The 144,179-nt window shown below is 36.2% G+C and overlaps 1 protein-coding gene across 1 annotated transcript; it reads left to right on the top strand.

The window, feature by feature from the left end:
• Positions 1–53,522: 53,522 nt before the first annotated feature.
• On the top strand, positions 53,523–128,848 carry MANEA (mannosidase endo-alpha). The gene is made up of 5 exons (XM_036082383.2): positions 53,523–53,788; positions 67,481–68,059; positions 96,586–96,695; positions 123,324–123,400; positions 124,086–128,848. Exons 2-5 carry the CDS (start codon positions 67,519–67,521, stop codon positions 124,741–124,743), a joined length of 1,386 nt encoding a protein of 461 aa, XP_035938276.2. The 5' UTR covers positions 53,523–53,788; positions 67,481–67,518; the 3' UTR covers positions 124,744–128,848.
• Positions 128,849–144,179: the final 15,331 nt, after the last annotated feature.

Raw genomic sequence — 144,179 nt, 5'->3', positions numbered from 1 at the left:
ATTTTTCTGCCTAGACACATACCTGAATATGGCACTGCAATGGCAGCAAATTTCCTCCTACCAGCCTAGGCATTGTCACCCTGTGGAGAAGAGCAGTCCCACGAGGACAGCAGAAATGTGAACCATCATGCTTGCATACTACACTTCCTCTGCATTACTGTTATGCAAAAGACCATCCTTCCACTGTTAGATCATTTTGAAAAAGTGATTTTATCTGAGCAGAGGACATTTTAATTGATATAAATTAATAACCCAATAATTCCAAATCTATACAGTAAATTTGCACCTATTTTTCTTTTTCAAATCATAATGGCAAGAGTCCCCAGGAAACCAATTTTTTAAAATTAGAATACCTTAAAGTGTCCTTATTTTTTTGTGGTTGCTCCCAAGTAGGTTTTTCACATGATAAATCAACACACCAGTCTTTCAACTACAGTCACCGCACAGGCACTTACTCAGGTTCGGTTTCTGCTTGTCCAATTCCTCTTCCCACTAAACTGCACAGAGAAGTATCAACATTGATGATGTCCATCAGGAAACCAACAATTGTAAAGGTTGCCATGTTGGAACCTTGCCAAGTTTTCAGTCCTCCAGCTGCATTGCTGCATTTTGTACAGAAGCCAAACTCATTCTCTTCAATTCTGTACCATATTTGGTTTCCTCATTTCCAATGCAGATCTAATTCTGCCCCAAATTTTTCTGTATGTTTCTGCCTTTAACTCCTCCATTAATCAGGATTCAAAAACACGCCATCTAGGGGAACAAAATGCACCACATCATTGTTGTCATGCTCTAACCTTTCTCCTTTCCCTATTAAAAAGGAAACATTTCAGTCGATTCAGGCAGACACCATATGGAGGGTAAGGGTACTGATACTGGAGATGTAGTAGCCATGAATAGACCCCAGCTAAATGTGCCTTGTTACAGTTAAAAGAAAAATAATCTTCATGGCTGGATGTTTTTCCCATTAAAATATCTATTTACTTTTTCTTGTTTTTATGAACTGCTTGCATAAGTACCTTAAGGCAATTTCCAAATCTTTCTTGAATTTAATTAAATTTTTAGAACACTCAAAATAGCAACACTTGTGAAGATCATTTTAATTTAGGACACATTCCCAATTAAAACCTTCCCAGAGACTCCATGTTTGTAGAGCTAAGATGGTCATGACAACAGAAATATAGTCATTTCACTCAGCCTACTCAATTCCTCTTTCTGAGTCAGTTATTGGCATCTCAACACCATAACAGCTGAGCATCAGAATATTTATGGGCTAAATCCAGATGAGAGCATATATTGTCTAATACAACTTGATGACAAGGACTACGAACTTACTATTTTTAAGGGCTATGCAAAAACATAAATTAATGGGCCATGGAGGGTGGCCTGAAACAAAGGCCTACCTAGTGTAGGAAAGCATATGTTCTGTCTAAGGGGAGTTGCCACTTCTCGGCTCCAGATCATAGCTGCCAGGAGGAACTGTATATTATCATACCTACTGGTTTTTCAAAAATAGCTCCAATTCTAAGCTTCTATGTGAAATCTGTAGATTTTTCAATATTGGCTACTTTTTAAAAATATTTCAAAACATTACATGGCAATACAAATCAATACCACATTTAGATACTACTTCACACTTATTAGGATAGCTATTATAAAAAAGTAATAGTGTTGACAAGGATGTGGAGAAATTGGAACCATTGCACATTGCTAATAGTAACATAAAATGGTACAGCTGCTGTGGAAGACAGTTTGGCAGTACCCCCAAAAAATTGACATAAAATTACCATATGATCCAGCAATTCCACATCTAGGTATATACCCATAAGAATTGAAATCAGGGACTCAGGGGTGCCTAGGTGGCTCAGTCATTAAGCATCTGCCTTCAGCTCAGGTATGATCCCAGGGTCCTGGGATCGAGCCCCACATCAGGCTCCCTGCTCAGCCAGGAGTCTGCTTCTCCCTCTCCCACTTCCCCTGCTAGGGGAGTAATTCTAGTAATTTGGAACTCATACAGCAATTCAGTAATATGGCAGGATATAAAATCAAGGCACAGAAATCAGTTGCTTTCTTATACACTAACAATGTAACTGTAGAAAGAGAAAGAGAATTGATTCCATTTACAATAGCACCAAAAACCTTAAGACACCTTGGAATAAATCTAACCAAAGAGGTAAAGGACCCATACTCTAGGAACTACAGAACACTCATGAAAGAAATTGAAGAAGACACAAAAAGATGGAAAAATATTCCATACTCATGGATCAGAAGAATAAACATTGTTAAAATGTCTATGCTGCCCAGAGCAATCTATACCTTCAACACCATCCCAATCAAAATACCAGTGGCATTTTTCAAAATGCTGGAACCAACAATCCTAAAATTTGTGTGGAATCAGAAAAGACCCCGAATCGCCAAGGAAATGTTGAAAAAGAAAAACAAAGCTGGGGGCATCACGTTGCCTGATTTCAAGCTATATTACAGAGCTGTGGTCACCAAGACAGCATGGTACTGGCACAAAAACAGACATATAGACCAATGGAACAGAATAGAGAGTCCAGATAGGGACCCTCAACTCTATGGTCAAATAATCTTCAACAAAGCAGGAAAAAAATATGCAATGGAAAAAAGACAGTGTCTTCAATAAATGGTGATGGGAAAATTGGACAGCTATATACAGAAGAATGAAACTCGACCATTCTCTTACACCATACACAAAGATAAATTCAAAATGGATGAAAGACCTCAATGTGAGACAGGAATCCATCCAAATCCTAGAGGAGAACATGGGCAGTAACCTTTTTGACATTGGCTACAGCAACTTCTTTCAAGACACATCTCCAAAGGCAAGGGAAACAAAAGCGAAAATGCACTTTTGGGACTTCATGAAGATAAAAAGCTTCTGCACAGGAAAGGAAACAGAGGGCTGATATCCAAGATCTATAAAGAACTTCTCAAACTCAACACCCAAAAAACAAATAATCAAGTCAAAAAATGGGCAGAAGACATGAACAGACACTTCTCAAAAGAAGTCGTACAAATGGCTAACAGACACATGAAAAAATGTTCATCATTAGCCATCAGGGAAATTCAAATCAAAACCACATTGAGATACCACCTTACACCAGTTAGAATGGTAAAAATTGACAAGGCAAGAAACAACAAATGTTGGAAAGGTTGTGGAGAAAGGGGAACCCTCTTAAACTGTTGGTGGGAATGCCAGTTGGTACAGCCACTTTAGAAAACAGTGTGGAGGTTCCTCAAAAAATTAAAAATAAAGCTATCCTATGACCTAGCAATTGCACTACTGGGTATTTACCCCAAAGACACAGATGTAGTGAAAAGAAGGGCCATATGCACCCCAATGTTCATAGCAGCAATGTCCACAATAGCCAAACTGTGGAAAGAGCTGAGATGTCCATCAACAGATGAATGGATAAAGAAGATGTGGTCCATATTTACAATGGAATATTACTCAACCATCAGAAAGGATGAATACCCAACTTTTACATCAACATGGATGGGACTGGAAGAGATTATGCTAAGTGAAATAAGTCAAGCAGAGGAAGTCAATTATCACGTTTTCACTTATTTGTGGAACATAAGGAATAGCATAGAGGACATTAGGAGAAGGAAAGGAAAAATGAAGGGAGGGAAATCAGAGGGGGAGATAAACCATGAGAGACTGTGGACCCTGAGAAACAAACTGAGGGTTTTAGAGGGGAGGGGGGTGGAGGGATGGGTTAGCCTGGTGATGGGTATTAAGGAGGGCACGTATTGCATGGAGCACTGGGTGTTATACGCAAACAGTGAATCACAGAACACTACATCAAAAACTAATGTTGTACTGTATGGTTACTAACATAACATAATAATAATAAAAAAAAGAAACAGAATTGTAGTAAAAGATTTAACATACAACTAATTTTCTGTGGAAGATTAAACAATGAATGAATGAGTGAAGGCATAAAGAACCAAACTGTCATATACCAAATATATGGAATGTTTATAGAAGATTTGCTTCTTTTTAAGATATTCAATAAGCATTTATAAAAATTGCCTCCCTAATATTATCAGATCTCTAATGAAGCTAATTAAACTGGTTCAAATCAGACCCTAACTGATTTGGCTCCAACTAAAGGCTCCAACTTCTGGTGATGGGCTCAGAGTGTGAAGGGTTGGGGGGAAAAAAAAAAAACACAAGAAGAGGATGGGACTCTAACCACAAAGTAGGGCTGCTGTAGTTGGCACATCACTTCTTTCTGCTTTTTCTGATGACCTGAGACCTGATCCATTGACTTCTAGGGCCAGGAGTTTTCATGGGAAACCCAAAAAGTTATGGTCAGAAAGGTATCACTAATATTCTGTCTATTGTCAGCTACATCTTTCCAAAGCTGGATTAATCAGTTTATCTCTTCTGCAAATCTGAAATTTGGAATGAGTCCCAAGTATAAAGTGGCTGATGCAAAGTCTTTTTAAAGCTTTGACTTACTTTCAGAATGGCAAGTCTGAATGTAGTGACCTTGACTTATCATCAGCCTCTCTGTGGCTTGATTGTTCAAAAACTTGGACTTCTGAGAGATACTCCAGCAATCCACCAAATTATTAATACCTTGTAGTTTCTTTGAAACCCCCTGTTTTCCTTAAAATAGTTCATGTCAGTTTTTGCTCCTTGGAGCAAACAGGACTGCTAACATCGAGTTCAAACAAAATTCTCACTTGAATTGTTTTTGACCCTTGAAAATGACCTTGAAATTTATTAGGAAGGATAAAAAAGAAAGTAGTATATTTTTGTCTTGAATGTAGCACAACTAAATATTAACATTTGTTAGACCACAGTAACTAAGCCTTAAACAGATGTTAAAATAGTTTTCAAATTGAATAAAAATGTATGAAAATATAAATATGTTAAGATTAATAGAAGTTATGATTTACATAGTTTTTTCAAACATCTCAGATATTTCATAGAATAAACTGAAATCAAGTTATATATGTTTTTTCCTATTAGCGAAGATTTAAAACATGACAATACAAATGCAGGCAAATGTACAAGGAAGGAAACACACTCAAATACATTGTAACCAGAAGAACCCTTTTGGAAGCATAAGCAATATCCATATATATCCTCTAAAAGTATCTATAATTTCAACTTATTATTTCAATTTTAAGAAATCTATTTTAAGAATATAACCCAAATTATGGAAAAAACTGGTATTCCCAAGTATATTCATCTCACAAACAATATGGAGATCATAAATAAGAGAACAATTAACCAATCTCTTCCCAAAGTGTGTTCCATAGTATGATAATTCATGTTATTTGAATAAAGGGTTTTGTGACCTGGAGTATATAACAGATTCTTCTTTTTTATTTTATTATTTTTTTTTATTTTAATTCCAGTACACTTATATACAGTGTTATATTGGTTTCAGGTGTACAGTATAGTGATTCAATAATTCTATGCATAACTCAATGCTCATCCCAAGTGTACTCTTAATCCCCATCACCTATTTCACCCATCCTCCCACTACCTCCTCTTTGGTAAGCACCATTTGTTCTGTATAGTTAAGAGTCTGTTTCATGGTTTCAATCTCTTTCTCTCTCTCTTTTTTCCCTTTGTTCATTTGTTTTGTTCTTAAATTCCACATATGAGTGAAATTATATGGTATTTGTTTTTCTCTGACTGAGTTATTTTACTTAGCATTATAATCTCTAGCTCTATCCATGTTGTTGCAAATGGCAAGGTATTATTCCTTTTTATGGCTGAATAATATCCCATTGTATGTATATATACCACACTTTCTTTATCCATTCATCTATCCATGGACACTGGGGCTGCTTCTGTAGTTTGGCTATTGTAAATAATACTGCAATAAACGTATATCCTTTCAAATTACTGTTTTTGTATTCTTTGGGTAAATACCCATAATGTAATTACCTGATTGTAGGATGGTTCTATTTTTGATTTTTTGAAGAACTTCCATATGATTTTCCACATTGGCTGCACCAACTTGTGTTCCCACCAAAAGTACATGAGGATTCTTTTTTCTCCACATCCTCACCAACAATAGTTGTTTCTTATGTTTCTGATTGTAGCCATTCTGACAGGTATGTGATATTTCATTATGGTTTTGATTTGCATTTCCCTAATGATAAGTGATGTTGAACATCTTTTCATGTTCTGTTGGCCATCTGTACGTCTTCTTCAGAGAAATGTCTGTTCATGTCTTCTGCCCATTTTTTAATTGGATTATTTGGTTTTTGGGTGTTGAGCTGTATAAGTTCTTTATATATTTTGGATACTAACCCTTTATTGGATATGTCATTTGCAAATATTTCTCCCATTCAGTAGGTTGTCTTTTAGTTTTCTTGATTGGTTCTTTCACTGTGCATAAGCTATTTATTTTGATGTAGTCCTGATAGGGCTTTTTTTTTTTTAAGATTGTATTTATTTGAGCATGAGTGGGGGAGGGGCAGAGGGACAAGCAGACTCCCCACTGAACGTGGAGCCCGATGCGGGGCTTGATTCCAGGACCCTGAGATCATGATCTGAGCCAAAGTTAGACACTAAACAAACTGAGCCACCCAGGTGCCCCATCCGATAGTTTATTTTTGCTTTTATTTCCATTGCCTCAGGAAACATATCTAGAAAGATATTGTTATGGCCAATGTCAGAGAAATTATTGCCTCTGCTTTCTTCTAGGATTTTTATAGTTTTAGGTCTCACATTTAAGTCTTTAACCCATTTTGAGTTTATTTTTGTGTATGATGCAAGAAAGTGGTCCAGTTTCATTCTTTTCATGTAACTGTCCAGTTTTCCCAAAACCATTTGTTGAAGAGACTATTTCGCATTGCATGTTCTTACCTCCTTTATTAAAGATTAATTGACCATATAACTGTGGTTTTGTTTCTGGGCTTTTTATCCTGATCCATTGATCTATGTGTCTATTTTTGTCATTACCATACTATTTCGATTGCCATAGATTTTTAGTATTACTTGAAATCTGGAATTGTGATATCTCCAGCTTTATTCTTCTTTTTCAAGATTGTTTGTTTTTGGGGTCTTTTGTGGTTCCATAAAAATTTTAGAATTTTTGTTCTAAATTTTGTTCTAAATTTTTGTTCTGTGATTAATGCTGTTGTTATTTTGATAGGGATTGCATTAATCTGTAGATTGCTTTGGCTAGTATGAACATTTAAACAATATTTGTTCTTCTAATCCATGAGCATGGAATGTCTCTCCATTTTTTGTGTCATCTTCAATTTCTTTCATCAGTGTTTTATAGTTTACAGAGTAGAGTTCTTTCACCTCTTTGGTTAAGTATATTCTTAGGTATTTTATTATTTTTGGTGTAATTGTAAATAGGATTGTTTTCTGAATTTCTCTTTCTGTTGCTTCATTATTAGTGTATAGAAATGCAACAGATTTCTTTACATTGATTTTGTATGCTGTCACCTTACTGAATTCATCTATCAGGTCTAGTCATTTTTTGGTGGAGTTTTTAGGGTTTACTGTATGTAGTATCATGTCATCTGCAGATAATGAAGTTTTACTTCTTCCTTAGCAATTTGGACGTCTTTTATTCCTTTTTCTTGTCTGATTGCTTTGGCTAGGACTTCCAGTACTATGTTGAATAAAAGTGGTGAGAGTGGACATCCTTGCCTTGTTCCTGATCTTAAAGAGAAAGCTTTCAGTTTTTCCTCATTGAGTATGATGTTAGCTGTGGGTTTTTCATATAAGACCAATATTATGTTAAGGTTTGTTCTCTCTAAACCTACCTTGTTGAGGGTTTTTATCATGAATGGATGTTGTACTTTGTCAAATGCTTTTTTCTACATCTATTGAAATGATCATATGGTTTTTATTCTTTCTCTTGATGTGATGTGTCATGTTTATTGATTTACAAATATTGAATCACCCTTGTATCCTAGGAATAAATTCCACTTGATCATAATGAATGATTTTTTAATATATTGCTGAATTCAGTTTGCTAATATTTTGTTGAGGATTCTTGCATCTATGTTCATTAGAGTTTTGGCCTATAGATCTCTTTTTTTGTAGTGTCTTTAGCTGGTTTTGTTATCAGGGTAATGCAGGCCTTGTAGAATGAATTTGCTCAGCCTGTTTGTGACTCAAATCTGACATTTAATAGCTGTGTGACTTTAAGTGAATGACTTAGCTCTTTCTTATAAAATAGAGATAAAAATAGCCACCTTGCACAGTCTTTTACTAGATCTAACAAGATACTGTTATAAAATGCCCAACACGGTGATGAGCACATCAAAGACTGCCATCAAATACTGGTCCCCTCTTCTTAGTACCCATAAAACTGTTGTAAATAAAGCTTAGATTAGAAAATGTAACAGTTTTCTGATGAAAGGTATTCTCCCTTTTCTCTTTTTCCCCTCAAGCACATATAATTATATCCTTTACAACTGAATGTTTAGAGCAAGAACCTTGAAGTCATCAGTTTGGGAATTCCATGTCTTAGTGCACCAGTGACTTTTGTGACCTTAATTGAACCTCTGGGCCAGAGGTTTGCCATTTGTCAAATAGATACAATAATGAAAAACATCTCTCCCTCATAAGGGTGCTTTTAGCATTACTGAAAAAAAAAAAAAAAGAATCATTTTAAAGTATACAAGATGAAAGTACTGTTGTTATTAAATATGTGATGAATTGTTGATAATACATAGTCTGTGATGTTGTAAGAGGCAGTAGATTTTGGAAGCAGACTCTCTTGAGAGTGTTGGCCAGAAGAAACTGTGTAATGGCAGTTGAATTACCTGTTAAATTGAAAAGAATCATTGAGAAAACTCAGTATCCCTATGGAGAAAGAAGAAGCTATTATACTACACCTCAGTGGAATACCTATAACACTGGAAGGGAAGTTAGATATGATCTCATTTCTTGGCCATATCTATAAAAGGCAAGTGCTTCACAGGGACATGGCCAAGATATTTCCTTTTATAGAGCAACACATTAGCAAAGTATATATATTTTAAAAAACAATTCAGTATTTAGAAAGTCAAGAGCTTTACCCACATTAAGAAATTAACACATACTAATTAATTCATCATATGCATATTTTATATATTGATAACTTAGGCAATCAATAAATGTTTTAAAATATAGGGGGTGCCTGGGTGGCTCAGTTGGTTAAGTGTCTGACTCTTGGTTTTGGGTCTGGTCATGATCTCATGGGTCATGGGATCAAGCCCCACATTGGGTTTCTGCACTCAGCTGGGAGTCTGCTTGGGATTCTCTCTGTCCCTCAACCATCCCCCCTGCTTGAGCACATGCACGTGCTCTCTCTCTCAAATAAATAAATGAATCTTTTAAAAAAATGTTTTAAAATATACACAACTAATGAATCGTTGAACACTACAACAGAAACTTATGGTGTACTATATGTTGGATAACTGAACATAATAAAAAATTAAAAAATAAAAATAATATACAAATGGTCAAATTAATATTGAATGAAAGCTTCCTAACATTTACAAGACTCCCTTTGTTATCTTGAGAAGGGGTGAATTTTTTGTCTAAGATGAAACAAGTTTTGATTAAGAAAATTAATGTTTTACTTACTGGAAAAAGAATAAAGTTTATAGTCTTTGTACTAGGTCATAGTTAAAATACTGAATACATTATAAGTGATCCTTTAAAAATTTATCATGGTGTCAAAAATTTTAGAAAACTTGAGTATTAGTTAAAAGTGGTAAGGACAGATTTTAATGAGTAGTAAATATTTCAATAGGCAAAAGAGTTCAACATGAATCGAACTCAACTTCTATTTGTATAGAAGTAATTTGGAGTTCTAACATGAGAATGAGGGAATAAAGAGAGGGTAGAACAAAAACTCAGTAGAGTTAGGTAAGTGAAAAATGACCAAAAACGGGAAGGAGAGTTGGCCCATGTGAAACCTATCTGGGTTTGCAAACTGAGATTTATCAAAGTTAAGGCTTCTACTCTCCACAGAAATTGGGAGACAGGGGCCCTATCTTCAGATGTTGGCTGGAACAAATAGTTAAATTCTTTTGGTAGCCTTGAGGTTTCTCAGGTAGGCACTTTAAGGGGGACTAGGGTCATCCTAGGGATACAATCTTGAGCTTTTAGAAACTATGTTGGTGTTTGTTCAAGTCATTATGGGCCAAAGTTGAGGCCTAGATGAGAAGAGAGCTTATAGGAGCCTGGCTGAAGTTTGGTCAAGGAGAGAATATTTGTCAATGGAAACCCTAAAATTGGAATTATAGCCACATACTGTCTTTCTCTAAACTCTGCTAACGGATGATGATTTGGCACTGAATGGCATAAATTCCTTCATTCTTTCTTCAGGTACTTGTTAAATGATTAAGTTCTCCATAAAATACAAAGATAGGTTTGAGGAGATTTTGCCTCTTGATCAAAGGATCTGACAGTCTAGATGAGAGTAAAAGCCATAAAGAAATAGTTAAAATAGAATACTATAGCTGCTATGGTAGAAGTCTATGCAAGGTATTGCCTTTTCCAGAATGTCGTACAGTCGGAATCATGCAGTATACAGTATGCAGCTTTTTCAAATTGGCCTTTTTTCACCTAATAATATGTATTTAAGGTTCTTCCATGTCTTTTCATTTCTTTTTAATGCTGAATAATATTCCATTGTCTGGGTACACCACAGTTTATTTATCCATTCACTACTGAAGGACATCCTGGTTTCTTCCAAGTTGTGGCCATTATGAATAAAGCAGCCATAAATATCTGTGTGAAGGTTTTTGTGTGGACATAAATTTTCAACCCTTTTTGGTAAATACCAAGGAACATGATTGCTGGATTATATGGTTAGAGTATGTTTAGTTTTGTAAAAAACTGTTAAACTGTCTTCCAAAGCTGTACAGTTTTTCATTTTCACCAGCAACGTATGAGGGTTCTATTGCTTCACATCCTCATCAACATTTGGAGTTGTCAGTGTTCTGGATTTTGACGACTCTAATAGATGTGTAATGGTATCTCATTTTTGTTTAACTTTGTATTTCTCTGATGACATATGATGTGGAGTATCTTTTCATGTTTACTTGCCATCTGTTTATCTTCTTTGGTGAGGTGTATGTTAAGGACTTTGAGACCATTTTTTAATACTGCTCTTTGTTTTCTTACTGTTGAGTTTTAAGAATTCTTCATGTATTTTGGATGACAGTCTTTATAAGATATGTCTTTTGCAAGTGTTTTCTCCCCATCTGTGACTTATCTTCTCATCTCTTGAGTAATTATTTATTTTAAGCATCAAGTTATGTATACCTATTTGCAAAGCTCTCTTTGACCTAGGTTAACTGGATAAAAAACATTATTAATTTTATTTTAGAAAAAAATATTATTGTGATTATGGAGAGATGCATTAATCAAAACATAAGCTTGATTATTACAGTGAGACAGAGCAGTAAAAAGGTAGCCTCACTAGCTGCAGTGCTTCAGTGTTAGTAGCATGGTCCTTAGGTGTGTGGATGAAAGAAACTTAAATTTCTGAGTGCCTTTATATTTATAAATTCCTCAGGCACTGATTGACATTAATAAAGTCCTGAAACACTGATGGTTAATTTGGAATGTTAATACATGGACACTGATATACCAGCCTAGTCACCAGAATTATAGTGCCCACCTTCTGGGTTCTTCTGTATTATATCAAGGTGCTTAGAAAAAAGATTTGAAAAATAAATCAAAGAGAATTAGAAGATTTCACGATGACCATGATATAAGATCTAAGAGAAGTAGTGGGTCGTGGGCTGTAATTCATTTTTGCCATGATAAAGCCTGAATAATTACTGTTGTCTTATATCAAAGTATACCCTTTAAGACTGAGGTGAGTAGGAATGGGATAAGGTTTACAGTGTACACTGGCGATTGTAAACAAAGGAGAAAAAAAGTTGCAGATAATCAGAGATAAGGGAAAATTATTTCTTAGAAATACAAGTATTTTAAAATATCTATGTATAGATTAATAGATAGGTATACAGACATTATGAATGAGAATAAGAGAGGCTGAAGCTTGGTCATCTAGTGAATGGAAACTGTACTAAAGAGTCTGGATGTTTTCCTGAAGGTATCAATAGGTTTTACATTCGTTTAGTTTTATGACAGGATACAAGGCAGGAAACACAGCAGCTACAGCATCTTCCCCTCTCTCAACAACTCCCGAGTTCATAGGTTCTTTTGTCTTTCCCACCACATGGGTGTTAGGATTCCATGAGTAAGAAGCAAGGTGTGAGGGGGGCCACCTTGACACATAAAAGCTTTGAGCCGTATTTTCTACCAATCTGTTATACTGTTCAAGTCCATAGGCCCCAAACCACCTTGCCAACTTGTAGCTCTCCCAACCTAGTCCTGATTTCACCCAACAAACAGAAACACTATTTCTCATTTTTCTTAGCTCCACTCCTTCCAAGGAAAAAGTGCTGAGGGAAACTAAGGTCATCCTCTGAGAGGTTGAATCAGACCAAACTGATGTTAAATTCTTTCTCACAGGGGCGCCTGGGTGGCTCAGTCGTTAAGCGTCTGCCTTCGGCTCAGGTCATGATCCCAGGGTCCTGGGATCGAGCCCCGCATCGGGCTCCCTGCACGGCGGGAAGCCTGCTTCTCCCTCTCCCACTCCCCCTGCTTGTGTTCCCTCTCTCGCTGTGTCTCTCTCTGTCAAATAAATAAAATCTTTAAAAAAAAAAAAAAAAAAAAAAAAATTCTTTCTCACAGTTTCACCCCTTGACCTTGAGTCAATATTTTCACAAAACAAGTTCCTTAAATGCTCTGTGATATTTTTTCTGACAGGCACATCTCTAAAATTTTATACAGAGGGAAAAGCAAGTTAATGTACCTGCAACCACCAAGGTTTGTACTATCTAATAAAGTATTGGTATCCTCTTCCTAAAACATGTTCATCTTGTCCAACATGCTTCGTAAGTCTTTTCTTATTTTCTTATCAATTGCAGAGGTCTCCCTCTCACTCACTATCACTTATATCTTTAAAAAGTTATTAGAGATATTTATATTTATGTTTAGTTTCTCTAAGGCCAAATTTACCATTTTGTCTGGACAATCAGTTTCCATGGGGTTAATATCAATTGGAGGTTTTAAACCAGTTTCCCAAAATATCTTTTCATCCTGGGGGGTCATCATCAGTATACATTTATTTTTCTTTAATTTTTATATAAAAGCCCATAAAGTACTCTATTATATCAAATAACAGTAAAGGAGACATTAAAATAATGCTTAGCATACAAACTACTTGCTAATATTACACCATATAGCAGTAACTATTACAGTAATACTTAGCACACCAAATAATTGTTTTTATTACAAGTGTAATTTCTCCATCCTTCCCAACAGAATCATCTCTTACCTCTCTATAACATATATTTTCAGCAAGAGGGATGGTCGCTAGAGTGTTCGGTAAATTCAGGATTCCTTCTGGCCTGGGGGACTAATTATACCCAGGTATGAAAGAACAGCTTTTTATTGACACTGATTCCCACTATGTAGAGTACAACCCATTTATATATATATATCTATAAAGAGGATATGTTGGCCTTTTATCGGCTTAGTACCCACTAACTATATAGCAAGAAATGACACTTCCTTTTAAATTCCTGGCACAGGGCGCCTGGGTGGCTCAGTTGGTTAAGCGACTGCCTTCGGCTCAGGTCATGATCCTGGAGTCCCGGGATCGAGTCCCGCATCGGGCTCCCTGCTCAGCAAGGAGCCTGCTTCTCCCTCTGACCCTCTCCCCTCTCATGTGTGCTCTCTCTCTCTCATTCTCTCTGTCTCAAATAAATAAATAAAATCTTTAATAAATAAATAAATAAATAAATTCCTGGCACATATGCAATAAGGGGAATGATGATAAGGGCCTCATGTTCTAGTGACATCCTGCTATAATTTAGATGGTTCTTAGCATTTCAGTAGGTGTGTCTCCCTGGCTTGGGTTTCTAAAACACCCAGGAATGTTGTGTTTCTTAAACACAATAGCAATCATCCGCAATAGAGAGCCCTTCTTGGATGAAGATACAGATCCTTCCCAGAGGTGTTGCAGGGCATAGTATCTCAAATGACTTTTTTTTTTTTTTTCCTTTCCCTTCAGGTAACAATAGAGCATCACCAAGTCCTTCTTTCTCCATTCTTAAGAATAGATGGTAGGTTTGTAAAAATAAAAGGTAGGAGGTCATTCTCTCCCACTAAGGCAGCATTTAGAGTTAGTCCTAGCCTGGCCAGATTAGTGACCATCTGCTCTAGGATTTCCTTAGGAATAAATATAATCAGCTTCAAAGGAATACAGTATCTTAAGCAGTAATTCTCGCTTCAGCTGGAAGGAGGGCAAATGCAATCTTAATCTAAACCATTAGATCAGAAAACCTCGAAGAAAAACTTGTGATGTGCAGAAGACAAAGATTAGTGCCACAGCTTCCTTTCTGACCCCCTTATTCCCACTACACAGAACCTTCCCTAAAGCTATTCTTCTCTCAATACCTCTCATATTCAAATGAAGCACACACTCATTGAGCTTACTATCCAGGCTTTCTCATTCTTATCATCCTTAGCATCCTGTCACTCAAAAATGAATGTTTTAATTGCCCATTCCAATTTTCAATGAAGTCAGTCCCTCGTCACTGGTAAGAATATATGTCCATTCTGTGTTGTGGTTTTTGTCCCATTTTGGTGAACTGGCTATGGTGAAATATATTTCCTACAAGGCATATAAAGGAGACCCCAAACACTTGTCTATTCCTGAAAAGACCCATTGGAATACTCCAGGAGCCATGAGCAGTGTTCTATGTAATCCTCTTGCCTATGATATGCTGATCCTTGACCTCATGTAATTCCCTTAATGCCATTTTTGGACATTTTTTTTTCTCTTTTAGCATTCAGGATAGTCTCTCACCATATTATTGGCTGTTCTTAGTGATACTAGTATATGCCATTCTTTCAGCCACTATGGCATTGTTTGAGCACCACTTTGCCAGCTCATCTCATATACCCAACTGTTTTTCCCCAGGGGCAGACCAAGGCAAAGGCCTTGACTATCCCATGTCTCTCTGAGCCATAAATAGGTTCTTTTGATGAATATCTATGGATGGAATTCTCCCTAGGAGTTTCTGTAGGAACATCCACAATTTTACCCTTTCACACCAGGCTTTTCTTATGTATCTATTCATCAAGGAACCATTTGTCTGCCTGTCCATGCAACACAGCCAAGGAGTCTCTATATATTCAGATATTTCCCTGATGCTAAGAACCAAGTTCTTCATGCACTGTCAGATATACTGCTCTCAATTTAGCCCACTGGGTATACCTATTGCCTTCTGCAGCTAAGATTTTTACAGACCACTGTCAGATATCAACAGCCTTTCCATAGAGTCCCACTATTCACTATAAGAACTCCCAGGCAGATGTTTTCCTTCAGCAGGTTTCAGATCTTCGGACAAGAGTGGGTAGCTCAGGAGTTCCACTGTAGAGGCAGAGATGCTATCTATCATGGACACAATGTTTCCCCTCAGAGCTGATCTCTCTAGCATGTTACCAAATATACCATTTATGTTTTATCAGGGAACTTGTATAGCTTCTTCTTTCCTGGAGTCTCTTCCTGATATATCACCTATGATGTCATAGGTAACTTAAGCCTCAACATAATCTGATGCTGTTAGGTATGACTGTTATTTTTACTAGAGCCAAGTAGTGTGCCAGTTCTTGTTTTTCATGTGGGCTGTTCTTAGAAAATGTATCAGGGAGATTTTCGTCCAGAAGTCTAACAGTTGCCTATAAGTAGCATTGGAAGGCTTTTGCTAGGGACTTGAGTCTGTGTGTGTTTTAGCAGTAGACTTCTCTAAATACACTGGTTATGTCAGGATTATAAAATCCCAGAGGGACAGGTTGGGCTACCCTCTGCTCTGGACTGCATTCAAACCCATTTCTTTTTCTACTCTCTTTGTATATTGGGGCCAACAGGATTCCCAAATATGGTGTCTTCTAGAATCCAAACAGCGCTTTGAGGCTTTGTTCCTCTTTATTATCAATAAAGACCTGAAGGGAGAGAGTTTTGTCTTTATTGTTTGTGAAATCCTCTAGTGGCCCTAGCCCAGATTATTCCTGGAAAAAGGTCTGACTGAGCTGGGTCCTGACTCCTCAGCCAGATTATTCAGGCATCCTTGGCTAGTCCTATTGCAAATACAGCTTTTTAAATCTCCCCCCCCCGCTCCAGTCCCAGCTTCCTTTCTGAGACGAGAAGTATCATTATACTATCAACTTCATGAATCAACAGAAGGGCAGTAACTGAATCCTGGAGAACATGAGTAAACTTGAAGGAAGACAGTAAAAGTGTTTTTAATGGAGTTTCTCCTGTGTTTGACATTCTCAAGATTCTGAGTCTATGACAGCATACCATCACCATTGTCCTCTGAACTTCCTGATAGTTTTTACCACGTCTGGAACAATAGAAGCTTTGGACTTTTTTCCAGACCAGACAGGGTAAAGGTGGAAAGAATTGGTATTAGAGAAGGACAACTGGTTCTATGACTTCTTTAAACAGGACTAAGATTGCCTATTACCCTCCTGGAAGGTAGTACAGTTTAGTCTTAACACAGAAGAAGGTTAGGGCAATTGTTAGGGTTCCCATTTAGCTGATCCAGTTAAGACCCGGCAAAGGGCAGATATCCCTAACATTCAGCTGCAGACCAGTAAGGGCAAGACCTTCTGTTCATGCATCACATCCTTTCCAGTTATACATTCAAGCAAAGGGGATACCGCTACTGGATATCTCCTCCTTTACCATGTTTCTAGCTGGAGTTTTATTGGAACCATGATACATCCTACCATGATATCTCCATCCCCTTTAGCTTCATTTTTGGCTTCGTAATACTATCTTGCTCCCTGGAAATGTATAGTGCATTATGTGCCAGTATCCACTTAACCCAAAAGTTTTACCAACCCTAGGATATTCTACTTTTTTTTTTCCTTTTTTTTTTTCCTTTTTTTTTTTATATTATGTTAATCACCATATGGATATTCTACTTTAACCAAAGCACATGGCCTTAGAGCTTCCACCAGGGGCAGGGCAAAATATCCCAGCCTTTAGGTTAATCCTCTTTGGTATCTACTACCTCAACCTACAGAGTACATTTAGCAGCCTCAGTTAGCACTTGTTATTATTGTTCCCTAACAGCATCTTTGGATTTAAATTCATCCAGGCTGGGTTAAAGGGAACATGTCTCATGGGATTCATTAAGGGCGGACTCTGCCCAATATGGAACAGATTTTCCAACTACTGATAATGAGCTAATAAATCTTTTGAAAGAATCCATTAAATTTCTTCTCTTTTCTTCCCTTGTCTTAACTGCCACCTGATAATGGATCTGATTCACCATTTCCTTATTTCTTCAGCTTCCCCCCACCTCACTTTGCCTTTCCTTGACTATCTGTTTTATCAGTAACCCAGGAGATAAATCTATAGAATGTAGCTACCCAGGCATCAGATTCTCACCGGAATCTCCTTCCTACCCCTGCCCAGTTCTGCTTCCTGCATCAGTGTTTTGACTCAAGGGTCTGAAAGCCAAGCCTATTTCTGACACCAATGCCTAGCACCACAGCTGTGGTTATGGGTGAATTGGCAATCACGCTCAAGAAACATAGGCAGGATTTTTTTTTTTTTTAAAGATTTTATTTATTTATTTGACAGAGAGAGACACAGCCAGAGAGCGAACACAAGCAGAGGGAGTGGGAGAGGGAGAAGCAGGCTTCCCGCGGAGCAGGGAGCCTGATGTGGGGCTCGATCCCAGGACCCTGGGATCATGACCTGAGCCGAAGGCAGACGCTTAACAACTGAGCCACCCAGGCGCCCCAGAGACATAGGCAGGATTTAACATAAAGCTCTCTTTACTTGGCATTATAGAAGAAAAGAAAGCCATTCATGCCGTAGGTTAGGGATCTTCATCTCCTCATCTCATCTCAGCAGCTACTTAAGTACACGAAAGAGGAGGCTTCATTTGCAGCCTCACCCACATAGACCTATGACTGCCACAGATAAGAGCCAGGGTACATGTGAGTCATGTTGATACTTGGAAACCTCAACCTCTATTTCCCACCAAGCTTTTATACCATACTTACACATAGGCCCAATGCCAGCTAACAGCTCCCTAATCCGAGGCAGATGTGTGTTCCACACACCAATGAGGCAAACAAAATATTCTTCATTTATCTTTACTGTTTCCTAGGAAACAGTGCTATGAGAATTGGAGATCTCTCTGAAACAGGCCTGAAATTCAGGCTGATAGTAACCCTTTATTTATAAAAGTTATATATATATATATATATATATATATATATATATATATTTATATATAAATATATATGTATGTGTGTGTCATGTTACACTTTTCTATTTCTGTGCTTATACTTAGTTTTCATTTATTATATTCCTTTTATTTAACCTTTTCCAATTTGTGAAATATAACTATCATACAAAAAAGAACATAAAATCTTAATCCACAATGTAATAAATAATATTTATATATAAATACCCATGCAACCACCTCCTAGATTGAGAAAATGAACATTGTCAGCACCTCAAAAGCCACCAGATCGTCACTTCCCAAATCAGCCCTCCTCAGTGTTTCCCTGCCCCATCCATGTGTTTGATTTTATGGTAATTACAACCATGTGTTCCTCTACAGTTTTACCACTAGGTATATATCACTAAACAATACAGTTAAGATTTTCCTGTTTTAAATTTTATATAAATTCTGTATGTATTCTTTTGTGTCTTGCCTTTTTTTGTAGGCGAGCTCAATATTATCTTTCCAAGATTCAATCATGTTGTACTGTGCAATGGTATTTTCCTTATTTTTATTGCTATGTAGTATTCTATTTTATGAAAATGTTATGATTTATTTAATCCAGTCTTTTATTAATGGTCATTTGTGTTATTTTAATAACAAACAATGCTTCTCTTGTAATATTCTTTGCAATCCTCTAAGGTAAGCATGATTGTCTTTGTTTTTCAGACAAAGAAAAAGATGGATAGAGAGAGGAAATATAATTTACTCAATATCGTTCAGCTGGTAGAACTGGGCTTTAACCCAGCTATGACTCCAGAGCCCATGTTCTTCATTTCTTCACTAGGCTCCTGCAACAAGAGATATAGAATGACACTAAGATAGTGGCATTTGAGATGAAGAAAATGCTCAGATTCAACCAATTCTAAGAATGTAGATTCACTATGATTTGGTGATTAACTTGAAGTAGTTGCTGTAGGAGATGGAACAATCAATAATAACATCATTGAATAAACATCTGGCTTGAATGGGTAGTTGGTGATGTCATTTATGGAAATAAATGCAGAAGACCCGAGTTAGGAAACAGAGAATTTAGTTTGGACTTGTACATACTCCCTTTGGTACTGGCAAGACACTCTAGTGATTAATAGTAATAGCTAACATTTACTGAGAACTTACAATTTTCCAGGAACTGTTTTAAATTCTCTATCTACATTAACTCATTTGATTCCCACACAAACCTATAAAGTAGATCATATTCATGTGTCCATTTTATAGATGAAGAAGAAGCAAAGAGAGGCTTGGTGGTATCCCAAAGTTATAAAACTAGTAGGTGAGTCAAGGTACTTACATGAGTAACTGCTTCGAGAGCTTGTGTTCTTTTTTTGTTTTTTTCTTACTCCTTTCTTATTTTTTTAGAGCTCAGGTATTTAAGCACAAAAATATAATGTATTTTGATAAAAAGACACAGTCAATAGACAGTTAATTATACAGATTTGATGGTTAGGCAAGAGATCTGGGCTGGAAATATGGATCTAGAAGCTATCAGTAATATACATGACAATGGATGCGTGGAAATGGATGAATTAGCCCTGAAGGAGTGGGTAGTGTGACCAGAGTCGTGGGCTTCATATGGAACTCCGTGGTCTGTGAGGAAGAAAGAATGACACATTACAGCTGACCAGAATTAGGAGAAGTGGGTGGGCTTTTATACTCTTATGTCAGTGGTTCCCAGTTAGAGGTGATTTTGCTCCCTCAGGGATGTTTGGCCATGTCTGGGGACACTCTGAGGGTGTGTACTACTGGCATCTAAGTCGGTAGAGGCCAGAGACGCTGCTAAACATCCTACAGTGCACAGAACAGACCCCCACAACAAAGAATTATTCTGTCTAAAATATTAATAATACCAAAGTTAAGAAACCCTGTTCCGCACAGATCAGTCACTGGATGTGGGCCCACCTAGGAAGCGAGAGTGATGCAGCTGCGAGGTGTTTGCTGACCGCACGTCCAGCAGTTGGGATAAGTCATCCATCTCTCTAGGAATGCAGCAGTGCATCACAGCATCTGTCGTGGCTGCGTAAGGGAGATAAGGAAGCCTGCTTTTGACCACCTGCTGGGATCAACAGTGTATCAATCACACCTTTTTATTTTCTGTAATTCCAATGCTTTGACATCTTGAAGCCCTACTGACCCTGGAGAGATTGTGCCTTGCAGGCACTCCCAATTCCCAGAGGTAGTAAATGATTGGGCCAGGAGAATGCCTTTCATATGCAAACCAACCAATCACGAGTCCTCCCACCCCACCACCTTGTTTCGTTCTCAGGGCCACTATCTCCCTGCTCTAACCACCCCAGAGTTAGGTACCAGACAGTTTGGGACAGCCCCTGCACCTCAGAGCCTACTGAAATTATTCAGACCAGTCAATCCTAAACCTGCTTACCCTGCCATGTCTGTTCCTTCCCACGGAAATCACACAAAAGGCTCTTCTTACCCATGTTTTTCGCTTGCAACCTTTGTTTCCTGACCAACCCTGGTGCTTCCCTGTGTGACCCAGTATGGCAAGGCATGCCCCTGTCCTGGGAACTGTGAGTCACAAACTCTCTTTTTCATAGCATTCATCTCTTTTTCTGTTGGGCTCACAATACGGAATAATCAAACCTACCTTTTAAAACAAGCAGATGATTTGAATGATTGATTTTCTTCATGTTCAGTTTTATTTATTTCCTTTTTTTCTTGTTTTTTTTTGTTTATTTTTTTGTTTTTTTGGTTTTTTGTTTTTTTGGCATTGAAAGCTTTTAAAAATAATTTGGCTACGTTAATTTTTAAATTTAAAAATAATTTAAAAATAACTTTGTTTTGGCTGCAGGCTGATTGCTACATTTTTAACTACACCCATGCATATTTTTCCTTTTTAAAAATCTGCTTATTTTCGGGGCGCCTGAGTGGCTCAGCCAGTTAAGCCTCTGCCTTCGGCTCAGGTCATGATCCCAGGGTCCTGGGATCGAGCCGCAGGGTTCTGAGATCAAGCCCCACGTCGGGCTCCCTGCTCAGTGGGTAGTGTGCTTCTCCCTCTCCCTCTGCCACTCCCCTCCCACTTGTGTGTGCTCTCTCTCTCAAATAAATGAATAAAATCATTTTTAAAAAGCCTGTTTATTTTCCATGATAAAAGAATATTCACATATGGTAGTTGACCATAAACATCATAGGTGAATTGCCCTAGTGTTAATCACTGTCTACCTAGTTGCTAATTCATCCCATCTTCTGATTTTAAGCCAAAGAGTTTGTGGACATAAAGCTTCTGTCAAATATTTTATTAAAGTATTCTCATTTGTATTGCTTTGTAAACAATCAGTAATCCATCTCCCTTGATCCATGTTAATGAGCCATGCATTGTTTATTTCCAAATAATTAATTTTCAACTTTTGTTATTAATGGCTATTATTACATTCTGATCTAATATCATGACATGCACAATTTCAGCTCTTCTGTAATTTATTTAAAATACTTTTCTTTGTGGCCTGTTAGATGTTCAGTTTTTGTAAATGATCCATTGGCTTTTAGAAGAAAGTGTATGTACTGCATATTTGAAACATATTTGGACTCTCTTTTAAGTAAATTATAAATTAAAGTATTACATAGCTTTTATAATTTTGCTTTTTTCTACATGGTTCTTTAAAACTTGAGAGATGTGTCTTCAAAGCTACTTTCTTCTTCTTTTCCAAGTTTTCCTTGTAAAGTTTCATATGGTAGTTTTTACTTTAAATATTTTGTAGCTTTGTTATTTGTCATACAAAGGTATGTGCTTTGAATATCTTCTATAATTATAGATCTAAAATCTATAATTTTTAGTATAAATGATAGTCATTTTTTTCTGGTTGTATGATGACTTATTTGCCTCAAAATCCAATATAACTGATTTTAACATTATATTCTTTCGTTTGCTTTACCCAATACATCTCTGGCAGTTCTTTTTTCTTTCACTTTTCTATGTCATATTTCCCGTAGCTATGTCTCTTGGGAATAACATATGATTGGACTTTGTCTTTAGTAGAAGAGTTTGACTCTTCTTTTAAGCCTGTTATGCCCCTGAAAAGCTTGTTCATTCGCCCTTTCAATTTTGACCTTTTTTAATACGTCTTTATCTTTCTTGTCTAATTCTTCATGGACTATGATTTTACTATATTTTTTCCCAGTGCTTTGTAAAACATATATCTTTTTTCAATTTAACAGATACATACATGTTAAAAATGAATTATAATAATCAATTTAACAAATAAAGTAGTGTTTTGATACTACCCAATGTAGTTCTGGATACTAGCATTGTTTTATTTTGCTTTCTTCATCCCTCCTTCACTTCTCTCTTGTATAATATGGGATTGTTATAATCTGGAATTTGAGGCCCAGATTATTATTGTTATTTTTACATTTTGTATATAAAATTTCAAGAATTACTTTTGTATTTTTTCTCATAGCATATCTATAACGTTCAATTCAACATATTGTGTATCACTGTTCGTAATGCCTAATACCATCTATTCTTGAGTCTTTTACTTGAACTCATTGCTTAGCTGGATTTATGCATGTGTTTTTTAAAGATTTTATTTATTAATTTGAGAAAGAGAGAGAGAGAGTATGCATGCGTGCGCGCGCACACACACAAACTGGGGGAGAGGCAGAGGGAGAGGGAGAAGCAGGCTCCCCTGCTGAGCAGGGAGCCTGACGTGGGGCTAGATCCCAAGACACTGGGATCATGACCGGAGCTGAAGGCAGACAGTAGCCACCCAGGCACCCCCTGGGTGTGCATGGTTTTAATATTTGTTTCATGGAGAGTCTGTGTTACTGCATTTTTGTTTTTAATTTCTACCTTCCTCTCAATTAATGTTCTTTCTTGTCAATCTATTGTATTTTCACTTCACATTTGTATCTTTTAAATCAGAGTCCATGTTTTCTTAAATTGTATTAAGGACACAAAGCAGATGCATTAAGAAAAAGTGCTTTATACTTCTGATACTTAACGTTTTACAAAAATATGTCCTTGCAGTTTAAATACAGTTATACTTCTTTTATGTCGATTTGCTAAAATACCTACATATCTTTTATATCTGCTTTTTATGGTAAGGAAGAATGTATCCAAACATGATATTTTTTCATAAACATTGTGGGTGAATTCATGGGCCATCTGACTCTATTATAACCCCCCTCGGATGGATTTTGAGCCACAGAGTTTATGTGTAGAGCCTCTATCAAAATTTTTACGTTCAGAAGACATTTATCATTTGTAGCTATCTGGTTGTCTTTTGAAAAGGATCACGTGTACCTTAATGATTGAAAATATTATTTTGATCTTGTCTTGCTAGACAGTGAGGGTAACAAGGCATAGCACACACTGCTCCATCGCTGCCCATCACAGTCCCTCCCTACTGGCATTTCCACAGCCCTGAAGAGCACCAACACCTTCCATGTCTGCCTCTGGCTAAAATAGAATAGTGATCATTTTATTTCCAGAATGAACAGAGAGAACTACAAATGGGAGAAGTTGGAGGATTGCATGGTCTTGTATGTTTTAGAAAGTAGCTCTTTCCTCCACATTAGAGGAAAACAAGTTTCATGTTGTGATTGGTACAGACATTGAGTTCTGAGGCCAAGAGTCTATTGCTTTACCCAATATATCTCTGGCAGTTCTTTTTTCTTTCACTTTTCTATGTCATATTTCCCGTAGCTATGTCTCTTGGGAATAACATATGATTGGACTTTGTCTTTAGTAGAAGAGTTTGACTCTTCTTTTAAGCCTGTTATGCCCCTGAAAAGCTTGTTCATTTGCCCTTTCAATTTTGACCTTTTTTAATACGTCTTTATCTTTCTTGTCTAATTCTTCATGGACTATGATTTTACTATATTTTTTCCCAGTGCTTTGTAAAACATATATCTTTTTTCAATTTAACAGATACATACATGGCAAACAGTGAAGATGAATGATCTTTAGATTTACACATTTGTTACCTCTTTATGATAGTTAATTTTATGTGTCAACCCAACAGGAGATGCCCAGATTTCTGGTTAAACATTATTTCTGGATATGTTTGTCAGGTTGTTTCCAGATGTGATTAGCATTTGAATCTGTGAACTCAGTAGATGGCCCTCCCCAAGTGCACATCATCCAATCTATTGGAGGCCTGAGTAAAACAAAAAAGAGGAAAAAGAAATGTGCACCTTTTCTGCTTCACTGCTGGAGCTGGGACAGTTCATCTCATCTTCTTCTACTCCTGGACTGGGGTTTAACATCATCAGCTCCCCTGGCTCTCAGGCTGTCACACTTAGACTGACTGATACCAGCAACTTTTCTGGGTCTCCACCTTGCAGATGGCAGATTGTGAGAATTCTCAGCCTCCATCACTACATGAGCCAATTCCTCACAATCAATCTACATCTATATCAGCTATATCTTACCCATATACTTCTATCTGAGGTGTTGGTTCTGTTTCTCGGAGGAATATATCCCTCAAAAAGTCAAAGTATGTGTCAGCATCACCCATTAATTATAGTTTCTCATTCAGTTCAAAGAAACTTGTAATTTGCGTATATAATATTGGTTGTATTGATTTTGGGAGTTATGAATGTTTATGTTTTAATATTTTTTTATAGATATTATCGTTGGAAGTTAGGAAAGACTTGATCAAGCACTGCTAACCAAGGTGATTCTGATGCTTGTACTCCTCACTTTAAATGTGCAGCACACATCCTTATCACATTTTAGGTTTCTGTAGTGACATTTATTCCATAATGCACATTGCACCATATCATCCAGTGATTTAAAACACAAAGCATTTTTACCTGGAGGTACCTACCAGCCTCTGTTCCACAGCTGGGCTTTCCTAAGCCTCCTCCGCAGCACTGTGGGTTCTAGGACAAACCTGGCCTGCTGACTCCTAGCCCAACCTTCTGACACTAAGCATTGTCACTTGTACCACTGGTCTTGCTGTAGTTTTGAAAATTTTGCCTTGGTTTCATTCTTACACATGAGTTCTGAAGACTGAGCTCTGCCTTTTCCTCTGTGAGTTCAAATCCCTCTCTTGGTTACCTACCCAGTACTTTAGATCCTCTGGGTTTACTTACTCCTGGAACAAAGTGAGGGATTGTAATTCTGCCCTGAAGTTCAAAACTTGTTGCCCAGTCTGAGGACTGGGTCCTGGCTGCTGCCTGGCTGCCTCTGCTTCCCTGCTGGAATTTCCAAACCTGTTCCCCTCAGTAGGCTCCCTCTGATACCGCAGAGCTAACATATATTAGCTTTTCAACATTGTACTCTACTTCCTGAAATGCATTTTTCCTAACTCCTGGCAGCAAGTCCTATTTCACCATTATGGTGAGACCTAGCTCTAGGTCAACATTTCTCCAGGATTATCCAAGCCTTACTTCCTAGACCATACCAAATTTGAAAATGAGAAAATGTCAGATAAGCAAGATCTTATCTTTGAGTTAGCTTGGCATTTTCTTTCCTCTCATTCCAGCCAATCCCACAGCTAACCTAGCACTAATTAGGTGGTAGCACATGTGAGATACATTTTAAAGCTAACCAATTCTCACCCACTTCACTAGATGACTTTAAACAAGTCACTGTCATCTTTTACCCAGAATAAACTAGCCTCTAATGTTCTCCTCATGTTTAATGTTTACATCTCTTCTCCATGGAGGCAGCCAAGAGGATCCAGTCACTCCCCTGCTCCAAACCCTTCAGGGGCTTAGAATTGCTTTAGCACAAGCTTTTAAGATTTTGCTTTGACTCATGCCCCCACCTTCAGCTACTTTTCCAGCTACTCTCCCTCTCTGTCATTATGCTCCAGCCCCACTAGACTGCTTTCTGGATTTTGAAGATACTGTGTATCCTCTCTGCTGTCTGGAACCCTTTCACCCTCAGTCTTGTGGACAAATGCTAGCGAATTTATGTTTCAGGCCCCAGCACCTCCTCAAATAGGATACCCCCCAAGAGGCCCTTACTGACCTCCCTATTAGATTCCTGCATTAATTAATTAAATTACTGTGTTAATTACTGTATTATATTCTCTGATAGTACTCTATGCTTTTTGTCGGTTGCATTTCCGTCTTTTTAAAAATGAATTTGTTTGAATACTTGTCTGATATTTGTTTCCTCTGTTATCCTGCAAACTTCATAATGGTGTCTATTGGGTACATCACTTCCTGAATAGGGCCTAGCAGTGACTTCTGCAAGTAGAGACTCAAACATACTTGATCAGTGAATTAAAAAAAAAAAAGGTGAACGTGAAACATAAATTAAATGTTAGCAATTTACCAACAATACTAAATATTCTTTACTAATAAATTATATGCCTGGTGACAGTGCTAGGTGTTATATTAAAATGTTAGTCTACAAGGAAGTCTAGCAATATTTTCTTCATATACAGAAAAAAAGAGGCGATGAAAGGGGGTGGGATATAGTTCAATGACAGGAAAAGAAAATGATTTAGTGACAAGTAGTGAGCCTGGTTAAGAGAGCACCAGTTCTATGGACAGGCCAAAACTCTTTGAAACATTTAATTGTTCACATAAATATTTATCTGGGGCTGGAAGGGGGTCATACATTATTTTTATTTTTTTATGCCTGATGGCCAAATAGATGTAATAATATGTGTTTTTCCCAAAATTCATACAGCAGGTTGGAAGATAAGTACACATTTCTTAACTTTCATTCCTAAGTCCTGCACCCTCCACAGTCACTCTGTTCTCTGCACCTAACTCTCCTGACATCTGTCTTCTTAATGCAGACTCCAAAGAACCTACAGAGTTTAGCTTAGCAAAGTCAGCTGCTCTCAGAGAATCAACTAATGGCCCTTGTGTAGTCCCCATGCTTTTCCTTTCCAGATTCTTGCCTCTCGCCCTATAAGCAGGGACTTAAGAGAAATTAATGTAGAAGACTTCCTGAAGTCATTAGTAAGGTTTTGGCAAAAATGCATCTTCCTGAGTTTTACCTCAGAAATTTGGATTTGGTCATTCTAAACCAGGGCTAAATATCTGAATTCTTAAAAATCATAGCAGATATTCCTTATGCTGATGGTCTACAGAAAATAGGTTGAAAAACAACCAGCTACTATTTCATTGTTTTTCATTTGGTCACCTATTTTCTGAAGGGGACACAAACAGTCTGTTATTTAAGGTGGCCAAATTTTGTCACTAAAGCATTTGCCTTTGTATAGGGTCAGACTTATTTAAAAAGAACAGTGTTTTCTCTAAATTGGCATTCATTAATTTAGTATTACTTTTGACATAACATATGCATTTTTAGCTAATGTTTAAAAAGGCTTAAGCTCTTCAATTTTTTCATTTTATCCAGCTATCAATATAATGAATATAGACAATATGGATTAGATTTTTAATTTTATGTAATTTTTCTTATCCTACCACTTTGATAGCATAGGTTTCAATATTTTTCAAAAAGGAAAAAAGAAATGACTTGAACTTTAAGTGAATTTGGCAAGAAAAGTAAACATCCATTAATTAAGTTCTTTAAAATTAAGTTTTAACAGCTCAGATATACAGATGAAATTAGCATTATGTTATCTTTCAGTTTGACTACCACACTGTGCTGGATTACTTTCAAGAATCCCCTTTCCAATCAGAAATGATGATAGAAATGTGATGTTTTACACCAGACACTTGACTAAAATATCTCTACTCATCAGACTTCTAAGAGTCAAACTGCAGGTGGTCCTGAATTTATTTCAGATGTCTGCTATTTTTCTCCATTTGAAGTCTCTTTCAAGTAAAACAACTTAGAGGAATATCAGGAAGCAATTTATTGGAGATTATGTATTTATTTTAATCAACAGGGAGAATTAACTCAATGGATGTAATACATCATCTGGATTCAGCTACACTCTGTGTGCTTTCTTTTTTAGATGAAAGACTGAAATTTTCTTTGGTTCATTAAGTGTGGTATTGTTTCCTCTCTTTTTAATTAAATTTGAATTGAAATCCATTATTATTTTTCACTTTAAGTACTATTCTTCACTCCAACTCGAGATATACCGACTTATGTTCTACCTCATAATCCTGTACTGTCTGGTATAATTTTTCATGCTTCTAAAAATCCTTATAAATTCTACTACAATTATGCTTTGCAAAAACAAAATTAAACCTATACTTCTTTAATTATCTGTGTCAGAACTGAAGCAGTGTATATTTATTTGCTTCCTTTTAAGATGAAGAAATCAGTACACTTGTGGTTCCACCTTCCAGTTTTTAGTTGTATAATCTGCATGTTGGAAACGATTTACCATAACTTTTAAATATTGTTGATTCTTTTCTTTCAGAACTTTTTATGTCATTTGCCCTATTTGATGCCAAATTAAAATTATTTTTGCAACTACATACAGACGGCCCCCAACTTACAATGCTTCAACCTACAATTTTTCAAATTTATGATAGTGCAAAAATGACATGCATTCAGTCGAAACTATATTTCGAATTTTGAATTTTGATCTTTTTCCACGCCAGTGCCGTAGGACTCTCTCATGATGCTGGGCAGTAGCTACAAGCCACAGAACCCAGTCAGCCACATGATCATGTGGGTAAACAGCCAATACACTTACAACCATTTTGTACCCATACAACCATACTGTTTCTCCCTTTCAGTACAGTATGCAGTAAGTTACATGAGATATTCAACACTTTATAAAAGTGCTTGATGTGTTTGATGATTTTACCCAACTATAAACTAATGTAAATGTTCTGAGAACAGTTAAGTTAGGCTAGGCTAAGCTATGATGTTTGGTAGGTTAGATATATTATGCATTTTCAATTCATGATACTTTCATCTTAGGATGTGTTTATTGGGATGCAACCCCATCTTAAGTGGAGGAAGACCTGTATTTCCATATTTTAATGATCACAGACAAAATGAAATAGACTGATTCTTAGCCATTTAAAATGAAATGTTTTTTTCTTGATTTTAATAGGAATAAAAGGTCATTGTTTAAAAGAAGGCTACCAAAAACTGTAACAACAAAATGAAAATGAAATTTTATGTAATCCAGACAAAAATATCTCTGTTTTGTTTTTTTCAAAATTTTTTATACATATACACAAAAAGTTTTCTATAGGTACGTATAGCATTTCACTCTCCTTGTTACATAGCCTGCTCTTCACTTGGCAGTAGATCATGGATATCTTTCCATATCACTGTATATCTTTATATATCATATGGATGTGTTTATTTGATTATACAATTTGTATATAATGTGCAGCTATATAAATGTATCTTCCAATTTATAATCAACGATTTCATGGGCATTTAGATTGCTATTATAAACAGTACTGTGATGAATATCCTTATTTTTACATATTGGTTCAGTTAGTTTCTGTAGATCTATTTCTGGAGGAAGAATGGCTGGATCACTAAGTTTTGGCATATGATTCTAGAGTGTTTGCAATTGGCTGAACTAAAAGTGTATAAGAGTTCTGCCTTATCTATACTCTTTTCTTTTTAAAGATTTGTTTGGGAGTGAGAGAGAATGAGCAGGAGGAGGAGCAGAGAGAGAGCGAGAGAGAATCCTCAAGCGGACTCCCCCCTGAGCATGGAGCTGGACACAGGGCTCAATCCCAGGACCCCGAGATCGTGACTGGAGCTGAAATCAAGAGTTGGAAGCTTAACCGACTGAGCCACCCAGGTGCGCCTCTCCCCTTATCTACATTCTTAATATAATAAAATATCAAGTTTTTTATCTTTTTCAATCTGAAAACAGTTTTTAAAATTCAGGTTTAATTTGTAATTCATGGACTATATGTGAAAATAAATCAGGACTGGCTACATAAATTGGAAGATCCCATGCAAAATGAAAGTCCAGGGCCCTTTTTTTCAAAATTATTAAGAATTTCAAGAGCATGACAGCAGAATATTACACTGAGCATGGGGCCTTTATAAGCTTGGGACTCTACTGACTAAAAGTTTCACATTCAGGAAACTAACCCCAGGCTTAGCTTTTCAAATGCATATTAGCCCTTTTTATATAATTTCTGACTCCTGTTTATAAGTGGTTTTCACCCAGTTTTAAAAATTCTAGTATATCGGGGCGCCTGGGTGGCTCAGTCGTTCAGCGTCTGCCTTCGACTCAGGTCATGATCCCAGGGTCCTGGGATCGAGCCCCGCATCGGGCTCCCTGCTCAGCGGGAAGCCTGCTTCTCCCTCTCCCACTCCCCCTGCTGTGTTCCCCTCTCTCACTGTGTCTCTGTCAAATAAATAAATAAAATCTTAAAAAAAAAAAAAATTCTAGTATATCTTTTTATTGGTTTGTACAAACTTTTTATATAGCTTATACCTAAATTACTAAAACATTATCTAATTTTTCTTATGTTTTATGAGGTTTTTTATTTATATTTACATTATGTTTATTTAATCTTACAATGTTTTTTACTTGGGGTCAGATCTTAACTGCATCTTCTTTTAACCAAACTGGTTATTCTTTTGACCTAATATCATTTATCTTGTAATCTGTATTTTCCCCAGTGATTAGAAATGCCACATTTTTCATGTGTCAGTAAGAATGTAGGATCAATTTCTGGATTTTCTATTCATTTTCATTGGTCTGAGTGATCTTTCCCCAAATATACTCTAATTTAACTACTATAGTTCTATGATTCTATTTATTCTTCTTCCTTCAGAATTTTTCTGGTGATTTTCTTACTGGTTAATTTTCTAACCTGTTTTTGAATTGTTTCATCAAGTTGGGAAAATTCTTGAGATTTTGATTGCCAAAACAATGAATATGTTGATCCAGCTGGAAAAATCACTGCCTCTAAACATGAACTTTTACACCTAAAAACAAGGTATGAGCTTACATTTATCTAAGTCTTTGTTCATGTATCTCAGTAAAATATAGCTTTCTTCATAGAGGTCCTGCACATTCTTAAGTTTATTCTGCTTTTATATTTTATCTTTTCAAAGGATAAAAAAGCTGTTAGTTGTGTACATTAATTTTGCTGGTGGTCACTATGCTGTTTGCTTCTTATGATCTGTTTTTCCCCCACACTGTGATGTGTCAGAGGACAAAGTCCACTGTGTACTGCATCAGTCAGGTTCCCTGTATTCTTTTCTGGCTTTCAGTTGAAATCATAAAGAAAGGATACATTTTAATATTTTGTCAGCCTAGAGAGAATATCACTTCTAATTTGCGCTACAAGAATTTGGTTGAATTCTTCTTAAGTCATCTTCTATTTACTGGGTCTCATTTGATCATTTACACAAAACTTAATTTTAAGGGATTGGCAGAGTGTAAGGTTTTATTACCTATTCAAATATTTAGCTGCCTGAAGAGAGTGAGAGCTACACTCTCAGATCATTAAAGCCAAAGAATTTTTATTTTTAAAATTAATTTATCAGGTACTGTATCCACCACCTACTGCAAGAATGTGTATTATAGATTGTTCTTCTACTTTGTTGTGAACCTGCCACATTGGTAAGAATTTAGAAGAGATTAAAAAAAAAAAAAAAACTCTCTGATAGCTTTGTCTTTGTGACGTGGATGCATATTTTCTCTGCACTTTTTCACCTGTAGGCCTCCATTAATGAAATTTGGTCTTTTAAGCAATTTGGATGAACCCTCACATCCAGGCTTTACACATCCATCATCTAATGAAATACCTTGCTATTAGCCAACTTCCAGAAGAGAAAAGCATGACAAAAAGTTTCCCTGTGGGTACTTTTCTGTCTAGCTACCTTTAACTGTCTGAGGTCAGTAGTCTCTTATAATTGACAGTGGCAGGGAATGAGGCCTCAATTACAGCACACAACTTCAGTCCAAATTCCTTGAAACTAAGAGATATTAATGATTGTTACAAGATTTGAACTTAGTATTTTGATTATCATTTCATCATATTTTTTTTTGCTTCAAGAGTCCATGTGAATTCTTTTGATAGTATAAGACCAACACTTTTATTTTTTTAATCTCATTTGCTCAATTAATAAGACATGCTATTTTAGTAAATTTCCAAATTTTGAACTATAATTCCACTGTGGAGATAAATTAAATGTGTTGTGGTGTATTGTTTTTTTAATGTACTACTAATTTCCTTTTGTGAATAATTAATTAATTGATTGATTTATATGAAGGTATAATTGACATCTAACATTATACTAGTTTCAGGTATACAAAATAATAGTTTGATGTTTGTATATATTGCAAAATGATCACAGAGAAAGCCCAGTTAATATCCATCACCATGCATAGTTACTCATTTTTTTCTTGTGATGAGATCTTTCAAAATCCATTCTCCTAGCTACTTTAAAATATGCAATACAGTGTTATTAACTATAGTCACCATGCTCTACATTATACCCCTATTACTTACTCATTTTATAACTTAAATTTGTACCTTTTGGCCCCCTGAGCCCGTTTTCCCCACCTACCTCAGGCAACAACCAATCTTTGTTTTATATCCGTAAGCTCAGGTTTTGTTTTTTTGTTTTTATTTTTTGTTTGTTTAGATCCCACATATAAGTGAGATCATATGGTATATATCTTTTTCTGAAACAGGCACTTTAAAACAAATTTTGTTTCTCGGGGAAGGCTTTTTTTTTTCAGAACAATTTTTAGTGTTGGATTCTACTCCTTTTATTAAAACAAACTATTACTTCTAATTTCTTCATTCTGTTTTCTTATTCTTTAATGTAGAAAGGTCGTTTGTGGCCTGGAATTTGTCTAACTAGCACATGGGAGGATACATTTTGGTATCTTTATTGTACACTTAATATATCTTTCAGAATATATTTCTTAACATTTTAAAATAGAAAGGCAGTTAGCATAACTTTAGTAACCCAGCATTCTAAAAAGAATTGGAAGGATGATAAGACATGGGCAGGCCTAGTGGGATAATTTAATTTGTGCTTAATTTCCTCTCTGTAATTTATGAGGCTGCTAGTCCAGGGCCCAGCTTTCTGTGTCTCACTTTCCATTTGCCCCAGTCTTTTTTTTTTTTTTTTTTTTTAAGGTTTTATTTATTTGCGAGAGAGAGAATGAGAGACAGAGAGCATGAGAGGGAGGAAGGTCAGAGGGAGAAGCAGACTCCCCGCCGAGCAGGGAGCCCGATGCGGGACTCGATCCCGGGACTCCAGGATCATGACCTGAGCCGAAGGCAGTCGCTTAACCAACTGAGCCACCCAGGCGCCCTCCATTTGCCCCAGTCTTAAATCTACAGATATGGTGTATCTTGTTGCCTCTCCCGTGTTAGTACTACCCAATCATTGGGAAGAATCATAGTAGATCAGGGAGAAAACCACCACCTACTGGCTTCCTCCTTGAGTAGCTTACATTCTCCTACGTCTCTCACTGCAGATAATTCCAAATGCTGCTGATGAAAACAAGTAAAGGGATCTGAGAAAGGTGCTCCCTGCTTATTTTATGCTGTGCCATTGCGTTTATCCTTCTCTGCTGGAAATTGTGAATGCCAGAATCTCCTAAATTTACTTTCTGTAATGTTACACTACAATCTCAGGAAGAAGTAATGAGTCCTTGATGTGTTTCCAGATAAATTAGCTCAGTTTGAGGTATATTGATTAGTCATTCTTCCTAAAACTACACAAGCTTTTCACCATTTTTTTTATGTTTCTTTGGGCATTTTGTTATTAATTACTAGGTAACTGAGAATGTTGGGTTGGCAAAGGTGGTAGATATACCAATACTCAAGGCAGTTACTTGTCTGGAAGTCATCACCAATAGCTTCTCATTCACAAACTTAAATCCTCATCAAATTGTGTTTGTCTAGAGTCCTTAATTAATGGAGCTTTTACTCACTTGATTTCCGGTGTACTGTACTTTCACCTAAAAATAAATGTGGATATTCCCTAATGTTTTATCTTCGGTTCTTCTCCCTTTTTCACTGTATTTTTTATATACAATCTCATCAAGTTTTGTGGCTTCAGTTATTTCTACTTTGTGGATCACTTCCAGATCTTACTACCTACATTTGCATTTTCTATAAACTCTGGTTTAACCATCCAGATGACCTGCTCCTGCCTTGGATATTATGGTGATGACTTTAAGTCAAAGCAACATGTCCAAATCTGAGTGCATCATTTTCTACCTTCCCAAATCTATTTCTCTACTTGTTCATTCATCTGCTCACTTATATATTCATTCATCATTGTATTTATTGAATACTTTCTTTGTGTCAGGTTCTGTTGCTGAGTGTATATTGGTGAAGATGGTAAACAAGACTCTTCTCTGAGGTAGTTTACGCAGAATTAAGGGACATGCATACATGCAAGTTAGCAGAAAAATAGGAGATGGCATGATAAGTGCCAAGTTATGAGCTTGTGATAAGATGAAAGAACAAAGGGGTCACCTAATCCTGACTTGGTGTCAGGAAAAGCTTTTTTTTTTTAAAGGAAATAACATGTAAATTGAATCCTAAAGCTTGAGTAGTAATTTAGCCTTGTAAAGGGGAGAAGGAGAGAGTATTATAGGCAGAAAGAACAAAAGTATGAAAGTAAGAAAGATCATGGCATACGTCAAGCCTGGGAATAGAAAATAGTTTATTATAGCTGGAGTACAGGTGGTATAGAGTAGTGAGTTTTGAGACAGGAAAGGCAATTGGTAGCCAAAGTCTTTAGGGCTCTTTAAGTTGTGTAGAAAGAGTCTACTTTATTTCCTGAGAAACAGAGAAAGTATTGAAGTTTATAAGGAAGGGAGTTACATGTCAAATTTGAATTTTAGAAAGAACATTTTGACTGCAGTGTGGAGGTTGGCATTGAAAGGCCAAAGGCAGGGGAAAGATCAATTAGAATCAAATGAGAGGTGATGAAATTTTTGATTAAAGTAGTGACATTAGAGATGGAGAAAGCTGAGAGGTTTAAAATATATTTTGAAAGACTCGGTGATTTATTTGATTGGGACCCTAGAGGAAAAAAGAGACAAAGATTTCTGGCTTGAGTAATGGGTTGGATAAAGATATCTTTGTGGGTATTTTTTTTTTTTTTTGTCATGACACTAATCAATTCTGACACTAACAGGGTGTCCTACAATTCAGTTAAATTCTGACACTAACTACCCTGCAGGTAGCATCAGACTCCACAATTTTAAAGTCTCAGGCTATAAGACTGCTCTCACTTCAGATGCCAATTGCAAGTTTTGAGTCACAAGGTTATCTGCAGTTCTGTTCCACTAAGCTAAAAAGTCTTGCTAAGCTGGTAAGGGTTCCTACAATCCCCACCCCCTCCATTGTTCAGGTCTGGTAATTTGTTAGAATAACTCACAAGGCTCAGGGAAATACCTTACTTACTATTTTATTTTATTATATGGATACAACTCAGGAACAGCCAAATGGAAGAGATGCATAAGATAACCTATAGAGGAGGGGACATGGAGCTTTCATGCCCTCTTTGAGTGCACCTCTCTCCCAGCACCTTGGTGTGTTCATCAACCCAGTAGCTCCCCGAACACTGCTGATTAGGGATTTTTATGGGGGTTTCAACATCCAAGTCATCTCATAGAACAAATGATGCCCCTAGAACTCTTATCACTGAGGCGATTTCAAGAGTTCTAGGATCTGTATGCTGGGGACTGGGGACAAATACCAAATATTTATTTTTTTATTATACTACAACCTTCCATGGAGAAATGGGACAGAAGGAGAGGAGCAGGTTAAGGAAGAAAACTTGTGTTCAATCTTGGACATGTTGCATTTGAGTTTCCTAAAGTATTTATAAGCATAAATAGTCAAAGAAAAGTCAGTGGGTCTGGAGTTTAGGAGAAAAATCTGAACTAGAAACTTTGCTTTGGTGATTCTTAGGATACTGATGATTATGAAAGCCAGGAAACTGAATGGAGGTTGCCAACAGTGAGTACATTGCATGAGAAGAGAGAGGACCCAGACAGAAGAGAGTCTACTCAAGGGTTCAACCAAGAAAGAAAAGCCTACAAAGGAGATCATGGGGTCATCAAAAAAGTAATAGGAATAATCACAGGACAAAGCTAACATATTTTGAGCACGTGTGGGCACCGAGCATTAAGTGCAGTGCACTTTGCATGAATTGCCTTATGTAAAACTAGAGAGTATGGAGTCAAGAAAGTCAGAAGAAGAAAGTGTTCAAGACAGATGGAGCTGACTAAAGAGCTGAATGTAGCCAAGAAATCAAATATGGTAGAGACTAAATTTTTTTTATTTCATTTAGTGCAAGGAAATCACTGGAGACCTTGAAAAAGCAATTCCTAAGGAGTGTTGGGAGCAGTAACCATCATACAGAAGGTTCAGGAAGTAATGGAAGGTGAGGAAATGTTTCCCATGAGTATTGCTAACAGTTCTACTATTCTATGTATCCAGAATAGAAAACATGGAGTCATCTTTGATTCTTTTCTCTCATATGTCTTCTGATGTTAATTCTATGCACAATTACTCTTGCTTCTTTCTCACTTCTCCTTGTCATTGCTTTTAATAGGACCACTCTTATTCAATCCTTGGCTTATACTCTCACACCCCTGCTTCAGTTCCTGTTTATGGAAAATCATATAATATGTATTATTTCAGGCCCAATCCAAATACTGCTTGTTTGATTAAAGTTCCCTAATGATCTCATGCTCAAGCAATCTACTTGTCTCTGAACTCTTATAACATTTCATTGGTACTCTTTTTATAATTCTAATGACTTTCTGCCTTGAGTATGACCACCCACATACATGTCTTACCACCCTTTCTACACTGTTAATTTCATTAGGGAAGAAATTATATTTATTTTTACATTACACATAGTTCCCAAAATAGAACACCTAAGTACTTATTTTTGTTCTGCATAATTTTGAGTTAGTGGAACTTCATGAAGTTTTACCTAGGCCTTTTGAATATTTTCCCTTTGAAAAAGTGATGATAATATTATCTGTTCTCCCTACTTAATATTATAGGATAGTTTTCAGATTTTTTTAAAAAATATTTGGAAATATAGCATTATAAATCATTAAAATATAAAACAATTTAATATTTGCCTTGTTATTACCATTGCAGGAGTAGTTAGTGTTATTAGTAGCAATACTAATACGACCATTTTATACTAAGAATATTTAGATATGTCGCAAATCAGCCAGTTACTAGTTTAAAGGTTAATTTCTTCAATTCAGAGTATATAACACCTGTGGTGAAGTGTCTGTCAGTTTATTTTGATGAATAATTCAAGGAGCATTGATTTTACTAAGAGACTGTTTCTTTCCCTAGGTGTTTATATTAGGAGATGTAGAAGTGATTTACATCAAGTATCTTGAGGCCAATTGATCAATTTATTACTTTTTTACTTTTTTCAGTACAAAATTAATGTGCACTTATTGTATATTTGCAAACTACTCTTAAATGTATACATAGAAACTGAAACCCCAATTCCTAGAAATAACCAGTTAAAAGTGTTTGGTATATTTATTTCCAGAAACTTGTTCTACATGAATACATATTTTTTTGTTGTTGTCAGTGTTGTCCTCCCTCAGTCTCTCTCTTTCCTCACCTCTGTGGTTGTATGTATTTAAATATACATACAAATATATGCATATGTATACACACAAAAGAATTTATACACACACACACACACACACACATATATATATATATATAACACACTTATAGATACTGTGGTAGGTGGAATGATGGGCCCCTGAAGATGTTCACACCCTATTCCCCAGAACCTGTGACTATGTTACCTTACGTGACAAAAGTGTACATGTGATGAAGGTTAAGGATCTTGAGATGGGGAGATTATCCTGATTATTTACTTGGGCCCACTACAATCTCATGAGTCCTTAAAAGTGGAAGAGGAAAGCAGATAGTGGGTCAGATGAATGTGACATGAGAAGGACTTGACCTGCCTTTGCTAGCTTTGACAATGGAGGAAGGGGGTCATGACCCAAAAATTGCAATGGATTGAGAAACTGGAACCTGTCCTCAGTTTACAGCCAGCAGAAAAATGCAGACCTCAAATCATTTAACTGTGAGACACTGAATTCTTCCAACAATTGAATAAGCAAAGAAACTAAATAACCCCTAGAGCCTCCAGTAAGGAAGGCAGACTTGCTGGCACCTTGACTTTACCCTAAGGAGACCCAAGTCTGACTTCTAACCTAAAGAACTGTGAAATAAAAAAGCTGTGTTGTTTAAGCCACTAATTTATGGTAATTTGATAGGATAGTGATAGAAAACTATACAGACATAAATGTATTTCTATAGCCATCTACATAGCTTGGCAACTTCATTTTTCTTAAAAAATATACATGGACACCTTTTCGTGCCATTTACTTATGTGTATAGCTTGCACAATATAGGTGTAATTTGTAGGAGAAACTGCTACAAATAGCTCACGCAAAGAATAAACTTTACCAGGTGTACCCAGATTGCCTTTTGGAAAAGTTCTCTCAACTAATATTTCCACCAATAATATATGAGTGTCCATATTCTGTGTCCTTTCCTGAACTGGATATTATCAGTCATTTTAATGTCATGGCCTTTGTCTTTTGCGGGAATGAAAATTGCTTTTGTGACCATTGAATGCCATTATTTTTTCTTTGTCTGAATCTCACACGGATTCCAATGTGACATATTAGAAGCCCACACATGATTTTGTAAGACTGGCCTCTTAACCTGGTATATTTTCTTAGTGTCTGTAAGGAATTGGCAGTATAAAATTCATTATTAACTCAGAAAATAGTTAGATAATTTTGAATAAAAGGTCCATACTACTGAGTCTCAAATCTTTGTGTTTGGACTTAACTGAAGGGTAGTTAACTGTCTACATTCAATCAGATACTTTATGTACCTCAGTTGATGATGTTAGCAGCACTTACCAGATTCCAATGTCACTCTCCAGTCTCTTCCTACCGCTACAACCATTTCCACCCCAAGTTCTGAGAGTATTCATTTCTAAATAACTTAAATAAAAACATAGGAGGTGTCTTAGGATATTTGTGCATTTTCTTTATGCACAACAGCTTATATGTAGTGAGATTAAGGTAAATCTTTGGGGATTCATAAGAAAATAGAATAGCTCAGACAAAGAGTAGATACACTTTATCAGAGAAGATTTTCATAAAGAATGTCTTTCAAATTATACTTGCTTAGGGAGGTTGGGAAGATGGCAGAGTAGGAGGACCCTAAGTTCACCTTGTCCCATGGATACAACTAGATAACACTCACGTCGGTGTAAATAATCCGGAAAATGACTCAAAGACTGGCAGAACAAACTATACAACTAAAGGTAGAGACAAGGCCATATCAAAGAAAGTAGGACGTGTGAAGACACTGTTTGGGAGTGAAAAGAACCATGGCTGTCTGTGGTAGGTAGGGAGCTACCCCACAGGATACAGAGAAGGGCAGGAAAACAGACTATCATACTAGCGAGCCCATCTAGGGAAAACAAATCCCTATAATATTTGGCTTTGAAAGCAAGGGGGCCAAATCTTGTGATTTCTTACAACCAGTAGGACTTAAAGCCTGGAATTTTAAAAATTGGCGGGTCTGGCTCTGAGAGAGCCCAGAGGGTATTAGAATGATGAGCACTGGGTGTTACACTCAACTAATGAATCATTGAACATTATATCAAAAACTAATGATGTACTATACCTTGGCTAATTGAATTTAAATAAAAAAATAAAAAAATAATTAATTAAAAAAAAAGTGGAGTCCTCAACCTTAAAGAGGCAGCATGACAAATAGCCTGCGGGGATATAGCCTGGAAGTAGCACTTTGAAAAATGCCAGGGCCAGAGGGGAGGGAAGTTATTTACCCATCTCAAAGCTTGGCCCAGAGAGGCAGGGATCACAAAGAAGACCCTCCAGGAACAAAGGAGTTGGCAGGTGCCCTTTCCTTCCCCACCTCCCAGCATGAACACATAGCCACCTGCGAGAACCAGTGTAGGTTCCACACTTATTACCTAACTTGCTTATACCACCCCCCCACACCCAAACCTTGCTTCAGTGGGCCCATCCTTCTCGGCCATGCTTGCCTCAATTCTGGCAATGTGGGCCCCATTCCCTAGAAGACCTCGCCAACACCTCATCTCCCAACCTGTGCATTTTGTGGAACCCAGTTCCAGTAGCGATGGCAGCAGCAGGGCAGGTCTCATTTTGTAAGCAGACCAGTGCACACCTTCTTAAAATGCACCCCACCCAGCCAGGTACCAAGCACTGCCCACAACAGGCAGAGAGAAGCTCTGCAGACAACTGGACTGAAAGAAAAAGTGGCCAGGACTCAATAGCAGGGCACATGTAACATACAGGGGAGATACTTCTGGAAACATAAGCTCTGGTGAACAGGGGACACTGTGCTGCAGGGCACTATAGGACCTCTGCTTCATAAAGTTATTATCTTCAAGAGCAGGAGATGTAACTGAGTTTCCTAACATACATAAACAGACACATAGAGTTAGACAAAATGAGGAGACAGAGGAATGTCTTGCAAATGAAAGAACAGGACCAACCGTAGTAAGAGACAAAAAAAAAAAAGAGACCTATAGGAAACAGAGATAAGTAATATGCCAGATAGAGAATTTAAAGTAATGATCTTAAAGATACTCACTAGGCTTGAGAAAAGAGTGGAGGACAACAGTGAGACCCTTAACAATCAGATAAAAAAAGAGCCAATCAGAGATGAGACACAATAAATTAATTTAAAAATATACTTGATAGAATAAATAGGCTAGAAGAATCAGAGGAACTGATTAATGACCTGGAAGACAGAGTAATGGAAAGTAATGAAGCTGAGCATAAGGAGAAAAAAGAATTATGCAAAATGAGAATAGACTTACAGAACCCAGTGACTCCATCAAGCATAATGACATTCACATTATAGGGATCCCAGAAGATGAAGAGAGAGAAAAAGGGGCAGACAATTTATTTGAAGAAAAATAGCTGAAAAATTCCGTAATCTGGAAAAGGAAACAGACATCAAGATCCAGGAGGCACAGAAGTCCACCAACACAATCAACCCAAGGAGATCCACTGGCAGAAAGTAGTGATAAAGAAAAAACCTATAAAGCAGCAAGAGAAAAGAAGACAGTTATATACAAGAAAATCCCATAAGGCTATCAGCAGAATTTCAGCAGCAACTTTGCAGGCAAAGAATAAAGAGAAAGGAATTCAGGTATACCACTAAAGAAAGCCAACAAACCATGAAAGAGAGAAAGAGAAGAAAGAATCGAGAAAAACTAAAAAAAAAAAAAAAAAACACAAAACAAGTAACAAAATGGCAGTAAATATATATCTATCGATAATTACTTTGGATGTAAATGGACTAAATGCTCCAATCAAAAGACATAGGGTGACAGAGTGAATAAAAAAAAACAAGATTTGTCTATATGCTGCCTACCAGAGACTCATTTCAGACCTAAAAACACATGCAGATTGAAAATCAGGGAATAGAGAAACATTTATCATGCAAATGAATTGTAAAAGAAAGCTAGAGTGGCAATACTTATATCAGACAAAATAGACTTTAAAACAATGTTTGTAACAACAGACAAAGAAAGACACTATATAATCATTCAGGGGACAATGCAACAAGAAGATATAACAATTGTAAATATTTATGCACCAACATAGGAGCACCCAAATACATAAAAGAGTTAATAACAAACATCAATGAGGTAATCTATAGTAATACAATAATAGTAGGGGACTTTAACACCCAACTTATATCAACAGAAAAATCATCCAAACAGAAGATCAAAAAGGAATCAGTGGCTTTGAATGGCATATTGGATCAGATGGATTTAACGGGTATATTTAGAACATCCCATCCTAAAACAGTAAAATACACATTCTTTTCAACCTTACATGGAATATTCTCCAGAATAGATCACATAATAGGCCACAAAACAAGTCTCAACAAATTAAAAAAGATAGAAGTCATGCCATGCATCTTTTGTGACCACAATGCCATGAAATTAGAAATCATCCACCAAGAAAAAATCTGGAAGAGCACAAATACATGGAAGTTAAATAACATGCTACTAAACAATGAATGGGTCAAACAAGAAATCAAAGAAGAAATTTAAAAAAATACATGGAAACAAATGAAAATGAAAACACAACAATCCAAAATCTTTGGGATGCAGCAAAAGCATTCATAAGAGGGAAGTTTATGGCAATGCAGGCCTACCTCAAAAAACAAGAAAAATCTCAAATAAACAACCTAACCTTACATCTATAGGAGCTAGAAAAAGAACAAACAAAACCCAAATGCAACAAAAGGAAGGAAATAATAAAGATTAGAGCAGAAATAAATGATACAGAAACAAACAAACAAACAAAAAGAACAGATCAATGAAGCCAGGAGCTTGTTCTTTGAAAAGATTAACAAAATTGGTAAACCTTTAGCCAGACACATGAAAGAGAAAGAGAGAGGGAGAGTATGAGGGGGAGAGAGAGAGAGAGAGAGGACTCAAACAAAATCACAAATGAAAGAAGAGAAATAACAACTCCACCACAGAAATACAAACAATTTTAAGAGAATATTATGAAAAGCTATATGCCAACAAATTGGACAACCTAGAAGAAATGCATAAATTTCTAGCATATAACCTACCAAAACTGAAGCAGGAAGAAATAGAAAATTTGAACAGACCGATTAATAGCAATGAAATTGAATCAGTAATCAAAAAACTCCCAACAAACAAAAGTCTAGGACCAAAGGGCTTTACAGGTGAATTCTACCAAACATTTAAAGAAGAGTTAATACCTATTCTTCTCACACTATTCCAAGAAAATAGAAGGAAAATTTCCAAATTCATTCGATGAGGTCAGTATTAACCTGATACCAAAGCCAGATAAAGACACCACAAAAAAAGAGAACTATGGGCCAACATCTTTGATGAACACAGATGCGAAAATCCTCAATAAAAGATTAGCAGACCAAATCCAACAATACATTAAAAAAATCATTCACTACGATCAAGTGGGATTTATTCCTGTGTTGCAAAGGTGATTTAATCTTCATAACTCAATCAATGTGATGTATCACATCAACAGGAGAAAGGATAAAAACCATATGATTATTTCGATAGATGCGGAAAAAGCATTTGACAAAGTACAACATCCATTCATGATGAAAACCCTCAACAAAGTAGGTTTACAGGAAACATATCTCAACATAATAAAGGCCATATATGAAAACCCACAGCTAACATCATCCTCAATGGGGAAAAACTGGCAGCTTTTCCCCTAAGGTCAGGAACAAGACAAGGATGTCCACTCTCACCACTTTTATTTAACATAGTGCTGGGAGTCCAAGCCACAGCAATCAGACAACAAAAAGAAATAAAAAGGCATCCAGATTGATAAGGAAGTAGTAAAACTTTGACTATTTGCACATAACACAATACTGTGTATAGAAAGCCCTAAACACCAAAACACTACTACAACTGATAAATGAATTCAGTAATGTTGAGGGTATAAAACTAACGTGCTGAATATTATTCAGTCATAAAAAATGAAATCTTGGGCGCCTGGGTGGCTCAGTTGGTTAAGCGACTGCCTTCGGCTCAGGTCATGATCCTGGAGTCCCGGGATCAAGTCCCACATCGGGCTCCCTGCTCAGCGGGGGGTCTGCTTCTCCCTCTGACCCTCTTCGCTCTCGTGCTCTCTGTCTCTCATTCTCTCTCTCTCTCAAATAAATAAATAAAATCTTTTAAAAAAAAAAATGAAATCTTGCCATTTGCAACAACATGGGTGGAGCTAGAGAGTATAATGCTAAGTGAAATAAGTCAGTCAGAGAGAGACAGATACCATATGATTTCACTCATATGTGGGATTTAAGAAACAAAACAAATGAGCAAAGGAGAAAAAAAGAAAAAAAAGAAAAGAAACCAGGAAACAGACTTAACTACAGAGAACTAATGGTTACCAGCATGGGGATGGGTAGGGGTGAATTAGGTGAAGGGGATTAAGAGTACATTTATCATGATGAGCACTGAGTAATGTATAGAATTGTTGACTCACTATATTGTACACCTGAAACTAATATAACACTGTTAACTATAATGGAATTTAAAATAAAAACTTAATAATAAAAAATTTAAGAAAACAAAATTACACCTGCTTCACCTGCTTACCAAGTTTCCCCAGATTCCTCCGAGATTCTCCTTAGATTTTTTTTTTAAGACTTTATTTATTTATTTGAGAGGGTGAGTGAGAGAGAAAGAGAAGGAGCAGGGGGAGGGGTAGAAGCAGACTCCCCACTGAGCAGGGAGCCCAGCGACACGGGGCTGGACCCCAGGACCCTGGGATCATGACTTTAGCTGAAGGCAGATGCATAACCAACTGAGCCACCCAGGCGCCCTAGAGTTAAGTGTAGGGTTCTCCTTAGATTTTTGTTGTGTTTTGAAGTGTTTCAGCTTTATTTAACATTTTAAATGACTATACAAACTCATTTTTGTATAATGCACAGTACTAAAAAAGTACAAAATGTTTGCCATAAACATAGGGTTATGAAACTCAATACCCACAATGGTTGCATCATTAAGCCCAAATAAGTATTTTTGGTCATTTTACTTTTTCTGAAATCTTGTTGCACATTGCAGCTGCTCTACATCTTCTTGCACCTACTCTCTTCTGAACTGGTTAAGGTTGCTCAGCACATAAACAGTCACTACCCACCAGAAGGTTGTAAAAATCCCCGTGAGTGCAACAGTCCTATCCAGACGACTTGGGGAGCAAGCAGAGGAAGACTGTGGGTCCATGCATCTCATCTTTTAAGTATATTAAACATATATCCTTAGATCTTTTATCATAAAATATTTTCATATGTCCAAAAATCCGAAATACATGTAACTACCGTCCATCTAAAATTTAGTAATATTTGCCTGAGTCTTCAATCTTTCTTGTTTCTTTGAACAGTTTTCAGGAGCTCTTCTAAAACAGTCTGTGCCTAATGGGTTGTTGCTGTTATTAATTGTATTGTTGCCTTTGTTGTTTGGCTTCAAATTCTCTTCGTTTTTGACACAAAGTATTCTCTCTCTCTTTCTCTCTCTCTTTTTCTCTGTCCTGTTATATATTAAATGCAAATAGTTCGGAATTACATTTTACCCAGCATTTCTATGTGTGTGGGAAGGGGACTATCTACGTTGGTTAGTTCACCCACCATTGTGTTCACCAGAAACTTGATATTGAAAGTAAGTGGATGTGAAAAATTAGAGCTTTTCCTTGTCCTCTTGATACCAACATCTCAGGCTAACTTGACAGAAAAATAGAGTATATTCTGCACTGGCAACTCAGTTCTTTATTCTGGCTGCAAAGTCACAGAGAATTTTTAAAGAGGTCAAATACTTCCCTCTAAAAACTTGGAAAGAAAATTAGAAACGTATTTGTTTATTTTTAGGGCCTTCTTATAGAAGAGGGATTACAGTATTTTCTTTAGCTCCATAAAAAAGAGCTAGGATCAATTTATGGAAGGGATAGGCTTAGTTTTGGCTTAACTTGAGGGAAACTTTGCAGCAAGTTGTCCTGACTTTGTGGGCATCGGTTGCCTCTTCTTGGCTGTTTCCAAGCAAACTAGATTAACCATGTGTTCGGAGTGTTGTAGAAGAGATTGTTCTACTAAGAGAAATGCTGTCTCGCTGAACTTTAATATCCTTTCACACTCTAAAATTCTATGAGTGCCGTAACTCCAACAAAGCTCCAGTAGATGCGAGCCTGATGTAATCCAAGCGGAACCAATGAGCCCAAGCCAGGTACCTCTAGTCAGAATTTTCAGAACTATAGAGCTGCCCACGGTAAGAGCTGGAGGGAAAAGAAATCTCAGGCTTGGAGACAAAGATACCCCAGGGAGAACTAGGAAGATAAGAATCATCTGGGGAGCTTGAACTTACATAGGAGAGAATCAAAATTGAACCGGAAAGTTTGGAGAAAAATTTGGGGGAAGCCAACATATTCTGTTTTTGGTAAGCCCAATCTAAAATTTCCTTACCTTGTTTTTTTAAATGGACTAAATATCATTGACACTCACTTGAAAAATAGTTTTTGAAGCCAATGTTTCCTCATTCTTTTGATATTTTCTTCTATACTTTTCCTGAACAAGTTGTACAAAGTTGAAAAATTAATGTTGCAAAATAAAGATATGTCATACCTTGAAACAAGTTCTAAACATATAAAAGCAGTTAAAATATATGTGTAAAACTGTATTTCTAATCTTTCTGGGAGCACATTAATATTTTTCTAATGAATCATAAAATATTAAAAGAGCGTTTAGAGAATATATGTGTATTTCTTTGCTATGGAATCATAAATGGTAATTTGGTAAGTTCTGCTTTTATTGTTTTATTTTTTTATTCTAAAAGATGATTAAGCATCATACTCAAAGAATTTATTTTGAAAGAAGCAGGAACATAAAAATGTTACCACCAAGTTATCACACACATGAATAAACACACACACACACACACACACACACACACAGTGCTTTATTTCTTATTTAGTCAATAAAGGATGAATTTCTGGCCACTAGATACATTCAATTAAAGAAACATATTTGAAGACTTGCTATGTGAAAGGCATTGAGCTAGAGGCTATGAAAATATAAAGATGAATGAAGGAAAGCCCGCCTTACAGGAACACAAACTCTTGAATATAATTGAAGTAGCCCATACAGTGGTAAGTGGATAATTAATATAAACCACACAGTGTGTATCTCTGTATCTTCTAGATAACAAGCTTCTAGAAGGCGGACATTTCTTCTGAACTGACATATTCTGACAGTAGGCACCCCCCCAAAAATTATGAATAAATGCATAATCAAAACCAATTATCATAAAACTAACATACTGAGCAAACAAAACAACCAAAACAACCAGATGAATGAAAACCCCAGGTTAGATTAGTGTGATTAATTTTAACTCCGTGCATATATTTGAAAGACAATTCTCTCACATCCAAAAAACCATTTTAATGTCCACAATAAAAAGAATAAATGGTACATCTACCGTTTTTCTTCTCACACACTATCTTTAGACCAACCTCGTATCTTGTAATTAATGTAACATTTACTGAATCCCTACTGTTCATTGCTTTATTTATTCAACACATTTCTTGAGCACCATATTAGTTTCCTTTAGTTGCTGGAACCAATTAGTACAAACTTCGTAGCTTAAAAAAAAAATTCATTTATTTTCTTGCAATTCTGGAATTCTGAAGGCTGAAGTCAATTTCACTGGGCTGAAATCAAGGTGTTGGCTTTGTTGGTCTCTCTCCCTTTGGAGGCTGAGGGAAGAATTTGTTTTTTTGCCTTTTCCAGCTTCTAGAGCTGCATTCCTTTCATTCCTTTCCTTCCTTTCCTTGTAGCCCTTTCCTTAGTCTTCAAAGTTGGCAGCATACCATTTTGCTTCAGCAGCCACACTGCCTTCTCTGTCAAATTTCCCTTTCCCTGCCTCTGATTAGGACACTTGTGATGATAGGGCCTACGCAGACAATCTCATCTCAAGATACTTAATCACATCTGCAATGTCTCTTTTGCCATGTAAAGTAACATTAACATTTTCAGAGGATTTGGAGCTAGTTCTCTTTGGGGACCATTACTCATCCTACTACATGCACCTACTACGTGCTGGATATAGGAGACCCAGCAGTGAATTAGACATCTTTGTATCTGTGCTCATGGATCTTGACATTAGGGGAGGTAGAAAAGATGTACAAGGCACAGACCTGCTTTTTAACTGGGTTCTCTAATAGAGAGATATTTTATCAGAGAATAAGTGCATGTTCTTTCTTTTACTCTTTTAGCAAGAGAAATTGCCAGCTACTTCTTAGAATAAGCAGGCACAGAAAATCACCTTGCAGCACTCACTGTTGAGAAAAATTACTTGTGCTCTCTCTTATATAAATAGAGGATGAGTGGGCTCATCTATCTTAAGCAGTAACAGGCCTTTTTTTTTTCTTTAGTAACTTTGCAAACTGCTCCTTTTTTTTTTTTTTTAACATCAGGAGATGATGATGGTTTTATGGCAGAAGAAAGGTTAGGTCAATTTGGTTAAGGAATCTATGTTATCCTGGAAAGAAAGAAAAAAAAAAAAAAACCTAATGCCTTAGAAAATAACTCTGTAAAATCTGTAGTAGATTTAGGTAGTACAACATTTGGGGGTTGGCTAATTAGGGTATAAAATTAATGCTCGATCACAATACATGAAACTTCCTTCCCTTTAAACATTGACAGGCTATGTATCAACCTGTGGAGTAGTTGTCCCACTCAGGAAGTGCCGTATCCTTCTGCTGGCCCAGATTTCAACTAAAGACAACCATTTGTCTCAACTGCCACATGGAACAGGGTCTTGCCAGGAGAGATGGCCCATACCCAGTCATCAGTGCATTCAATCTAGCCGCACCAATTAGCCAGAGGTGAATGCTCTGCCACCTCTGTGTGGGCCAGTAATGACACTGGAACTCTCTCCCATCTCCATCACTTGCAGTGCTATAACCTGGCCAAGTGCTTCAATCAGAAATGAAAAGAGCTTCTGTCAGAGGGACTTGGCCTATTAGGTTGGTTTCTCAGTCTGCTTAGGGCCGCTATAACAAAATATGATAGCCAGACGATTTATAAACGTCAAGCATTTATTTCTCCCAGTTCTGGGGGCTGGAAGTTCAAGATTAAGGTGCCAGCATGGTCAGGTGAAAGCCCTCTTTTGGGCCATAGATTTCTTATTCTATCCTCAGATGGCAGAAAAGGGCCAGGGTCTCTCTGGATCCTCTTTTCTAAAGGCACTATTATCTATTCATGAGAGCTCTGCTTTCATGACCTAATCACTTCAAAAGTCCCCACCTCCAAAAGTCTCCACCTCCTGGTACCATCACCGGAGGAGTTTGGTTTCAACATGTTTTGAAGGAATGCAAACACTGAGACCATAGCAGTTGAGAATTACCTACACTGAGTTTAATACTAGGGTGTGAGTCAATCCTAAATCAGCCTCTATAATGAGTAAAGAAGGCACGTTAGCCCCTGTGGCCACTATAAGGCCAGGGAATTTACACGGCTTTGAGTTAGAGACATGACCTGCCAACACTAGTTTCCTCTTCGACCTGTGTCACAATTCATGAATTTATGTAAGATAGAGTTAGATTGTATTCTTTGTTGTCAAGACTGGTAGGTACTCAAGCTCTCTGGGTACACATGGTGAAAAATTAGAGCAGTAGGGTGATGGGTAAGAGTTTGGATCTCTGAATTATCTGCTGCTATCAGCTGGTAGAGGCTTTGGTGTTATATTCAGGGGATTTCTTGGGAGTTACATTCTTTGCATCCCAAATAATGTCAAGAGATAGCCTAGTCAAGAGTTATACCTTTATAAAGCAAAACATGATGTAAAGAATGGTATGACAATTTAATTAATGAAGAAATCATTGCTGTGTTTCATAGCACTGCCTGTACTCACTGTAATAGTGATTAATGTATGTATGTAGTAATAATTACATTGTACGTAGTACAATAGCATTAGAGAAGGTAGACTTGACATGGACATTGAAGCATAGTGTAGTAGATAATTGAACTTTTGTTTTGAGATTTACTGCATTTGTTTGTTTGTTGGCTATTTAGAATCCCAAAATCCTGGTTTGGGAGGAATACCATAGTGTGTGTCTTGCGCCTGACTTCCCATTAAGGAAGCCAAAAGGACCAACTTCCTTTTCAAGGAAGCTAAGGAGATACAGACATATAACCTAGGCTTAGCTAATCACATTTTTCCAACCAAAGATTTTAATCTTGAAGAAGTAAGGCAAACAATGCAGGCAGAATGGATAAATTCTTCATGGTGGTGTCAAAAACATTGAGAGTTCAGTGCATACTTGAAAGTATCAGTGCCTTATTCTGTACCATTGCATGAGGCTGTGATCCCAGTTGTCCAGCCCTTCTGGGTTCCCGCCCATTGCCTAATTTACTAGGCTTCACCTTCCTGCTATAATCTGTAACCTTTCACATGAGGTCTATTTGTGCTTTAGTGTGCCAGATTCAGTTTCTATTGCTGGCAAAAAAGAACTCTGATTAACGTGAGTGGAGAGGATATGGACAGGAACTGAGAAGGCATGTCAGGTGAATGGAGAGATGAACAAAGGTATGAAATGACGTAATATGTCTAGGAGATTCTAATGAACTGCAGGGCCTGGAGGGGAAAAAAAGACATAAAGTATTCAGGTGACAGACAGTAAGGACAGTTCTAGGACTAGAGCAAACAGTACATATCAGAAAGTAGGATTAAATAATAATGAGTAAGTAACCTCTTAGTCTTTTATTCTTTTATCCCCTGAATAAATTATTTGTTGCATTCTTGTTATATGTCAACAACTTTTGTTGGCTCTGGACATATAAAAAGGGCAAAATCCATGCTGTCAAGGAGACGCTAATCTTTTACAGTGCAGTAGGGGATTTCAGGATACAAATTCCTTTCTTGCTTCAATTTAAACATTTAGATAACTCTCTCTCTCTATAGTCAATTGTTGCCACCAGTTTATCAATTTTAAAAATTGATAGAAATAGAAATTCTAAAGTAATATTTCCAGTATCATAGAATCCTAGTAAATCAAAATAAGAGAGTATCAGTCCTGAGGGCCTAGTTTTTTTCCTGCATTTTTTGAAATAATCATTATTCCCTACTCTAATATGTTTATGGGAGTTATTATATTAATAAATATCCTGATGTTGAATGAAAGAAAGGGTATTTTATTTTATAACTATATTGGTGCTTGCCTACTTCTTAAAAGCTGTTTGATTATGTCTGCCAACATAAATAAATTAGGGTAGATTCTCATTGCATGACTTTTTCTACCCATCAGATTCAATGCAAAACAGTATTTATAAATTGGACTGGGATTGCAACTAATGCCTCATCTTATAACTCTGACTGTTCTGTTGGTCCCTTGCTAATGGCAAGAAATGTTGAAATATCACTTATAGAGACAATGTTGTCATTGGTTTTTTTTTTTTTTTTCCACATCACTTTTTTTTTTCAAAGTGTTTTTGTGTGGATTACTTAATTATTGGGAGGTATGGGAACAATGTTTTGTTGTAATGATCACATATATTTTTACATAATAATCTTGACATTTTTCAAATACAGAATGGCTATAATTTCTGCCAAATTCAATTGTCTATTTTTCATATGTATTTTAACTAAAAACTAGCACTGGAGGAATATGCCATTCATCTAATAGATGGATTGCCAGAAGGAAAAAAAGGGAGAGCTGCAGATAAATTGATTTTGTGTAGTAAATAGACATTTCAAATGTGTTGCATCAGGGTGGTCACTGAGATCCCAAAGGAAAAAAAAAAAAATGATCCAAACAGGGAAGAATGGGGAAAAAATACAAATTTTGCTTATCAAATTCTTATTGAAACTATTCTAATGAATTAAACTAATAGTAGCCTTTGGCTTCTCCTAATTCCCATTTATTATTATAATAGTCTCTACCCCCACAAGATCCTTGGGGTTGATCTTGTCTTGCTACTAGCAAAACAGCATCCATTTCTTTTTTGGCATTAGCAATAAAGATCCTTGTCCTTATTTCCCAGGCCTGTGCATAAATTAATCAATAAAGTCAAATCCATTCCAATCAAAATCCAAATAGGGTTTTTTATGGATCTTGGCTGATTCATCCTAAAGTTTATATGAAAGAGCAAACAGCCAAGAGTAGTTAAGGCAATTTTAGAGAAGAATTGTAAGAAAGAGGGGCTCGCTAAATTTTTCAATGTGTAGAGTTGAGTGCATATAACCAACAAGAGAGAAGTATTTAAACTTTAAAAATATATAAAGATTATCTACAAATTAATTTCCAAAAGCAACAAAGCCTATAACATACTCATTTTATTTATATTTTCTGTGTCTAAAAATGTTTCATAATTAAGCTTTAAAATTTTTAGAAAATAAAAGAGAATATCTTATGGTCTCAGGTTGGGAAGACTTTTAAACAAGAAAGCAAAACGCATGAAACTATAATGTAAAAATTTGTTAAATTCAACTAGCATTACTTAAAATATATAGCTTTTGGTTATCAAAAGATACCACAGAAAGTTAAAGGACAATCCATAAACTGAGAGAAGCTATTTGAAACACATATAACCAACAAGAGAGACGTATTTGAACTTTAAAAATAAAGATTATCTACAAATTAATTTCCAAAAGCAACAAGCCTATAAAAAGTGAGTTAAAATTGAGAACAGGCATTTCACTGAAACCAAATGGCCACTAAGCATTTATAAAGATGCACAACCTCATTGGCAAGGGGGTTAATGTAAATTAAAAGAGCAAATTAAGAGATGCTATTGCCAGGCAAAAATTTTAAAATTTAACAATAACAGGTGTTATGGTGATGTGCCAGCCTATGTGAAATGTATCTGTGTATAGATAAATCTCAAAACCCAAATGTGTAGCGAAAAAAAAGAAGCTGGAGGGGAAAATGCTGTATGATTCATTATAAAAAATAAAACACCAGGATAACTTATATTTTTAGGGAATCACACATATATAACTATGCTCAAAATTCAAGGAAATAAATAATACAAAATTTAGCATAATCGTTATTTCTGTCTGGGAGCGAGATGGTGAGGGCTTTTGAGAAGGCTTCAAAAATACTGGTATTCTTCATCTTCAGCTCTGTAGTGGGTACCAGGGTATTCTTTTTATTATTTTTTAAAATGTGCACATTTGGGATACATTCATATACGCATATTTCACAACTAAAATTCCTCCTAAAAATCCAGTGTAATTTTAAGGACAGCCCTTAAAAAATTGTTCACGTCAGCAAGTTCTAGACTGTGAGCCAGGATTTCCTTGTTACTATGTAACCAAACAAAATAGAGAATTCTCTTGGCTTCTCAGGCTGATGTAAGATAGAAACCTTCAGCTGTAACCCCTATTTCGAAAGTTCTTGTTCTTTACACCTGTCTCATTGTTCTCAATTATTTCTATACTCCACTACAAATGTGATTTTATACATTTGCAAATTAAATGTCATCTTTATTTACTTAGGGCCTTCAAGAAAAGTTTTTTTTTTTTTTTTTTAAACTGTTCCTTAAAGAGTTTGAAAACAACCGGTGTACTCGAGTTAAAGCAACTTTGGAAAGCCTCCCATCAAAACCAGCTGTCCTGTATTAGTGAGAGCTTCCCAGAAGAACCGCAGGAGAACAGTTTTTAAGAGAGGGGTGGGTCCTCTCTAGTCGGAGAGGTGGGCGGGGAGTCCAGCCAGAGTCGGCTCCGCCCCTTTTCTCCATCCGCTCGGGACACCCGGAAAAGCTCTCCTCTCCTTTATCCACGCCCCTCCCGACGCTCACAGATTAGGGGGAGCCCATGCATGGAAAGCCAGCGCCCCGCCCTCTTCTAGAGCCCTGCGCCAGGCCCCGCCCCCCGGGGCTGCAAGAACGCTCTGCGCGCGCCTTTTGGGAGGCGGGGCTGGAAGGGCTCGCGGCGGGGAGGTCGCGGGCTGTCTGCATCCGCTCTCCCTCGCCTCTCAACACCTGCGGCTCTGGCTGAAACGTCTGCTTGTGGCCGGATTCCCAGACCCCGGTGAGTAGCTGGAAGATTCAGGGTTCCGCAGACGCGGCTGCGGCGAGTACGGGACCCACCCCCAGCGCCTGCGCGCCTGTCCGTCAGCCAATGTGCTTGCAGCTTCTGCAGATGGCCTTTAACCTCGCGCCCCTCGGGCGGGCGAGAGGCGTCGAGCTGCGTTTTTCGGGACCCCGGGGTACCTCACTGTCAATCTTAGCTCTTGTGTCTGGTTAGTTTTATTGCCTGCTTTTTACACACCCTGCCGGGTTTGTGTCGGCCGCTTCTTTGGAGCGGAACCTCCCGTCGTCGCCTCGGTTTTCCCTCCTCTCCCCAGCAATTGGGAATTCCGGGAGTGACGGAAGCCGTTCAATGCCTTGTCCTTTTTGTAGCCAGACTGCTGCTGCGCCTTGAGCCTGCGGAGAGAGGGGGAGGATCGAGGCCTACTGCGCTCGGGGTGTCGCAGGAGGGTCGCGGCCGCCTGCCTCCTGGCGCCTGTGGGCCTCTGGCGAGGAGATCAGGGATGGCGAAGCCACCCCAGAGATGTTTTTTTTTTTTCATTCATTTGTCAACACGCTTGGCTGTATCAGCGTAGACTTTTATCTTTTGCTAAGTTTCAGGATGCAGCTATGCCGGACTAATGTCTTTTTCCATTTTCCACAGGAGCAAATTGAAATTCAGGCATTTATGATAATTTTCGTTTTATTGTTAGACCCATGGATAAATGTTGAAAGAAAACGTGGAGGTATTTAAAGATGAATAAAACAAGGGAGGATAATATAGGACTTTAAAAAAGACAAATAGGACTGGAAGGGGTTATATTAAAGTATTTTCGATAGTAGTTTGAAAGAAAAATACAAAATACAGGTTTGGTAATACTGTCACATTACAGAGCATTTTCATGACCATGTGATTTCCTTCTTATTGAGCTATATGTAAGCTCAGGAAAAAACGGTGGGGTGCAGTGAATCTTGTAGACTTTTGGGCTCTGTGCATAAAACATTACCAGACCCGTTTCTGGTAGTCACGTGATGATCAGTAAGCGTAAGATCAGAAAATAAACTGTCCTCAGATTAAAGTTGAGTTGCAATTTATGAGTAGGTAACAGATAATTATTTTCTAAGCCCATACTTTTTAAATGAAAACATGACCACCTGTCAGCAGTTTCCATCTGTCTAAAAAAAAAATCTCTAAACCTAATTTGTGTAGTAGGTTGTATGTAGGACGGTGGAATAGAAGGCAAGAGCTTGAGTTCTAGAGCCAAGTTTGCTCTGCTTCTTGCTGGTGCTTAACCTCAGTGTTACTTAGCCCTTCACTAAGCCCACTGGAAACTTACCATTTGCTTTGTACCTCTGTTACATCTGTCATCTGCAAAATGGTGTTAAAAAGAAGTTTTACTTCATAGGTTGTTATGAAGACTAAAATGGAAGGATAAGATTATGCGTAACTGAATTTCTGTTAACCAGAGGGCGTAAGTGTTTACACTAAAACCACCTGGGCAAGGAAGCCTTGGTATAGAAACTGATTTTGAACGTTCCAGGTGTATCTTCTGTTATTTATCTATAATGGCTTCTTAGAAAATAAAATTAGAAAACAGTACTAAAAGAAAAAAGCACTAGGAGTCTGTATAATTTAATAATAGGTAATTAAAAGGTGAAATCTTTTGGCCTAACTGGATTGACAGCAAATACTTTCTGAAATAAGTTGATGTCACAATGCTCTGGATCTCTTAGACCTCTAAGTAAAAAACTAGCATTTTGAAGATTAAAAGCATAAAACACAAAAGTAGAAACCATAGAGTTTCAAGAGAACCTATTAGGTATAACTACTGTGTATTATTATGTAATGTATACTGCCCTTTGAAGAAAACAGGTTTTCAATAGCCAATACGTTGAGTAGATTCCTACTTTGGGAACCCATACATCTGTAATTAACTTGTAATTTTATTTTCTCAGATGACTTCTGAAACTTCTTCCTTTTGCTGAAGCCAAATAAATAGTTCCTCCACTCCTTTCTTCCTAGATCATTAGACCTGTTAGCATTTCAGGGGTCACTGTGGTTTTGCTGTCTTGAACATGATAATTTTTATTAAAATGAATTTTTAAATTATTGGATGTTTCTTCCTATATAATATGTTCAATATAGGTTAATGGTCAACCATCTATATAGTCAGTAGAATCTGTTTATACACATACTGCCCAAATATATACTAATGTCAAAAACAAAAGGGCCTGAAATTGTTTAAGCTGAACACTTAATGGTCACTGTGTATAAAATGTGTGGGGCTCTTCTGCAGTGTAAATACAAGAACATTTTTTGACGTGAAGGAGCAATCTAGTAGTGGATACAATACATGTAAGTAAACAGCATGATGCAGGAGGTAAAGAAATGCCACTTTAATAAGTAGGCAATGCTGTAACAATAGAATGTATGAGAAAATGAGTACTTTTCAGTCTGGAATCATTAGGGAAGGTATCAAGAAGTGGCAACATTCCAGCTTTGTCTTGAAGGATGAGTAGCATTTTAAAAGTTAGCCGTGTAGAGAATAGACGTTTAGAGAGAATTAACTGTTATTAATTGCTTGCTAGATGCCCATATTTAATAACCATTATAATAAATACTCATTTTTATTCAGTGTTACTCTAAACAGGAAATGATTCTAAAAGTTTTATAATTCATTTCATGCTCAAAAATCTGTGAATGAGGTAATAACTCATTGTATAGATGAGAAAAGCAGAGAAAGATGAGGTCATTTGAATAGGTGAAAGCTTTAAAAGGCACAGCTGTAGGTTATTTGCCTTTAATCACAGTGCTCAGCCTTTAGGTTGAGGTGACTTACCGTTAATTGAGATGTGGAGGTTAGGATAGAGCCAGTGAATCATCTATAATGATGTAATAAATGAACATTTTAAGTGAGTTAAGTAATGTAAAAAGAGAGGGACCCACTTAAACTACATTTACAGGCAAGGACGGGGACGAGGCAGCTTCCATAAATGGACATTTTGTTTTGTGTTCTTGTATAGATCTGAGAAATGAATCTAACAAATATAAAAGTTTCAGAACTATTTGCCTTCTATATTTTTTCACCTTTAACTTCACCTTTATTTTTAAATCTAATTGGTATTTACCATATGATTAAAATACTATCCTTTTACACTTTCACATACATTATCTTGCATGATTCACGGAACAGCTTTGTCAGAAAACACAACAGATAATAGTTTCTTTTTTTAAGAGGTAAACATGGCTGATTTGGACTTTGTTTTTTTAGATTGCAAGGCCAATATTCTGTTCTATATCCTGACTCTTCCACACACTTCAGCACTCAGCCTCTCAAAAAGCAAGATCTTACTAATTTTTTTTAAAATATTTTTATTGTTATGTTAATCACCATACATTACATCATTAGTTTTTGATGTAGTGTTCCATGATTCATTGTTTGTGTATAACACCCAGTGCTCCATGCAGAACGTGCCCTCTTTAATACCCATCACCAGGCTAACCCATCCCCCCACCCACCTCCCCTCTAAAACCCTCAGTTTGTTTCTCAGAGTCCATAGTCTCTCATGGTTTGTCTCCCCTTCCGATCTCCCCCCCCTTCATTCTTCCCCTCCTGCTATATTTTTAAATCCTGTAGTCATTGCTCCTGTTCTCTGTGACTTGGCAATGTTCATTACTGTTATTTCCTAAACTTTTCTTATGAAGTATTATGTTCTAATTTTATAAGGTAGAGTAGGAAAATATCACTAGATTTTATCACCCAGAGGTAATCATTTTACATGTTTAAGTGCTTTTCTTTCCTTTGTGCATCTTTAATGTAGTTGAGATCCTGTTATGCCCATAATTCTTTTTTCTACTTCATGGCTTGTCAAGTTTCTGTCTTTAAGGGAGGGATTTGTTTTCATCTTGATAATTTGGAATTTTCAGGACAAGAGATGATAGAGGCAGGCCAAAATTATTGTATCATCTCTTTATTCTTCTCTGTGGGGCTGCCACATTCCATACATTAGAAATTCACTCTCTGGAGTCCTGTATTGCAGAGCTTGTAGGATGGTATGAGTTGGCCCTTCCCAGAAATAAGTGTTAGGTTACCAGCTTATGTCCTCCAGTTTGCTGGTGGGATTCTTTCTTTTTTTTCTTTTTCTTTTCAAATTTTATACTTAAATGTTTCAAAAATAATACAAAAAACTCAGTTCCTGTATATTTTTCCTGGATATTCACCAAATGGTAATATTTTACTATATTTGCTTTATCATTATACACATGTACACACTTATGTTTTACATTGTATATAATTATATACATTACATGAAATATGTATGTGTGTACATAGGTATATATGTATGTGTGGATATATGTGTGAGTGTCTAATATATTATCTGATGTTTCCTCATGTTTAGAGTCAAGTTAAATTTTGACAAATACCATAGCAGTGATTGTTTCCTTCTTACGGCATCCTCAGAGTTCATTTTGATCACTTGTTTAAGGTGGTGTCTGCTAGGTTTTGCAGTGAGTTACTGTTGTTCCCTTTGTATTAATTAGGTGTCTTTTGGGGAGATTCTTTGCCAATATATAGATATCCTGTTTCTCATCAAATCATTTAATATCCATTGATGATTTTTGCCTAGTATGGTGGTTATGGTAGTTGCCAAATAGTGATATTTCATTATTCCATCTAAATTTATTAGTTGGCACTCTAACATGAGTCTTCTTTATTCCTTTTATTTTTGCATTTAAAAAAATATCAGTTTTGGGCGCCTGGGTGGCTCAGTCGGTTAAGCGACTGCCTTCGGCTCAGGTCATGATCCTGGAGTCCCAGGATCGAGTCCCGCATTGGGCTCCCTCCTCAGTGGGGAGTCTGCTTCTCCCTCTGACCCTCCTCCCTCTCGTGCTCTGTCTCTCATTCTCTCTCTCGCAAATAAATAAAATAAAAATCTTAAAAAAAAAAAAAATATATCAGTATGAAAAAATACCTGTATGGATTCATGAATTCTTATTTTAATACCTATCATTTATTACTCCTTGTTGTTTTGCTGAAATTGTCTAGGATTTAGCCAGTAGTTGCCCCTTCAGGCTGGCTCCTGTGTCCAATGGACATGTCCCCAACACTTTTTGAGTACTTCTTACTTTCTGGTAAGATGATCAAGGCTCATTCTGTACTTTCCCAGCCACAGTCTGGGAATCAACATTTCTCCAAGGAACCTGGTTCTTCTAGGTAGAGAAGGATATTTAAAAACCAAAATATTGGCATCAGATGTGTTCATTGCTGTGGGATTTCTTGGGGTCTAGACTCTGTCAGCATACAGAACTAGGAAATGTTAATATATTAATGTATATACACACACAAACACACCCCTATTTACTGATAAAAGCCACACATTCATACAGATACTGCTAACTACAATCTGACAACACAAGTTTTATTCTAGCTTCCCACTTTATACATAACTTTTTTGTCCGTGAAAAACCTGGGCCCCAGTTTCCGGCATACATTTGCTTACGTGTGGAATACACATTAAGAATTGTAGGACACCTGGGTTGCTCAGTCGGTTAAGTGTCTTCTGCCTTTGGCCCAGGTCATGATTCCGGGGTCCTGGGATCGAGTCCCACATTGGGCTCCTTGCTCAGCGGGGAGCCTGCTTCTCCCTCAGCCTGCCATTCCTGCTTGTGCTCTCTCTCTCTCTGACAAATAAATAATTTTTTTTAAAAAAATTGCTAACGTGTACCATTGCAAAAAACAGCTTACTAACTGGGCTTTAACATTTAATACTTGTTTTTTTAGAGTATGTGAAATATGACATGGCTCAAAAAGCCAAAGCTGTACAACAAAAAGGTAGAGTCCTTTCTATTCTCCAACCCTTCTACCCATTCTCCTCCCTCCACATTCTCGGTCCCGTTTGTCCTTACCCCCATACATAATCAACCTCAAGATTCTTGTTTGTTCTTCCTGTGTTTCTTTTGTGCACTTGAGAAAATGTATATTTTCTTGTTTGTATTTTCCTTCTTTTACTTAGAATTATATACAGAAAATAAATTTATGTCATTTCAAAGAGTTCTTCCTCATTTTATTCAGCTGAACACCCCAGTATTTTACAATTATAGTGCTGTATATGGATTTATGTGCTATTTATGTGGTTCTGTATTTTTAAGGTAATTTTCATGAAGTAGGACTTCTGAGTCCAAAGATAAATGGATGTGTAATTTTGTTAGCTATTGCCAAATTTACAAAAAGGCTGTACCAGTTTACATTCAGGTAGCAATGTTTGGAAGTGCTTGTTTTCCCACTGTCTTGCCAACAGGATGTATTTTTGTTTTTGTTTTCTTAGTCTCGTAGATAAATGATATTTTTATGTAGTTTTATTTTGCATTATTTTAAAGGTTTATTTTAGAGGGGGAAGGGGCAGAGAGAATCTCAAGCAGGCTCCATCTCACAACCCTGAGATTATCACCTGAGCTAAAATTAAGAGTCAAATGCTTAAGGGACTGAGTCACCCAGGAGCCACTTTAATTTGCATTTTTAAAAATTTTGAATGAGGTAGAAGATCTTGCCAGTATTTTCACTGTCAGTTGTCTTTTGTTAATAGTGTTTTCTGATATGTATATCTTTAAATTTATGTAGTTAATTTGCCTTTTTATATATTGCATCTGAATTTTGAGTCATTGTTATAAAGCCTTCCATTGCACTCAGGTTATAAGGGAATTCAGGTGGAATTCCATTTCAATGGCTTTGAGCCCTACAACATGTATTATTCTTTGGGAGATTGTGGAGGAAATAGGGGAGGATTGTTTAAAACCCCTGATTCAAGAATAACAGAAGCTAAGAACATGAGTAGAAAATAGAAAGTGGCAGGATCTTGATAAAACCCATGGCTTTAATATCAGTACCCATGCATGTAAGGGAGTAGGATTAATCAGAAATAGTCAGATATTTACAAGGACTTAAAACCAGTTTCGAAGATTTTACTCTGATTAGATTAAGATGATCTTCCTCTACCATAGCAGTCCTCAAGACGCAAACATATTTTTTTTCTGGAGGAAAATAATATATAGAGCTTCATTGTCTCTAAAAATTTTCATTGTAATGACTGCCATTCAATTAAAAAAATTTACTTAGCGTACAAAAAAAGTAACCAGATATTGAGAGAGAACAAAACAAACAAAAAAAACAGGCAATAGAAGCAGAATCCCTAAGATCCAATTCAGGTTAGTAGAGGTGGACTTTAAATAAGTGGAATTAACATGTTCAAGGAATTAGAAAATTTTAGCAGAGAACTGCTGGCTTTGAAAAGAATTAAATGGAAATTCTAAGTAAAATTATAACATTAAATCACAGCTGAAGAGAATTAGGAAACAGGAAGAGTTCAGAAGGACTCAGACTGAGGTAAGGAGAGATGAGGGAAATTTTAAAATGTTTAAAAAAAGAGGATAAAAATTCTAACATGAGTATTGTATTCCAAAATGAGATATGAACGAGAAAGCAATCATGGAGCAAAAGCAATATTTGAAGAGATTGTGGTCAAGAATTTTACAAAGCTAAGGAAAGATATCAACCCACAGACTGAAGAAGCATGTTGGACCTAAAGCAGGACAAATACTAAGGAAACCATATTCCATAGCAAAACTGGTGAAAACCAAAATGAAAAAAATATTAAAAGGAGCCAGAGAAAAAGAAAATATCCTTAAAGTCTTTAAAAAATCAAGGAAAAGAACCACAAAACAATAGTTGAGTTTTCAGCAGAAACAAAGATAATGGGTTGTGCCGAAAGAAAACTGCCAATATAGAAGTCTATAGATCTATGTTACAGTGGAGGCAAAATATATTTTCAAACAAATTAACATGGGATTTATCAGCAGTGGGCTGATACTAAAAGCCTTATTAGAGGGAATAATTTCTTCACCATAAGGAAAATTGTTTTGAATGGAAGTAGGGGGATGCAGGAGGAAGTGAAGAGCAAAGGAAAGGGTAAATGTAATGAATGTTGACTGTGTAAAACCATATCCCCTCTGGTGGGGTTTAAGATTTGTGTAAAAAATAAAATACACCAAAACAGGAGCACAAAGTTGGGGCAGAAGTGTGCTTTTATTGTTGAGACATAGTAAAGTTCTAATTCATCCTGGATTTTGATAAGAATGCATGCTATAATCACAAAGATAAAAATAATAGCAAAGACAATGTAAATGTAAAATTAACAAATAGGGAAAAATAAAACAAAAAGGTAAGAGGAAAAACGGAGCTTGAAAGGAGGCCAAAAGGAAAAGCAAGGATGTAAGAAGTAGATTTAAATACCCATATTTGCAGAACTGTAAATATACTGCATACTACAATTACTGGACAGACTATCAGATTAGATTAAAAACAGCAACAATAATAAAACAGTGTCCTATTTCAAAAAAGCTAACCATTTAAGGTGACAATAAAATGATGAAAATGATACTCTGTTCCAGCATGAACCAAATGAAATCCATTGTAGCTATATTAATATTGGAGTAGAATGTGAGACAAAACCCATCAGTGGAGAAGGAAAGGACATTTCTTTGTAAAACAAGATTTAATATTTCAGGAAAATAGTCTGCAAATCTGTCTCTACATAACATTAAAATTATATAATGTAAACTATAGATATAAATACGGTAGTGGGGGATTTTTAACACAGAAGAAAGATGAATGAGGATATGAAAAATATAAACAAAATGGTTAGCATATTTGGTTTGGTAGACACATGTAGATACCTGTAACCACTAGCTGTGGAATATGTATCCTTTTGAGGTGTATATGGGACACTTAACAGAATTGGTCATAGGTTAAGCCTTAAAACAAGTCTCAACATATTTCAAAGGACTGAAATCATACAGGGGATGTTTTCAGTGCATTCACACTATAAATCAACAACAATAAAATGAGAAAGTCTCCCAAATATAGTACATTTATAAATAGTCATTGGAGGAGAAATAATGGAAATGTGAATATATTTTGAACTAAGTGGTCATAAAAATACAGGGGTGCAAAACTCCTAAGATACTGCTAAAGATGTGATGGCAACAGCAGTGGTATAGTGTTTGAATCATTCTGAAATCCTAAAAACAGACCATTAAATAGTAAAACTAAAACAAATATCTGTAACAAAACTGAAATGACTAGTTATCCCCATGGACCCCAAGGTATGAGTGGAAGGGGACAGCTCAGTAACAGCTATAAGACTTGTATTCTAACTTGGTTTGTGCTGGAGGAAGGAGAAGAAATAGTGCATCTGCTTCAACTGATAACAGGAATAAATATAGATATTCTATACGTAGAATATATTAAATATAACATAGATGTTAATTTGAAAGAAGGACCGCCCAGTCTGAGAATAATAGCTGCAAGGGGCGAGGGGAACTTTGAAGTCTTCTATCTGAAGAGGCTAGAGCATCTTGGTTTTCAGGACAAAACCACATATAGAAGAGTAACTTCTGGAAATAACTTTCAAATGGAGCAGAATAACAAAATAGAAGCCAAGGAAATAAAAACATCCAGATAAATGTGGGAATGGAGAAAAACCCAGCTGATCTCAGAAAAAAATTCGAGGCCATAGTAAGATTTGACAAAAACAATAGAAGTTCTCTCTAATGCATGAAACTAGAAAAACTATCACGATAAAACACTCCAAAAATTGAGAGAAAATTATTTCATGTAATATTTAGTAACAGAAAAAGATCAGTCAAATCCCATACAAAGTCAGTATAGGCAAAAAAGTTCAACATACTTATAAACACTGAAGGCGTGCCAGAGAGACATGTTCACAAAATAGGACTACTGTAGCCTAATATTTACATAGAAATAAAATCGTTATGAGATATGAATGAATAAGCAAATTACAACTATGAAAAGTCAAAAATGAGCTAATTATTTCATAAATGACTACAAGATAAACACAACAGATCAGGCCTTACGAGAAAGAGGGTAAAGAAACTGAGAGAAAATGCAGTTGAAAAAATTGAGCAAAATTCAACAAAATAAAATTTTCTATAGAAGAAAAAGCAGTGAAACAACAAATATTATAATTGGAAACATTTGCTGACAAAAGTTGATGCCAATAGCTTAGTTAATTTCTTAATGGGAAGATAAGGGAGCTCCTGTATGATTGTTTCTTTTTTCTCTATGAAGTACTGTTCACCCTTGAGCACTGGAGGTTAAGGGTACTGACTCCTGTGCAGTTGGAAATCTGCATATAACTTTTGACTGGAAAAATTTAACAACTAATTACCCACTGTTGACTGGAAGCCTACTGATAACAAACAGTTCATTAACGTATGTTCTGTATACCCTACATATTATATCTGTATTCTTACAATAAAGTAAGCTAGAGAAAAGAAATGGTATTAAGAAAATCATAAGAGAAAAAGCATTTTTACTGCTGTACCATATTTATGGGAAAAAAAATCCACATATAAATGAATCTGCACCGTTCAAACCCACATTGTTGAAGGGTCAACTGTATAAGACATAGCTATCTGAAGATAATAAAGGGAGTTGGTGACATAGCAGTAGGTTTGATGAAAAATGAAAATGACATTCTGAGGTTAGAAAAGTGAACATACTAGAGTATGGTAATGGGATAGTTAAGCGGTCTTGAGTGTCCATTTGAAATTTATGGTCATGAATTCATAGTGAAAAATCAGCCTGGTTGCGTGTTTTTGTCCAGTATAGTTCTGTAGTTCTGAATCAAAGTCAAGACACACGTCATTTATTTGAAGTTTTACCAGGTATGTATCAAGAAAGGAGAGAAGTGAGGAATTAAAATGTTGGATTATGGAGGATAAACTATGTCACTAGAGACAAAACATGAAGAACAGGAAAAATAGCAGAAACAGTGGACTAAGTAGATAGGACATCTCAATGTCAAGAAATTACCAAAATGAGACTACTAAACTAGATGGGCTCAAAGCGCAAGAGGTTTTGTTTGGAAAATGGAAAAAAAAAAGATTTTGGAGTGGTAAAAGATTTAAAAGACAGGATCAATAGTAGGAGTATGATACCTCAGTTGGTGAAGTGGGGGTGGAAGAACAGATCTGTAGAAGTGAGGCAAAGAATTGGGAGACTAAACTACTGGATGGATCATCCATGTTGGTAGAGTCACTAAAAATAGTAATGTGGGAAGAGAGTTATGTTAAAATTATTATGAATGGGAGATTATTAGATTGAGCAAATGGTGAAGTTTGATGTCTTGAATATTTTTTATAAGTGCTCCATCCTTCTACTCTGAACTTTCATTATGCCAATATTTTGTTACAAGTCTTCAGTGATCCCCTCTTTACCGGGAAAGTCCTCTTTCTTTGGTACAGGATGGTTTCAGCATGGCACTACAGCTTTATTTTTCCTCCTCATCTTGTTTTCTTGGCTGCATGCGGCCTGCAGAGGCCTTTTTGTTTCACAATGTGTCTTTCATGTCCAGAAAACATATATTTGGGCACACTTTCTCCAACACTATGGCCATCTTTTTTTCCTTTCCTTTTCCACCAGCCTATGCATATTGTACTCATTCTTCTAAGCTCTTACTATTTTTTTCCTAAAGCATTTTCTTCAACTCCTTAATTTATATAAGCATTTTATTGCTTTATATATGCCTTTCACTTCTCTGTTGGCACTTTTCTTCTTTGAATTATAGTTACTTGCGTGCGTCTTCTGCCTTCCTCATGGACTCTTAAGTACCTTGAACATAAGAACTATGTTTTACTAATCTATCTAATCCGTCTATTTCATGTGGCGCTTAGCATACTAGTTTTTACACAATTGAGTTGCTCAATTGAGTTATACATCTTTTTAGTTTTCTAGACTTTTTTTGGTATTTCAACCAAATGAAATTTTTGTTTGTTGAAAAACAACAGTAAGGACTTAACTGTTTCTCATCTTAAACTATGTCTACTTTCATAATGCTTGTTTTAGTTTATGTGTAATGTTAACGATTGGCTATATGACAAACTTAAATGAGTCTAGTTTGTTGGTGTGGTCACAATGTCTCCATTTAATAATAAAATATAATAACTTTGGGGGGTCACTAAATTAGAGTCTAAGGAACAATAGAGAAAGGGCTACTTTTTATTTCCAAAGTTTAAGAAGGAGAATACTTGACATGAAAACATTTTCATCAAACCAGTGGATTAATACAGTTGTAAAATAAAATTCTCCAGATCTATCTACCTACGCCTTTCCATTTTCATGGTTTTTTGTATGGGAGTGGAAGAACTGATGTGATGGAATGCAGGGATGGGAAAGAGGTAAGACACAAAGTAAAGTGTCAGAGAAGGTTTAATAATGTTGTTCCCCAATATTTTTGTATATTTTATGTATATTGAATTGTATATAATTATACATATTTATAGCATATCTAAGTATATGTAAAGCATACAAAAATCTATGTAGGAGATTAATATGCATATTAATGTGTATATAATTACTTAAAATTCTGAAACTGGCAAAACAAAATTAAGATTGGTTAGGTATGTTTATGTTTTGGAAAAACTATAAAGAAAGGTGAGGGGATGGTAAATACAAAAGTCAAGTCCTTCTTAAGGAGAAGGGGCAGGGCTGGTGATTGGCAAAGGGCCCAAAAGATGGAAATGAGCATTTAAACTGGCACTTTCCTTTTTGAATGTTTGTGTTTCAACCTAGACATATGACTTTTATATTGATCTTTAGGTGTAATGTATTTCACAATTAAGGTTAACTTTGAGAGGAATCTGTGATTTTAGTCTTAAAAGAAATATGCTTGCTCATCTTAGTAATTCTTGCATATATGCATAACGGAAGTAGCAATTTGTAGAGAGGGTTTGTGTGTGTGAGACAGAATTACTTATGGTTAGATTAAGTTTTACTTATCTGTCTTTTGTATTAGGGTTAGTTTATTGTAACTTAATTCTCTAGAATAACAACAGCATGGTTTATTATAAAAAGTCATATTTTATAAATAAAGTCAATGTCAATTTTTCCCCAAATACCTTTCTAATAAGAAATTTGTAAAGACATTTTATTCCTATGTATGTATATATACCTATGTACATATATACACATTACACATATATGTGTATACAGTTACTGAAACATAAAAATACATACACAATACCATTTTAGAAGTTATAAGTCTGTGTTCATAATCTTTGTTCAATAAGGTGTTCAAAGTTATAAAGTAATATATTTTTAAATTAGGAACCCCTCCCTTGTGATCATTCTTCTTTTATTTCTCATTCTTTTCATTTCAGAAATGAAATAATATGTGTGATTACTCCCTTCTTGTGCAATCATTATTTTAGTTAAAAAAAAGTTTGTTGAAAATCCACTTACTGACGAGGCTTTTAATCCATTCATAAGTATTTCCTTTTTTAAACTGTGAGCCTTTAATTTTATATTTGGAAAGTTTTAGTCCACTTGCATAGAATATTTCCTTCCTATATTCAGCACACACAAAATCTGTTCAAATGATGCAAAATACTTTCTTAAATAAAATTCCTAAGATGTTTATCTGACAAGATATAATTGCTATTTCCAAATAAAATACTGCTATTTAGTCTAGCCATATATAGATTTTGTACACATCAGTATTTGATGATAGAACTAATATGTTGCACTTTTAAAACTTTTCAATGTAATGAACTTTATGGATTTTAGTTTTCATTTCGAATACATTGGGAAATATTGTCAATACCATTTACTAATTACCATTTTTCAACAAATTACAGCTAAACATTTACCATTTTGGAGTTTAAAGTATGTCATCATGGCAAAGTTTCGAAGAAGGACTTGCATCATTTTGTCACTTTTTATTCTATTTATTTTCTCCCTGATGATGGGTTTAAAAATGCTGAGACCAAATAAAGCTACTTTTGGAGATCCTTTTGGACTTGAACTTCTTCCAGTACTTCATCAACAAACTCGCTTAGGGAAAAGCTTTGATTCCCAAAACAATGACAAAATCAACAGTGAAACAAATAACAAGAATTTAAAAAGTGTTGAAATCACTATGAAGCCTTCCAAAGCCTCTGAACCTTACCTGGAAGAGCTGCAACCTCTGAATTATTATTTACATGTATTTTATTACAGTTGGTATGGAAATCCACAATTTGATGGTAAATATATACATTGGAACCATCCAATCCTGAAGCATTGGGACCCTAGACTAACCAAGAATTATCCACAAGGGAAACACAGTCCCCCGGATGACATTGGCTCCAGCTTTTACCCTGAGTTGGGAATTTACAGCTCTCGGGATCCTTCTGTCATTGAAACTCACATGAAACAAATGTACTCAGCTTCAATTGGTAATTATTTTTATGGTGTGTGTTTAGATACGTGATTGCGTGTATGTGTGTATATGTGTGTGTGTAGAAATGTAGACCGTTTAAGTTACTAATTACTCTTCACATTGTTATTAATTACAAGTTTAAGCTTATAAACTCTAAATTAAGCTGTATGTATGTACTTAAACATCCAGGAAACTACCTTTTAATACTATAAAATACATTGTTTAATTTCTAATTTTTAGAACATTTCTGGATATATTTTTATTGATTTCTAATTTAATATTCTTTCTGAATTAAATTATGATCTACATAAGATACAATGAATTCTCCCATTTCAAGCATACAGCTCAATGATGTTTCTCTTCCCAACATGAAGTAAAATATTCTATAACCCAGAAACTTTTGTCATTCTTCCTTATGCACCCCTATATTCTTCCCCAGGAAACTGTGAATCTGATTTTTCTCACTGTAGAATAGTTGTGAATGTTCTCTTACTGTATGAAAATAGAATCATCTAGCATTTGTGTGTATGTGGTCTTTTGCTTGGCACATCATTCTGAAGTTTACCTTTGTTGTTAACTATGTCAGTAGTTGAGTCATTGTTATTGCTGAGTAGTAGTCCATTGTATGATTATAGCAATTTGTTTCTGCATTCATCTTGATGAACATTTGGACTGTTTCAAATTTTAGGCATGTAGTATATAATTTGGTCTTGGTTTTCTGTTTTTTAAAACTTGTCTAACAATCTCTGCTTTTTAAATTTGGGTTTATTTGTATTTAATAAGGATATGGTTTATTTTAAATGTTTTGTTTGCTGTTTTCTGTTTATCCTGTCTGTTCTATTCCTTTTTCTTCTTTTTCTGCCTTCTCTTGTGTAAGATATGTTTATTCCATTTTTTTCTCTTCTTATATATTCCTTTTATTTATATTATGATGGCTCTAAAATTTACAATATGCACTTTAACTTAACTGATGAGAAGTCTCTGGTTATTTTTATTCCCCTTTTCCCTCAACTTTGTCTTCCCTCTAACTTCTGGCACTCCAAATGCACACATTTACATAGAGTCATTATCCCACAGGTAATTAATAAAAAAATACATAATTGGATGCCTGAGAATTCTTCAAATTGTTAATCTACCCTTTAAAATAAAAAAGTCTCTGTTATGTTTCCTCTGTCTTGTTAGTGTCCCTAACACTAGGGCCACAAGAACAAATTGGGTGTTCTCACATTTTTATAGCTGTACAAAAGGCACAAACTCACTATTGAGCTAATAGGTATATAGAGATGTGCAAGGCTTTTTCATGAACAGAACATTGTAGGATTCTGTGAATCTGCATCAACTATGCGAGATGACTTGTTTTTCGTTTTTCTTCTGTAATTATTTTTTTCCAACTATTTAAAAAAATTTAATTTTCTAGTATATACTTATAGCTCCAGTTTCTATGTTCTATAATATAAAATATGACATGAAATAGGATTGGTAAATCCAGAAATCATTGACTACAGTCTCTGTTTACAGTTTATTTTTGGGGAGAGGACTTTTCAATGACTTTACTATTTTGTACAAAGAATTTATATCACATTTAAGGCTTTTTTGTTATTACAAGGTTGGCTTGTTTGTGACTGCTATGCTTGACAAAAAATGCATATCCATGGAAGTTTCAGATTTCTTTAATGCGAACTGAACTTTATGCAATGAGTGTCTCCCCCCCCCCCGCCCCCAGGTATGTTTCATCTGAAGAAATAATACGTAAATGACATACTTTGTATGTTATTATTTGTAATTAGGAAGAAAACTTTCAAATCATATGTAGTTTTATGCTGTCTTATGTTTATGAAGACCTTTCCCCCATATATTATTTTACTACTACATAATATGTGTGAACATGAGTTACTTCAAAACATTGTCAACAATACAATTATTTTAATTTTAAATGTTGACTGTTCACTATTGATGCAAATATTTTATATCCTTTGATAGAAATAAAAGTGACATTGCAGTCCATCTATAAATTATTTTCTTATCAGTTAAATATTGTACTCATTTTTATTGAAATACATTTAACATTCCATAAATTAAAAGTATACAGCGCAGTAATTTGATATATATGTTTGCATATGATTACCATTGTAGCCATCAGCAAGCCCTTTTATCACATCCCATAGTTATCATTTCTTCTAGTGGTGGAAAAAATAAAGATCTAGTCTCCTAGCAAGTTGACTGTTTTTAATAGCCTTTTTGTCTATAATCACTGTACTGTGTATGAGATCTCCACATCTTATTTATGTACTAGTTGCAAGTGTGTACCTTAAACAACCTCTCTTCTATGTCCCCACTCCTGAGCCCCTGGTAACCACCATTTCACTCTATTTCTTTGTTTTGTTTACATTTCATATAAGCTATCTGACAGTTTTTGTCTATGTCTTCTTAGCATAATGTCCTCAAGATACATCCATGTTGCTGCAAATGGCAGGATTTCACTACTTCTGGCCAAATAATATTCCATTTTATATATGTATATATATCACACTTTATATGTATTTACATATATGTGTGTGTATGCATGCGAGTGCATCTATCTATATCTATCCATCTATTTATCTATATTTATCACCATGTCTTTGTCCACTCATTGATGGACACATTTTGGCTGTCGTGTAATGTTGCAGTTACACAGGAATACAAATATCTCTTTGATAACATTTCATTTCCTTTGGATTTATACCCAGAGTTGTGACTGCTGGATTATATAGTAGTTCTATTTTTAATTTTTGAGGGGGGGGAAGCTTTATACTCTTCTCCACAGGGGCTGAACCAATTTAGATTCCACCCAAAAGTGTGCAAGGTGTCTCTTTTCTCTACATCCTTGCCAATACTTACTATCTCTTGTTTTCTTGGTAATACCTGTTATAACAGGTATGAAAGGCTGTTTCACTGTGGTTTTGATTTGTATTTCCCTGGTGGTAAATGATGTTGAGCACCTTTCATGCCAACAGTGGCAAGTCTTCTTTGGAAAAGTGCCTGCTAAGTTCCTCTGCTCATTTTTTAATTGGATAATTTGTGGGGATTTTTTCATTATTGAGTTATAGGAATTCTGTGTATATTTTGGGTATTAACCCATTATCTGTTAAATGGTTTACAAATAATTTATTTGCCTTTTCGTTTTCTTAATTGTTCCTTTTGCAGTGTAGAAGCTTTCAGGTTTGATGTAGTCCCACTTGTTAATTTTTTCTTACTTGTGCTCTGGGTGTCCTATCCAAATGTTTAATTCTGATCCATTTCTAGGTGGTGTAAGAGTCCAGTTTTCTTTTTCTGCATGTGGTTATCCAGTTTTCCCAGCATCATTTGTTGAAGAGAGATCCTTTCCCCATTTAATATTAATATTCTTTGCTCCCTTATCCTTTACTAATTGACTGTATATAGGGGGTTTAATTCTAAGTACTCTGTTTTGTTCTGTTGATCTAAGTGCCTATTTTTATGCCAGGATCATACTGTATAATTAGTATAGCTTCGTAGTATAGTTTGAAATCAGCAAATATGATGGCTCCAGTTTTGTTTTTCTTTGTTATCTTTGCTTTGTCTATACAGGAGTCTTTTGTGGTTCCATACAAATTCGAGGATTGTTTCTTTTATTACTATGAAAAATGCTATAGGAGTTTTTTTTGGCTTGAACAGTGGAGGGATTTTTAATAATTTTTATTTAAATTCAATTAATTAACATAGGGTATTACTAGTTTCAGAGGTGGAGTTCAGTGATTCATCAGTCTTATGTAACACCTAGTGCTCATTACATCCTGCACCCTCCTTAATGTCCATCACCGAGTTACCCCATCCCCCCAGCCCTCTCCCCTCCAGCAACCCTCGGTTTGTTTCCTATGATTAAGAGTTTCTTATGGATTGCTTTGCTCTGTAGATTTATTTATTTTTTTTCTTTGAAGATTTTATTTATTTGTCAGAGCGAGAGCACGTGCACAAGCAGGGAGAGTGGCGGGCAGAGGGAGAAGCGGGCTCCTCACTGAGCACAGAACCCGATATGGGACTTGATCCCAGGACCCTGGGATCATGACCTGAGCTGAAGGCAGACACTTAACTGACTGAACCACCCAGGTGTGTCCTACCCTCTGTGATTTCATCTTGTTTTATTTTACCCTCCCTTCACCTATGTACCTCTGTTTTCCTTTTTAAATTCCACATGAGTGAAATCATATGGTAATTGTCTTGTTCTGATTGACTTTTTTCACTTAGCATAATACCCTCTAGTCCCATCCATGTCGATGTAAATGGTAAGCACCCTTTCTGATGGCTGAGTAATATTCCACTGTATGTGTATATACCACATCTTCTTTATCCATTCCTCTGTTGATGGACATCTCAGCTCTTTCCACAGTTTACCTATTGTGGGCTTTGCTGCTATAAACTTTGGGGTGTAGGTATCCCTTTGGATCACTACATTTATATCTTTCGGGTAGATACCTAGTAGTTCAGTTGCTGGGTCCTAGGGTAGCTCTATTTTCAACTTTTTGAGGAACCTCCATACTGTTTTCCAGAGTGGCTGCACCAGCTTGCCTTTCCACCAACAGTGTAGGAGGGTTCCCCTTTCTCTGCATCCTCGCCAACATCTGTCATTTCCTGACTTGTTAATTTTAGCCATTCTGACTGATATGAGGTGGTATCTCATTGTGGTTTTGATTTGTATTTCCCTGTTGCCAAGTGATGTTGAGCATTTTTTTCATGTCTCTGTTAGCCATTTGTGTGTCATCTTTGGAGAAATTCTGTTCATGTCCTCTGCCCATTTCTTGATTGGATTATTTGTTCTTTGTGTGTTGAGTTTGGTAAGTTCTTTGTAGATTTTAAATACTAGCCCTTTATCTGATATGTCATTTGCAAATAATCTCCCATTCTGTCGGTTGTCTTTTGGTTTTGTTGACTGTTTCTTTTGCTGTGCAAAAGCTTTTTATCTTGATGAAGTCCCAATGGTTTTGCCTTTGTTTCCCTTGCCTTTGGAGACGTGTCTAGCAAGAAGTTGCTGCACCAAGGTCAAAGAGGTTGGTGCCTGTGTTCTCTGGGATTTTGATGGATTCCTGTCTCACATTTAGGTCTTTCATCCATTTTGAGTCTATTTTTGTATATGGTGTAAGGAAATGGTCCAGTTTCATTCTTCCATGTGGCTGTCCAATTTTCCCAACACCACTTATTGAAGAGACTGTTTTTCCATTAGATATTCTTTCCTGCCTTGTCAAAGATTAGTTGACCATAGAGTTGAGGGTCCATTTCTGGGTTCTCTGTTCTGTGCCATTGATCTTTGTGTCTATTTTTGTGCCAGTAGCATATCATCTTGATGATTACAGCTTTGAAATAGAACTTGAAGTCTGGAATTGTGATACCACCAGTTTTGGTTTTCTTTTTCAACATTCCTTTGGCTTTTCTGATTCCATACAAATTTTAGGATTATTTGTTCCAGCTCTTTGAAAAAAGTTGATGGTATTTTGATAGGGATTGCATTGAATGTGTAGATTGTTCTAGGTAGCATAGACTTTTTAACAATATTTGTTCTCCCAATCCATCAGCGTGGAACGTTTTTCTGTTTTTTTGTGTCTTCCTCAATTTTGTTCATTAGTGTTCTATAGTGTTCTGAGTACAGATCTTTTGCCTCTTTGGTAGGCTTATTCCTAGGTATCTTACAGTTTTGGGTACAGTTGTAAATGGGAGCGACTCCTTAATTTCTCTTTCTTCTGTCTCATTGTTGGTGTATAGAAATGCAGTTGAGTTCTGTGCATTGATTTTATATCCTGCCACTTTACTGAATTCCTGTATGAGTTCTGGCAATTTTGGGGTGGAATCTTTTGGGTTTTCCACATAAAATATCATGTCATCTGCAAAGAGTGAGAGTTTGACTTCTTCTTTGCCAATACAGATGCTTTTTATTTCTTTTTGTTGTCTGATTGTTGAGGCTAGGACTTCTAGTACTATGTTGAACAGTGGTGAGAGTGTGCATCCCTATGGTGTTCCTGACCTGACAAATTATATTCGCTGTGAGCTTTTCATATATGGCTTTTATGATATTAAGGTATGTTACCTCTGTCCCTACACAGTGAAGAGTTTTAATCAAGAAAGGTTGCTGGGGCACTTGGGTGCTTCAGTCAGTTAAGCATCTGCCTTTGGCTCAGGTCATGATCTCAGGTTCCTGGAATCGAGCCTGGCGTCGGGGTCCCTGCTCAGCGGGGAGTATGCTTCTCCCTTTCCCTCTGCCCATGCTTGTTCTCTCTCTCTCTCAAATAAAATCTTAAAAAAAATAGGATGCTGTACTTTGTCAAATGCTTTTTTCTGCATCTATTGAGAGGATCATATGGTTCTTAGCCTTTTATTAAGGTAGTGTATCACATTGATTTGAGGATGTTGAACCACCTTTGCAGCTCAGGAATAAATCCCACTTGCTTGTGGTGAATAATCCTTTTAATGTTTTGTTGGATCCTATTGGCTAGTATCTTGGTAAGAATTTTTGCATCTATGTTCATCAGTAATATTGGTCTGTAATTCTTTTTGATGGGGTCTTTGTCTGGTTTTGGGATCAAGGTAATACTGGCCTCATAGAATGAGTTTGGAAGTTTTCCTTCCATTTATACTGTTTGAAACATCTTCAGAAGTATAGGTATTAATTCTTCTTTAAATATTTGGTAGAATTCCCTGGGAAGCCATCTGGCCCTGGTCTCTTGTTTGTTGGGAGATTTTTGATTACTGCTTCAATTTCCTTGCTGGTTATGGGTCTGTTCAGATTTTTTATTTCTTCCTAGTTCAGTTTTGATAGTTTGTATGTCTAGGCATGTATCCGTTTCTTCCAGATTGCCTAATTTGTTGGCATATAGTTCTCATGATATGTTCTTATAATTGCTTGTATTTCTTTGGTGTTGGTTGTGATCCTCTCCTCTTTCATTCCTGATTTTATTTACTTGGGTCCTTTATTTATTTGGGTCCTTTCTCTTTTCTTTTTGATAAGTCTGGCCAAGGGTTTATCAATCTTATTCTTTCATAGAACCAGCTCCTAGTTTCGTTGATCTGTACTGTTCTTTTGGTTTCTATTTCACTGATTTCTGCTCTAATCTTAATTCTCTTCTCCTGCTGGTTTTAGGCTTTATTTGCTGCACTTTCTTCAGCTGCTTTAGGTGTAAGGTTAGGTTATGTATTTGAGACCTTTCTTGTTTCTTGAGAAAGGCTTGTATTGGGAGGTACTTCCCTCTTAGGACCACTTTTGCTGCATTCCAAAGGTTTTGAACAGTTGTGTTTTTCTTTTCATTTGTTTCCATGAATTTTTTTAATTCTTTAATTTCCTGGTTGACCCATTCATTCTTTAGTAGAATGCTCTTTAGCCTCCGTGTATTTGAGTTCTTTCCAAATTTCCTCTTGTGATTTGAGATCAAGTTTAAAAGCATTGTGATCTGAAAATATGGAGTTAATCATCCCAATCATTTAGTACTGGTTGAGACCTGATTTGTGACCCAGTGTGTGATCTGTTCTGGAGAAGGTTCCCCGTTCACTTGAGAAGAATATGTCGTCTTTTGCTTTCAGATGGAATGTTCTGAATATATGTGAAGTCCATCTGGTCCAGTGTGTCATTCAAAGCCCTTATTTCCTTACCTTCTGCTTAGGTGATCTGTCCATTGCATTGAGTGGGGTGTTAAAGACCCCTATTATTATTTTTGTTACTGTTTTGTGTATTTTGTTATTAGTTCGTTTTTTTTTGTTATTAATTGGTTTATATAATTGGCTGTTCCCAAGTCAGGGGCATAAATATTTACAGTTGTTAGATCTTGTTGGATAGACCCTTTAATTATGATCTAGTGTCCTCCCTGATCTCTTAGTACAGTCTTTGGTTTAAAATCTAATTTGTCTGGTATAAGGATTGCCACCCCAGCTTTCTTTTGATGTCCATTAGCATGATAAATGATTTTACACACCCTCTCTTTCAATCTGGAGGGGTATTTTTGTCCAAAATGAATCTTTTGCAGACAGCATATCGATGAGTCTTGCTCTTTTATCCAATCTGATATCCAGTGTCTTTTGATTGGGGTATTTAGCCCATTTTCATTCAGGGTAACTATTGAAAGATGTGAATTTAGTGTCATTGTATTACCTGTAAAGTCACTGTTTCTGTGTATTGTCTCTGTCCCTTTCTGGTCTGTGTTACTTTTGGACTGTCTCTTCGCTTAAAGGATCCCCTTTAATATTTCTTGCAGAGCTGGTTTAGTAATCACAAACTCTTTTAGTTTCTTTTTGTCCTGGAAGCTCTTTATCTCTCCTTCTATTCTGAATGACAACCTTTCTGGATAAAGTATTAGCTGCATATTTTTCTCATTTAGGACCCTTAATATATCATGCCACAACTTTCTGGCCTTCCAGGTCTCTGTGGATAGGTCTTCTGCCAGTCTAATGTTTCTATCCTTGCACGTTACGTACCTCTTGTCCCGAGCTGCTTTCAGCATTTTCTGTCTGTCTCTGAGATTTGCAAGTTTCACTATTATATGTCAGAGTGTTGACCTTTTTTTTTTTTTTGAATGGGGGGACCTCTGTGCCTCCTAGACTTGAATACCTGTTTCCTTCCTGAGATTAGGGATGTTCTCTGCTATAATTTGCTCCAATATACCTTCTGCCCCACACCCTTTCCTCTTCTTCTGGGATCCGAATTATTCTAATATTGTTGTCGCTTTATGGTATCACTTATTTCTCGAATTCTCCCCTTGTGATCTGGTAGTTTATCTCTCTTTTTCTCAGCTTTATTCTCCATCATTTGGTGTTCTCTTTCACTAATATTCTCTTCTGCCTCATTTATCCCAGCAGTTAGAGCCTCAGTTTTTTTTTTAAAGATTTTACTTATTTGCGAGAGAGAGAACACAAGCAGGGGGAGGGGCAGAGGGAGAGTGAGAAGCAGGTTCCCTGCTGAGGAGGGAGCTGGATGCAGCTCTTGATCCCAGGACCCTGGGGTCATGACCTGGGCCGAAGGCAGACGCTTAAGCAACTGAGCCACCCGGGTGCCCTCAGCCTCAGTTTTTGATCACATCTCATTGGTAGCCTTCTTTATATCAACCTGATTAGATTTTAGTTATTTTATTTCTCCAGGAAGGGCTTCTCTAGTGTCTCCTATGATTTTTCAAGCCCAGATAGTTTTTGTATAATCAGAATAACAATTCTGATTGTTCCATCATCTTACATCCAAACCGATTAGGTCCCTGGCAGTCAGTATTGCCTCTTGTTCTCTTTTTGGAGGGTTTTTTCCCATCTTGTCATTCTGTCCAGAGAAGAATAGATGAACAAGAGAACAAAATAGTAAAATAGCAACAATGACCCCAGAGAATTATACACTAAACTCAGAGACCAGAAACCATCAAGAAAAAGAAAATAATCAGACATGTGAACAAAACCAAGCAATACACTAGATACACTAAATCCTAAGTGTATTTTGGTCTGTTAGAAAACTAGGTCCCAAAACTGTATAGAAAGAAAAACCTATATATACAAAAATAAAATACACTGAAATGATAGAATGTAACTGTAAAAATGAAAATTAAAAGAGACTTAAAAATATAATCAGGTGAACAGAACAGAGCATTACACTTGATTCTGGGTGTATTTTGGTCTCTTTGTTAGAAGAAACTACATCTCAAAATTGTAAAGCAAGAAAAACATATATACAAAAATATATAATGAAAGGATAGAATAACTAAAAAAAAATTAAAAACTTAAAAAGAGTTGATAAAATAAGAAATTAGTTGAAAGGGAAAATGAATTAAAATTGAAAGACTGAAGAATTATGAGAAAAATACCCCAAATTCTATATACTGTTTTCCCCTAGTGCCGGAGTTTTGCAGTTCTGTGTGATCGGTAAACTTGGTCTTAGTTCTTGCTGATCTTCTGGGGGAAGTGCCTATTGCACTGATTCTCAGGTGTCTTTGCCCCCGGCGGAGCTGCACTGCCCTTGCCAGGGGGCTGGGCTCAGTGTAGGTGGCTGTGGATTGCTCTATGTCGCTTTTGTTCCCTGAAGGCTTTCTGCCTCGCTTTAGAGGATAAAAATAAAAATGGCGGTATCCGGATCTCCAGAGCTGAAAGATTGCGGAGCTGTACTTCTCAGTGCACCCTCAGGGAAAAGCAGTCAGTCACGTTTATCTCCCTGGTTTCTTTCAGCACTCTGTGCTCGCCCAGCCTGTGACCAACTGTTTTGATTTCAGTCACGCTGCCACCCCTTTTGGAGTCTGCACACCCTGCAGACTCTGTAGCACGCACCTGTGCTTCCCCTCCCAGGGGAAGCATAAGGGTCTTGCCGTGCTTCTGCCACCTGCTGGGCCTTGATTGGAGAGTGGTTGCCTTACCAACTGTGCTGTGGTTTATGGTTTACGGGAACACCCAGCTGAAAGCCCACTCCTGGGCTCACTGATTGCAGCCGGCTTCCCTGCTCTGATGCCTGGGAGCTCTGCCGCACTCAGTCACACCCGTTCTTTCTGTGACCCAGTGGATCCTGAGACCACACTGTTCCAGCTAGGATTCCGCCCTGCTTCACCACCTGAGCGCCTGTCAGGTGGGGACATCCCTCACTGGAGAAGACTTCTGAAAGTTCCAATTTTGGACTCTGCTGCTATATCACTTTCTGGTAGTTGGCTTTCAGAGGGTCCTTCCCCCGTGGTTTATCTTTCAACATACTGCCTCAGATTCACTTCTCCACACCTCCTACCTTGCCAAAAGTTGTCCCTTTTCTATTTGTAGAATTGCAGCAATTCTTTTCTTAGATCCTTTTCTATTTGTAGAATTGCAGCAATTCTTTTCTTAGATCTCCGGCTGAGTTCACCACTGTTCAGAATGATTTGATAGCTCTCTGGCTGAATTCCAGGGACCAGACAAAACTAGGGTCCCCTACTCCTTTGCCGTCTTCCCCGGTCCCCCACCATCTGCTATGGGAATTTTCATAGTGATTGTGTTGGATCTATAAATGGCTTTGATAACATGGACATTTTAAAATTTTTTTTAAGTTTATTTGAGAGAGAGAACGAAAGAGGAGAGGGAGAAGCAGACGCCCTGCTGAGCAGGGAGCCTGACTTGGGGCTCGATCCCAGCACCCTGAGATCATTACCTGAGCCAAAGACAGATGTTTAACTGACTGAGCCACCCAGGCACCCCAATAACATGGACATTTTAACAATATTAACTCTTCAAACCCTTGACAGGGGATATCCTTCCATTTATTTATGTCATCGTCAGTTTCTTTTAGCAAAGTCTTGTAGTTTTCATAGGTCTTTAACCTGATTAAATTTATTCCTAGGTATCTTATTATTTTTGATGCTATTGTGAATGGGTGTTTTCTTTAGTTTTTTTCAGATGCTTTATGGTTAGTGTATAGAAAACAACTGATTTCTGTGTTTTGATTTTATATCCTACAACTTTATTGTATTCATTGATTAGACCCAACAGTTTTTTCAGTCTTTGGGATTTTCAATATATAAGATCATATCATCTGTAAATAGCAACAATTTTAATTCTTCCTTTCCTATTTGGATGCTTTTTCTTTGTCTTGCCTGTAGGACTTCCAGTACTATGTTGAGTAAGAGTGGTGACAGTGGGCACCTTGGTATTATACTTAATCTTAGAGGAAAAGCTTTGTTTCTCTTTGTTGAGTATGATGTTACCTGTGGGTTTGTTTTATATTACTTTTATTATGTTGAGGTATGTTCTTTCTGTACTCAATCTGTCGAGGGATTTTGTTATGAAAGAATGTTGTATTTTATCAAATGTCTTTTTTTTTTTTTTTTTGCATCTTTTGAGATGAGCCATATGCTTTTTATTTTTCATTCTATTAATCTGGTATATCACATTTATTGATTTATGTATGTTGAACCATCCTTGAACCCTAGGGATAAATCCCACTTGGTCATGGTGTATAATCCTTTCAGTGAATTCTTGAATTTGGTTTGCTAATATTTTGTTTAGAATTATTTGCATCTGTGTCCATCAGGGATCTTGGTCTCTAGTTTTTTATTCTTGTAGGGTCCTTATCTTGTTTTGTTGTCAGAGTATTGCTTACCTCATGTAGTAACTTCAGAAGTGTTTCCTTCTCTCCAGCTTTTTGGAAAAGTTCGAGAATTGGCGTTAATTCTTTAAACATTTACTATAATTCACCAGGGAAGCCATCTGGTCTGCATATTTCTGTGTTGGGAGGTTTTTGATTATTGATTCATTCTCTTTACATGTCATCATTTTTTTCAGACTCTGTACTTATTCCTGGTTCAGTCTTGGAAGATTGTAGGATTGTAGGAAATTATTCATTTCTTCTGTTATGTAATTTGCTCGCATATACTTGTTTATAGTAGTCTCTTATGAGCCTATGTATTTCTGTAGTCAATTGCAATTTCTTCTCATTCATTTCTGATTTTATTTGAGTTTTCTCTCTTATTTACTTAGTACTCTCGCTAAAGTGTTGTCAAATTTATCTTTCAAAAAAACCCAGCTTTTTGTTGACTTTCTATTTTTCTGGTCTCTTACTCATTTTTTTTTTTCCAACTCTGATTTATTATTTCCTTCTGCTAACTCTGAGCTTTGTTCTTTTACTTCTTTGAGGTGTAAAGTTAGGTTTTTTGTAATCTTTCTCATTTCTTAATATATGCATATATTGCTATAAACTTTTAGAAATGTTTTGCAGCATCCCATTTGTTTTGGTATGTTCTGTTTCCATTTTCATTTGTTTGAAGTTACTGATTCAGTCTATTTTTAGTCTGTTGTTTCACTTATTAGTTGTTCAGGAGTTTGTTTAGTTTCCATGTATTTGTAGATTTTCTAGCTATTTTGATATAAGTATAGCTATCCCTACTTCCTTTTGGTTTCCACTTGCATAGATTATCTTTTTATCCCTTCACTTTGAGTCTTCTGTACATCTTTAAAGCTGAAATAGATCTCTTACTGGCACCACATAGTTGGGTCTTGTTTTCCATATATAAAGTCATTTCATTTGCAAACATAATTTTACTACTTTCTTTCCAACTTGGGTGTCCTTTCCTTTCCTAATTGCTCTGGCTTCCTTCAGTACTATGTTTTTTGTTTTTTTGTTTTTATGTTATGCTTTTCCTTTCCCCCAAATTTTTATTTAAGTTCTAGTTATTTGACATATACTATAATATTGGTTTCAGGAGTAGAATTTAGTGATTTATCCCTTACATACAATACCCAGTGTTCATCACAACACATGACCTCCTTAATACCTATCAACCATTTCGCCCATCCCCTGCCTATCTCCCTCCATCAACCATGTTTTCTCAATCATTAGAGTCTCTCTTTTTTTTTTTTTTTTTCCCCTTCCCATATGTTCATGTGTTATGTTTCTTAAATTCCATATAGGAGGGAAATTATATGGTATTTGTCTTTTTTCTGACTGATTTATTTCACTTAGCATAATACAATCTAGCTCCATCCACATCACATCATTGCAAATGGCAAGATTTCTTTCTTTTTTTTTTTTTTCTCTTTTTTTGATGGCTGAGTAGTTTCAGTGCTATGTTAAATGGAAGTCCTAAAAGTGGCCATCCTGCTTTGGTCTTGATTCTCTAGGAAAAACTTTGAATCTCACTATTGGCTATTCACTGTGTTTTGTTTTGTTTTGTTTTTTAAATATATATATAGCTTTTGTTGTGGTAGTTTCCTTCTATTCTTAGTTTTTGATTTTTGAGTATTTTTATCAGGGAAAAGTTGAATTTTGTCATATGCTTTTTCTGCATCAACTGAGATAATTTTTCCCCTTCATTCTGTTAATGTGTTATATTACATTTATTAATTTCTACATATTGTACCATCCTTGCATTCCAGGTGTAATCCTTTTACCGTATTGTTGAATTTGTTTTAGTAATAACAGTTCTTCCTCATCTTATGATGGGTTGGTGTCCTGATTAACCCATAGTGAGTTGAAAATATTGTAGGTCAAAAATACATTTAATACGCCTAACTTAACAAATATCATAGCTTAGTCTAGCCTGCCTTAAATGTGCTTAGGACACTTAATTTGCCAGCAGTTGGGCAAAACCATCTAATACGAAGCCTAATCTTTTATAATTGTTAAAAACCTCATGTAATTTACTGAATACTATATTGCAAGTGAAAAACAAAATAGTTATATGGGTACAAAATGATTGTAAATGTTTCAGTTGTTCACCTTCATAATCACATGGCTGACCAGGAGCTGTGGCTCATTGCTGCTGCCCATCATCACGGGGGAGTATTGTACCACACACTGCTAGCCCAGGAAAAGATCAAAATTCAAAATATCGTTTCCACTGAATGCCTATCACTTTCACATTATCATAAAGTTGAAAAATCTTGAACCATCTTACATCTGGTACCATCTGTATCTTGTTGAGGAATTTTTACATCAGTGTTCATTTGGGATAGTAGTAGTCTAGTTTTCTTGTGTCTTTGTCTGCTTTTGTATTAAGGTAATGCTCGTCTCATACAGTGAGTAAGAAAGTTCTCCCTCCTCTTTAATTTTTTGGAATAGTTTGAGAAAATTGGTTTAATTCTTCTTTACTTATTTTATAGAATTCACCTATGAAGCTAATGGGTCCAGGGCTTTTCTTTGGGAGATTTTTGATTACTGATTCACTTTCCTTACTAGTTATAAGTTTATCCTGTTTATTTCTTGATGGTTTAGTCTTGGTAGCTTTGAGCTTCTAGGAATTTGTACATTTCAATCTGGTTATCCAATTTTTTGACATATATTTATTCATAGTACTCTCTGATAATGGTTATTTCTGTTATTAGATTTTCATTTTCTGATTTTAGTAATTTGTATCTTCTTTCCTGTTTTCTCAGTCCATCTTACTAAAGGTTTGTTAATTTTGATGATTTCGTCAAAGAACCAACTTTTGTTTTCATTGATTCCTGTTGTTTTTTAATTTCCTATTTCATTTATCTCTTCTCTAATCTTTATTGTTTCCTTCCTTCTGCAAGCCTTAGGATTATTTTTTTTTTATTCTAGTTCTTTAAGTTGTAAAGGTATGTGGTGGTTTTGAGATCATTCTCATTTTTTAAATGTAAGCATTTATAGCTGTTAGTTTATCCCTGTAGCACCACTTTGTCCATATCCAAGTTTTGATATGTCATGTTTTTGTTTTATTCATTTTTAAGTGTTTAGAAAACACTTCGCTTATGGTTTCTTGTTTGATCTGTTGGTTGTTTAATCCTTTTGGCTTTAATATAGTGACTTAGGAGGATTTATTTTCAAATGTTGAATTTTATTCATTCTTGGAATTAACTCCATTTGTTGATGATTTATTGTTTATATAATACTAAATCCTATTTGCTAATTTTTTAAAAAGATTTTGCCTGTGTCCATGTTCAACTAGTGGATCAGTCTGTAGTTTCTTTTCTTGAAATATATTTGTCTTTTTGTTATTAAAGTAGTGTGGTGGGGCACCTGGGTGCTCAGTTAGTTAGGCGTCCAACTCTTGATTTCAGCTTAGGTCATGATCTCAGGGTCATGAGATCAAGCCCCACATCAGGCTCCATGGTTAGTGCAGAGTCTGTTTGAGATTCTCCCTCTCTTTTGGCCCTTTTCCTTGCTCATGTGTGCAAGTGCTCTCTTTTCTCTCTCCTAATAAATAAATAAAATCTTAAAAAAATAAAAATAATATAAAGATAAAGTAGTGCTGGTTGGCCTCATAAAACTAGTTAAGAAACCTTCCCTCTTTTTTTCTGGAAGAGGTTGAGTAGAGATGGTAGTATTTCTATGATGTATTTGATAGAATTCATTAGTGAAACTATCTTGGTCTAGTGGTTTCATTGTTTAATTATAAATTCAAGTGCATTAATAGGACTATTCAGGTTATCTATTTCTTCTTGAGTGAGTTTGGTCCTAATTTTTTAAAGAACTGGTCAATGTCTGTTTTTCAGTATTATGGACAAAGAGTTGTTTGTATTATCCCTTTATTAAGCTTTTAAAATATATGGGGTCTGTATATTCTGTATGTTTTACCTCTTTCTCCATGCTTTTGATAGTTTTTTTTTTCTTCTTCTTCTTTTTTTTTTCCCTTGGTCAATTTATCTAATTAAAATTTTTTATCCTTTCAGGAAATCAATACTTGGTTTCATAATCTGGAGAAAGGTTGCTTGTGCTGCTGTGAAATTATCTTATAAATGTCAGTTAAAGTTCTTGATAGTATTGTTCAGGTCTTCTATATGTTTTCCAATTATCTATTTGTTCTATCACTTATTGTTAAAGCAATATCGATGTATTCAAGTGTAATTTGGGGTTTATCTATTTCCCCTTTCAGGTCTGCCGTTTTTTTGTTTTCTATATATTAAAGGTCTTTTGTTAGGTACATAAATATTTAGGACTGTTACATCATTTGGATAAAGTCCTTTATTATTATGAAGTATTCCATTTTTAGTGCTGGTAATATTTGTTTTCTAAAGTCTACTTTGTCTGACATTAATATAACAATTCCAGCTCTATTTGATTACTGTTTGCCTGGTAAATCTTTTCTCATTCTTTTTAACCTATCTGTTTTCATACTTCAGTTGTGTTCAAGGAAATCAGTCTGTGGTCAGGTCTTGCTTTCTTTTAAATCCAGTTTGAAAATTCTGTCCTTAAAATGGTATGCTGAGACTGTTCTCAGTGTGATTATTAATATGATTAGATTGATTGAAATCTGTCTTGTTAGCCACATGCTATTTATTTCATTTCTTTGTTCCCTCTTTTTTTCTGCGTTCTTTTGGATTAATTGAATAGTTTTTATGATTCATTTACTCTCCACTATTTGCTTATTATTTTTTCTTTTTTAGTTGTTGACATAAGGTTTACCAAATACACCTTTTTATCATCAGTCCACTTGCAAATAAGACATACTTTGTACGTAGTATAAGGACCTTACCACAATATATTCCCAATTTTTTCCCTCCCATATCTTTTGCTATTGTTGTCATAATTGTCACAGAAGACCCTGTACATTACTACTCTTTTTCTTGTAGATCAGAGGTTGGCTAACATCTTCATTAAAGAACCAGTGATATTTTTGGTTTTGTGGGCCACATTGTCTCTTTACAACCACTCAAGTCTGCATTATGGTGTAAAAGTAGCCATATGTAAACAAATGTATAGAAGACATAAAAGGCAAGATTTGGCTCATGGGCCATAGTTTGTTGATGACAGCTTTAAACAATCATTCATCTTATAAAGTATTTAAAGGACAAATATTAATTTTCTCTTTATTACATTTTCAATGTTCTTGTAATGCTGGTCTGCTTACAATGAATTCTTTCAAATTTTGTTTACACTCTTTGTTTTGAATGATGCTTCCTCTGCTATAGTGGCAGATTTTGGAGGTTTTACTTTCCTTTTGGAACTTTAAAAATGTTACTCCATTGTCTTCTATCATGGTTTATGATGAGAAATATACTGTAACTTTTACAAATCTTTTCGTATCTTTACTTTCCTGTATGTTTCTGTCATTTTGCACTGACTTTAAAATGTTTTTTCTGGTTTTGATTTTTAGCAGTTTAAACATATGTATATGTGTTGGTTTTGGTATTTATCTTTCTTGGTGTTCTCTGAGCTTCTTGAATTTGTTGTTTTGTATCTGTCATCAACTTTATATAACTCTTAGCGGTTATTTTGACACGTATACCTTCTACCTCTTCTGAGTTTTTAATTACATGTATGGTAGAATGTTGATGTTTATCCTAGAACTGTTGGATGTTTTGTTTTAATTTTATATTTTAATTATTGTCATTCTTTGTGACTTGCTTGAAGTTACCTCTTTCCTCAGCTCTGTTCAGTCTATTCATGAGTCTGTTGAAGGTATTCTCCGTCTTTTAACATGTTTTTCATTTCCAGCATTTCTATTTGATTCTTTTTATTGAAGTATAATTAACATACAATGTTGTATTAGTTTCAGGTGTACAAAACATTGGTTCAATGTATCTTATATATTACTCAGTGCTACTATAAGTGTAGTCACCATCTGTCACCATAAAATGTTATTACAATATTATTGACATTCCCTATGCTGTTATCTTTCATCTCTGTGACTTATTTATTCCTTAACTATAAGTTTGTACTTCTAAATACCCTTTATCCATTTCACCTATCCCCCACCTCCCTCCCTTTAGGCAACCACCAATTTGTTCTCTATATTTATGAGTCTGTTTCTGCTTTGTTTGTTGTTCCTTTATTTTTTAGGTTCCACATATGACAGAAGTCCCATGGTTTTGTCTGCCTGACTTATTTCACTTCACATAATATCCTCTAGGTTCATCCATGTTGTTGCAAATGGCGAGATCTCATTCTTTTTATGGCTGAGTAATATTTGCATGTATGTATATACATTGCGTGTATGTATATACATATGTACACACACCATATCTTCTTTAGCAATTTATCTATTGATGGACACTTGGTCTGCCTCCATATTTTGGCTATTGTAAATAATGCTGCAGTAAACATAGGGATGCATGTATCTTCTTAAATTAGTGTTTTTGTTTTCTGTGCCTAAATACCCAGTAGTAGAATTACTGGATCATAAGGTATTTTTTTATTAAAGATTTTATTTATTTATTTGAGAGAGAAAGCGTGTGCACAAATGGGGGAGGGGCAGAAGGGCGGGAAAAGCAGACTCCCCCCTGAGCAGACAGCCTGATGTGGGGCTCAATCCCAGGACCCTGAGTTCAATGACCTGAGCTGCAGGCAGAGGCTTAACTGACTGAGCCACCCAGGTGCCCTGACCGTATGGTATTTCTATTTTTAATTTTTTGAGGAACCTCCATACTTTTTCCACAGTGGCTACACCAATTTACAGTCTCATCAACAGTGCACAAGGATTCCTTTTTTTCCCACATTCTTGCCAAGACCTGTTATTTCTTGTCTTCTTGATTCTAACCATACTGACAGATGTAAGGTGTTTTGACTTTCAGTTCCCTGATGATTAGTGGTGTTGAACATCTTTTCATGTGTCTGTTGGTCATCTGTGTCTTCTTTGGAAAAAATACTCAAGTCTTCTGCCCATTTTTTAATCAAATTATTTTTTAATTTTTTTTGTTGGTGGTGGTGGTACTAGTGTTGTATCTGTGATTTAGAGATATCTTCTTCTGTTTAGTAGGTTGCCTTTTAATTTTGTTCATGGTTTCCTTTGCTGTGAAAAAGATTTTATTTTGATATAGTCCCAATAGTTTATTTTGCTGGCATAACTAGAAAAATTTTGCTAAGGCCAATGTCAGAGATTGCTGTTTCCTTATAGGGAGAGATATAGCTGCAGGTCTCACATTTAGGTCTTTAATCTAGGTCTTTAATCCCTTTTGAGTTTATTTTTTTGTATACTGTGAGAAAGTGGTCCAGTTTCATTTCTTTGCGTGTAGCTATCTAGCTTTACCAGCACCATTTATGGAAGAGTCTTTCTTTTTCCCATTGTGTATCCTTGCCTCTTTTGTTATAGACTAATTGACCATATAAACATGGGTTTAGTTCTGGGCCCTCTATTATGTCCCATTGATTTATATGTCTTATTTTTGGCCAATACCATACTGTTTTGATTGCCACAGCTTTGTGTGGCATACCTTGAAATCTGGGATTATGATACCTTTAACTTAATTCTTCTTCACAAGATAGCTTTGACTCTTTGAGGTCTTGTGGTTCTGTACAAATTTTAGCATTATTTGTTTCAGTTCTGTGAAAAATGCTGTTGATATTTTGATAGAGTTTACATTGAGTCTGTAGATTGCTTTGGTTCATACAGACATTTCAACAATATTAATTCTTCCAAACCATGAGCATGGAACATCTTTCCATTTATTTGTGTCCTCTTTAATTTTTTTCATCAGTGTTTTATAGTTTCAGAGTACAGGTTTTTCACCTCCTTGGTTAAGTTTATTCTTAGATATTTTATTATTTTTGGTGTTATTGTAAATAAAATTGTTTTCTTAATTTCTCTTTCTGCTACTTTGTCATTAATACATAGATAATGCAACAGATTTCTATATGTTATTCTTGTATCTTGCAACTTTAACTTTTTCATTTATTCTTAGTAATTACATCATATGCAAATAGTGACAATTTTGCTTCTTTACCAGTTTTAATACCTTTTATTTCTTGTCTGATTACTGCAGCTAGGAGTTCAGTACTATATTGAATAAAAATGGTGAGGGTGGACATCCTTGTTTCATTCCTGATAGAGGAAAAACCTTCAATTTTTCACCATTGAGTGGGATGTTAACTGTGGGTTTTTAATATGTGGCCATTATTAGGTTATGTTACCTCTAAACGCACTTTGTTGAGAGTTTATCATGAATGAGTATATTATTATGTCAGTTGCTATTTCTGCATCTGTTGAGCTGATCATATGATGTTTATCCTTTCTCTTGTTAATGTGATGTATTACATTGATTGTTTTGTGAATATTGAAACACCCTTGCATCCCTAGAATAAATCCTACTTGATTGTGGTGAATGATCCTTTTAATATATTGTTGAATTGTGCTTGCTGGTATTCTGTTGAGGAGTTTGCATCTATGTTCATCAGAGTTTTTGGCCTCCAGTTTTCTTTTTGTGTGTTGTCTTTGTCTAGTTTTGGTGTCAGGATAATGCTGGCCTCATAGAATGAATTTGGAAGTTTTACTTCTTCTGTTTTGGGGAATAGTTCGAAAATAAGTATTAACTCTTCTTTAAATGTTTGGTAGAATTCACCTGTGAATCCATTGGGTTTGGACAAATTTTTTTTTTTTTTTCTGATAGAGTGCAAGTGGTGGGAGGGGCACAGGGAGAAGAAGAATCCTAAGCAGGCTCCATACCCAGAGCAGAACCCCATGTGGTTCTTGCTCTCTTGACCCTGAGGTCATGACCTCTGCCAAAATCAAGTTGGGTGCTTAACTGACTAAGCCACTCAGGCGCCCCCTGTCCCAATTTGTTGGTATGTAATTTTTCATTATATTCTCTTAAAAATCTTTACATTTCTGTGGTGTTGGTGGTTATTTCTCCCTCATTTCTGATTTCATTTATTTGAGTCCTTTCTTTCTTGGTTAGTCTGGCTAAAAGTTTATCAATTTTATCTTTTCAAGGAACCAGTTCTGGTTTCATTGATCTTTTTCTTTCTTTTTTCTGTTTCTTCTTCTTCTTCTTTTTTTTTTTTTTTGTCGCTATTTTATTTATTTCTGCTCTAAACATTATCATTTCCTTCCTTCTACTGTTTTTGGCTATGTTCTTTTGCTAGCTCTTCTTGGTGTGGGTTTGGTTATTTATTTGAGACCTTTTTTTGTTTCTTGAGATAGGCCTGTATTGCTATAAACTTCTCTCTTAGAACTGCTTTTGCTGTGTCCCAATGATTTTGTACTGGTGTATTTTCACTTTCATTTGTCTCCATGTATTTCTTGATTTCCTCTTTAACTTCATCATTGACCCATTCACTGTTTTGTAGCATGTTGTTTAGCTTCCCTGTATTTATGTTCTTTCCAGATTTTTCTCTTGTAATTGATTTCTAGTTTCATACTATTATGGTCAAAAGATGCTATATATGATTTTAATCTTCTTAAATTTATTGAGACTTGTTTTTTGTGATATGTATTGGAGAATGTTGCATGTGCATGTGAAAAGAACGTATATTCTTCTGTTTATGGATAGAATGTTCTTTATATATCTTAATTCCCATCTGGTTTAATGTGTCATTCAGAGCTACTTTTTCCTCATTGATTTTCTGTGTGGATTATCTATCCATTGATACAGTGGGGTTTTATTTATTTATTTATTTTTATTTATTTTTTTTTTAAAGATTTTATTTATTTGAGACAGAGAGAATGAGAGAGAGAGAGCACATGAGAGGGGGGAGGGGCAGAGGGAGAAGCAGACCCCCTGCCGAGCAGGGAGCCCGATGCGGGACTCGATCCCGGGACTCCAGGATCATGACCTGAGCCGAAGGCAGTCGCTTAACCAACTGAGCCACCCAGGCGCCCGATACAGTGGGGTTTTAAAGACCTCTACTATTTTTGTAATACTGTCAATTTCTCCATTTCTGTCTGTTAATGTTTGCTTTATATATTTTAGGTGCTTCTATTTTGGGTGTATAGATACTTACAATCATTATATCTTCTTGTTGGATTGATCCCTTTATCGTTATGTAATGCCCTTCTTTGTCTTTTGCTACAGTCTTTGTTTTAAAGTTTATTTTGTCTCTTATTAGTATCGCTACCACAGTTTTTCTTTTCTTTTTTTTTTCTGGATGGTGTATGTTTTTCCAGATCTCCTTCACTTTCAGTGTGTGTGTATCTTTAGGTCTGAAGTGAATCTCTTGTGGGCAGAATATAGATGGGTCTTGTTCTGTTATCCATTCAGTAGCCCTGTGTCTTTTGATTTAGTCCATTTACATTTAAATTATTGATAGGTATGTACTTATTGCCATTTTGTTAATTTTTTGTTGTTTTAGTTTTTCTCTATGTCTTAACTTGGTTTGATGGCTTTCTTTAGTGTTATGCTTGGATTCTGTGTGTGTGTGTGTGTGTGCACGCGCGCGTGTGTGTGTGTATCCATTATAGGATTTTGGTTTGTGGTTTCCATTAGTTCATATGTAACATGCATACCAGTCTATGTTAATGTTTGCTTAAATTCAAACACATTCTGAAAGCACTAAGTTTTTACTCCCCCTTTGTTTTATTTATATATATATATATATATATATATATAGTCATATCTTTTTCTTTTGTGTATGCCTTGAATGATTTTTGTAAATATAATTCATTTTACTGCTTTTGTGTCTTAACCTCCATACTGGCTTTATAAGTGATTCATCTACTACTTTTACTATATGTGTGCTTTTACCTGTGAAATGTTCTCTTTTATAATTTTTTTTATCTGTAATTATGGCCTCTTTTGATTTGAAAAAGTATGTTTATCATGTAAGGCTGTTTTAGTGGTGATGAATTCCTTTAACTTTTGATTGGAAAACTATCTCTTGTCCTATTCTGAATGATAACCTTGCTGGGTCTTCTTGGTTGCAAGTTTGTTTGTTTGTTTTTCCCTTTCATCCCTTTGAATATATCATGCCACTTTCCTCTGGCCTCCACAGTTCTGCTGAGAAATTAGCTGATAGCCTTATGGAGTTTCCTTTGTATGTAACCGTTTACTTTTCTCTTGCTGATTTTAAAATTCTCTCTTTATCATTACTTTTTGCCATTTTACTTATGTGTCTTGATGTGGACCTTGGGTTCATCTTGTTGGGGGCTGTGTGTGCTTCTTGGATCTGATATCTGTTTCCTTACCTACATTAGGGAAGTTTTCAGCTTTATTTTTTCAAATAAATTTTCTCCTCACTTCTCTCTTTCCTTTTTCTGTTATCTCTATAATAGGGATGCTATTACACTTGGTGATGAGTTTCCTTAACCCATTCTTATTTTTTTATTAATCTCTTTTCTCTTTGTTGTTTGGCTTGGTTTGCTTCCCATTGCCCTGTCTTCCAGATCACTGATCTGTTCTTTTGCATCCTCTAGTTTTTTGATTCCCTCTAATGTTTTTTTCTTTCTTTTTTTAATCTCAGCAGTTGAGTTCTTTATCTCTGACTGGCTCTTTTTTTTTTTTTAAGATTTTATTTATTTATCTATTTGACAGAGAGAGAGAGTGCACGCACACAAGCAGAGGGAGAGGGAGAAGCAAGCTCCCCATCGGGCAAAGAGCCCGATGTGGGACTTGATCCCAGGACACTGGGATCATGACCTAAGCCAAAGGCAGATGCCCAGTGACTGAGCTACCCAGGTGTCCCTGACTGGTTCTTTTTCTCTACATTTCTGTGTTGAAGTTCTGAGTTCATCCACTCTGTTGTCAAATCCAGTGACTGTCTTTATGACCACTGCTTTGATTTGAATTCTCTATCAGGCATATTTGCTTATCTTAATTTCATTGAACTCTTTTGATGTGATTTGTCTTGTTCCTTCATTTGGGACATATTTCTCCATCTTCTCATTTTGTCTGACTCTCTGTTTATGTCCCTATATTAGGGAGGTCAGCTGTGTCTCCTTGTCTTAAAACTAGTGCCTTCTGTAGAAGAGATCCTGTGGTACCCTGTAAGTCCTTCCTTGGTCACCAGAAACAAGTGCTCCAGGGGTGTCTCCTCTGCATGCTGTGTGTGCCCTAATGTGGCTGAACTGCATTTGCCTTCAGTCCAGCCAACTGCAATGACCTGATTTGCCTGCTTTGGGCAAACAAGGAAGAATTTGTGCAATTGAGAAGTCTGTTTGAGGCCTCTGCAATCTCGTAGGTGGGTGGGGTCAGCAGTCAGGCTGTCTGAACTTAGCCTGTCTGCCACAGCTGTGGGATACCAAACAGCAAACTTTACTTTTTGCTCAGCCAGTGAAGAGGCTCTGATGCTGGAACTGTGGGCATTCTGGTGTGTGGGATTATCTTCCCCTCTCCCCAGGGCAGGCATCACTTTTGAGTGGTGCTGGTCCCTGCTGGGGCTGCTTGCAGGTAATGGTGGGGGCAGAAACCACTTTGGTGGGATGCTTGTCAATGCAGGAGGGTTGGATGGGCAGATCTGCATGTAAATAGTGCTAGCAAGATAGGTAGAGAGTGTTATGCTGGCTCCTGCAAGTGTCCAGCTATCTAGGATCAGGGAGGGGAAGAGAAGTGGCATCCACCAGTACTTTTGTTTCTAGAGAAGTCTCCTGATGATCCCTACCCCTCTGGCATATGTTCTGAAATTACTAAGTAGATCTCCTTCATGTATACCCCAGGCACTTTTCAAACTGCTACTATTGTGCTATGTTTCTGGCTGAGTTATTTATTATTCTGGCTTTTTAAAGGCAGGACTCTGTTTCCTGTTATTGTCTGACTCTCCTGGAGTTAAGCCCAGCTAATTTTTAAAGTATGTGGAGTTAAGTTTTGCTGATACCAAAAGCTCCTGAAGTTAAGCCCCATTGGTTTTCAAGGCCAGATGTTGTGGGGACTCATCTTCAGAGTGCATTTCCCAGTGTCTTGGGTGCCTGGTGTGAGGTTTAATCCTCTCCCTTCTCTTTGCTTGTAGTGTAAGTCCTGTTTGTGGTTAATCTCACCCAGTGTTTTGGTTCCCAACTGTGTCTCCACGGCTCCTACCCTTTTTGATGTGACCCCCTGTCTATGATTAACTGTGGAAGGTCTTTTCTGCCAGTCTTCAGATCATTTTCAGAGCTAGTTACATAAATGTAGCTATAATCTCAGAGGTGTGTCCATGGGGGGAGGTGAGCTTGGGATCACCCTACTCTATCTTCCCTGAACTATTTGATTCTTAGTTTTCATCTCTGCTGATATTTCCCACCTGATCCACATATGATGGCTGTCTTTTCATTAGATCCTTTAATGTTTTAATCATAGTAATTTTATATTCCTTGTCTAATTATTTGGATATCTGTTTCGTATTGGAGTCTGCTTCTGTTGACTATTTTGCCTCTTGACAGTTATTTTTTTCTTGCTTTTTTATATGCCTTATACTTTTTGTTGAACATGGGTTATCTTGTGTAGTGATAATAGTGTTTATGTCTGGAACTGGGCTTGCCTTTCTGCTAAATCTTTAGTTTGAAGTAATGTTTTATATGTTTGAAAGAAACAGTAAGTTACCTATATATAAGGGAAGCTATCATAAGCTCTGTGGAGTTAAATGTATCCTAATTTATTTGCCATTATCTTTTTATTACCTTCTTTGTAATTACTTTTGGGGGTCTTATTCTATGTAAGGCATTCTCTATACTTTTTAAAACACGCTTTTAGGGAATGAACTGAACTTATCCCCGTTTTACGAATGGAAACTTAAGTAAAATTAAACACCTATCAAATAGTAGAATGGGAACTTGATTCTCCAGGTGTCTGATTTCATATCTTATGTCCTTAACTATTACCCTGTTTAGATTCATCATTTGACTTCACCTAAAAAAAAAGGATTGGGTATCACTTATATTGAAAGCCCTGTGATATGTGCTATGGAGAGACAACATGATCAATATGACATCTGCATTTAATAAAATGTTAGGGGTGCCTGGGTGACTCAGTCAGTTAAATGTCTGACTCTTGGTTTCAGTTCAGGTCATGATCTCATGGGTCATGAGATAGAGCCCCTTGCTGGGCTCTGAGCTTAGTGCAGAGTCTGTTTGAAGATTCTCTCCCTCTGCGCCTCCCCCCCCACTTGTGCCTGGTGTCTTGCACTGTCTTGTGCTCTGTAAAATCCTTTTAAAAATAATAAAATGAAATGCTAATATTCTAAGAATAGACCTCATAGAATATCCCTTTTCACTACACAATTGAAATAGTAGAAATATGCAGTAATCTTATTTATAAATGATACTTAGTTTATATGTGTTAGAGAAACCTCTGGTTGCTGTGATGATTCATAACCATTTTAAGTGGTCCAGCCATCCTCATGAGGAGGATCATCATTGGCTTATTTCCCAGGCCATTACTTATTCAGAACTCATGAGTGATATAGTCCAAAAGATACTGTACAAAGATAAATTAGATTGTGGAGCACAGTATGGAGATAGACATTTGGAAATGATAATTTGATACGATAAAAAGCTGAAAGAAAGTAATAATGAGGGACAAAGAACATTCTCCTCAAACCTTAGAGGATAACTTCAGTGAGGATAAGGAGGAAGAAAAATCAGTAGATAAGAATGAAATGGTTAGGGTATTAGGAGAATCAACAATATAGCAATGCTGTCCAATAGAACTTTCTGTGATAATGATAATGTTCTTTATCTGTGTTATTCAATACAGTAGAAAATATTGGTCACTTTAAAGCTAGAGAATTTCCCAAGCACCGTCAACCTGGGACTTAATCCACTGGTTTTGATGGTTGGTTTACTTCTGTCAATTATGTTTTGGGAAATCTGACTTTCTTGCTCATTTACTTTTCCTCTTCATGTTTTTGCCTCAGTTTGGACAGGTAATTCCTTACTGTCCAGCTCTTTGGCTTTAAGAAGTTTTTTGTAATCCATATTTTATTTAATAATTTTTTTCATGGAAATGTTGGCCTATGTAACCTAATCTATTACTAGAAACAGGAATCTTTTGTTTTGAATTTCATGGAAGAATGGTATACTTACAATTTTTCTAGGCTTCATGGCATAATCTTTCTTTTATGTTCCTCCTTTACTATTTTGTGTCAACTTTTTTTTTTATTTTTTGTAGGATTTTTTTCATAAGTTCCATGTTGAGAATTTTTTTTTACTGTGACTCTTGATTGGTACTGTTCTTCTTATAAGCTAGGCTAGTAGGTAGCTTAGATGTTTGATCAATTGTTTCCAGACACTTTTCTTACCAGCACTTTTCTGTATATAATATACTCCCTTCATGGCTAGCCATAAGCTTCCCTAAAGCACTTCATGTATTATAGATTATTTTTTTCTACCTCTTGTGTTCTTATTGCTATTCTTATTTTCAGAGTGGATAGAGGACATAGACATCTTTTTTTTTTTTTTTTTTTTTTTTTCTGTAAACTTTAAGGAAAGTTCTGTCTTGTTTTTCTAGATGGGGCTGCTCTGTACATGGCAGGTCTACTATAAAGTCATGTAATTTAGTTTTCTGCCAGTTTCTAACCTTGTAGTTCCTATATTTCCACATGCTTCTCTTTTGGTACCATCGTATTTCTCTCCATGTCTTAAATAGCATGTTGGTTGATTTAGAAATAAGTAGCATTTTTCTAATGGCCTTTCTTACAGGGAGAAACTAATTTTTTTTCTTGAATCTTCTTAATTGCCCCAAATTAGAAGCATCCATGGTATCTTCCAGTAGGTGAATGGATAGACTGTAGTACATCCATGCAATGAGTTATCATGCGGCAGTAAAAAGAATGATCTATAAATCCACAAAAAGACATAAATGAAGCTTAATTATGTATTGCTAAGTGTAAGAAGCCAGTCTGAAAAAGTTACTGTTATGATTCCACCTATGTAGCATTGTGGAAAAGACAAAACAATAGAGATACTGAAAAGATCAGTTATTATCCAGGGAATTGAGGGAGTGAGGGAGGAGGGATGAATAGATGGATGTCAGAGGGTTCTGAGGTCTGTAAAACTATTCTGCATGATACTGTAATGGTGGGCAGATATGCTTATGTCAGAAGCCGTACAACTGTACACCACAAAGAGTGAACCCTAATGTAAATTGTGGACTTTGGTTAATAGTGATGTATCAATATTGGTCCACCACATGTAACAAATATACCACATAAAGGCAAGATATTAATAACAAGAACCATATGTGGGTTGGGGAGTGGGTTTGTAAGAGGAGAATATATGGAAACTGTACTTCCTGTGCAATTTTTCTGTAAACCTAATCTGGAAAGTAAAACCTATTAACTAAAATATATTCATACTTGATAAAGAGTTCATAAATAGACTAAAGTAATTAAATAACTGTAGGTAGTATCTAAATAAAGTAACAAAACAGCAACTTATATGAGAATGTGTTTCTTTTCTGTTGTTAACAATTTGGTCTTTATTCCGCTTTCTTAAATTTTTTTTTAGAATTCCTCCAGTCATTCCCGTTTCTGTATTTATTTTTCTTTTTGGTCTTTTCTATTAGGTGTACTAGCCCTATCTTGGTACCCACCTGGTACAAATGATGAGAATGGAGAAAATACTGATGACTTGGTACCGACTATTTTGGATAAAGCTCATAAATATAATCTGAAGGTATTTAATTTTATTTTTTTTTGGAGATATCATCGACATTAGTATCAGGTGTTCAACATAATGATTTGGTGTGTTTATTTTGTGAAATGATCATCACAGTAAGTCTAGCTAACATTCATTACACAATTACAAATTATTTTTTTGTGTGTGTGTTAAGAATTTTTAAGATCTGTTCTCTTAGTGGCTTTCAAATGTATCATACAATGTTACCTGTAGTCACTATGCTGTACATTATATACCTAGGTCTTTTTTATTTTATGACTGGAAGTTTGTACCTTTTAACCATCTTCACCCATTTCACCCCCTCCCCACCCCCACCTCAGACAACCATACATCTGTTATCTGTGTCAATGAGGTGTTTTAGGATATTTGTCTCTGTCTGACAGACTTATTTCACGTAGCATAATGTCCTCAAGGTCCATCTATGTTGTAGCAAATGGCGAGATTTCCTTCTTTTTGTGGCAGAATAATATTTGCCTTTATATATACCACATTTTCTTTCTCCATCCATCCATTAATGGACATTTAGGTTATTTCCATTTCTTGGTTATTGTAAACACAGGCACACCTCATTTTGTGCTTAGATTTTGTGCTTTGTAGATACTACACTTTTTTTAAAAAATTGAAGTTTGGGGGCAACCCTGCATACAGCAAATATATTTTCCAACAGCTTTTGCTTCATGTTCTGTGTCACATTTTGGTAATTCTCACAGTATTTCAAACTTTTTCATTATATTTGTTAAGGTGATCGGTGATGAGTGATTATGACTTGCTGAAAGATCAAATAATGGCTAGCATTTTTTAGCAATAAAGTATCTTTTAATTAAGACACATACATTGTTTTTTAGACATAATGCTATTGCAAACTTAACAGACTACAGTGTAGTGTAAGCTGAACTTTTTTATGCACCGGGAAGCCAAAAAATCCATTTGACTCCTTTTTTGCAATATTCATTTTATAGTGATGGTCTGGAACCGAACCTGTAATGTCTCTGAGGTATGCGTGTAATTGTGCAGTAAGCATCACTATTTTTTCAAATTTGTTTTTGTTTCCTTTGGATAAATACCAGAAAGGGAATTGCTGGATCATATGGTAGTTTTATTTTTAATATTTTAAAGTACTTCCATAGTGTGTTCCATAGTGGCCGCATCAATTTATATTCCCACCAACAGTGCACAAGGGTTCCCTTTTCTCCCCAACCTCTCCAACACTTGTTATTTCTTAAAGATTGATTTATTTTAGAGAGAGAGAGGGTATGTGCGTGCATGAACAGGGCTAGGGGCAGAGGGAGAGAAAGAGCATCTCAAGCAGACTCCACGTTGAGCACATGGCCTGATACAGGACTCGATCCCATGACCCTGAGATCATGACCTGGCCAAAACCAAGTGTTGGATGCTCAACTGACTGAGCCATCCAGGTCCTCCCAACACTGGTTATTTCTTGTCTTTTTGATAATAGCCATACTAACAGGAGTGAGGTGTATCTCACTGTGGTTTGATTTGCATTTCCCTGATAATTAGTGAGGATGAGCACCTTTTCAGGTACCTGTTGGCCATCCAGATATCGTCTTAGGAAAATTATTCAGAACTTCTGCCCCTTTTTTAATTGGATTGTATGCTTTTTTAAATTGATTTTGGATATTAACTCCTTATCAGATATATGATATGCAAATATTTTCTCCCATTTGCTAGGTTGCCTTTCACTTTGTTGTGCAGAAGCCTTTTAGTTTGATGTAGTCCCACTTATTTTTGCTTTTGTTGCCTTTGCCTTATGATGTCAAATCCAAAATATCATCGCTAAGACCTTTGTCAAGGAGCTTATCACCTATGTTGTCTTCCAAAAGTTTTATACTTTCTAGACTTATGTTTAAGATTTTAATCCATTTTGAGTTAATTTTGTATATGGTGTAATTTAGTGGTTCAGTTTCATTTTTTTTGCATGTAGCTCTCCAGGTTTCCAAACACGATTTTTGAAGACACTGGCCTTTCCCCATTGTGTATTCTTGGCTCGTTGTTGAAGATTAATTGACGATATCTGCATGGAATTTTCTGGGAGGGAGGGAGGCTTTCTATTTTGTGTGTTCCATTGATCTGTGTCTGGTTTTGTTTTTTTTGTTTGTGTTTTTGCGAGTACCATACTGTTTTGATTACCATAGCTTTTTTTTTTTATTTTAAAGATTTTTATTTATTTGACAGAGAGAGAGAGAGAGAGCGCAGGAACACAAGCAGGGGGAGTGGGAGAGGGAGAAGCAGGCTTCCTGCTGAGCAGGGAGCCCGATGCGGGGCTCGATCCCAGGATACTGGAATCATGACCTGAGCCAAAGGCAGACGCTTAACGACTTAGCTACCCAGGCACCCCAATTACTGTAGCTTTATAATATAATTTGAAATTAGGGACCTCGATGCTTCCAGGTTTGTTTTTCTTTCTTAAGATTGCTTTGGTTCTCTCTTGTGGTTCCATACACATTTTAGGAATATTTGTTCCATTTCTGTTGACAATGTCATTGGAATATTCATAGGGATTGTACTGAATCTATACATTGCTTTGTGTAGCATGGACATTTTAACAATATTAGTTCTTTTAGTTCATGAGCATGGAATATCTTTCCATTCGTGTTTTCTTCACTTTGTTTTCATTAATGTCTCATGCTTGTCAGTGTCCAGATCTTTCACCTTCTTAGTAAAATTTATTCTGGTATTTTATTATTTTTGATGCAGTTGTAAATGGATTTTCTTGATTTCTCTTTCTGTTAGCTCATTATTAGTGAATAGAAATACCAACATTTTCATATACTGATTTTGTATTCTACGACTTTACTAAATTTTGTATTCTGCAACTTTACTAAATTAGAATAAAACAATAAATTGTTTATTCTAACAGTTTTGTGATGAAGTTTTAGACTTTTCTATGTCATATGTCATCTGTAAATAATGACAGTTTTGTTTCTTCCTTTCTAATTTGTATTCCTTTCATTTCTTTTTCTTGCATTGTTACTCTGGCTGGGAATTCCAATATTACGTTGAATAAAGTGATGAGTGTAGGCATCCTTATCTTATTCGTGATCTTAGAGGAAAATACATTCAGTATTTCTCCATTGGGTATGATGTTAGCTGGGGGCTTGTCATATAGCCTTTACTATGTTGAGGTACATTTCCTCTATACCCACTTTATTGATAGTTTTATCATAAATGGATGTTGAATCTTGTTGAATGCTTTTTTTCTCCATCTATTGAGATGATACATTTTTTTTTATTAACATATAATGTATTACTTGTTTTAGGGATATAGGTCTGTGATTCATCAGTCTCACAAAATACACAGCACTCATCACAACACATACCCTTCGCAGTGTCCATCACCCAGCCACCCCATCCCTCCCACCCCCTCCATTCCAGCAACCCTCAGTTTGTTTCCTGAGATTAAGAGTCTCTTATGGTTTGTCTCCCTCTCTGGTTTCTTCTTGTTTCATTTTTCCTCTCTTCCCCTATGATCCTCTGCCTTGTTTCTCAAATTCTACATATTAGTGAGATCTTATGATAATTGTCTTTCTCTGATTGACTTATTTCGCTTAGCATAATACCCTCTAGTTACATCCACGTCATTACAAATGGCAAGATTTCATTTTTTGGTGGCTGCATAATATTCCATTGTGTGTGTGTGTGTGTGTGTGTGTGTGTGTATATCACATCTTCTTTATCCATTCATCTGTCCATGGACATCTGCGCTCTTTCCATAGTTTGGCTATTGTGGACATTGCTGCAATAAACATTGGGATGCAGGTGGCCCTTCAGATCCCTACATTTGTATCTCTGGGGTAAATACCCAGTAGTACAATTGCTGGGTCATAGGGTAGCTCTATTTTTAACTTTTTGAGGAACCTACATACTGTTTTCCAGAGTGGCTGCACCAGCTTGCATTCCCACCAACAGTGTAGGAGGGTTCCCCTTTCTCTGCATCCTCGCCAACATCTGTCATTTCCTGACATGTTAATTTTAGCCATTCTGACTAGTGTGAGGTGGTATCGCATTGTGGTTTTGATTTGTATTTCCCTGATGCCAAGCCATGTTGAGCACTTTTTCATGTGTCTGTTGGCCATTTGGATGTCTTCCTTGGAGAAATGTCTGTTCATGTCTTCTGCCCATTTCTTGATTGGATTATTTGTTCTTTGGGTGTTGAGTTTGATAAGTTCTTTATAGATTCTTTATAGATTTTGGATACCAGCCCTTTATCTGATATGTCATTTGCAAATATCTTCTCCTATTCTGTCGATTGTCTTTTGGTTTTGTTGACTGTTTCCTTTGCTGTGCTAAAGCTTTTTATCGTGATGAAGTCCCAGCAGTTCATTTTTCCCCTTGCTTCCCTTGCCTTGGGCGATGTGTCTAGGAAGAAGTTTCTGTGGCGAGGTCGAAGAGGTTGCTGCTATGTTCTCCTCAAGGATTTTGATGGATTCCTGTCTCACATTTAGGTCTTTCATCCATTTTGAGTCTATTTTTGTGTGTGGTGTAAGGAAATGGTCCAGTTTCATTCTTCTGCATGTGGCTGTCCAATTTTCCCAACACCATTTGTTGAAGAGACTTTTTTCCATTGGACATTCTTTCCCGCTTTGTCGAAGATTAGTTGACCATAGAGTTGAGGGTCCATTTCTGGGCTCTCTGTTCTGTTCCATTGATCTATGTGTCTGTTTTTGTGCCAGTACCATACTGTCTTGATGATTATAGCTTTGTAATAGAGCTTGAAGTCTGGAATTGTGATGCCACCAGCTTTGGTTTTCATTTTCAACATTCCTCTTTTATTCTTAATAATGTTGCGTTTCACATTGACTGATTTGCTGATGTCAAACCATTCTTGCATTCCTGGAATAAATCCCATTTAATCATGGTGTATGATCTTTTTAATGTATTGTTGAATTCAGTTTATTAATATAAGGTTTTTGCTTCTATGTCCTCATGATTGTGGATTGCTGCACTGATAGTGGGGTTTATGGTTAGATTGTGTCTCAGCCTGTCCTATCCATTTCAACATGGGTTTTTTTTCTTGTTAGCCTGATGTATAGAAGTAACTCAGCTATTTTTTGATTTTCTTACAGAGGAAATTATTCTGTACATAGTTGTAGATTTAGTATATCCATAGGAGGAGGCGAGTTAAGGATCCTCCTGTCACCATCTTGAACTGGACCTTCTGAAGATATTTCATTTTATTATCAAGCTACTTAAGTTAATTCTTTTGGACATGAGTATATTAGTTTTTGGAATAGTTATTTTTATTAAAAATGTGTGAAAATATGAATGAGAATCTTTTCTAATACTGTATTTTTTCATAAAAAAATTTCTATCATGAATTCCAAAGCTTGTGTACATTATAATTTATTAAAGATCTCTACTATTTTAAATACATATATTACATTCATTTACTTATTGTTTACTTAGTAGAAAAGGATTGAAGTGTTCTTTTATGAAGATAATATAGTAATTAGATTTACATGTTTAAATATTTTAGATGTCAAAGATGTACTAAAAACAAGTGTTGTTCACCATGTGAATTTTAGTATTTACAAAGTAATTGGAAAACAAACTGCCACTCAAAAATTTGTCAAAATCTGATATTTACTTAAGCTGTATTTAACACATATACCCCCACACACACACAAACACACACCTATTTATATACATATAAGATGCAGATGAAAGTCTGAAGAGAGCTGTAAGACCAAGTATATTCTTTTTTGTTTTGTTTTGTTTTTTAAGATTTTATTTATTTTTTTGTCAGGTAGAGAGAGAGAGAGAGAGCACAGCAGGGGGAGTAGCAGGCAGAGGGAGAAGCAGGCTCCCTGCTAAGCAAGAAGCCTGATGCAGGAACTCAATCCCAGGACCCTGGGATCATGACCTGAGCAGATGCTTAACTGACCAAGCCACCCAGGTGTCCCAGACCAAATATATTCTACCCATATATTAAAGTGTGTTACAAATGGCAGAAATTTTTTCACAGTATAAGATTTTCTTTTGGAAATTAATGAATCATGGAAACAAACAGAAATGATAATTAAAAGGATTTCAGTAGCACTGCAAATTCTGTACTAAATAGTAAGAGGATAAGCATTGTTTTTATCCACAGATACCTTTCAAAAATTGGTTATGTAGAAGGTGGCAACATTAATCATAATAAATTCACAAGAACTATAACCGTAGATTCTGCATTCTTTGGCCATATTCAGTATAACTAAGGAACAATTAAGGCCAAATGAAACATTTAAAAGGTATCAAATTTAAAAAATTTTAATTGTAAAATTCTAGTTAAAATAACACTTAAAAAGAAAAATCAAGAGCGAAATTTAAGATGATATAAAAATAAATAGCACTGAGAAAATTACTGCATTATTAATACTAGTGGGATAGCGATAATAAGCTAAAAAGCTAAAAAAATAATAAGCTAAAAAGGGAGAGGGGGATTTAATAAGGATGAAGTAAACAATTAAATAGAATACAAAACCTTCAAATCAGTAGCCTGGATAAATCCATCATTTTTTCACTTATAAAATAGAAAAGTCACTGGTGAGATTAAAAAAGGAAAAAAAATAGAGAAAATATATCAAAAATTAAAAGGGAGTATAGCCATAGATGCAGAAGAGAGTTTAGATTTTATATCACCATATTTAAAATGTATAAGAAATGGGCCATTTTCTTAGAAAATATAAAAAAATAAATTTATGTGTAGAAAGAAGTTTAAATAATCTGAATTGACTTGTATCCTAGAAAAAATTCTAGAAGTTTATTGAACATGTCTTCCCAGAGCATCAGATTTCACCTGGCACTTCTAGTCAACCTTTGAGAAACAGCAGATTCTTATGATACTGAAATATAATGGAAAGTTTATTCATTATCTAGTGCTGCATAACAAATTACCCTAAAATTCTGCAGTTTAAAGCAACAAACCTGTATCATCTCACCCATTGTCTGAAAGTTGAGAATCTGGAAATGGCTTAACCTGGTGGGTCTTGTCAGGTTTTCCCAAGAGGTTATAGTCAATCTGTTTACTGGTGCTGCAATTATCTCTGAAGGCTGTAGGATCCTTCCAAGCTTTCTCATGTGAGGGTTAACAGGCCTCAGTTCCTTTCAGCTATTGGAATGGGAGTTTGGGTTCTTTTAAGCCTCTCCACAAAGCTACCTGAGTCTCCTTAAGACATGGCAGCTAGTTCCCCATAGTGAATGATCTGAGAGAGTCCAGTGGAGAAGCCGCAGTGTTTTCTTGACCTAATCTTAGAAGTGACTATCACTTTTGCCCTATTCTATTGGTTTATCTACTGGATAAACCAACCAAACAAGTATAGCATGAGAAAGATCTATAGACTAGGCCACCTGGGTGGCTCAGTCAGTTAAGCATCTGCCTTCAGCCCAGGTCGTGATCTCGGGGTCCTGGGATCGAACCCCGAGTTGGGCTCCCTGCTCAGGAGGGAGTCTGTCTGCCCTTACCTCCCACTTGTGCTCTCTCTCTCTCTCAAATAAATAAATAAAAAATATTTAAAAAAAAAAGATTTATAGACTGATCTTACTAATGAAAATATGTGCAAAATTTCTGAAGAAAACTTAGATAAGTGTTTATTAGCAAGAATCTAAGAATGGTTTCAAGAGTATGAAATCTGAATCCAAATCTCTGCATTCACTTCTGACTCAGCCACTTATAAGAACTGTGTAACTCGTATGCCTCAGTTTCCTCATTTCTCAAATGGAAGAAGTAAGAAAATGTACTTTACAGAGTGATTATAAAGATTCCATGAGGTAATATATGAAAAGTACTCAGTGTCTGGCACACAGTAAGCACTATATTAAGTAAATAAAACTGAATTGAATTTGTTTTAAGATTTTATTTATGAGCGAGAGAGAGTATGAGTAGGGGGAGGGGCAGAGGGAGAAGCAGACTCCAGACTGAGCAGGGAGCCAGATGGCTAGATCCCAGGACCCTGAGATCATGACCTGAGCTGAAGGCAGATGCTTAACCCACTGAGTCACCCAGGCGCTCCTCAAACACCATCCTTAATGGAAAAACAGTGGTATGCTCATTAAACCAAGATCAATCAAGAATGCCCTCTGTCATCAGTATTATTTAATACTGTTATAGAGAATCTTTTTTTTTTTTTTTTTAAAGATTTTATATATTTATTTGACAGAGTGAGCACAAGCAGGGAGAGAGGCAGAGGGAGAAACAGACTCCCCACTGAGCAAAGAACCCAATGCAGGGCTCAATCCCAGGACTCTGGATCATGCCCTGAGCTGAAGGCAGCAGTTTAACTGACTGAACCACCCAGACGTCCCTGTTATAGTGTTTCTGAACAAATCATTTTAACTAAAAAATACAAAAAGAAAAAATGTTCTAAGTAAAATTACCCTTCTTTGCAAACAGAAAATATCTATAAAACTCATGAAAAGTATCTAAAAACTTGTATGTAATGAGTCCAGTAAGGTGGATGAAACCAAAGCATATTTGAGTCAATAGGATTCCTATATTAACAGGGGAAAAATGGAAAACATGTACACTGAAAATAGCATAGCAGTAGACTTACGAAAAATCTTTGGCATTTTATGAAAGGATATAAAAGACTTGCATAAATGGAGAAACATGAATTTAATGTGAAGAGTCAGAATTGCCAAGTGGCCATTCTTTTGATCATTTGCATTTTATATATACATTTTAAAGATTTTATCCACTCATTTGAGAGAGAGAGAGCATACGCGAGCATGAGTGGTGGGGAGGGATAAAGGGAGAGGGAGAAGCAGGCTCCCCGCTGAGCAGGAAGCCCGAAGTGGGGCTCCATTCGAGTTCCCCAACATCATGACCTGAGCCAAAGACAGATGTTTAACCAACTGAGCCACCCAGGTGCCCCCTGTATTTTATATTTTAATATAATATATAAATTTAATCCCAATGAAAAATTCTAATGAGATTTTAAATGCAGAATTTAACCACCTAATCCTAAAGTTTATAAATGTTAGAAAAAAGTAAGACTTTTAGGAGTGCCTGGGTGGCTCAGTCGATTAAGTGTCTGACTTCAGCTCAGGTCATGATCTCAGGGTCATGCTGAGATTGAGCCCCCTGTTGGGCTCTGGGCTTAGCGGGAGTCTGCTTTTCCCTCTCCCTCTGCCCCTCCCCCGCTCATACTCGCCCACATGTGTGCTTTCTCTCTCTAAAAAATAAAATCTTTTTTTTCTTTTTAAGATTTTATTTATTTGACAGATAGCAGCAGAGGGAAAGGGAGAAGCAGACTCCCCGCTGAGCAGGGGCCCAATGTGGGACCTGATCCCAAGACCCTGGGATCATGACCTGAGCAGAAGGCAGAAGCTTAACTAACTGAGCCACCCAGGCACCCTTTTTAATTTTTTTTTTAAAGATTTTATTTATTTAAAATATAATTTTTTTTAAATTTTTTTTTATTTGAGAGAGAGAAAAAGCACAAGCAAGGGGAGCTGCAGGCAGAGGGAGAGGGAGAAGCAGGGTCCCTGCTGACCAAGGAGCCCAATGCAGGGCTGAATCCCAGGACCCTGGGATCATAACCTGAGCCAAAGGCAGACGCTTAACCAACTGAGCCACCCAGGAGCCCCTAATATATAAAATCTTAAAAAAAAAAAAAAAATAGACTTTAAAAAATGTTAATTAATGAAAGGAAAACTTGTTTTTCCAAATAATGAAATGTACTATAAAATGACAGATATTAGGAGTATGGCATTAGCATTAGGATACAGAAAGAGATCAATGAAACATAATAGTCCAAAAACAAAGCACTTCATATGAGATTCTAGTATATAATTCAAGAATAATTTAGAATGAAGTGTAAAAGGAATGTTTATTAATAACCTTGTCTTCCTGATACTGATGTAGTTTTTTTTCATTATCTGTTCTACTGTTCTTGTCCTTAAGCAATAATTTTCATGTCTAATAATTCTTAGATTGCTCATTTTTCTTCATGTTTGTTCCTGTTTTTTAAGGTAGTGTATTAGCAAATCTTAAAATGTGAATCAGAGTATCTTTTCACTAGAGACTACTTAGTCTGAATTCTCAGGTTGTTACCACTCTTAAAAATCACTGAGGGTTTTTATTTGCTCTGAAATGTCTTGAAGTTTATATATCCTAATGGAAGACAGGCTGGTTTGTCCAGTACAGGTAAGTTAAGTGAGGTCTTTAAGAGATGATGTGGACCACTGTTGAAATATTTATTTTCAAATAAAAATCTGAAAAATGAGTTTTAAGACTTCTTTTGCAGCTTAAGGAATCAGCAATTTATCAGGGAGTGGAACTAGAACTCTAGGCAAACAGGATCAGCTAAATAGGCAAGTTCTTTTTTTTTTTTTTAACCCCCAATTCCTGTCCATAAAGCCTTCTTTTTCTACTTTATAATCCTAAAGCTCCTAAGGCAGCAGCATCACCTAAATTAGCTGACTGGAAAGAGCTGTCATATGCCATGTCCCCCAGTACCATTCAGTAAGCTCTCATTGGCGCTTGAAATCTGCAAATACACAGACCTTGCAAATTCTGGCATCAGGTCTGAAACTGGATAAGTAATATGATTATTCTTCCACAAAACAGGTCCAAAGGCCACTCTTCTGTCCATGTAATTCTAAATTCTGTAATCCTGGGAGATGAGAGGGAAGAGGCCTTCACAACTCAAGAAAGCTGGCCTTTAAGTATATACTTTCAGGAGTTTAAAGGTAAAGGGAGGATGTTCTGATGCATGAGGATAGGTTTGGTTTTCTCCTCTTTAAAGCTTCCTGTTTAGGGGCGCCTGGGTAGCTCAGATGGTTAAGCATCTGCCTTCGGCTCAGGTCATGATCCCAGGGTCCTGGGATCGAGTCCCACATCGGGCTCCTGACTCGGCGGGGAGTCTGCTTCTTCCTCTCCCTCTGCTTCTCCCACTGCTCATGCTCTCTCTCTCTCTCTGTATCTCTGTGTCTCAAATGAATAAATAAAATCTTTAAAAAAATAAAATAAAATAAATTTAAAGCTTCCTGTTTAGGAGAATGTGGCAAAGATATCTAATTGCCAACATACTTGGTCTATCTGTGCTTCAGCTTTTATATCTAATGATCAGAATCATTTGGAACCAGACAGGCTAATATTTTACAAAATGTTTAGGATAATTTCTTGGCCTTGTGTCTGGGGAGCAACTATGCAGTGCTTACAAAAATAGACCAGGCACCATGAGATTAGAGTTAATCTCAGCTCTGGAATTTTATATTAATTACTTCATCTTCTTGGCTTATCTACCTCATTTGTAAAATGACAGGATGAAACCATAAGATGGTTTTAGTTATTGAGTTTTTATGTGATTTCTGTAGTGTTGAGCAGATATTTCTTATAATTAGATAAAGTGTAATATGTCCTGTTTTTATAAAGAATGGAAACTTTGCCTGCTAATACAAAGAAAAGTTAATGCTTAAATAATGACAATAACTTACTAAAATTAAAGTTCTAAGCACTGATAGAAGAGATGAATAATACTGTGAGTTCTGTGCTAATAAACTGGGGCCTACAATCTGCATAACTTACCACACCTGAAACTTTAAGAGTAAAATAAGTGGGTTTATTAGTAACTCTTTTTGCCCTTGCTAATTTTCAGCACAAGGAAATAATCTCCCTTTTCTACAATTTGATTAGTATAGAATTGCTTAGCCCCTTCCTGCCAAAAAAGCAGCCCTTCAATTTATCAGTTTTATTTTTAAAATATTCTAATAGGTTTTTAAAATATTCTAATAGTTTTAGTGTATTAATTCTATTCAATCTTGATTGATAGAATTAATCATTCTTTCGTCAGGTTTGTTTTACTCTTCCCTTTCTACTTTTTGAGCTAAAAATGTTTTTCCTTTATTCTCTTTTTTTGGTTTAGGAATAGAGAGTTTGTTAAGAAATGAGTTTGTCTCACAGTTAAGCTTTTGTCATAGCTTATTAGTTTTGATTACATAAGGGTTTAACTAGTATTAGTCACTTTGTAATTGCAGTTTTTATTTATTAACTTCAACCAAGAGTCATTTTAGGTGAGTGCTTTTAAGTCAAACAAATGAGCAGGAATAACAAAAATGTTTGACACTTTAGTTACTTGTTTTGCTTTATCTCTAGCAAACGTGGACTAATTAATTTCTTGGGGGAGCAGAGTAAATGAGTAAAGCAAAATATAAATTATGAGTTTCAAGTTATCTGCTCTTTGATATATTTGTTAGCATATTCATTGGAACAAGGACTGTTGTAGCACTTTTTAACTATATAATAAAAATCAGAGCTGGGTCTTATCCACTGTATCTTTGCCATCCTCCTGTATCTTTAAGAACATAGCAGTGAGGGGCTCTCCTGGGTGGCTCAGTAGGTTGAGCGTCAGACTCTTGATTTTGGCTCAAGTCATGATCTCAGGGTCTTGAGATGGAGCCCTCTGTGGAGCTCCCCACTCAGTGGGGAATCTAATGTTCTCCTTCTTCTCTCTGCCCTTTCCCCCTGTTCACACGCTCTCTCTAAAAGAAATAAATTTAAAAAAAAAAAAAGACCACAGTGGTGAAACAGTGTTTGAGTGAAACACATTTTGGTAGATTGTGTCACTGTTTAGTCAACAGTCCTTTTTCCCTTCCCCTCCATGGAAAAGAGTGAGTGTACCTCCTGACCCATTGATGTTGGCCTTGGCCTCATGGCTTGCTTTGGCTAATAAGATGTGAAAAAACATAATATATACCATACCTGAGCATAAACACCATATGTGCTTCCATGGTTGTATTCCTTTTCTATAAGAACAGCATGCCTCAGGTGCTCTTTCTTCCTAGGCCCCAGAATGATAGGCACAGGGAGCAGATCTGAACCTGATCCACAGTCTGGAGCACAGCCATCATAGCCAGTCCATATAACTATGTGCAACAAACAAATGTTTGTCTTTGAAAGCCACGGAGATTGTGGGTTGTTAACTATATAACATCATCACATCACAATCTGACTGAATTAAACCACCCATCTAGGTAAAAGAAAATCAGGAGGATCCAGTGAAAGAACCAACTTAGCCACTGATGGTCTTGCATTTTAATAATTTTGTATTTTATTTTATTTATTTATTTATTTATTTTTTTTTATTTAAAGATTTTATTTATTTGACAGAGAGACAGCGAGAGAGGCAGGGGGAGTGGGGGAGGGAGAAGCAGGCTTCCCGCTGAGCAGGGAGCCCGATGCGGGGCTCGATCCCAAGACCCTGGGATCATGACCTGAGCCGAAGGCAGGCGCTTAACGACTGAGCCACCCAGGCGCCCCCATAATTTTGTATTTTAAAATAGCAAGTGTTTTTCTATGTTATATATAAATCACATTTCTCATACTGTTAGTTTACCAGCATCCATTATTTATTTGGCCTATGGCTCTAGAGTCATAGACCAAATAAATAAATAAGAAAATTCTGTTTCTCAGGCTCATGCAGATTTTTGGCTATGTTAAAAGTTGCATGTAGTATGTTTGTGGTTTTTTTTAAGATTATTTTTCAGCTCCATTTGAAAGATGTTATACTATCAATGATCTCCTCCCCCTGCCCCTTTTTTTCCTTCCTTGTTCTTAAGTTACAGGGTGAATTTGTGGTGAAAAATTGGTAAATCTCACCTAAATGGGGTATATAAATGGCAGACCTAGAGTTTAATTTGACTGTTAACCAGTTTTGCATGGAAATCTTCCACTCATGTATGCATTCATTCAGGTGCTATTCCAGATGCTGGTAATATTAAGAATAATATAATCTCTCTGTATCTTAAGGGGCTTTGCAGTTTGGTGGAGGTCAGAGACAAACACAAGTAATTGCAGGAAGAGAAAAGTACTAAGTATTATAGCACCATATAGGTGTAGGAAGACCTCATTTGTATTCTAGGGGAAGATGAAAGGTATAGAGGAGTGAAGGTGGGGTGTGGAGGAGCTGGAGGAGGAAAGCTTGATCTGATTTTTACCTCCTTTTTTGGGATATTACCAGCATATAGCATGTAAATTAAGGTTTACAACGCAATGATAAATTTATACTGTAGTATGATTGCCATTGTAGCACTAGCTAATACCTCTATCATGTCACATAATTATAATCTCCTCTAGTGATGGGAACAATTAAGATCTAGTCTTTATAATAGGGTTTTGTTGTGTATAACCACTGTCCTGTGTGTTAGATCTCCATGGTTTTTATCTACTAGTTCCAAGTATATACCCTTAAACAAAATCACTCCCATTCCTCCAGCCCCCAGGCCCTAGCAACACGATTCTACTGGTTTTTTGTGTTGTTGTTGTTGTTGTTGTTTTGCATTCATTTTCTTTTAGATTCCACATGTAAGAGATATCCTAAATTGTCTTTGTCTGACCTGTCTCACTTATCTTAATGACCTCATGGTCCACCCATGTTGTCACACATAGCAGGATTTCTTGTTTTCTCATGGCTGAATAGCATTCCATTGTGTATATATACCACATTTTCCTTATCCATTCATCCATTGGACACTTACATTGTTTCCATATATTGTCTATTGTAAATAATGCTGGCAGGAACATGAGGGTGCAGATATCCTTTGGGGATCGTGATTTCATTTCCTTTGAATAAATACTCTGAAGTGAAATTTCTATATTATGATAGTGCTGTCTTTAATTTTTTAAGGAACCTCCATACTGCTTTCTATAGTGGCTGCACCACTTTACATTCCCACTGCCGGTACACAAGGGTTCCCTTTTCTCCACATCTTAATCAACAGTTCTTTTTGATGATAGCACCTCACATCTGTTATTATGCCCATCTTATTTTGGTTTTTATTTGCATTTCCCTGATGATTACCTGTTGGCCATTTGGATATCTTCTTTGGAAAAAAATGTCTCTACTTTTCCTCTGCCCATTTTTTAATCAGATTTTTTTAATTGAATTGTATGAGTTCTTTATAAATTTTGGATATTAACTCCTTATCCAATACATGGTTTGCAGATATTTCCTACCATTCCATAGCTGTCTTTTCATTTTATTGTTTCTCTTCTACAGTGTAGATTTTAAGTTTGATATAGTCCCACTTACTGATTTTTTTTTCTTTTGTCGTTTGTACTCTTGTTGTCATATACAAAATATCATGTCAAGACCAATGTCAAGAAGGTTCTTACCCATGTTTTTTTCCTAAGAGTTTTGCAGTTTCAGGTCTTATGTTTAAGTCTTCAAGTCCCTCTCAAGGCAATTTTTGTGAGTTGTATAAATTAGGGGTCCAGTTTTCTTTTTCTACATGTGGTTATGCAGTTTTCCCAGCACCATTTGTTGAAGAAATTATCTTTTCTTCACTGGATGTTCCTGATCTCCTAATTGACCTTATATGCAGGGACTTAATTCTGGGCTCTTTATTTTGTTCCATGGGTCCATGCGTCTATCTTACACCAGTACCAAATTTTAATTACCATAGCTTCGTAGTATAGTTTGAAATTAGGAAGTGTGATACCTCTAGTTTTATTGTTCTTTCCCATGATTATTATATCTATTAGGGATCTTCTGAGGTTCTAAACAAATTTGAGCATTATTTTTTCTATTTCTGTGAAAAATTACATTGGATTTGGATAGGAATTGCATTGAATCTGTAGACTGCTTTGGGTAGCATGAACATCTTAACAATATTATCTCTTAAAACTGTGAACACGAGATGTCTTTCCATTTGTTTATGTTGTCTTCAATTTCTTTTAGCAAAGTTATGTAGTTTTCATTATACAGATCTTTTACTTCCTTGGTTAAATTTATTCCTCTGTATTTATTATTGTTTTTGATGTGTTTGTGAATGAGATAGATTTTTTTTTTTCCTTTTCAGATGTATGTTAGTGAATAGAGTGCAACTGATTTCTCTATATTGGTTTTAATTTGTGCAGCTTTACTGAAGTCACTGATTAGATCCAATAATTTGAGTCTTCGGGATTTTCGATATATAAGGTCCCATCATCTGCAAATAATGACAGTTTTACTTATTCCTTTCCTATTTGGATACTTTATATATCTTTGTTTTGCCTGGTTGCTCTAGCTAGGACTTGCATGGGCTATTTTGAATAAGAGTGGTAAGGTGAGCATACTTGTCTTGTTCCTGATCTTAGAGGAAAAATTTTCAATTTTTCCCTGACTATAGTGTTAGCTGTGGGTCTGTTGTATTTTGCCTTTAATATCATTAGATATGTTCTTTTGCCTCTCTTTTCATAGGATCTATAGTTTTCCATCCATCCCTGTAGCATCATTATCTAGCTTTGGCATCAGGATAATGCTGGCCTCATAAAATGAGTTTAGAAGTGTTCCCTCCTCTTCTAGTTCTCAGAAAAAAATTGAAAAGTAATGGCATTAATTCTTCTTTAAATATTTGACAGAATTGCCCAATTAAGTAAGACATCTATCTGGTCATGGGGTTTCAGTTGTCAGGAAGTTTTTGATAATGATTCAATCTCCTCACATGTTACTGTTCAGACATTCCTATTTCTGTGTCTCTAGGAAATTATCCATTTCTTTGATGTCATATAATTATTCATAGTAGTCTCTTATGATCCTATTTATTTTGGTAGTGTCTGTTGTAATTTCTTTTTATTTGAGTCTTCTGTCTCATATTCTCAGTCTTGCTTAAGAGTTGTAAATTTTGTTATCGTTCAAAAAAACCAGGATCTTAGTTTCATTGATCTTTTCTATTGCTTTTCTGGTTTCCATTTACTTTTGCTCTGATCTTTATTATTTCCTTCCTTACGCTAACTCTGGGCTTAGTTTGTTCTCTTTCTAGTTCCTTGAAGTGTAAAGTTAAGGCTGTTTATTTACGATCTTTCTCATTTCTTAATATGTGCATTCATCACTATAAACTTCTGTCTCAACTAGTTTTGCAGCATTCCATTGGTTTTGGTATGTTGTGTTTCCATTTTCATTTGAGATATTCTTTGATTTCTTTTTTTTTTAAATTGGGTATAATTGACATGTAGCATTATATTAGTTTCCAGTGTACAATGTAAAGATTTTATATTTATATATATTGTGGAATGATCACCACAATTAGTTAACATCCGCCACCATACATAATTATAAAGCTTTCTTGTGATAAAATCTTTTAAGATCTACTCTCTTAGCAAGTTTCAGATGTGCAGTGAAGTATTAGGAACTGTAGTCACCATGCTATACAATACATCCCCATGACTGACATTTTTTATAACTGGAAATCAGTACATTTTAAACACCTTTGCCCACATCCCTCAACCTCCCGCCCTTTGCTTTGTGAGCTTGGTTTGTTCCACATTTAAGTGAGATCAAACAGCATAATTACCTCAAGGTTTACCCATGTTGTCACAAATGGCAAAATTTTATTCTTCATTCTTTATTATGACTGAATAAAATTCCATTGTGTGTGTGTGTGTGTGTGTGTGAGTATATATACACATACATACTGCTACTTCTTTACCCATTCATCCTTCACTAGACATATAGGTTGTTCTGTTGTCTTGGCTATTGGCAATAATGCAGCCTAGTAATATTTTGTTGATGATTTTTGCATCTGTGTTCATCATGGATGTTGGCCTGTAATTTTCTTTTCTTGTGGCATCCTTGTCTGGTTTGGGTATCAGGGTAATGCTAACCTTGTAAAATTAGTTTGCTAATTTTTACAAGAGAGTTTGCTTCTCTTCTGTATTTTGGAAGAGTAGAGATTGCTATAAATTCTTTGAATATTTGGTAGAATTCACCAACAAAGCATTCTGTCCCTGAACTTTTGTTTATTGGAAGTTTTTGATTACTGACTCAATCTCCTTACCAATAATTGGTTTGTTCAGATTTTCTTTCTTCATGATGAAGTCTCAGAAGGTTGTATGTTTCTAGAAACTTATCCATTTTTCTAGGTTGTTCAATTTGTCGGCATATAATTGTTCATTGTAGTTTTTATGATCCTTTGTATTTCTGTGGTTTATTTGTAACATCTCTTTCATTTCTGTTTTTTGAGTTTTCTTTGTGAGTCTAGTTAAAGGTTTGTCAATTTTGTTTAAATTTTCAAAGAAACAGCTCTTGTTTTCTTCTTTTCTATTGTCATTTTAGTCTCTATTCCCTATATAAAACTCCAAACTTTGTTATATATATTTTCACATATAGCTCCAAACTCTTTGGTTTTTTGTTTTGTTTTGCTTTGTTTTCTAGTTCCTTAATGTGTAAAGTTAGGTTGTTCGTTTGAGATTTTTTTCTTATTTCTGAAGGTAGGCATGTATTGCTATGAACTCCCCTCAAGTTTTTGTATTTTTTATTTCTATTTTCTTTGTCTCGTTTTTTTTTATGTTCAGTTAGCCACTGTATAGTATACATTATTAGTTTTTGATGTAGTGTTCAATGATTCATTAGTTGTGTATAAAACACCCAGTGCTCACCACAACACGTGCCCTCTTTAATACCCACCACCCTGTTATCCTATCCCCCTACCCCTGTCCCCTCTGAAACCCTCAGTTTGTTTCCCGGGGTCCATAGTCTCTCATGGTTCATCTCCCTCTCTGATTTCTCCCCCTTCAGATTTCCCTCCCTTCCCCTATGGTCCTCCATACTATTGCTTATGTTCCACATATGAGTGAAACCATATGATAATTGTCTTTCTCCGCTTGACTTACTTCACTTAGCATAATCCCCTCCACTTGCATCCATATTGATGCAAATGGTGGGTATTCATCCTTTCTGATGGCTGAGTAATATTCCATTGTATATACATACCACATCTTTATCCATTCATCTGTTGAAGGGCATCTCAGTTCTTTCCACAGTTTGGCTATTGTGGGCATTGCTGCTATGAACATTGGGGTGCATGTGCCCCTTCTTTTCACTACATCTATGTCTTTGGGGTAATTACCTAGTAGTGCAATTGCTGGGTCGTAGGGTAGCTCTATTTTTAACATCTTGAGGAACCTCCATACTGTTTTCCAGAGTGGCTGTACCAGCTTGCATTCCCACCAACAGTGTAAGAGGGTTCCCCTTTCTCCACATCCTCGCCAACATTTGTTGTTTCCTGTTTTGTTAATTTTTACCATTCTAACTGGTGTAAGGTGGTATCTCAGTGTGGTTTTGATTTGTATTTCCCTGTTGCCAAGTGATGTTGAACATTTTTTCATGTGTCTGTTAGCCATTTGTATGTGTTCTTTGGAGGAGTGTCCATGTCTTATGCCCATTTTTTGACTGGGTTATTTGAGTTTGAGAAGTTCTTTATAGATCTTGGATATCAGCCCTTTCTCTGTAATGTCATTTGCAAATATCTTCTCCCATTCCGTGGGTTGCCTCTTAGTTTTGTTGACTGTTTCCTTTGCTATGCAGAAGCTTTTTATCTTGATGAAGTCCCAAAAGTTCATTTTTGCTTTGTTTCCCTTGCCTTTGGAGACGTGTCTTGAAAGAAGTTGCTGTGACCAAGGAATTTTTAAATTTCTCTTTTAATTTTTTCTTTGATATATTAGTTGTTCAGTACCATGTTGTTTAATCTCCACATGTTTGTGAATTTCCCAGTTTTCTTAAAATTGTTTTCTGGTTTCATCAAGCATCTTTTCTGACCACATGGTGTATGATTTCAATCTTAATATATTTGTTAAGACTCGTTTTGTGGCCTAACATATGACCTATCCTGGAGGATGGGTGAATGACGATGCACTTTAAGAAGGTGCAGTCTGTTGCTTTGATTGAAATTTTCTGTAAATATCTGTTAAGTTCATCTGTTCTGACATGTTAAGGCCTATAATTTCTTTTACTCTCTGAATAATTTATCCATTGACTTAAGTGGGTATTTAAGTCCTCTACAATTATTGTATTGCTTTTTCTCCCTTCGGGTGTTTTAACATTTGCTTTATATATTTAGGTGCTCCTATGCTGAGTGCATAAATATTTATAAATGCTACATCTTCTTATTGGATTGACCCCTTTATCAGTATGTAATCCCCTTTTTTATCTCTTATGATAGTCTTTGTTTTGAAAGCCTATTTTGTGGGATATACATATAGCTACTCCTGCTTTCTTTTTGTTTCTTTTTGCATGAAATACCTTTTTCCATCCCTTCACTTTCAGACTACATGTTCTTATATCTGATACTCTTGTAGGTACCATATAGATGGGTCTTGTTTTTATTTATTTATTTTTAATCCATTTAGCCTGTCTGTTGATTAGAGAATTTAGTCCATTTACATTTAAAGTAATTTGATAGTTTGTACGTCTTGCTGTTTTGTTGTTTTCTGGCTGTTTTTGGGTTCCTCTGTTCTTTTGTCTTCTTTTGCTCTCTTCCTTTGTGGTTTGATGGCTTTCTAGTGGTGTGCCTAGATTCCTTTCTCATTATTTTGTGTGTGCACGTATCTGCTGTAGGTTTTTGCTTTGTGATTACCATGAGGTTTACATATAACAAGTTATATTTGTAACAGTTTTAAATTGATAAGTTTGAATGCATTCCAAACTCTACGGTTTTACTCCCCTCACACCTCTTTTATGTTTGTGGTGTCACATTTTACATCATTTTATTGTGTGTATACTTTATTTGTAGTTTTTACTCTTTTTATTTTTTAAGCTTCATGCTAGCTTTGTGATTAATTCACTACCCTCACTATTTATTTACCTTTACCAGTGAAATTTGTACTTTCACAAGTTGTGAAATATTTAGTGCCCTTTCTTTTCTACTTAAAACGGTCCCTTTAACGTTTCTTGTAAGGCGGGTTTGTGGTGGTGATCTCCTTTGGCTTTTGCTTGTGTGGAAAACTCTTTTATCTCTTCTGAATTCTGAATGATAACTTTGCCAGGTGCAGTGTTCTTGGTTGTGACACTTTTTTCTGGTCTGCTTAGTTTTTGCTGAAAAATTTGCTATTAGTCTTATGGAGGTTCCCTTATATGGTAACAAGTGTTTTTCTCTTACTGTTTTTAAGAATCTTTCCTTGTCCTTAACTTTTGACATTTTAATTACATTTTAAGACATTTAATAATCTCTAACTGCGAGTCTTTCTGGGTTCATCTTTTTAGGAATTCTCTGAGCTTCTTGGATCTGGAGGTGTTTTCCTTCCTCAGGTTAGGGAAATTTTCAGTTATTATTTCTTCAGATAAGTTTTCTGCCCCCTTCTCTCTCTCTCCTCCTCCTGGACCTCTATCATGCAATTGTTAGTTTGCTTGATGTTGTCGTATAAATCCCTTAATCTAGCTTCACTGTTTTTCCACTTTTTTTTTTTATTTTTTATTTTTTTGCTGCTCTGATTGGTGAGTTCTTATGACTTGTGTTTGAGCCTCTCTTCTGATTCATGCTATCAAACCCATCTGGTGTATTTTCCAGTTCAGCTATTTTATTCTTTAGCACTGACTTCCGTTTGGTACTTTGTTATATTTCCTATTCCTTTGTTGAAGTTCTCACTTTTTAAATCCTTTCTTCAGAGTTTTGTGGACATAATTATGATCATTAATTTCAACTCTTTATCAGGTAAGTTGTTATCTCTATTTATTATCTCTGTCACTTGATTCTATGTTGGTTTCTACACATTAGATGAAACAACTACCTCTCCCAGTCTTGAATGGCTAGCCTTTTGCAGGAGATGAACCTTAACATTCAACCCTGCCCTAGCTTTTGGTTGTCTCTCAATCCTTTGTGTTTGTCCAAGCATCCTATATTATTTCTAACAGATCCCTGTAGTTGGGGTGTTCCAATAACTAGTTAGTTACCCAAAGCAGGGGAGGGCCTCATTCAGCATGTAGACTCAGGCTGATTAGAAGCCAGACCCTTAAGGCAGTAGCTTTTAAAGAATGCAGATATGTTTGTGGTCCCACTGGACTATATATAAGACGCACTGGCCATCAGAGCCAGGTGATCGGGAGGTGTTGTCTGAGTGGCAGTTGTGAAAACTGGGGCTTCAGGCAAGTTTATAAGCTCCTTTCTGGGAGATTCCACAAGCTGTAGTGAGGCAGAGAGAAGGCACAAAGATAGCATCCCCTGGCCTATGTTCCCTGAGAGCACTTCGGTAGGCTCTAGCTGGGTGCCAAACCTGAAGCCTGCCCCTAAGGCTGAAGCTCCAGGACAAGCAACTCAGCCTTTTTGACAGAATGGGGCTGTGTTTCAATCTGCTATCTGGGTGGTGCCCCACCAAGGACTATCTGATTATTATAGTTCTGGGGGGCTCAGGAACTCAGGCTCTGCTGCTACCAGAGCCAGGCTATCAGGGGTTATCCTTTGGGTTGCAGCCACAAAAATCAGGGCACCAAACACATGTAAGACCTCCCCTCTGAGAGATGCTGACCTTCTGGAGTGCAGCAGAGGGAGCACGGGAGATAGTACCTGCCCTCTGAGGGCTCAGAAAAGGTTTACAGCAGCTCTTAAATGTGGGTGGTTGGTGGTGGTTTTTTGTTTTGTTTTGTTTTTAGATTTGTCAGAGCACAAGCAGGTGGAGTGGCAGGCAGAGGAAGAAGCAGTTTGGTAGTGTTAGTCTGCCAAACTGCCTCTTTGATTGTTACAGCCCTGTGGGACCCAGGAACCCCTCATTCTCTAGAGCCAGGTGATCAAGGGGTGTTTTCTGAGTTGCAGCCACAAAAACTGGGTTACCAGGCATGGATAAAAGCTCTCCTCCAGGAGATCCTGGTGCTCTATAGCATAACTGAGAGAGATTAATAAGATGGCACTCACCAGCCTTCTCCCCAGAGAGTCCTCCTTAGGCCTCTGCCCCTCAGACCAATGCTTTCACATTAGCAAATGAGTCTGTTTCACATAAAGTCTGGTCACCTGCAAAGGACTGCTTCCGTGCTGGGCCTTGGGGCAGGTGAATCTGCACTTGAGCCTTTTAAGAGCCATTTTTCAGTTTACCATAGCCCCATCAATCTGGTAGGTGTAAACCCTGGAGGTCTTCAAAGCCAGATGTTTTGGAGTCTCATCTCTCAGGTGCCAATCTTAAACGTTAGGATGCCCAATGTGGGATCAAGCACTTTGCTTCTCAGGGAGAGGCTCCCAACTTTTGAATCCCCATCCGATTATGAGTCCGTGGTGCGGTTTTATGGTGAGATTTTGTCTCAGCCTTTCCTACCCACTTTGATGTGGTTTTCCCCTTGTTTACCAGATGTGAAGAGCTCACTCTGCCAAGTTTTAGGGTTTTTTTCAGAGGAAATTGTTCCATAGATAGCTATAGATTCAGTGTGTCCGTGTAAGGTGAGTTGTAGGTTCCTACGTCACTATCTTGAATTGGAGCTGTTTTTTTTTTTTTTTTCTTTTCCTAGTAGAGTTATATTTATTTCAACAAAATTATAAAGTAAAACTACAAAGAAAAATATTTGACACAGAGACACATTTTGTAAAGAGGAAAGTTAGCAGTAATCGGTGTAAGTATAATAAATTATATCTGTTGATATTCTGGGGGACAGTATTACCAGAAGAAACACTAAAATACAGCATTGTTGCCATAGCATGTGAAAACATTTCCAGAGAAAATTAGTGATTTTCACTTGAACACTTAATTTTTCAGCCCTCTTTGAATTTATATTCTGAAATTTGATGTTCTATTGCAGTTTCCACTTGCATGGATTATCTTTCCCATCCCCTTCTCCCTCTCTTCTTCTGAAATCCTGATTATTCTGATATTTGTCTTTTTTATAATTACCACTCATTTAGGCTTTCTATACTTTAACTCTAAGCTCCCTCTTCCATGTTATTTCAAAATTCTTATCCTCCATGCAATTATTCTTTCATGTGGTCTGTATATGCTCTCTGTTACATTCTGGATCTAATTTACTGAATTTTTGCTCCAGAATTTGGAAAGAACTCATTTTGTATTTTTAATTCCTGATTTGATTGAATTCTTTCTGAATTTCCTTGTAACTTGTTGAGTTTCCTCATTACAGCTATTTGAAATTCTTATCTGCTTTCCCAATTTCCTCCCAATCCCCGGTTATAGATCTCCCACCTTAGTACTCCAGGTGCTGAGGGAGACAATGGCTTTCTCTGGTTGCCATAACTAGGCACTCACTGCTTTCCTTTTCCCCCGCAGGAGAGGTCACTGCCACCAGATAAATTAGCACCCTTCAGTGTTTCATTGGGCAGAGGGGTGGTGCCAGGAAAGTTTCTCTTACAATCTCAGGTGGCCCTTTGCAATGGTGTGCTAGAGTCTGCCTTAGGGAAGACTCTCTGACGCTATTCCAGTCTGTACTCACCCAGTTTTTGTCCCGTAGGGGCAAGAATGGTCTAGGCAGTTTGGCTCACTCCTCTGGTGGGTGACACTCCTCCCAGGTTCCTTGGAGTAAGGTGATGGGTCTAAAAACACCCATGAGGGTGCTTTTTGTTCATGTATGAATGTCTAATCCTTTGATTTTTGGGGTGGATAAATAGGAACATTTTATGCCAGCGTGTTGCTGACCTCACTCTCCAGGATCATCAGATGTACATTTTAGAAAGTTTACTTTGGCTGCAGGGTGGAGAAGAGCTGGAAAGGTCAAAAGTGTAGCAGTATGAAATGAGGGAACATTTATGACTCTTTCTAATCTGAAGCTAACGTTTGATTTTATATATAGTATTCTGTCATTTATCAGGTTACTTTAATATTGGTCTAATAGGTTTTTCCCAATGAAAGAGAAATATTAACTAGATTACATCATTAATTAAACCTACAAAGTGATTTTATTATAATTAAGAAGTTTGAAATATAGGAGGGGAAAATGAAATATTGTATATTTATCAATGGCTTTTTTTGATCTGTACTTTACAAAAGAAGGAAAGGATGACATTTATATTTTGACATAGGCTATTTGCTTAAACAAGGTACCCTTTATATATAAAATGGAAGCTTAGAAAATACAACATTCCATCTAAAGGGAGAATTAGCCAAGGTAACATTATATAGGAACATGAAAATACCTATACCCTTGCCATTCTGCTTTCACTTGAAGTTAAAAAGTAAATACTAGGGGCGCCTGGGTGGCTCAGTCGTTAAGCGTCTGCCTTCGGCTCGGGTCATGATCCCAGGATCCTGGGATCGAGCCCCGCATCGGGCTCCCCGCTCCGCGAGAGGCCTGCTTCTCCCTCTGTTTCCTCTCTCGCTGTGTCTTTCTCTGTCAAATAAATAAAGTCTTTAAAAAAAAAAAAAAAAAGTAAATACTAGAGCTACTGAAAACTATGACTGTCCTAGCAGTACTTAAATATACAGAATTGAATTTGACCTTATTTTGTTACTGATAAAACTTCCTTTTAGTAAAATGAGATTTCAATAATATTATACAAAGTAGGGAATATTTTCACTAAATGCTGTCTGACTTTAAAATTCTGTGACTAGTAAAATCCATTTTATTATTCATTATTCATAGTACTCATATTTGTTATTTATTCATTTTACTTTAATTGGGTAATTGAAAACAAAAGCATTTTAAAGATGGATTTATTTTAGAGAGGGAGGGGCACAGGGAGAGTGAGAGAGAATCCCAAGCAGACTCTGCGCTGAGCAGCAGCCCAGGCAGGCTTGATGCCACCACCCTGAGATCATGACCTGAACCGAAACCAGGAGTGGGATGCTCCGTCAACTGTCGCACCCAGGTGGCCCCAAAACAAAGGCATTTTATATTGCAGTAGCATAGAAGTTTCTAATTCCATACCTGCTTCATAGAGACTAAACCCTAAGATTAGAATAACATCAAGATGTTTATTAGATGGTCATAAAGATGATGTTTAATGGCTACTGGTAAGTCAGTTAAAGTTAGTAATAAAAGTGCAAAATCTCCTATTTGATTTACAGATCTAAGTGACAATCTACACTATTAGTTTGAAGTATCATACAAAATGGTTTTACTAGCCATAATCAGTTTTTCTTGATTTATATATAAGCTGAAAATGAATCTTCTGTGCACAGTATTTAAAAAAAATACTTTTGGTTACTGCTTTCTACAATTATGATAGAGATCTATAAACCATATCAATAAGAAGGCTTCATGGTACTAGTGGGTATTATTTTTCCAGTAATTTTGTGATAAATTCTTTGAGTACTGTTACACATTAAATGTAGATTATTTTGTGAAATGGTGTTTTAATGATAGAGGACTTTGCTCTTGGGGAGCCTGGGTAGCTCAGTTAAGCTTTTGACTCTCGATTACTGCTCAGGTCATGATCTCAGGGTGGTGGGATCCAGCCCTAGGCAGTCTCCTCGCTAGGTGAGGAGTCTGTTTGAGATTCTCTCCCTCTGCCCCTCCCCACACTGGTATGTGCCCACTCTCTCTCAAATAAATAAATCTTAAAAAAAAAAAAAAATTTGCTGTTGGTCACACTTGGGAAAAGAATCCAGATTTTTCTGGACCATGTTCTTTTTAAAGAAACATGTCTGGATGTAGAATATATCCCTATTTTTTCTTTATAAGAAATAAACATATAGGAAGAAGTATTGCATAGCGGTTGAACATTTGAGTTCTGAATTTTGATTGCTTATTTTGCCTCCAACAGTCTGCCTCACTTAGTAACTACCTTAAGGGAGTTGTGAGAACGGAGGTAAAAAGTATAAACAGTTGAGCATATTATTTCACAGTAACAACATTAACTAGGAGCTTTCTCTGCTAGAACTCGCTGTTAATAATATTTACGTTCAAGAAGTATTCATCCTAAATTAAGATTAAATTATTAAAAATATGAAATACACTTTCATTTTTACATCATAATTTTTTCTCTAATCTTTTTTTGTTTTAGGTCACTTTTCACATCGAACCATATAGCAATCGAGATGATCAAAACATGTACAAAAATGTCAAATATATTATAGACAAGTGAGTTTCTTGTGTTTATAATTACTGTTTTACAACCCAATAATTAAGAGTACATTTAAATTATATTTGAGATTTGAATGACTTATGGTCTGAGATAAAATTTTGTAATGAATAATCATTTTGAGGAACATTTCTGAAATTCCGTATGATTCGCTTTCTGTATAGATTGTTTAATAAGCTATTTATGATTTGTTGGCTGACATTTTAAATTGCTATTCTATAAATCACGAATACAGAGTTTTGTCTTTTTAAAAGACGGTTCAAATTATGAAATGTGAACTGCTTTTATATCTGTGGACCCACATCTAATATTTTCATTTATATATAAATATAGCTTCATTTTGTTCAAAGATTTTACTGATAAGAACCTGTGACAGATACTGTACTCTTAAAAAGAAACTTGTCAGCAACAGTGAGACATTATTCATATAGAAAATGGGCTTTTTATGGTGTTGGTCATCATTTGTAAACCTCAGTATGTCTTGATGTATCCAGTATCTCAATTTTCCTATCTGCAAAATTGAAAATGCATTTTTAATGATTACCCTTAATATAACTGATCCCCCAAAGAAAGTGAACAATGTGCTTAAACTGCACTGATTACTTTCATTTTCAGTATAGAAACAGTTATTGTCTGTGGAAAATGAGTTACAGATATTCACTTCTATGTATTTTTGTATTCTAGATATGGAAATCATCCGGCCTTTTATAGGTACAAGACTAAGACCGGCAATGCTCTTCCTATGTTTTATATCTATGATTCCTATATCACAAAGCCTGAAAAATGGGCCAATTTGTTAACCACCACAGGGTCTCAGAGCATCCGCAATTCTCCTTATGATGCACTGTTTATTGCACTTCTAGTAGAAAGCAAACATAGATATGATATTCTACAAGGTGGTTTTGATGGAATTTACACATATTTTGCCACAAATGGCTTTACTTATGGCTCATCATATGAGAATTGGGCAAGGATAAAATTTTTTTGTGACCAGTTCAACCTACTGTTTATCCCAAGTGTGGGCCCGGGATATATAGATACCAGCATCCGCCCATGGAATGCTCAAAACACTCGAAACCGAATCAGCGGGAAGTACTATGAAACTGCTCTGGGTGCTGCACTCCATGCCCACCCCAGTGTGATTTCTATCACCTCTTTCAATGAGTGGCATGAAGGAACTCAGATTGAAAAAGCTATTCCCAAAAGAACCAGTAATACAGTGTACCTGGATTACCGGCCTCATAAACCAAGTCTTTATCTAGAACTAACTCGCAGGTGGTCTGAAAAATACAGTAAGGAAAGAGCAACTTATGCATTAGATCAGAAGCTGCCTGTTTCTTAATGCATTAATGATTATAGAAATCACCTAATTTTAGTAAGTACCTTTTAAGTATATACCAATTGGCAGTTATCACCATAATAAAAAAAATGGTAATATCATCGCCACCCTTCACAATGCTGCACTGAAAAAATATCAGAAAGATTATGCAAATTACATTCCCTGTGGCATAATATGCTGAATTTCTGACTGAAATTGAAATTGTACTTTGCTACTAATTTTTATTTCACCCAAAAATGTTTGTGTTACTTAAATCCTTCTTGTATTCTGGGCTCAAAGAAATAGATTGTGTATATTTAATATGTCTAATGAAGAAAATAAGACCTAGAAGATAGTGTACATGTTTCATTTAGATTTTTTTCCAATAATTCAGTCATCCAGAGTCTGTTCACTAATAAAGTCTCCAATAAAAATTCTTAAGGAAAATAAAATCATAACTTAAGCCTTACTGTGAATCACATTGTGTTAGGAAGGCCTGCTTTCTACAGCACAATATGCATCATCCTTTGAGGATTTTTTTGATTACTTATAGCATGCTAGGTGTTTTGCATGTCTAACGTATCTGCTTTACAGTGCTGAATTCCAGATACTAGAAGCTGTGGAAAGTTCTTTCATGCTTCTCTATTAAGAAAACATAGTTGGTTCACAATTATGAAGATAGAATGCCCAAAATATCAGTTTTTGGATAGCCTGTTAATTTTTAACTTATTATTCTATTCATGTTTTTAAAATTTAATGTTAAGGAAGAAAAAGGTTGATACTATCATTGGATTTCCTTCTTAATATTTTAAGCTATTTTTACCAAAATAAATAGAGAAATTTACTTAGCATTTTAGGAACATGGAAACGAAAATTCTTTTATATCTTAAACTTACAAGTCAAACTTCAGGAATGAATTTAACACAATGATGGCAATAATCTCATTTAAAAGGCAATATATCCCCATGTAAAAACATTATACTTTCATGGTATCTATCAGATTCGATACTTGTGATCAGTTGTCATATTGTGACAAATTAATCCACCTGTATGCTACAAATAAGTCTCTTTAATAGAGTATATGTTATCCTTCAGTTCTTATAGTTAACTAGAACTATAAAATATATATATGCTATTACAAGAGTATTATTTCTTAAATATTTAATTTACTAAAGAGAAGCAATATTAAACAATAATACATATAAATCTTCAGGTCTTAGAGATATTCATTCAGAAATAAAGCAACCGTAGAATTTATCATAACATAGCCCATCAGGTGATGAAATTTATTTTAGCCAGTGATTTTGAAGTAAAAATCTTTTCTTTGAAAAGAGGCATGATTAATGTTAAACTTACTTATAACTTAAGAATTTGCCATTTCTCAGAGAATGATCAGGCCTTGAGAAATTAGAACAATAGTAGTAAACTACTTTCTAGAGGAAGTTATGAGACTAAATCACTATAATGATATAACCAAGCCTCTTCATAGGAACATTCATACAGATATGACCTGTGGATTTTTTTTTTTCTTATATCCATTTGGCCGCTCTATATTATCATAGGCATGACACATTTAGAGTTTATTCCTAATAATCACTTTTACCGTATTTTATTAAATTTAGAGAAATTACTACTACAGAGGAGTTCTTATAATTGCTTATACTGTATATTTGAACCTACCGTGACAGAAAATTTTATGAAATAGTTCTGAGATTAAGAGAATAAAAACAAGGTCAACAAATACTCAATGCGAATACTACCACTTTCTATCTTGCTCCCACTGCAGACATAGATAATCTACTACAGCACTCTTTACCTCTGAACTTTGTTGTGGTTCCTAACACATTACTCCAACCAGCCAGTAATGATCAAATTTCAAAGTAAGATAAAACAAATTTGTTCTCAAGGGAAGAATGTTTGTTTGGAATCTGAACTCATAATGGTTTAAGAATTTATAATTATATGAAAATCTGTGTCTTTTTGCCTGTTTTAAAAACTAGGAGGAATTATCTCTAATTTCATAAATCTTCCTCAGGTATTCATTACAGCTGCCTTTATCATTTGACTTTTTAGATCATTATCACAAGTAAAAGCAAAGAACTGATTGCCTAATTTAAACTATCTAGGTGTGAATTCAATAAGCTAAAATAACTGTTAGTGTAATATATGCAATGCATGAATCACAATTCTTTTATGGTTTAATCAGTCTGTTTTGACTGTGTAGAAAACAATCTTTGTTTTATTGTTCCTCTTAAGGACTAATATTGTCAGAAACTGCTGTTATTAATGTTTAAGTTGTATGTTAACTATTTTCTGTTTTAAAAGTAAAAGACTATTTTGTTATATGGAGTAATTAACTTTCATTTAATAAAAGCATACATGAAATAGTGTATCTTAGGTATAAAAATGTGTCCCTTTCTATTTATGAAATATTTGAGATATGTAGCACTTACAAAGTCTGTATCTTTAACTGTATATACATTTTTAAATCTGTGAATTTGTTAAACACACACAAAAAAACAAAGGTTTTTGGGGGTGTGGGGGCAGAGATGTTTTATTTTTTTATTCTTTGGGCATAATCATACGTTAGCTCTAACTCCTTTGGGAGATCTTACCCTAACAAGCCACCAGAGAATCTACCAAATTTATAACCATCACTTTTTCAAACTGATCAGTTAAACGTGATGACTGTTCCTGAACTCTCTAGTGCCTACAGAAACAGCTCTTGAAAGTCTGTATCTAAATTTTGAATTAAGGTCGAACACCCTCATGTCCCATAGTATAGAAGCAATACTATTTATGACCAGAAAAATTCCAGTTATTTTTATAAATATCTGTAATTTCAAAATGGAAAATAGACCTAGCCACAAGCAAAAAAGTTTTTTAGCTCAGATAAAATTTTATGCTGACTTTGTTATATATCCACATAAAGTCTAAATGTTATTGTATGCTCCCTATAAGATTATTATTCTTGAGAATTCAAGTGCTACATTGGCTTAATTACTTTACAGAGACTCACTATAGTCCAATCAAAGAACTTAGCAGTAGTGCTATTATATTTCATCAATGAAGAGAGGAACATTTTTCAATGTTAGTTTCCGTTGTTACATAAGTTATGATATCAAAAGAAAAAATAAAGAACTAGTAAGTAAATGGTCACAGATCTAAAATTTAGTGAAGTTAAAACATAGTAGCACTATTTTAGATGTTCTAGACTTCATTTAAAAGCGTCTTATATATTTTAAGTTTCTCAATTTATATTAAAAAATTAGCCATAAATTTAATCATAAAGTTAAAGAGCCTTTCAGAAACTACCCCATGAAATAAGTACTTCATGACAGAAGGCAATGCTGTACTATGGTTAAATAATTCTATATATAATTTAACCTATGGTATATGATTGTATCTTCATGCTTTGTTTTTGACTTTTTGAAAGAATTGGTTAATCTGAGCAAAGATTGTAAATAACATGAAATAAAGTGACTCTTTAGCTATTCAATTACATTTAAAATATATTAATTATAATTATGTTCATGCATAAAAGTGTGAGTCAGTTTTTAAAAAGCCATTATGAAAACACTATTAATTTGATAATAATGTCTAATGTAATGTGATCTTTACCCTGATTTTGAAACTATCAGATACAAAAGAGAAAAATACCTAGAAGAAATTCAATTGCAATAAATGCAGTAAGGTTTAGAAATTTATATATTTAAACACAGTCACCCAAGGGTAGTGTGTCAGAATGTTTTTTGGATGTAGTAAGTTTGTATTTATTGAATGCTGCCATTCTATGTATTGTTTTTTAATTACTTAGATTCCTTAGCCATGTGGCAGTCTATTAAGCCATTAATATTAAAATAGAGCAGTCTAATCTTGGGCTTCATGTAAAAAGTTAACTGCAAGGCTGCTAAATTCTTACTTGAAAATTTGGTGTTATATTTAATTAAAGTACATTCTTGAAAATTATGCTCTTGACTTTTTAGCTGTCTTATAAAAAAAATGTTGACAATCATTTTATGGATAGTAGCTGAGCTCAAATTCTATTTTATCTTTCCTTATGAGTATTATGTCTTCTTAGCTAAAGACTTAATATAATCCCCAAATAAAATATTCTTTTAATGTATAATATTTCATTGTTTTCTTTGTACTTGAGTCATTCTTATATAGAGTGTAGGTAATGTTTCCTCTTTTTAAAATGTGTACTCATTTTGAAAACAGGATTTAAAGTAGTTTTTCCATAGAATTTAAAAATATATGAACAATGAAAGATGGGATTTTTAAAAAGAATATACATATACAATGCTAGCATATATGGTTGACTACATATTTGGTATTGAGCTTCTGAATAGTTAATACAAGATGTTATATGGGTTTTTTGCCAGGAAAGAAGCACTTCTTTCCTCTACAAGGTAAACTTGACCTTGTCATCACAATTTAAAATAAAAGGTAAAGCATAGGGAATATAGTCAATGGTACTGTAATAGTATTGTATGCTGACAGATGGTAGCTACACTTATGGTGAGTTGAGTCACTATGTTGTACACCTGAAAATAATGTAACATGTATCAACTATACAAAAAAAAAAAAAAACTTAAATTTTTCAAATTGGCATTATACCTACAGTTAAAAAATGTAAAAACCTACAGGAACCTGTCAGGTAATGTAATGTAAATAAATGCACCAGGTTTAAGACCCTAGAGAGTCCTAGGAACTGTGGACTACTCTCACCTAAAAGGAGTAGTTGCTAATCAGCTGTCAATTCATTTTGTAGTTATGGGTCACTAAAATGAGGAAGTATGTATGCCCATGTGTGCATAAATTTTTCTAATTACAAATGTTGGCAAATACCAGAAAAGATTTTTAAAATATTTGCTGGTTGGGGTCACTAATTTGTGACCTCTGATAAAATATAAAATTATTGAGAACATTTTTCATAACATTACACTCAAAGGGATTTCATATGACTAGTTATTGTGATGATTATTGGATAGTTCTAAGTATGTAACAAAACTCAATGACAGTGAATCCATGAGGGTTCTGACTGTATGATAACTTTTCCCAGATCCTATGGAAGATCAGAAATAAAGCACCCCAATAATGAGATACATATCTCAGCCAGGACCAATATGCCAAGACCAAATTTCATTTATTATTTATCCTAATTTGGCTTTTGACTAGCAGATTTGAATTAATTTTATTTACTGAGAAGGACCTGGAATGCTTTTATTCTTTTGCTTATTAGATACGGATCCATATTTGGAGCCTGAAAAGTAAGTAGAAAACACTGTAAGTAATTGCCTTTAGTTATAGCCCCCACTTCTGTAACCTGTTTTATGCCTTTTTTGATGCCTGCTATTCAACCTTTCTTTCTTACTCTCAATATACCTGCCTTTCTTATCTGCTTTGTTTCAAAGAGGGTATTAGTGATCTGTTAGAATATATAACATGTGACAAAATGTCTCAGTTGAAGTGTAACAAGAATAGGAATACACATTGAATGCAGCTTTTTTTTTTTTAATTTATTTATTTATTTGAGAGAGAGAGAATGAGAGAGAGCAAGTACATGAGAGGGGGGAGGGTCAGAGGGAGAAGCAGACTCCCTGCCGAGCAGGGAGCCCGATGCGGGACTCGATCCAGGGACTCCAGGATCATGACCTGAGCCGAAGGCAGTCGCTTAACCAACTGAGCCACCCAGGCGCCCTGAATGCAGCTTTAAAAGGAAAACAGTATTATGGTAAATACACTGCTATACTTGTGATCACAAATTTAAGCTTTTAAGTAGCCAATATGAAAAAACATCTAATCATCTACATATTGTGCAATGTCCATAGAGTAAGTTAAAAATAAATTTCTCAAGAAAAATAGAGCTGTCTTAAGGATGTTGACTCTTACCACATTTATTCAGATTAGTACTGAAAGTCCTAGCCACAACAGTCAGACAAGAAATAAAAGGCATCTAAATTGGTAAGAAAGAGGGGTGCCTGGGTGGCTCAGTCATTAAGCGTCTGCCTTCAGCTCAGGTCATGATCCCAGGGTCCTGGGATCGAGCCCCGCATCAGGCTCCCTGCTCAGCGGGAAGCCTGCTCCTCCCTCTCCCACTCCCCCTGCTTCTGTTCCCTCTCTCGCTGCATCTCTCTCTGTCAAATAAATAAATAAAATCTTAAAAATAAATTGGTAAGAAAGAAAAACTATTTACAGATGACATGATATAAAACACAGAAAACCTATAGTCTCCCCCAAAAAACTACTTGAAATAAGTGAATTCAGTAAAGGTGCAGGATACAAACTTAATATATAGAAATCTTTCTGTATGCTAATGATAAGAAAGAGAAAACAATCCCATTTAAACCATATCAAAAAAAAAAAAAAAAAAACCCTCAGAATAAACTTAACCAAAGAGGTGAAAGATCTGTGTTCTGAAAACTCTAAAACATCGATGAAAGAAATTGAAGATAACACAAATGGAAAGATATGCCATACTCATGGATTGGAATACTGCTAAAATGTCCATACTAAAAGCAATCTCCAGATTCAGTGCAATCTCTATCAAAATGCCAACAGCATTTTTCAGAGAACTAAAATAATACTAAGAAATATATGGGACCTCAAAAGACTCCAAATAGCAAAATCAATCTTGAAAGAAGAAAACTTTCCCAGATTCCAAAATATACTACAAAGCTGTAGTAATCAAGACAGTATGGCACTGGCATAAAAATGGACACATAGATCAATGGAACAGAATAGAGAGCCCAGATATAAACCCACACTTATATGGTCTATTAATTATGACAAAAGTAAGAATACAATGGGAAAAAGGCTCTTCAATAAATGGTGCTGGGAAAACTGGACCACTTTCTTATATAATACACAAAAGTAAAATGGATGAAAGACCTAATTGTGAGACCTAAAACCATAAAACTCCTAGAAGACTCTGAGAAACAAACTTAGGGTTCTAGAGGGGAGGGTGTGGGGGGGATGGGTTAGCCTGGTGATGGGTATAAAAAGGGCACATATTGAATGGAGCACTGGGTGTTATATGCAAACAATGAATCATGGAACACTACATCAAAAAAAATAAATAAAAAATTAAAAACAAAAAAACTCCTAGAAGAAAGTAGACAGTAATCTCTTTGACCTCAACTCTAGCAACATATTTGTGGATATGTCTCCTTTGGCAAGGGAAATGACAAAATTAAACTATTGGACTACACCAAAATAAAAAGGTTTTGCACAGCAGAGGAAACCAGCAAAACGAAATGGCAGTCTACTGAATGGGAGAAGGTATTTGCAAACAATATATCCAATAAGGGGTTAATATCCAAAATATATAACGAACTTACACAACTCAACATCAGTAAAACAAATCTGATTAAAAAATGGGCCGAGGACATGAATTGACATTTTCCCAAAGAAGGTCTACAGATGACCAGCAGAAACATGAAAAAATGCTCAAAATCACTAATCATCAGGAAATGCTAAACAAAACCACAATGAGATACCACCTTATACCTATCAGAATGGCTAGGAAAAAAAAAAAAGTGTTGGCAAGGAAGCAAACAAAAAGGGAACCCTCATGCACTGTTGGTGGGAATGTAAATTGGTACAGCCACTGTGGGAGTTTTGTAAACAATTAAAAAGTGAAATACCATATGATCCAGTAATTCCACTACTGGGTATTCACCCACAGAAATGAAAACACTAATTTGAAAAGATATTCGCATCCCTGTTTATTTGGCATTATTTGCCAAGATAAGGAAACAACCAAAGTGTCCATCTATAGATGAATGGGTAAAGAAGATGTGGTAAACATATACAAAGTAATACTACTAGGACCCAAAAAGAATGAGATCTTGCCGTTTGCAACAACATGGATGGACATACAGGGTATTATGCTAAGTGAAGTACATCAGACAGAGAAAGACAAATACCATATGATCTCACTTATATATGGAATTTAAAAAACAAAAATGAACAAGTAAAGCAGAAACAGACACATAAAACTGGTGGTTGCCAGAAGGGAGAGGAGTGGGGGAATAAGCAAAATGGGTAAAGGGGAGTGGGTTGGAGAAACAGGCTTCCAGTTATGGAATAAAGAAATCACAGGGAGTGTGGAGGAAAGATGGTGGAGGAGTAGGGGACCCTATTTCAACTGGTCCCCAGAATTGAGCTGGATATCTACCAGACCACTCTGAGCACCCACGAAACCAGCCTGAGATGTAAGAAGATCTGGATCTCTACAAACAGAATATCGCAGGCGGTTGGTTTCAAGGTATGAAGCAGGGAGCCCTGATTCCGCGGGCATATACCGGAGGATAAACGGCAGCGGGAGGGTGCCTGGCCGTGGGGATCCTACACCACCGGTGAGCAACAGCCTCGCGTGCCGCAGACGGGCACAGACTCGCAGAATGGTAGCGGCGGGGAAAGGACTTTAGGGCAGCCCCCAGGCATAAACCCAGAGCGGCAGGGTCTCTCGTGCGAACTGGGAACGGCTGGTGGTTCTAGAGCACAAAGGGCAGAGACGTGCCCCGACCTGGAGGCACGACTGGGGGCGCTGTGGAGGGGTGCAAAACCCAGGACGCTGCAGTTTACAGCAGCACAGACAGAAACGGAGACAGTGTGGCCTGGAGAGCTCACTGAAGAACAGACTGAGGTCTCTCTGCTCTGAGGCAGAGGGTTGGAAACGGTCTCTTCTGCTCTGACTTGTGGAAGAGACGCAGAAAGCCACCAGGGAAAGCCGTCAGAGAACAAAAGCCCCCAAAACTGATTCCCGCTGAGCCCATCCCCCACCACAGGGGGGCAGGGCAACTCCGCCCAAACAGGGTTGCCTGAGTAACAGTGCGGCAGGCCCCTCCACAGAAGACAGGCTGGGAAAACAAGAGGCCAGCAACCCTAAGGTCCCAACAAAACAGGTGCATCTTGCTTGGGTTCTGGTCAATAATTTGGACTCTATACATTCCCTCAAACACCCATCAACAGAATGACTAGGAGGAGAAACCCCCAAAATAGAAAAGACTCAGAGATTATGACTTATGCTGCAGATTTACAAATGGATGCAGATATAACCAAGATGTCGGAGATGGAATTCAGGCTAGCAATTGTGAAGACAATGGTTAGAATGGAGAAATCGATTAATGGCAACATAGAGTCTCTAAGGGCAGAAATGAAAGCTGAATCGGCAGAACTTAAAAATGCTATCAATGAGATCCAATCCAATCTAGATAATCTAACAGCTAGGGTAAGTGAGGCAGAAGAACGAATAAGTGACCTGGAAGACAATATAATAGATAAAAAGGGAAAAGAGGAGGCCAGGGAAAAACAACTTAGAAGCCATGAAAATAGAATCAGAGAAATAAGTGACACCATGAAGCGTTCCAATGTCAGAATAATTGAAATCCCAGAGGGAGTGGAGAGAGAGAGAGGACTAGAAGATGTATTTGAGCAAATCGTAGCTGAGAACTTCCCTAATCTGGGGAATGAAACAAACATTCGCATCCTAGAGGCAGAGAGGACCCCTCCCAAGATCAAGGAAAACAGGCCAACACCCCAGCATGTAATAGTAAAACATGCAAATCTTAGAACCAAGGAAACCATCTTAAGGGCAGTTAGGGGGAAGAGATTCCTTACGTACAGAGGGAGGAACATCAGAATAACGTCAGACCTATCGACAGAGACCTGGCAAGCCAGAAAGGCCTGGCAAGACATATTCAGGGTACTAAATGAGAAGAACATGCAGCCAAGAATACTTTATCCAGCAAGGCTGTCATTTAGAATGGATGGAGAGATGCAGAGCTTCCACGACCGGCAGAAACTGAAAGAATATGTGACCACTAAGCGGGCCCTGCAAGAAATATTAACGGGGGTTCTATAAAAGGAGAAAGACCCCAAGAGTGATATACAACAGAAATTTACAGGGACAATCTATAAAAACAACGTCTTCACAGGCAACATGACAATTAATTCATATCTTTCAATAATCACTCTCAACGTGAATGGCCTAAATGCTCCCTTAAAACGGCACAGGGTTGCAGATTGGATAAAAAGACAGGACCCATCCATATGCTGCCTACAAGAGGCTCATTTTGAACCTAAAGATACATCCAGACTGAAAGTGAAGGGATGGAGATCCATCTTCCATGCCAGCAGACCTCAAAAGAAAGCTGGGGTAGCAATTCTTATATCAGACAAATTAGATTTTAAACTAAAGACTGTAGTTAGAGATACAGAAGGGCATTATATCATTCTTAAAGGGTCTATCCAACAAGAAGATCTAACAATTGTAAATATCTATACCCCCAACATGGGAGCAGCCATCTACATAAGCCAACTGTTAACCAAAATAGTCATATTGATAACAATACGTTAATTGTAGGAGACCTCAATACTCCACTCTCAGCAATGGACAGATCATCTAAGCAGAATATCAACAAGGAAACAAGAGCTTTGAATGATACACTAGACCAGATGGACCGCATAGATATTTACAGAACATTCCACCCTAAAACAACAGAATACTCATTCTTCTCGAGCGCACATGGAACTTTCTCCAGAATAGACCACATACTGCATCACAAATCAGGTGTCAACTGATACCAAAAGATTGAGATTATTCCCTGCATATTCTCAGACCACAATGCTTTAAAACTGGAACTCAATCACAAGAAAAAATTTGGCAGAAATTCAAACACTTGGAAGCTAAAGACCACTCTGCTCAAGAATGTTTGGGCCAACCAGGAAATCAAAGAAGAACTTAAACAATTCATGGAAATCAAGGAGAACGAAAACACATTTGTCCAAAACCTATGGGATACTGCAAAGGTGGTCCTAAGGGGGAAATACATAGCCATCCAAGCCTCACTCAAAAAATAGAAAAATCCCGAATTCACCAAATAACTCTACACCTTAAAGAACTAGAGAAAAAGCAACAAACGATGCCTAAGCCACGCATTAGAAGAGAAATAATTAAAATTAGAGCAGACAAGATCGGGCACGCTCAGGGTGGGATGACAGAAATCAATGAATTAGAAACCAGAAACACAGTAGATCAGATCAATGAAACTAGAAGTTGGTTCTTTGAAAGAATTAATAAGATCGATAAACCACTGGCCAGACTTATCCAAAAGAAAAGAGAAAGGACCCAAATTAATAAAACTATGAATGAAAGTGGAGAGATCACGACTAACACCAAGGAAATAGAAACAATTATTAGAAATTATCATCAACAACTATATGCCAATAAAGTGAGCAATCTGGATGAAATGGAGGCCTTCCTGGAAACCTATAAGCTGCCAAGACTGAAACAGGAAGAAATGGACAACCTGAATAGGCCAATGACCAGTAACGAGATTGAAGCAGTGATCAAAAACCTCCCAAAAAACAAGAGTCCAGGGCCTGATGGATTCCCTGGGGAATTCTACCAAACATTCAAAGAAGAAATAATACCTATTCTACTGAAGCTGTTTCAAAAAATAGAAACAGAAGGAAAACTTCCAAACTCATTCTATGAGGCCAGCATTACCTTAATCCCCAAACCAGGCAAAGACCCCATCAAAAAGGAGAATTTCAGACCGATATCCCTGATGCATGTGGATTCCAAAATCCTCAACAAAATCCTAGCTAATAGGATCCAACAATACATTAAAAGGATCATCCACCACGACCAAGTGGGATTTATCCCTGGGATGCAAGGGTGGTTCAACATTTGCAAATCAATCAATGTGACAGAACACATTAATAAGAGGAGGGAGAAGAACCATATGGTCCTCTCAGTTGATGCAGAAAAAGCATTTGACAAAATACAATATCCTTTCCTGATTAAAACTCTTCAGAGTATAGGGATAGAGGGAACATTCCTCAAGTTCATAAAATCCATCTATGAAAAACCCACAGCGAATATCATCCTCAATGGGGAAAAGCTGAGAGCCTTTCCCTCAGGAACACGTCAAGGATGCCCACTCTCGCCACTATTGTTCAACATAGTACTAGAAGTCCTAGCAACAGCAATCAGACAACAAAAAGAAATAAAAGGTATTCAAATTGGCAAAGAAGAAGTCAAACTCCCTCTTTTTGCAGACGACATGATACTTTATGTGGAAAACCCAAAAGACTCCACCCCCAAATTACTAGAATCATCCAGCAATTCAGTAATGTGGCAGGATACAAAAATCAATGCACAGAAATCGTTGCTTTCTTATACACTAACAATGCAACTGTAGAAAGAGAAATTAGAGAAACGATTCCATTTACAATAGCCCCCAAAACCATAAGATACCTCAGAGTAAACCTAACCAAAGGGGTAAAGGATCAATACTCTAGGAACTACAGAACACTCATGAAAGAAATTGAAGAAGATACAAAAAGATGGAAAAATATTCCTTGCTCATGGATCGGAAGAATAAACATTGTTAAAATGTCTATGCTACCCAGAGCAATCTGTACCTTCAATGCCATCCCGATCAAAATTCCAATGACATTTTTCAAAGTGCTGGAACAAACAATCCTAAAATTTGTGTGGAATCAGAAAAGACCCCGAATCACCAAGGAAATGTTGAAAAAGAAAAACAAAGCTGGGGGTATCACGTTGCCTGATTTCAAGCTATATTACAAAGCTGTGATCACCAAGACAGCATGGTACTGGCACAAAAACAGACACAGACCAATGGAACAGAATAGAGAACCCAGATATGGACCCTCAACTCTATGGTCAAATAATCTTCGACAAAGCAGGAAAAAACATGTAATGGAAAAAAGACAGTCTCTTCAATAAATGGTGCTGGGAAAATTGGACAGCCACATGCAGAAGAATGAAACTCAACCATTCTCGAACCCCATTCACAAAGATAAACTCAAAGTGGATGAAAGACCTCAATGTGAGACAGGAGTCCATCAAAATCCTAGAGGAGAACATAGGCAGTAACCTCTTTGACATCGCCCACAGCAACTTCTTTCAAGATACATCTCCAAAAGCTAGTGAAACAAAAGCAAAAATGAACTTTTGGGACTTCATCAAGATAAAAACTTCTGCACAGCAAAGGAAACAGTCAACAAAACAAAGAGGCAACCCACAGAATGGGAGAAGATATTTGCAAATGACACTACAGATAAAGGGCTGGTATCTAAGATCTATAAAGAACTTCTCAAACTCAACACCCAAAAAACAAATAATCAAGTCAAAAAGTGGGCAGAAGATATGAAAAGACACTTCTCTGAAGAAGACATACAAATGGCTAACAGACACATGAAAAAATGTTCATCATCATTAGCCATCAGGGAAATCCAAATCAAAACCACATTGAGATACCACCTTACACCAGTTAGAACGGCAAAAATGGACAGGGAAAGAAACAACAAATGTTGGAGAGGTTGTGGAGAAAGGGGAACCCTCTTACACTGTTGGTGGGAATGCAGGTTGGTACAGCCACTTTGGAAAACAGTGTGGAGGTGCCTCAAAAAATTAAAAATAGAGCTACCCTATGACCCAGCAATTGCACTCCTGGGTATTTACCCCAAAGACACAGATGTAGTGAAAAGAAGGGCCATATGCACTCCAATGTTCATAGCAGCAATGTCCACAATAGCCAAACTGTGGAAAGAGCCAAGATGCCCTTCAACAGATGAATGGATAAAGAAGATGTGGTCCATATATACAATGGAATATTACTCAGCCAACAGAAAGGATGAATACCCAACTTTTACATCAACATGGATGGGACTGGAGGAGATTATGCTAAGTGAAATAAGTCAAGCAGAGAAAGTCAATTATCATATGGTTTCACTTATTTGTGGAACATAAGGAATAGCATGGAGGACATTAGGAGAAGGAAGGGAAAAATGGGGGGGGGCGGAATTGGAGGGAGAGATGAACCATGAGAGGCTATGGACCTGAGAAGCAAACAGGGTTCTAGAGGGGAGGGGGGAGGGGGCATTGGTTAGCCCGGTGATGGGTATTAAGGAGGGCACGTACTGCATGGAGCACTGGGTGTTATAAGAAAACAATCGATTGTGGATCATCACATCAAAAACTAATGATGTATTGTATGGTGACTAACATAACATAATAAAATGAAAAAAAAAATCACAGGATGAAAGGTACAGCACAGGGAATATAGTCAATGGTATAACAGTGTTGTATGCGAAAGATGGTAGCTATACTTGTGGTAAAATAGCATAATGTATAGAGTTGTCAAATCACTATGTTGTACACCCGAAACTAATGTAATGTGTGTCAAGTATTATATATATATCTTAGTATTAAGAGAGGGATTTCTTTTTGAGAGTTCTCAGAAAGAGGATACTGTAATAAACAATGTCTTTATCAACACCCTCCTTATAATATGCCAAGGCCAAATTTCATAAGGCTTTTTCTTATATCTTTACAATATGTGATTGCAGTATCATGCTAAAGCACAATCACTAAAGCATTTATGTATTTATCCATCTATCCACCCACCCACTCATCCATCCATTTATCTCAAAAAGTGAATAGTCCATGTATCTTTCAAGCAATTCTTCCCACAATTTTTTGAATATTCACTAAAATTTCTTGAATTTTTGCCAGAGTGTAATGGTGAAGGGGATTACACATGAATAAGAAACTAGCTTCCTGCTTTCAAAATAAAGTTTTTAACAAAGCATTATGTTTTAGGTGATGCAGTTTACATTTTTTGATCTCTCATACCCAATCAGCTATATACATAATAGAAGTTTTCTTATACATAATCAAAATGAAAGGCTGAGTCAAATATATATTAGTTCCAGAAGGGAAAATGAAATTATGTAGCTCACAATTTTATACAGAAAAAGATTTACATTTGCTGAATTGGTAGTATATTAGCCATAGATCACCATTCATTTACAAAACGGGAGACCAAAATGTTTACTGATAACTCATCTGTCTGGTTTCCATACCTTTAAAATGAAGGCACTGGGGCGCCTGGGTGGCTCAGTTGGTTAGGCGACTGCCTTCAGCTCAGGTCATGATCCTGGAGTCCCGTGATCGAGTCCCGCATCAGACTCCCTGCTCAGCAGGGAGTCTGCTTCTCCCTCTGATCCTCCCCCCTCTCATGCTCTCTCTCTCTCTCTCATTCTCTCTCTCAAATAAATAAATAAAATCTTTAAAAAAAAAAAAAAGAGTAAAATGAAGGCACTGGGTTGGAAATAGCTAAGATTGCTATTTAGAACTATTACTATTTTTATGTTATCAATAGCATCAAAACCAAAACAAAAAAAATGAAAAAATTCTGTATTTCTACAAACAAAAACTATCTGAAAAAGAGGATTTGATAAAATCACACAAACCTTAAAATTAACATCTGTCATCCACTCTGGATTTTATTACTCTAATGTTTGCCTTTCAAATAACATTGTTATGGATATTAAATATGTTAATACAAATAAAGTGTCTAAAATCATCCCAAAACATGCTAATGTTCAATAAATGTTGGCCATTCATGTCATTTTTATACTCAAGAACAACCAAAATGGCCATCAGTGAGTGAAAGGACAAATGAACTCTGGTATATTCATATCATAGACTGTTGCTCAGCAATAAAAAATAATAAAACACTGATACATGCAACCACGTGGATAAATCTCAAATGCATTGTGCTAAGTGAAAGAAGTCAGCTGCCAAGGATTACAGGTTTTCCCCCACTTATCTGAAAGCAGAATGTTCCTATGAAACCTTTGTGAGCTAAAATCCATGTAAAGCAAAGAAGCAATGGCCATTTCACAAAAGTGAAAATCCTCTTTAAATTTCTTTTAGTTAGCAAAAATAGATACTAATGTAGGTCTTTCCTGAAAGAAAAATGGGTAAAGCAAACTTTTGGGTAGCAGGGGAAGCCTGTATATACTTTATGATTCTACTTCTATGATTCTGAAAAAAAGCAAAATAGATTGGTGGCCCCCAAGGTCTAGGAGTTGGGGGCAGGGGCTTGATTACAAAGGAGCAGCACAAGATCTTTGATTACTCAACAGCACTATACATTTGCCAAAATCCACAGAGCTATTCAACTCCTCTCAACATATACATATGCAAAAACAAAAACAAAACCCAGATGAATTGTCCGTATATTAGTATTTTGGAAGCCTACAATGTGGTACTACTACACACTCATACAAATGACTAAAATTAAAAAGACTTACAATGCTAAAGCACTCATACTTTTCTGGTGCTAGTATAAAATATTTCCCCAACTTTCAAAAGTCGTTTAGCCATTTCTTATAAAGTTAAACATATCTTTACACTATGGCCACCAATGTCTCTTTCACTAGTAGTAGAATTTCTCATCTTCTCTCATTTTCTCTTCCCTATCTCAATTCACAACATTGTCATTCATACCATACAACCAAAAACATGACATCATTCTTTGCCTTAACATACTCTCTCAGTGCCCTAAACCACATCAGTCAATAAGTACTGCAACATTTTTTCCCTAGATATTCCTTAAATATTTATGCTATTCTTCATCTATATAACCTCTGACCATACCCAGGACATCATCATTTTTCACTTGACCTGTTAGACCTTCTCAACTAGTTTATATACCTATAGCATTGCTTAATTCAAATCAATCTGTAGACCCAGAGTCTAGGTCATTCTTTTGCTTCAAATCCTTTAAGTGACTGCCAATTTCCTGTAGAATAAAGCACAAACTTCACAAAGCATATAAGATGTCCCATTACTGTTCTATCCAGTATGTTCTATAGCAACATACTATAGCTCCTCTCCTATCATTTATTTCCCTCAAAATTTTTGCTACAATATTTTACTTCAAAGGGATTATCAAACACAACTTGCTATTTCATAACCCCACAAAGGTTATGTGTGTGTGTGATGTCTTTCTCATTGCTCCTCACTTATTTACTCCTATTTGAAAAAGGATGAGAGTGGAACAGAAAAGCAAAGGAAGAAAGGAAATATCTCTAACAAGTATCTAATATATATCAAATGCTGTGTTAAAGTGTTATACATGTTATTTCATGTAATATTCATCCAACATTGAGGTAGCTTTTATTTATATATTACAGAAGTTGCCAATGTCCCACAACTGAGTAGAGATGGGTCTGAACAAACCATGCCATGCTACTATAGGGCCAACTTATCTAGAAGTATTTCCCTATGCCCGACACTTTCCCTGTTCTCACACAGGTTAGGTACTCTGAATATACTTCTATCCTAGCACTCACTACTTTGTATTGAGATAAGCTTCATCAGTGAGTATCTTTCTGGGGCTGGGAGATATCTTTGGTTTCACTTTTTTCACACATTGAAAAGAGAACATAATAGATATTTATGTTTTTTTAAAAGGCAGTCATGGACCCAACACTAAATTTAATGAAATGTAGCATTCCTCATAAGTTTGAAACCTCATGGAGTATGTCTTTTCCATCTTTACACTCTCAGTGTCTGACACAGAGTAGATGCAAATTAAGTACTCATTGAATATATGAAGCTTTGCATGTTACAAAACAATGTGTTACACAAAATTTTCTGTTCATGAACATTTATTGTTATCCTATTCCTCTTGAGCTACTAGCAAGAAAATTGTAGATGTGTTCCAAGATGTGATGGTTATAACCAAATAATACTGACATATATAATTTCTTTTTAATCTTCATTAACTAAAACATTAAAAATAAAATTGTAGTTGTATCTTGTAATTTTTTTTTGTCAAAGTAAATTTCAGGAAAGTTCTACAATGCAAACAAAAACAAAAAAAACAAAAAAAAAAACAAAAAACTCCATTGCTTACATAAAAGTAAAGCTATTTGGTTGATTAAACACATTGGTGGCAGAAATTCTAGAAGTGTCCCAATTAAACAGACTCCTAATCAGTCATTTACTCTAACAGTATAATGTTTGAGATAGTCATAGCTTCTGAGCTATTTGCATAATCCCGGTGCTCTTTCCACTAAATGTTTTGCTAAATTTAACACAGCTATTAAAAGAGAACATGCACCAGAAATTTTTTAAAAAGTAAATATTTACATGCTTTTTAATCAATATTAAGATTTAGAAAACCATGTGTTGAATATTAACCTCATTTCTCCATTAATCATAATTCCTCATAGATCATTCAATCTTAAAACAGTAGAATCAAAAAAAAAAAATAGAGTCAATTCTTTTCTTGCTATTTGTGATAAAGTCCCATAAATACCATTCAGAATATTAAGTAATTGACAAAAGTATGATGATTGGGTTGAATAAGCCATTATGCAAGGAAAGCACATGCCGGATAAATCTTGAAAAGATTAGTCAAAAGGTACACATTCTTAGATATAGGTCATCCTTTTTCCCATTTCCTAAAACCTCCACCACCTTCTCTGTCCAATTTGTGATCTTGCTTCCTCCTTAACTAAGAAAGTAGAAGTAATTGATGATGATGCCCAGTGAGCCATGCCCTTATGTAATCCCCTTCCCATAAGTGTGAGCAGGAACTATAATTTATTTCCAACACAATACAGCACAGTTAGTGGGTTATCATTCCTGCAATTAGTATATGGCAAAGGTGAAGGGATTTTGAGGATATAATTGAGATACCTATTCAGTTGATTTTAAGTTAATCAAAGGGTAATCCTTGGTGGGCTGATCTAATCAGGTGGGCCCCTTTCTTTTAAAAAAGTCCAGAGGTTAGAGTCAAGACATTAGAGATACTCTCTTGCTGACAAGAAGAAAACCACCATGAATCTACAGCTTCAAGGAAATGAATTCCCCCAGCAACTACATGAGCTGGGAAGAGGACTCAGCTTTATATTTTCTTCAACACCAGTTAACACCTTAAGTACAGGCCCGTGAGACGCTGGAGCTGAGAATCCAGGTAGGCCATGCCACATATCCTGACTCACAGAAACTGTGAGATAATAAAATATTTGTTGTTTTAAGCTGCTAAATTTGTGATAATTTGTTACATAGCAATGGAAAACTAATACACAATCAAAAGAAAATGTGCCTAAGCTGCTACCAGCACATGTACTCTCCTTCATCCCTCTGTGCTCATAAACGCTGTCCGCCTTTCCTTTAATTATGAATAAACCATCCTTGTTTCATCTAAGGCCAATTTCTCCCTCTGGGTTCTAAATCCTATTTCTTCTTGTGTGCTCAAAGGCGTGACTCTGACAGTAGTATTCTCTTACTCAAACATCATTAAATCTCCCCTCTCTACTGACTCATTTCATCAGCAAACAGGATCTGTCTTCTTCTAACTTCAAAAAACATACTGCCTCTGTGGTATCCTCTCCAAGAAACAATAATCCCAGTCTAGTCCTGAGAAAAAAACATCAGACACACTCAAATTGAGGGACCTTCTGCAAAATACCTAACCAGTACCACACAAAACTGTCAAGGTCATGAAACAAGGAAAGGTTGGCTGTCATAGGCCAGCAGAGACTAAGGCAATAGGGCAACTAAATGCAAATGATTTATGGGACTGGACCCTGAAACAGGAAAAGGACATTAAGGG

This window comes from Halichoerus grypus, chromosome 9 (genome assembly GCF_964656455.1).
Source record: "Halichoerus grypus chromosome 9, mHalGry1.hap1.1, whole genome shotgun sequence".
Taxonomy (NCBI): domain Eukaryota; kingdom Metazoa; phylum Chordata; class Mammalia; order Carnivora; family Phocidae; genus Halichoerus; species Halichoerus grypus.
Note: the sequence above shows the minus strand (reverse complement) of the source record. Positions and strands in the feature narration are given on the sequence as shown.

Excerpts from the sequence above, each read along its gene's own strand:
- MANEA (XM_036082383.2), top strand. The coding sequence starts at position 67,519 with ATGGCAAAGTTTCGAAGAAGGACTTGCATCATTTTGTCACTTTTTATT. Across the intron at positions 68,060-96,585 it reads AATGTACTCAGCTTCAATTG|GTGTACTAGCCCTATCTTGG; the intron begins GTAATTATTTTT and ends CTTTTCTATTAG. Across the intron at positions 96,696-123,323 it reads CTCATAAATATAATCTGAAG|GTCACTTTTCACATCGAACC; the intron begins GTATTTAATTTT and ends TTTTTGTTTTAG.